The sequence below is a fragment of the Sabethes cyaneus genome, chromosome 2 (assembly GCF_943734655.1).
Source record: "Sabethes cyaneus chromosome 2, idSabCyanKW18_F2, whole genome shotgun sequence".
Taxonomy (NCBI): Eukaryota; Metazoa; Arthropoda; class Insecta; order Diptera; family Culicidae; genus Sabethes; species Sabethes cyaneus.
The window spans coordinates 236,841,228-236,962,533 of record NC_071354.1 but is presented as its reverse complement, the minus strand read 5'-3'; the positions used below and the strand labels follow the sequence as shown (position 1 = coordinate 236,962,533).

The window sequence follows — 121,306 nt, the reverse complement described above, 5'->3', positions numbered from 1 at the left end:
CACTTTCTGAATACTTGGTTCGCCGTAGAGACGCGCGAGCTCGTGGTTCATTCTTCGCCTCCATACACCGTTCTCTTGCACTCCGCCAAAGATGGTTCTTAGCACCCTCCGTTCGAAAACTCCGAGTGCTCGTAGGTCCTCTTCTAGCAGTGTCCACGTTTCGTGCCCGTAGAGGACAACCGGTCTAATTAGCGTTTTGTACAGTGTGCACTTTGTACGGGGGCTCAAATTGTTCGACCGCAAGTGTTTGTGGAGTCCGTAGTAGGCCCGACTTCCGCTGATAATACGTCTTTTAATCTCACGGCTGGTATTGTTGTCCTCTGTTGCCAGCGAACCAAGGTATACGAACTCGTCGACTACCTCGAACTCATTCCCGTCGATTACCACGGTGCTGCCCAAGCGAGCCCTGTCGCGCTCGGTCCCGCCCGCCAGCATATACTTCGTTTTAGACGTATTTATCTGCAATCCAATCTTCTCTGCTTCTCGTTTCAGTCTGGTGTACTGATCTTCCACCGCCTCAAATGTTCTGCCGACAGCATCCACGTCGTCAGCAAAGCAGATAAATTGACTGGATTTATTGAAAATCGTGCCCCGCATTTCGATCGCCGCTCGCCTTATAACACCTTCAAGCGCAATGTTGAATAGCAGGCAGGAAAGACCATCTCCTTGTCGAAGTCCCCTGCGAGATTCGAATGGGTCCGACAATCCACCCGAGATTCTCACACAGCACTGGATCCCATCCATCGTAGCCATGATAAGTCTAGTAAGCTTACCCGGAAAGCCGTTTTCGTCCAAAATTTTCCATAGCTCTTGTCGGTTTACGCTATCATATGCGGCTTTGAAATCGATGAACAGGTGGTGCGTGGGGACTCGGAATTCGCGGCACTTCTTGAGGATCTGCCGCAGGGTGAAGATTTGGTCTGTTGTAGACCGACCCTCCATGAAGCCGGCCTGGTAACTTCCCACAAATCTATTGGCTATTGGCGATAGTCGATGAAAGAGGACTTGGGACAGCACTTTGTAGGCGGCATTCAAGATAGTGATGGCTCGGTAGTTCTCACAATCCAGCTTATCACCTTTCTTGTAGATAGGGCAGATAACCCCGTCTTTGCACTCCTCCGGTAGTCGTTCCGTATCCCAAATCTTGACAATCAATTGATGCAGACAGCCGGCCAACTTGTCCGGGCCCATTTTAATAAGTTCCGCTCCAATGCCATCCTTTCCCGCTGCTTTGTTGTTCTTCAGCCGCTGGATGGCTTCTTTTCGATGGGGGTGGCACATCTTCGTCGCTTGCTGCACCAATGTGGTCACTTCCTCCGCTATCATGGTCTTCCGCCTGCACGCCATTCAGGTGTTCATCGTAGTGCTGCTTCCACCTTTCGATCACCGCACGGTCATCAGTCAAGATACCTCCATCTTTATCTCTGCACATTTCGGCCCGCGGCACGAAGCCTTTGCGAGATCCGTTAAGTTTCTGATAGAACTTCCGTGTGTCGTGAAAGCGGTACAGCTGTTCGAGTTCTTCGCACTCCTTCTCCTCTTGGTGGCGCTTCTTTTCCTTGAAGAGTCGGGTTTGCTGCCTCCGCTTCTGTTTGTATCGCTCCACATTCTGACGGGTGGCTCTACGCAGCATTTGTACCCGCGCTGCGTTCTTCTCATCCAATATCTGCTGGCATTCCTCGTCAAACCATTCGTTACGTCGATTCGGTGCCACACTGCCTAGGACGTTCTCCGCTACGCTGTTAATGGCTGTTTTCACGGCATTCCAACAGTCTTCAAGAGGGGCTTCATCCAGCTCTCCCTCTTCCGGCAGCGCGGTTTCGAGAGATAACGCGTAGTTTTCGGCGACCTCTGGTTGCTTCAGTCGCGCTAGATTATACCGTGGCGGGCGGTATCGTATGTTGTTCACAACAGATAGTTTTTGACGTATCCTTACCATCACTAGGTAGTGATCCGAATCAATGTTAGCGCCCGGATAGGTTCTGACGTCGATAATGTCTGAAAAGTGCCGACCATCTATCAGAACGTGGTCGATTTGTGATTCTGTCTGGTTGGGTGATCTCCAGGTGTACCGATGGTAGAGGTTATGCTGGAAGAAGGTACTACGTATGGCCATGTGATAGACGCGTTTAGAAAGTGCGGGACAAATAAAAGTTAATTTTAAATCGTAACTGTGTGGTTTAGCTCATTGATTCCGAAAGTCAACCCTCTACATCTGGCGACGAGGATGGAGAAAATCGTAAGTGAAAAAAAACGTAAATAATGAACAATTGTATTGCGAGAAAAGTGAAGTTACGTGCCTCACGGTAAAAAACGTTCAATTTTGAGAAAATGAATTGACGCTAATTCTGAGGAATTAAGGCGGCTGAGCTACGTATTGGACAATGGTTGTATAGGGATGTTCAATTACGGAATTCCTAAAAGCTGCTGTTTGGAATACGCCAGACTAAGGTTGTTGCGTTATTGTTTCTTTCTAGATTGATGAAGCGCGAGCGCTTCCGGCATTCCGATGCGAAGAAATTGAAAAGAATCATTTGGCAAATGAGTGGAAGGCTTGGAAATCCGCATTGGAAATTTATTTGGAGCGTAGGACGTGACGGACCAAAGAAAAATGAGAGCTAAATTGTTGCATCTCGGTTGACAACAGCTGCAGCGTGTGTATGACAACCTGTCAGACAGCGATAAGATCTCGTTAGTGGCAATAAAAGCTAACTGGTGTGACATAGCTGTGGAAAAACTGGACGCATACTTTGAGCCGGGGCGTCAGTATATACTAGAGCGCTGTCGATTGAGAAAAATTAAGCAAAAGCAAAACGAACGATTGTCACATTTTGTGATGCGAATCAGAAAACAACTTTCTGATAGCGGATTAGAGAAATATTCCGTCGAAGTAAAAAAAAGTTCTAACGGAAATCTTCGTGATTGACACTATTGTTGAAGGATGCAGCTCTGATGAACTGCAACGTCGAATTCTACAAAAAGACAGATCGTTATCTGAAATCGTGGAAATGGGTGCAATGATGGAAGGAGTTAAACAGCAAATTAAGGACATTGGGACAATGAAAACACCGGATACAACAGAACATATTTTCCAAGTAAAATCGCAGCAAACCTTAAGAAACAGTTCATTTTTGGATCGTTCAACAGAAACATTTCTAAGCTCAGAGAAAAATCTATCGTCTGTTATCGTTGTGTAACGAACATCAGAACATCGTTGGTACATCAGAAATTTGCAAAGCACGCGACCAGGTTTGCCGTCGGTGTAAGAAAGTTGGACATTTTGAAGCTGTATGCCGCAAGCGTCCCTTCGGATCGGTTCCTGCATCGGAAACAAAAAAAAAACCAGAACGTTCGACTAATTAAAAGTAACGACGCTCAGGAAACCCCTAAAGTAGAAAGATATGAACAGATACTTTCAGAAGAATCCCGTGATTCGAAGGTGTACTATTGCTTTTACGGAGGGAACGAGACAAATGTAATCGAATGTCGTGTAGGAGGAATTCCCCTTAAACTATTGGTAGATTCCGGCTCCGATATCAACGTGATAAATAAAGAAGCCTGGACGCTTCTTAAACAGCAATGTGTTAAGGTTGTCAACATGCACAAGGGATCTGAACGAATCGCTAAAGGGTATGGAAGCGACACACCACTAAGGATTCCATACGTGGCTGCTGTTAACAAGAAGTTGGATGATCTGCTTACGCAAGATATAATAGAGGTGAAGATATTAAATAACTAACTGAAGTATCTATACTGTCACTGTTAGCGTAATGCAATATATTTTTTATTTGAAGAGAGGTATTAGAGGTATTATAGTACAGGACAATTACAAGGCTAGTGTAAGGATCCTGTTAGACTCTAGCAGTACCACGCAGCCGAGATTAGTACATACGACGACTAGGTTGTTAGATTAGCATCGTACCTTGCTGTTAACAGGGCGATGGGATATAGTAAACATTATGATATATATATGCCTCTAAAAGACTGAGTAACACTTCTTGGAAATGCAGATTAAATGATGAAGATACTTAAAGAGACAAATGACTTAGCATGTTTTAAGATCAGTTTTGAATGTACTTTCACTTCAATTATATCTCGGTCGCCAGTTTTTCCAACTTTTTTTTGTATAGCAGTACGAAATATGACTAATTTTTACCTAAATCGTTCATTAACTCGCTCTGTATAGAAGATACGTGTTCACTTTCTTCTGCAAAAGTGTGTGATGTTAATAGATGCAAATGTTTGCAGAAGATTATGTTTCCCTAAATCAGATAGTTTTGACGTTACAGTGAAAACTCCGATTTTTGGGAGTCCGTCATGAAATACTCCTAATATCTCAAAATCTGTGATACTTAGAGGAATAATGTTTTCAGCAAAAAGCTTCATAATAAGATTCTCTAAAACTTTCTAGAACATACTATAGCTCTATATCATCAAATTAGAAAGTTAAATTTTGCAGCGCCACCTGTGTTTGAGTTGCGAACTAATACTAACCACCAGTTGTTGCGTCTATTGATATACAGAAATTCTTCCGAAGACGCCATATTGAAAAAAACACTATGAAAAAAGTTATTGAAAAAGTTCACGATTCCGAGCTGTGCAATGGTGAGCTTCGTGTGTGTTTGGATTTAAGAAGAGTCAATGAGGCCGTGATCAGGGAGAGATTCCCAATGCCAATTGTAGACAAGCTGTTGGCTTGAATAGGATCAGGAAACGTACGTAGTAAATTAGACATAAGCGATGCATTCCTCCAAACAGAACTCGCACCAGAATCTCGTGATATCACCACGTTTATCACACAACGCGGTCTCTTCCGATTTAAGCGGCTTCCCTTCGGATTAGTATCTGCGCCAGGAATTTTTCAAAGGGTTATGGATGAGATTCTGTCGGGTTGCGAGGGAACAGTCTGCTATCTAGATGATATATATGTTGAGGGACAGGACAAAGAAGAACACGATAACCGTCTAAGAATAGTATTCGATCGTCTTAACAAACGCGGGGTTATGCTAAAGTGGCTGAAGTCAAGAGCTTCTTAGGGTTGGCAAATTATATGAATAAATTCACACCAAACCTGGCTGCGGTGGACGAGCCCCTCAGAAGGCTTTTGCATCAAACACAAAAATTCGTATGGACGCAGGAGCAGCAACAGGCATTCAATATGATCAAACAGGCGCTGGCGAGAGAGAACAACTTGGGCTATTTCAACTGTAACGACACTACGTCGGTAATTGCCGACACGAGCCCCACCGCATTAGGAGCCGCTCTTATCCAGACGAACAGTCAAGGTAAACACCGCGTGATTTGTTTCGCTTCCAAGTCTTTGACCGAAACGGAGAGGAGATATTGCCAGACAGAAAAAGAGGCATTGGCCTTAGTCTGGAGTGTGGAGAGATTCCAAAGGTACCTCCTGGGAAAGCCATTCAATCTAATAACAGATTATAATGCTTTTACATACCTATTTAATCCGCGCTCGAAACCATGTGCGCGAGTAGAAAGATGGGTTCTTCGACTCCAGGGTTTTCAGCACATATCAGGAGAGAAAAATATCATAGATGCGCTTTCTAGACTCTCTACGTTGAAACCAGTTCCATTCGATGTTGCAGAAGAACTATTCGTGAATGAAGTAGAACGTGCTGCAGCTTCAACTGCGGCTATCCGTTGGGAAGAAATAGACTGCATTTCTGAGCAGGACGAAGTAGTATCGAAGATTTTCCAAATTCTAAGCAGCGGACGTTCGTTTGAACTACCCATAGAATACCGCATCATAGGTAGAGAGTTGTGTCGCGTCGGAAACGTGCTGATGAGAGGAGACAGAATAATTGTGCCTAAGAATCTGAGAGAGCGAGTGTTATGTCTGGCTCACGAAGGACACCCGGGCACCCGGGATGATGAAGAGTCATCTTCGATCTTCGGTGTGGTGGCCCAACTCAGATTCCGATGTTGATTCATATGTGAAGCGCTGCAGAGGATGTTTGCTTGTGTCTGCTCCAGATGCGCCGGAGCCGATGAGCCGACGATGTTTACCTGCTAGACCATGGGAGGACATAGCAATCGATTTTTTAGGACCACTACCGGACGGGAAGTGCCTGCTGGTTGTGGTAGATTACTACAGTAGGTACTAAGAAGTGTGCGAAATGATTTCGATCACGGCTGAGGATACCATAGGAAAGTTAACAACTGTATTCAGTCGCCACGGAATACCTATATATCACTAACCGCTGACAATGCACCACAACTGAGTGAAGAATGCGAGATGTTCTCTGAGTTTTGCAAGGACTATGGTATCTTACCGATTTATACTGTCCCCTGCTGGCCCCAAATGAATGGGGAAGTAGAACGCCAAAACAGAACTCTACTGAAGCGTCTACAAATTGCCCAGGAGCTTGGTCAGGATTGGCGCAAAGAACTTCAAAAGTTTCTTCTAACGTACCGAGCAGCTTCTCATTCTACAACGGGATGTGCTCCTGCTGAGTTGTTATTTGGGCGCAAAATTCGAACCAAACTTCCACAAATCACAGCTAGTTGCAATGACGAAGATTTGAGAGAACGCGATTCCATAAGAAAAGAAAAGGGAAAAGAATATAGCGACAACCGTAGACCGTAGACAAGCACGAGACAGTGAGATATCAATTGGAGATCGTGTGCTATTAAAACGGATCAAAAAGGACAATAAACTGAGCACGGAATTCATTAATGAAGAATTCGTTGTGCTCACAAAGACTCATTCGATAAAGCACCGACTGAAGAGATGCCTGAGCAAGCTAATATATCTACACCTGTTGATACCCAAAGTGCAGATGAACCTGGAAGGAAACGACAACGCCAGGAACCATCATGGTTCCGTAGTTACGTGCCGTATTAGAGCACGATATGTCAAGGGAGATGAAGAGATGTACCTTAACATCATATACAACAACACGGCGTGATAAGATATACCTGACGAATAAGTTCAGTACTTTGGACGGTAATCGGGACGCGGGGAGTAAGTTTGAAGGTAGCGACTAAAAGTGCGCGTTTAGAAAGTGCGGGACAAATAAAAGTTAATTTTAAATCGTAACTGTGTGATTTAGTTGATTAATTCCGAAAGTCAACCCTCTACAGTTATCTATATCAAGAAATCATGATTTTTTCGGAAGAATAACTTATTATCTATGGAATGAACCGATATTGAAGGTCCATCAAATTGATTAATATCAAACAAATATACCAGCTCAATGTATTCGGTCAAGCGTCAAAATGCATAAAACCATGGGTTTAATAAAATGAAAGTTTTAGTAACATCTTTTGCATCTTCATATAAGCATTTGTCCGTTCTTCAAAGAACGGTTTTCGGTAATTGATGAAACCTAGGAAACTTGGAATTTGGGGCCGTAAATTTTCTTTGGTAGCAAAAGGTGAACGGTTCACTGGTAACTGCGCTCTTTTGTACAGGCAAATTGAAATGCTCCATTTTATTTAACGTAGATGATAGAATGAAGGATCATGAAAAATAGGTGTGGCCGATTCTTGTCGCTTGCTCTGGTACATAATACGTGGTAAGCCGGCGAACAGCATTATTCAAACGCTAGTTGAGCTACTGCCAACATCGTTTGCCAGGGCAAACGAAAGTCAACTCGTGCACGTTTGCAGTTCCCGGTCGGCTACTGAGCGTGTGTTGCAGCTGGAATACTCCTTTCGCTGCCGTGATGGAATATCTGGCTGCTGAAGTTCTGGAATTGGCAGGAAATATGCTGCTCGGGACAACGAAACGACCAGAAGCATCCCACCCACGTCACTTGCAGCTGGTCACGAACGGCTTCGTTAACTGCATAGCTGCTGAAGCTTTCCGGCTGGTCCGTTGCAACAAGCCGTACCTGGTTAGCGGTTATCGGTACTCCAATTTACCGAACAGAGAATTACGTTAAGTGCGTTAGTGCAAGTTTATTGCAAGCTGGAGTTATGATAATCAAACAATTGGTCCTTTCAAGGGCCACACAACGATTGAAGAGTTTATTATATTTTCTTGCCCAGTTAATACCATAATAACACAGGCAACGAGGGAAAAGTTGAATTTTTCACCATTGCGGACGACCAACCAATGACGGTTATAAGTTTTCTGGTCACGGGCGACATTTTCTGCGACTTGCTAAACGTCTGCAGGTTGTAAATGCTTTATCAGTGTTCTTTTGTGAGCCGCAGAAAAATTACGCAAAATTTTCAACTTTTTGAAAACTCGGTACGCGCAATTACCGATTACCAGAGGAAAAGCACTATTCAACGTAGAAACATATCATAAATAATTATTTACTGTTTGGTTTAGTTACTGACTTGGTTTCGTTATAATAAACTATATTTAATCAATTCATGGATATAACTCCAAAATCGGTTAAGGATTGAATGTATACAGTGTTTCTACTTTGATAAACGTGACGTATGTAGGTTGTTTACATGAAGAATCGTATTATTACATACACGGATACATCCTACCATCGCTACAAAGAGACTTACGGGGTCCTACGGCACCTATGCGGTCGTGTCTTGTGCACAACCTCTCTGATTTTTAAAATTACAGTAAAATGATGTTCTTTTTTGTCTTTCTCATAGAAAATAGTAACAATTTTTTATTATTTTTGAATTTTGAACAAATGTCTTGTAGACAAGCAGTTTTCAATATTTTGTAAATTGAAAAAATGGATCTCTTCAAAAACTGAATCAGTCAATTTATTTTTTGACAAGAATAAAAATAAAAAATAATTTTGATCGCGAAAAATTAGTTGTTATCTTCGAGTTATTACCACAAAACATTCCTCAAAATGTGTATATTTAAGTAGGAACTAAAAAAAAGGAAAATTGTGTCAAACCTATGTACATCTCAAAAATTTTTGTTTTAAGGCAAAAAAATATCACAAGTCTGTAGTTCAGACAACACCAAAACAGATATATACAATTATCAAACCTGAATTTCCTTCAGCTCACCCCAGCTGGAACCAACTTTCACCTTAACCCGCAACGGCAGGCTAAGTTTGGCACAGTTTTCCATACTGGACTTTAAAATTTTAGCCACCTTTCGCGCTTGCTCCTGTGGCACCTCGAAAATCAATTCATCGTGCAAGTGCAGCACCAAATCCACTCGCCCCAACCGCAACGTTTCCCGATACTTACGAAGGTTGCGCATCATGCGCAAAATCGCATTCTTCAGTATGTCCGCAGCCGATCCCTGAACGGTGGTGCAAACGGCTTGCCGTTCCGCTTCGGAACGTTTTTTCAGATCCGTACTTTGAATGGCTGGCAGGTAGCGTCTTCGGCCGGTTAGCGTTTCGATGTAACCTCGCTCGCGCGTAATCTGAACCACTTTCTCCGTGTATCGTCGAATCTCCGGATAGGTGCCGTGGAACTGTTCCATCAGCGTACGTGCCGCGTCTTCATCCAAGTTCAGCTCAGCTGCCATCGATTTTACGCCCATCCCGTAAACTACCCCGTAAACAATGGCTTTGGTACAGTTTCTTAGCTCATCGGAAACTAGCCGTTCGTCTTCGATGCCGTTCCACTTGGCAGCAATTCCTCGGAAGACGTCTTTTCCTCCCTTCATGACTGCCAGCAGTCGGCGGTCCTGAGATAGGTGGGTTAAGACGCACAGTTCTAGCTGACAGAAGTCAGCCGAAAGAAGCAGTCTGGTTGGATCCGTGCACGCAAACGTGCTGCGGCAACTGAACAGTTCGATCCTGCCGGGATCGATTTCAATCTGAAATGAAATCAATAAAATTCATCACATTTCTTTGTCCATAATGAATGCTATCGCTTCTAAAAACTGAAATAGGATATCTAGTGGCAAGGTTTTTTGAGTCGAAGGGTCTGAAGAGGATGCTGCGGCACAAAACACCAAAAAACTAACACAAAAATAAGAAGAAAAAATCAAAAAAGACGCCAAAATAACATAAAAACACTTTGGCTCCGGCTTGCTTTTATCATAACGTGCACAAATAACGACAGAAAAACAAGATAGAACAAGTCTTTTTTTTCAAAATGACATACAAATAATTCAAAGTTCTTTTAGACTTCTTTTAGACCTCTTCCAGACTTCTTCGAGAACTCATTTAACCGTCTTCTAGACTTCAAAGGGATCTGGTAACTTTTTATAGTTCTTGTAGACCTCTTTAAGCATTCTTTTAGACTTCTTTTGGATATCTTCAATCTTTAGATTTATTTTAGCCGTTTTTTTAAAACTTCTTTTAGATTTTTTTAGACTATTTTCGGCCTCTTTTAGACTTCTTTTAAACCTGTTTCAGAGTGTTCTTTACGCCTTCTCTAGAACTTTATATGGCCTCCCAGTTCGTATGTTTGAAGACTTCACTAAGAACTCCTTTAGACTTGTTATTGATTTTCTTTAGACTTCATTTGGACTTACTTCAGAACTTTTTAACCTGCTTTTTTAGACCTCGTTTAGGACTCTTTTAAACTTTTTTCAAATATTTTCAGACTTCTTTTGGGCTTGTTTCAGGTTTTTTCCGCTTTATATAGAAGTCTTTTAGATTACTGCCAGTAGATTTTCAGAGTTCTTTTAGATTTCTCAGATTACGTAAAGACTTAGCTTTAAGACTTTTAAACTTTTTTTGAACTTCTTTTAGACTCCTTTTGTATATCTTTTATACTTTTTCAGACTTCAATGAGACTTCTTCCAGACTTATTTAAAACTTATTTAAGATTTCATTTAAACATCTCTTAGATTTCGTTTGGAGTTCTTTTAGGCTTCTTTAAGACGTCGTTTAGACTTCTATTGAACTACTTCTAGACTTATTTTATAATTGTTTAAACATCTTTGAGACTTTTTTAGACTTGTTTTGAAGTTGCTTTAGAATTTTTTATGACTTTACTTAAAACTCATTTAGAGTTCCCATTAGACTTCCTCAAGACTATTTCTAGAGTTCTTTCAGAATTCTTTTAGACTTCTTTTAGGCTGTTTTTATACTCCTTTTCCTCTAAACTCCTGCTAAACTTCTTAAGGACTATTTTCAAAGTTCTTTTAGAGTTTTATAGATTTTACTTTTAAACTGCTTTTGGATTTTTTTAGATTGCTCTCAGACTTCTTTAAGACTTCCGTATGGCTAATTTTAGAGTACTTTCAGACTTCTTTTAGATACCTTTTATACTTTTTCCAGACTTCTATCAGACTTTTTTAGACTTATATTAAATTTGTTTTAAACTTCTTTTGGGGTTCTCTTAAATTTCTACTAGACTTCTTTTAAGTTTCTTTTAGATTGCTTGTAGACTTCTTTCTAACCGCTTTTAAATTTCTTCAGACTTCTTCTAGGCTTATTTTAAACTTGTTTAAGACTTTTTTGAACATTTTTTAAATTTATTTTGGATTTCTTTTAATTTTTTTCGAACTTCTTTTGGAATTGTTTTAGAATTCATTTAGAACTCTTTTATATTCAGCCCAGACTTTTTCAAAACTATGTTTAGAGATCTTTTAGATTACTTCTAGTCTTCATTTAGATCTGTTTGAGCATATTTTTAGATTTCTTTTAGATTATTTCTTAATATCTTTTAGATTTCCTGCAATTTTTCTCAGACTAAAGAAGTGGATTCGTTTTATTCTTTGAGACTATTTTTAGAGTTCTTTTAGATTACTTTTAGATTTCTTTTACATAGATGATTTTTACACTTTTTAGGACTACTTTTAGATTTCTCTTTTTGCCTAGTTTTAGAGTACTTTAAAACCTCTTTCACAATTTTTTCAAACTTCTTGTAAAGTTCCTTAAGACTTCTTTTGGGTATTTTTTAAAACTTGTTCAGACTTGTATCAGACATCTTCTAAATTTATTTTGTACTTTTTTAACGACTTCAAGACTTCTTTTAGTTTTTTTTTTAATTTTTTTTATTTTTTTTTCATATACTAGTCTAAAAATATAGACTTATCGAAGGTTAGAGTCGAACCCATAGATTTCGTTTAGACTTCTTTAAGAACTTTTTTAGATCCCTGCCAGACTTAACTATTTTTAGTTCTTTTCGACTTCTTTTTCTTCTTCCTGTTTACGACTTCTTTTGGGCTTCACTTAGAACTTCACTCTTTTATATTCCCACCAAACTTCTATAAGCCTTTTTTTAGAGTTCTTTTAGAATTATTTTAGACTTCTTTTAGGCTTCATTTAGAACTCTTTTAGATTCTTTCCAGACATCTTTAGACTATTTTTAGAGTTTTTTTAGACTTTTTTTGATTACTTTTAGACTTGTTATAGACTTTTTTAGACTTCTTTTAGGCTTCTATCAGACTTCTTTTATACATTTTTCAGGCTTCTATCAGACTTCTTCGAGACTTATTTAAACCTTGTTTAAGGTCTTTTTTAAACATCTTCAAGAACTTATTTTGCAGTTCCTTTAAGACGTCTTTCAGACTTCTTTCGCACTTTTTCAAACTTCTTATAGACTTCTTTTAGGCTTTATTTAGAACTTTTTTTAACATTTTTCAGATATTTTCAGGTTTCTTTTGGGATTGTTTCAGGTTTTTTTACGCTTTATATAGAAGTACTTTAGATTACTGCCAGTAGATTTTCAGAATTCTTCTAGATTTCTTAGATAACGTAAAGACTTAACTTTAAGACTTTTAAACTTTTTTTTAACTTCTTTTGCATATCTTTTATATTTTTTCAGACTTCAATGAGACTTCTTCCAGACTTATTTGAAACTTGTTGAAGATTTCGTTTGGAGTTCTTTTGGGCTTCTTTAAGACGTCGTTTAGACTTCTTTCGAACTACTTCTAGACTTATTTTATGATTTTTTAAACATCTTTTAAACTTGTTTTTAGACTTGTTTTAAAGTTCCGTTAAAGTTTTTTATGACTTTACTTAGAACTCATTTAGAGTTCCTATTAGACTTCTTCAAGACTATTTCTAGAGTTCTTCAAGAATTCTTTTAGACTTCTTTTAGGCTTCTTTTATACTCCTTTCGAAATTCTTATAAATTTCTTGTAGGCGTGATTTAGAACTCTGTGAGATTCCTGCTAAACTTCTTAATGACTATTTTCAGAGTTCCTTTAGAGTTTTATAGATTACTTTTGAACTTCTTTTGGATTTTTTTAAATTGCTTTCACACTTCTTTAAGACTCCGTTTGCACTTCATTCTCTTAGATTCTCTCCAGACTTCCTAATGGCTAGTTTTAGAGTTCTTTTAGACTCCTTTTAGATATCTTTTATAATTTTTTCAGACTTCTATCAGACTTTTTATAGACTTATATTAAACTTGTTTTAAACTTTTTAGATGTCTTTTAAACTTCTTTTAGGTTTCTCCTAAATTTCTACTAGGCTTCTTTTAAGTTTCTTTTAGACTGCTTGTAGACTTCTTTTGTAGCTCTTTCTAACCGCTTTTAGATTTCTTCGGACTTCTTCTAGGCTGATTTGAAACATGTTTAAGACTTTTTTGAACATTTTTTTAATTTATTTTGGATTTCTTTTAATTTTTTTCAAATTCCTTTTGGACTTGTTTTAGAATACTTCTAGACTGAAGTCTAGAATTCTTTTAGATTCATACCAGACTTTTTTTAGAGATCTTTTAGATTACTTCTAGACTTCATTTAAATCTGTTTTAGAATACTTTTAGACTTCTTTTAGATTTTCTTTTGGATTTATTCTAGGCTTCTTTTTACCTTTTCTTTGGAGTTCATTTGGATATCTTTTATTTTTTTTTCAACCAGGCTTTATTTAGACTTAATTTAAACTTATTTTAGACTTTTTCTAAATATCTTTTAGATATCCTCCAATTTTTCTCAGACTAAGGAAGTGCATTCGTTTTATTCTTTGAGACTATTTCTAAAGTTCTTTTAGATTACTTTTAGATTTCTTTAAAACCTCTTTTATAATTTTTTCAAGCTTCTTTTAAAGTTCCTTAAGACTTCTTTTGGGTATTTTTTAAAACTTGCTCAGACTTGTACCAGACATCTTCTAAACTTATTTTGTACTTTTTTAACGACTTCAAGACTTCTTTTAGTTTTTTTTATTTTTATAAAAATATAGACTTAGCGAAGGTGAGAGTCGAACTCATAGATTTCTTTTAGACTTCTTTAAGAACTTTTTAAGATCCCCGCCCGACTTGACTATTTTTAGTTCTTTTCGACTTCTTTTTCTTCTTCCTGTTTAAGACTTCTTTTGGGCTTCACTTAGAACTTCACTCTTTTTTATTCCTACCAAACTTCTCTAAGACTATTCTTAGAGTTCTTTTAGAATTCTTTTAGACTTCTTTTAGGCTTCATTTAGAACTCTTAGATTCCTTCCAGACATCTTTAGACTATTTTTAGAGTTGTTTTAGACTTTTTTTTTTGATCACTTTTAGACTTGTTATATACTTTTTTAGACTTCTTTTAGGCTTCGATCAGACTTCTTTTATACATTTTTCAGGCTTCTATCAGACTTCTTCGAGACTTATTTAAACCTTGTTTAAGGTCTTTTTTAAACATCTACAAGAACTTATTTCGCAGTTCCTTTAAGACGTCTTTCAGACTTTTTTCGCACTTTTTCAAACTTCTTATAGACTTCTTTTAGGCTTCATTTAGAACTTTTTTCAGATATTTTCAGGTTTCTTTTGGGCTTGTTTCAGGTTTTTTTACGCTTTATATAGAAGTATTTTAGATTACTGCCAGTAGATTTTCAGAATTCTTTTAGATTTCTTAGACTACGTAAAGACTTCTTTAAGAGTTTTAAACTTTTTTAACTTCTTTTGCATATCTTTTATGCCTTTTCAGACTTCAATGAGACTTCTTCCAGACTTATTTGAAACTTGTTGAAGATTTCGTTCGGTGTTCTTTTGGGCTTCTTTAAGACGTCGTTTAGACTTATTTCGAACTACTTCTAGACTTATTTTATAATTGTTTAAACATCTTTTAAACTTTTTTTAGACTTGTTTTAAAGTTCCTGTAAAGTTTTTATGACTTTACTTAGAGTTTCTTCTTCATTTAGAGTTCCTATTAGACTTCTTCAAGACTATTTCTAGAGTTCTTCAAGAATTCTTTTAGACTTCTTTTAGGCTTCTTTTATACTCCTTTCGAAATTCCTTTCTCGAAATTTGAACTTCTTTTGGATTTTTTTAAATTGCTTTCACACTTCTTTAAGACTCCTTTTGGACTTCATTCTCTTAGATTCTCTGGTTAGTTTTAGAGTACTTTCAGACTTCTTTTAGATATCTTTTATACTTTTTGCAGACTTCTATCAGCCTTATATTAAACTGGTTTTAAAATTTTTAGATGTTTTTCAAACTTCTTTTAGGTTTCTTCTAAATTTCTACTAGAGTTCTTTTAAGTTTCTTCCAGACTTCTTGTAGACTTCTTTTATAGCTCTTTCAAACTTCTTTAGGAGATCTTTTATACATTTTTCAGGTTTCTATTAAACTTCTAGACAGATTTAAACCTTGTTTAAGGTTTCCTTTAAACACTTTTTCAAACTTTTTATAGACTTCTTTTAGGCTTCATTTATAACTTTTCTAGATTCCTACCGGGCTTCTTTAAGACAACTTTTAAAGTTCTTTTAAATTTCCTAGATTACTTTTAGGTTTCTTTTGGAGTTTTTAAGGCGTCTTTCAAAGTTCTTTCAAACTTCTTAAAAACTAATTTTAACTGTTGTTTTAGCTTTCAAACTTCCTATGATTTTTTTTAAACTTCCTTTGGACTTCTTTGACTTAATTTAGAACAGACTTCTATAAGACTATTTTCAGAATTCTTTTGGATCTCCTTAAAATTCTTTCGAACTTCTTTCAGATTACTTCCAAACTTCTTTTAGAATTCTTTTGGACTTTATTTGGAACTCTTTTTGCCTTTTTTTAGATTCCCTGCGGATTTTCTTATGGCTAGTTTGTTAGACCTTTTTTAGAATTTTTCACGATTCCTTTAGAGTTAAATGTCTTTTAGACTCCTTTATGGTTTATTTTACGGGTTTCTAGGATTTTTTCTAAGTTTTTAAGCTCTTTTAGCCTTCTTTTAGACTTCTTTTGTAGTCCTTTCTAACATCTTTTAGATTTTTTTCAGACTGCTTGCTAGGCTTATTTCAAACTTGTCTAAGTTTTTTCTAAATTTTTTTTTTTACAATTTTCTTTTTGACTCGTTGTATAATTTTTAGGGCTCATTTAGAACTTTCAGATTCCTACCATGCTTCTTTAAGACTAGTTTTAGAGTTTTTTAGATTGTTTTTGGATTACTGTTACACTTCCTTTATATATTTTTTAAATTTATACTTCTTTTAGATTCTTTTAGATTACTTTTAGATTTCTTTTGGACTCCATTTAGAACTCTTTTTGCCTTCTTTTAAATTTCTTCCAGATTTTCTTATGGCTAGAGTACTTTTAGACCACTTTTATAATTACACTGAAGTCGCTTTTTACGCGACTATTTTTACGCGAATTTCGGAATTTACACGGTTTTTTTACGCGATTTTCGGAATTTACGCGGTTTTTTTACGTGAATTTCGGAATTTACGCGATTTTCTAAATTTACGTGGTTTTTTTACGCGAATTTACGAATTTACGCGGTTTTTTTTACGCGAATTTCGGAATTTACGCGGTTTTTCACGTGAATTTCGGAATTTACGCGTTTTTTTTACGCGAATTTCGGAATTTATGCGGTTTGTAACGTGAATTTCGGAATTTACGCGGTTTTTTAACGCGAATTTCGGAATTTACGTGGTTTTTACGCGAATTTCGAAATTTACGCAATTTTCGGAATTTACGTGGTTTTTTACGCGAATTTCGGAATTTACGTGGTTTTTTTACGCGAATTTCGGAATTTACGCGGTTTTTCACGTGAATTTCGGAATTTACACGGTTTTTTACGCGATTTTTGGAATTTACGCGGTTTTTCACGCGATTTTCGGAATTTACGCGGTTTTTTACGCGATTTTCGAAATTTACGCAATTTTCGGAATTTACGTGGTTTTTTAACGTGAATTTCGGAATTTACGCGGTTTTTTTACTCGAATTTCGGAATTTACGCGGTTTTTTACGCGATTTTCGAAATTTACGCGGTTTTTTACGCGATTCTCGGAATTTACGCGTTTTAATGCGAATTTATGCGGAATTTACGCGGTTTTTTTACGCGAATTTCGGAATTTACGTGGTTTTTTACGCGAATTTCGAAATTTACGAGGTTTTTTTACGCGAATTTCGGAATTTATGCGGTTTGTCACGTGAATTTCGGAATTTACGCGTTTTTTTTACGCGAATTTCGGAATTTATGCGGTTTGTCACGTGAATTTCGGAATTTACGCGGTTTTTTACGCGATTTTCGAAATTTACGCAATTTTCGGAATTTACGTGGTTTTTTACACGAATTTCGGAATTTACGCGATTTTCGAAATTTACGCGGTTTTTTACGCGATTTTCGAAATTTACGCGGTTTTTTACGCGATTCTCGGAATTTACGCGGTTTTTTACGCGAATTTTGGAATTTCGGAATTTGCGCGGTTTTTTACGCGAATTTCGAAATTTACGAGGTTTTTTTACGCGATTTTCGGAATTTACGCGGTTTTTTACGCGATTTTCGGAATTTACGTGATTTTCGGAATTTACGCAATTTTCGGAATTTACGTGGTTTTTAGGCGAATTTCGGAATTTACGCGGTTTTTTTCCCGATTTTCGGAATTTACGGGTTTTTCGGAATTTACGCGGTTTTTTACGCGATTTTCGGAATTTACGCGGTTTTTTACGCGAATTTTGGAATTTCGGAATTTGCGCGGTTTTTTACGCGAATTTCGAAATTTACGAGGTTTTTTTACGCGATTTTCGGAATTTACGCGGTTTTTTACGCGATTTTCGGAATTTACGTGATTTTCGGAATTTACGCAATTTTCGGAATTTACGTGGTTTTTAGGCGAATTTCGGAATTTACGCGGTTTTTTTTTACGCGAATTTCGGAATTTACGGGTTTTTTTTACGCGAATTTCGGAATTTACGCGGTTTTTTACGCGAATTTTGGAACTTACGCGGTTTTTCACGTGAATTTCGGAATTAACGCGGTTTTTTACGCGATTTTCGGAATTTACGCGGTTTTTTTACGCGAATTTCGGAATTTACGTGGTTTTTTTTACGCGATTTTCGAAATCTACGAGGTATTTTTACGCGATTTTCGGAATTTACGCGGTTTTTTACGCGATTTTCGGAATTAACGCAATTTTCGGAATTTACGTGGTTTTTTTACGCGAATTTCGAAATTACCGAGGTTTTTTTTACGCGATTTTCGGAATTTACGCGGTTTTTTTACGCGATTTTCGGAATTTACGCGGTTTTTTTACGCGATTTACGGAATTTACGGGATTTTTTTTACGCGAATTTCGGAATTTACGCGGTTTTTTACGCGAATTTTGGAACTTACGCGGTTTTTCACGTGAATTTCGGAATTAACGCGGTTTTTTACGCGATTTTCGGAATTTACGCGGTTTTTTTTCGCGAATTTCGAAATTTACTTGGTTTTTTACGCGATTTTCGGAATTTACGCGGTTTTTTACGCGATTTTCGGAATTTACGCAATTTTCGGAATTTACGTGGTTTTTTTACGCGAATTTCGAAATTTACGAGGTTTTTTTTACGCGATTTTCGGAATTTACGCGGTTTTTTTACGCGATTTTCGGAATTTACGCGGTTTTTTTACGCGATTTACGGAATTTACGGGATTTTTTTTACGCGAATTTCGGAATTTACGCGGTTTTTTACGCGAATTTCGAAATTTACGCGGTTTTTTACGCGATTTTCGGAATTTACGCGGTTTTGATTTACGCGGGACGTATCCTTCGCGTAAAAAGCGACTTGAGTGTATTTCAGACTTCTTCTGGACTTATTTAAAACTTGTTTTAGACTTTTTCTAAACGCCTTTTAAACCATTGTTAGGGTTCTTTTAATTTTTTAAATTTCTTAAGGTTCGTTTAGACTTTTTTCAGACTCATTGCTAGGCTAATTTTAAACTTGTTTTATTCTTTTTTAAACGTCTTTTAGACTTCTTTTGAACGTCTTTCAATTTTTCTAGACTGCTTCTGGACTTGTTTTACATTTCATTAACCTTCCTAGTGCATTGGGGTCGTTTTCGACCCATCGGCATACTTACAAAGCTTGATACTCAGTAACGGAACGAGCTAGAGACTTGAAATTTTCTGACTTTTCCTAACTTTGGAAAACTAGCATTGTGGGGGAGTTTCAGCTTTCAGCGACATCTAGAAGAGCCACAGCAAAAAAAGTTACATATTATGCATTAAGGGTCGAAAACGACCCAAGTTTTGAAATTGCTCTCATTCATCCATTTTCAATCCGAATTTTGTTTTCTTTACCTCATGTGAAAGGTATGGCCAAAACCTAGCACCCAAGGTTTATTAGGGAATATTTGATGACTAATGGCCACTTCTGCGTCGGTTCCGGAACACCCACTACCAGGTCCAGGGGACATTTTTATACTTTGAGGTAATTCATTTTGCGGCACATCAAATCACATTGGCTTGATAAAATAAGATTAATGGAAGTACAATGGGGACATTTTGGATTCAAACGGCCATTTTCCCATTGGTTCCGGAACATCCGGTACCTGGTTTTTGAGGACAATTTTGAATTTTAGGATGATTTATCTTGCCACACGTCAAATTATGTCAGCTTGATATCATTAGACTATTGAAAGTATAATAAAGACATTTTGAAGGTAAATGGTCACATCATCTTTGGTCCCGGAACATCCGGTACCCGGTTTTTGGGGCCATTTTTGTATTTTAGGATAATTCATAAAGCGACATATCAAATCACATCGGCTTAATAAAATAAGACTGATGGAAGAAAAACAGTGTCATTTAGAAGCCAAATGGCAACTTTACCATCGGTTCTGGAACATCCGGTACCTGGTTCAGCGGGACATTTTTGGATTTAGAAACAACTCATCGTGCGGCACATCGAATCACAACGCCTTGATCAAATAAGACCATCTAGTTAGCTTCGAGGTACGACGCTGGTCTAACAAGCCAGTCGTCGTATGTTCGAATCTCGGCTAGGCGGTGCTTGCTAGTTAGAGTCAGTAGGATTGTTGCACTGGCCCCGTAATTTTCCTGTACTCTAACAGCCGGCTGCGAAGTCTGTCGATAAAGAAGGGTAATGTCTAAAGACGGTATAAACCCATGGCTTTGCTTTTTTTTTGATTTTTTAGACAGTTACAAGAGGTTTGAGGACAATTTGGAATTTTTCCATTGTACTTCCATTAGTGTTATTTTATCAAGCCAATGTGATTTGATGTGCCGCATGATGAATTATCCTATCCAAAAATGTTCTCATAAACCGTGCACCCGAAGTTTCGGAACCGATGATGAAATGGCCATTTGTCTTCAAATTGTCCTCAAACCTCTTGTAACTGTCTTATTTGATCAAGGCGTTGTGATTCGATGTGCCGCACGATGAGTTGTTTCAAAATCCAAAAATGTCCCGCGGAACCAGGTACCGGATGTTCCAGAACCGGTGGTAAAGTGGCCATTTGGCTTTTAAATGACCTTATTTTACTTCCATTAGTCTTATTTAATCAAGCCGATGTGATTTGATGTGTCGCAAGATGAGTTATCCTAAAATACAAAAATGGGTCCAAAAACCGGGTACCGGATGTTCCGGGACCAAAGCTGATGTGGTCATTTGGCTTCAAAATGTCTTTATTATACTTTCAATAGTCTAATGATATCAATCTGATGTAATTTGACGTGTGGCAAGATAAATCATCTTAAAATTCAAAATTGTCCTCAAAAACCAGGTACCGGATGCTCCGGAACCAATGGGAAAATGGCCGTTTGAGTCCAAAATGTCCCCATTGTACTTCCATTAATCTTATTTTATCAAGCCAATGTGATTTGATGTGCCGCAAAATGAATTATATCAAAATATAAACATGTCCCCCGGGACCTGGTAGTGGGTGTTCCGGAACCGACGCAGAAGTGGCCATTAGTCTACAAATATCCCCTAACATACCTTGGGTGCCAGGTTTTGGCCACAGCTTTCAAATGAGGTAAAGAAAACGAAATTCGGATTGAAAATGGGTGAATGAGGGCAATTTCAAAACTTGGGTCGTTTTCGACCCCAATGCATAATATGTAACTTTTTTCTAATGCATTAGGAAGGTTAAGGTTTCATCTAGAACTCTTTCAGATTCCTATTCCTTTTTGACGTAGGACTACGTCTTTGTTTACTATACTGGGACTGGGTAGCACTTTGTAAAAACGAAAAATAGAAGTGTAACGTTTGAATGAAATATTTCAAACGCTAATAGCTACTATACTACTGAACGAAACATAACAGTTAATATGTCGTTGGATAGATAAAATGTCCAGCAATTTTATAGTAATATATTAATAATAATTTATTATACGCTAAATAGTGAAAATGTGTGTAAAGTTTTAAGGTCGAATTTTCCCATACATTTCCCTTGTGATCGCCTAGCTTCACAGGCACGGACGGCAATTAGATACACCAAAGGATTTGGATCCAAATGATAACCTTTGAGACCACTTTGTAAGCCACACTCCTTTTCCAATCCAATTGGCAACATCGATGGCTATTGACGGCAACACCGACCCCGAAGACAAGCGGAATCAGCGGGCAATGGCCAACGTGAATCCCACACGATGCACTTTACGTTACATTTTGCATTATCCCCATCGCAGACAAGCGAAATTGTTCGACAGCTTGCTCAATCAGTGTTGGATAATCATTTAAGCAACAGCAGCCGATATGGTTTCCTCCACCACCTACACTAGCTAACAAGTAGCAGCGGCAATGCCAGTGACTATAAAATGGTACACTTGGTTCGCCGCCTGCTCATTTATCGCACGATCGCACTGACGGACGGTCAGTATTTATCATCGACGGCTATTGGTGGCGAAACCAACGGCATTTGGCGGCAACACCGACAGCAATTGGAGGTAAAAACGATGGCATTTTGGCGGCAACACTGGCAATTGGATGCAAATCCAAGGACTTTTGCGGCAATTAATGGCAATTCGAGGCATACCTGATGGCATTTTGGCGGCAGTTTCAATGGCAATTATCGCAAACCAACACTGAAGGCAAATGGAAACGGATCGACTGACGGGCAGCAAATTCAGCAGCAGGCCATTGTGGCCTTAAACAGTTCTTATAAGAACTATAGTAATTGAAGAATGGAAAGATATTTCTACACTTTCTAAATGGTTAACGTTCCATTTTGCGTTATGCCATGGTAAACATGGAAAATGCTTGCTCATTCAGCGTCGGATAATCATTTGAGCAGCAGCAGTAGTCGATCTGGTTTCCCCCAACACCTATACTAGCTTATAAGTAGCAGCGGCAGTGCCAGTGACTATAAAATAGCACACTAGGTTCGCCGTCTGCTCATTTATCGCACGATTGCACTGACGGACGGTCAGTATTTACCGTCGACGGCTATTGGTGGGGCAACACCAGTAATTGGCGGCAACGCTGATGGCAAGTGGAGACAAAAACGATGGAATTTCGGCGGAAACACCGGCAATTGGAGGCAAACCAAGGGCTTGGGATGGCAATTGGTGGCAAAACCAAGGACATTTCGCGGCAACACCGGTTGTTAGTGGTAACATTAATGGCAATTGGAGGCAAAGCCGATGGCATTTTGGCGGCAACTTCGATCGCAATTATCGTAAACCAACACTGATGGCAAACGGAAACGGAACGACTGACTGGCAGTAAATTCAGCAGCAGGCCGTTGTGGTCTTAAACAGTTCTTATAAGAGCTATAGTAATTGAAGAATGGAAAGATTTTTCTACACTTTCTAAATGGTTAACGTTCCATTCGGATAATTATTTGAGCAGCAGCAGCAGCCGATCTGGTTTCTCCCACACCTACACTAGCTTACAAGTAGCAACGGCAGTGCCAGTGACTATAAAATAGCACACTAGGTTCGCCGTCTGCTCATTTATCGCACGATCGCACTGACGGACGGTCAGTATTTTGATAAAACTAATCCATTTCTACTTTACAGTGACTTGGTATTTCCTATCACTCCTGTATTAGCGGGCAACCATCATCCTAGAGTCTAAAGGCCCGAATAGCGGCATCCATCTATATATTGGCAACAGTAATTATAGTACTGATTTTTAAGAAGTGCTATCAGTTCAAACATAGTTCTTTTCAGGGCCACCAAACAATTTCAAACAGTTTTTTCAAAACCACCATTGATTCAATGAAGAATTAAATCAGAATATTTCGCTCTTCTTTTACAAATAAACACTCAAACAATGATACTCATAGATACCTAAATATGCATATGCCATAAATGCAGTTTGTATTAGTCTTTAATCTAATGATCAGACATAAAGTTATACTTCATCGATTAAAACATGTTTTCAATGTAATGAGTATTATATGACACAGTCCTACGTCACCCTTTCGTACAACCCTTAGGGCTGTATACCTTGTAGTTTTTAAGTTTTCTTTTACATTACTTTTAGACTTCTGTTGGACTTCGTTTATAACCCTTGTCACCTTCTTTTAGACCTCCTTATGATTAGAATTCTTTTAGACATTTTCTTTTGAGTTCTTTTAGAGCTCTTTTAGAATTATTTCAGATTTCTTCTAGAGTTCCTTAAGGCTTCTCTTGGACATCTTTTATACTGTTTTTAAACTTCTTTCAGACTTCTTCCGGGCCTAACCTGGCTTCAGACTTTTCTAAACGTCTTTTAGACTTTTGTTGGACTTCATAATTTTTTCACATTTTTTTAAGCTTCGTTAAGACATTTTCCGGCTTCTTCTAGGTTTATTTTAAAAATGTTTTAGAGTTTTTAAAACGTCTTTTAGATTTCTTTAGGACATTATTTAGAACTGACTTCTTTCATACTTCCTTATGGCTAGAGTTCTTTTAGAAGAAAGAGTTTCTTTGGAGTTCTTTCAGAGCTCTTTTAGACTTATTTCAGACTCCTCCTTGAAACTTCTTTTGGACATCTTTAATACTTTTTTTTTCAGACTACCATCAGACTTCGTCAGAATTAGAAACTACTAATTTTAGACGCTTTATAAGTCTTTTAGACTTTTCATTCAGATTATTATTTCTTATTATTACTTATTCAATTCGACTATTAATGCGATAATCATACTAATAAATAGGAATCAAACCAAGCAGTTAAACCCCGAGCGAAGAGACCCAACTTATTGAGCTTCCGTGGTCGACGAGATCAAATGCTGCTTTTAAGTCAGTGAAATCCTCAAAATGACGCCTGTTTGTACCTTAATAATAATTTAAATTGAATTCTTTCGGTACCTACCTTGAAATCCTTTACAACCGTCTGCAGATTAGGCTCATGCATGGTGATTCGACCGGTAGAAGTGTGACAGAAGCTGGTACCGTGAATCCTCACTCCATCTCGAGCGGACCGCGACAGCGGTTCGATCGTTCGGCTAAGATTACTTTCGATCTTACGGTAAGCGACAACCAGGGTCGCCAAGGGTGAATCGATACGTTCCAGCACCTGTCGGGTAGTTTTCATTCGTCCATTTCGCTCCTTCGGTACCCGCAGGGCAGCCGCAACGGCGGAAGCCGAACCGAAGTCCAGCCGTTGCCCACCGTTGAGCTGTCTAACCCTTTCGGCAACGCGCTCCTTAGCCTGATGTAATCGTTCGATCAGCTCGGATAGCTTACGCCCATCGACCGGGAAGCCAACCAGTTCCATTTGGATCAAAGCCGTCTGGAGCGGCATTTCCCGAGCGGTGAAAGTGGCCAGCATATCCTGCGGTCGATCCAGCTGGGTAAATTGTTCCACCTGAGCGGCCACCATGTGGTGAACGATGAAGCTCTCCACCGTGCACCGAATCCGGCCATCGATTGCGCTAGTGTAGTTAAGCGCTGGAGCACTGGAACCCGGACAACGGCCTGCCAGCTGACAAAGTGCTGACATTTCCGGGCAGTATTGTTGTACCTAGAAGTCAGTTAACTTATTACAAAAGCAATTAATGGATTTTCTGAACATTTACCATCGCCTGAAATGAAATGACCTTCTCCTCTGCCTGCAGTAACCAGCAAGCTACTTTAGGATCTCGCAAATCTGCCGCCAAATGCCGTTCCGCTGTAAGCAAACCACTGCGATACACCATCTTGAGCTGATCCTTAGCATCGAACAGATCGACTGTGAGATTTTCGCGCTCAAATAAACTTCTTAACAACTGCAGTTTAGAAGCACATGGAACTATTGAATCTTTCTTCAAACTAAGATAATACACAGCGTTGTTCAGAGTCTCGTCCAGCCTTTGCTGGAAGGTGAAAGCCACCCCACTGAGGTAGCAATTCTCCTCAAACAGGTAGGGATAGTTTTTTAAAACCTCCTCCTGTTCGATTTTAGTCCTTTGATTGATCAACAAGTTCCCCCCGATCACGGATTTTGAACGATCAAAGCGGCAAACCGCAAAAGCTACGCTGATTGTGAAGATATTCTCCAGCTCTGTTTGAAATCGTTGGAAGAGCCTTATATCTGCACACACATCTACCACGTTTATGCTGTCGTATTTTCCGCCCTGGGAGGCGGTTGAGTCCTTCTCACCGCTGAGCACATGGGAAAAGTTCATGATGAGGGAATTGTGAAACTGTTCGATTTCCCGATTGCTATCCGTTTCGGATACTTCAAACGACACTGTGGAGGCTTGTTTGTCAGCTACTGGTTGTGATGTGGAACTGTTCCCATTGGGCAAAGCCGGGATAGGTTCCTCAGCTTGAGTGCTATCGATTTCTTTCACAGTATCCTCGTCTTGCCAGGCAGGATTACGAACCCCCGTATCCAGTTGGATGTAGTTTCGTGCCTCCTTAACTAGCAGCGCAGCTGCTTCCTTAACCGTCAGTCCAGCTCGTCCAGTTACGTATAAATTACGAAGATTCATACGCCTTCGTGCTTCAAATTCATTTTCTCCGTCCCGTTTCTGCTCGGTTTGAAAGCCAACGCAATTGTAGAGGATTCGCTCAACTACCAGAGGACTAGAGTTTGCCAGTTCCACCAAACCAGTTAAGCCCCCATTGAAGAGCATTCGCGCACGTTGTCCATTCAAGCTAGGAATTCTCATAAGATCCATTAAATCCGGTTGAATGCCAAAAAACAAACGCTCCTTAAATTGTGACACAATCATCGCCAAAAGGTTCCAGTTGAGCGACGTGCAGAATGCTGTTACAATACCTGGTTAAAGAAAAAACAATTGAAATTACAATCAATCTTTCACCATTCGGTGCGTTGGTATTTTACCTGCAAAGGTGGAAGCGACCTGCTGCAAGCTCTGCAACAATCCCCTCGTGCAAACGAACTCCTGCGCCACCTCGGACAGCGGTTTTTCATCGACCAGCTCCTTCAGCGCCAGTGCCGTGTAGAACCGCTTGTGCACCTGCAACGCCTGATAGTCGTCGGCAGCGCCGACATTCCCCCGCAGTGCCTTCACCAGAAAAGCTTCCCGCACACCGACCAGCTCCCCCACGCGTCGCATCGCTTCCGACAGTCGTTCCCACCGATCCAGATAGGCCATCCAGTCGATGTTCTGCCACTGGTAGCTTACCGAGTACGGTGTCACCAGGTAGATCGCGTGCAGCTCCGTTTCCAGCACGAAACACTGCCGTGACCGCTGCAACTCGCTGAACAGCAGAAAGCCATCTCTCGGCGGCATGGATGCCGCCAGACAAGCACTGCCGAGCTGGGTCGCCGTCATCAGTGCTGCACCGGTTTCCGCGCAGTGCTGCACCCGAATGAACTCGTACTCGAGCAGAAAGCGCACGCAACTGGCGATCGGGTCCGAGTCGGCGTCGGAATCTGCGCCGCGGCGGCTAGCTGCCGCCGTTGGCGGGCGCAAGCGTGTCGAGCGAACGCTATGATCCAAAGAATCCAGATCGAAACGGAAGGGACATTTCTTTTCGCAACTGTAAAGGGTACAGTTGAGAAACTGTTGCAGCTCCGCTGCCGTGCTGACCTCTCCGGAGGCGATGATCTCCAGGATGGCGCGCTTCAGGTGGCTCTGCAAGATGATGAATGCAAGATTGAATGATTGAGACGAATCGATTTAAAAGGTATTAGCACAGAGAACAGATTAACAGGCTCGAAGGAAGTAATCGATTTTTTGTGTGTAAAATCTGTCGGTAGCGCCCTCCAGAAATAGTTTGCCAAACGTATCAAAAAATATCCATGTACCTTTATCAATATTTCTTTGTGCTGGAGTAACATAGCAGCGATGCACAGTAGTTTGATTGCTCGGATTCGTGAATTTTTTTAATAACTCTTTTCATAGTGTTTTATTGAATATGACGACTTCGAAAGAATTTCTGTATATCAATAGACGCAACAACTGGTGGTTAGTATTAGTTCGGAACTCAAACACAGGTGGCGCTGCAAAATTTAACTTTCTAATTTGATGATATAGAGCTATAGTATGTTCCAGAAAGTTTTAGATAATCTTATTATGAAGCTTTTTGCTGAACACATTATTCCTCTAAGTATCACAGTTTTTGAGATATTAAGCGTCTTTCATGACGGACCCCCACAAATCGGGTTTTTCTCTGTAGCTTCAAAACTATGTGATTTAGGGAAAAATAGTGTTCTGCAAACATTTGCATCTGTTAAAATCACACAGTTTTGCAGAAAAAAGTGAACACGTATTTTCTATACAGAGTGAGTTACTGAACGATTTAGGTAAAAATTAGCCATATTTCGTACTGCTATACAATAAAAACTTGGAAAAACTGGCGACCGAGATATAATTAAAGTGAAAGTACATTCAAAACTGATCTTAAAACGTGCTAAGTCATTTGTCTCTTTAAGTATCTTCATCATTTAATTTGCATTTAAAAATACCATCTAGTCGTCTAAGTGACAATGCGGATATGTGAAAAACTACATCATAGTAAGCTGTGTAATGAAAAAAAATCGTTTCACTATGTGTGGTTGGTTTTTCTAATTCATAATCGTGAGCTTTTGTATCATTGGAAAACAATAATAAGGTAATTGTTACAGTTTCGTAACAGATCCAAGAACCAGAAGCTTGTCCTTCAATAATGCAGGTTACTGTAATGCGACGAACATGGCGCTTCAGTTAATTTAAGGGGACAAGAACGACCAAAAATTTTGAAATAATCATTATTTTTTTATTTTAAATTTTGAATCTGCAATCTTTTCCGCTTATTTTGATATTGAATTTGATTTGATTTAATGATCCGACTACGGGAAGTGGCCGAAAAACGATCATACACATAAGCATTCCAGTGCGGCGTGGAACAACTTCGGCGGAATAAAACGCCGCTCCTGAAAAACCATGATTTTTAAACTTTATGTACCTTTTTCTCAGAAACTACACAACGTATTGGAACAAACTTTTTTTGTTTTGTTGGTAGTAGCTTGGCAAAGATTTTTATAACTTTTCAGTTTCGTAAACAAAACACAGCTTGAGAAAAACGAAAACGAAGAAAAATAGGTGCCTGAAAAAATAAAATTTTGTCTTCTTTTTCTTGGATCTGTTACGAAACTGTAACAATTACCTTATTATTGTTTTCCAATGATACAAAAGCTCACGATTATGAATTAGAAAAACCAACCACACATAGTGAAACGATTTTTTTTTTCATTACACAGCTTACTATGATGTAGTTTTTCACATATGCGCATTGTCACTTAGACGACTAGATTGTGTTTTTAAATGCAAATTAAATGATGAAGATACTTATCCCTCTCTGTCCCAGGGGTGTTTTGGTGGTTTACAGTTTTTAATCATGTAAAAAAGCTATTAATTAACAATTCGTCAAACGCAACTATACACCTTGTAAAACAATGTTTTTACTACGTTACAAAATCAAAATATCCATATTTGAATGCCTCAAAAATTTTATCGGTCGATTTTAGTATCGGAAGTCATGGAGCACCTGTGCTACCATGGGACAGAGAGGGTTAAAGAGACAAATGACTTAGCATGTTTTAAGATCAGTTTTGAATGTACTTTCACTTTAATTATATCTCGGTCGCCAGTTTTTCCAAGTTTTTATTGTATAGCAGTACGAAATATGGCTAATTTTTACCTAAATCGTTCAGTAACTCACTCTGTATAGAAAATACGTGTTCACTTTTTTCTGCAAAAGTGTGTGATTTTAACAGATGCAAATGTTTGCAGAACTCTATTTTTCCCTAAATCACATAGTTTTGAAGCTACAGAGAAAACCCCGATTTGTGGGGGTCCGTCATGAAAGACGCTTAATATCTCAAAAACTGTGATACTTAGAGGAATAATGAGTTCAGCAAAAATCTTCATAATAAGATTATCTAAAACTTTCTGGAACATACTATAGCTCTATATCATCAAATTAGAAAGTTAAATTTTGCAGCGCCACCTGTGTTTGAGTTCCGAACTAATACTAACCACCAGTTGTTGCGTCTATTGATATACAGAAATTCTTCCGAAGGCGCCATATTGAAAAAAACAATATGAAAAGAGTTATTAAAAAAGTTCACGATCCCAGAGCAATCAAACCACTGTGCGATGGTAGCGACATCAAGATTTAGTTTGCCACTTAGTACTCGAGGGGTGCTCTATTGAAGGATTACTCGTGGATTACATAAAAACCTTGTACACACTTTTTGTCAATTACCTGGTAGTCTATTCTCTGGGGTATTAGTTCTAAACATTAAATTGCCTGCTCAATAGTGTTTACTGCCACAGAAGCATTATCCAGCCACTAGCATGCCCAGATAGAAACAAAGGATGGGACACCCGACCAACCTTTCAGAAGAATGTTATTGACAAAAAATTAGACAGTTTTACTTGAAATTCCAACTGACATTTTTCCTTTTTTACTTTTTTTCGGGTTATCCAACTGGTCGCCTAATAGCGTATAAAGCTCTGCGCTGGGTCCTTTTGTGATGTCAACAAAGTGTCAGGGAGACCTCAAACATCAGTTCTACCTGATGAAACAGGCAATGTCGCCCACTAAAACACGGGTAGAGCCCCAAGCATAGCCGTCACGCCTATGCCCGCAGGCGGAGGCGTTCCGGCCCTGCGCGGGCTCCACGAACTGACGCTAAGATCTCTCTGTCAAAGCACTATGGGCCAGAAATTAAAATTTCGGGACAAAAATATTTGCGGTTAAACAGCATGTCTCAGCTCAATGTGGTCTTCGGCAACTTTTTGAATAAAAAATTGATGCATATTTTGAAGGGGTCGTCCAATATTTAAGCGTTACTTAAACAACAATTTAAGTAATAACTTTTTGAGTAAACTTTTTTTCACCTTTTTGGTTTCAAAATATTAAAGATAAACAAATTTGAAGTAATTTTTGTGAAGATATCAAACTTCTACCTTTCACCCATTTTCAGCAATAGACGTTTGTTTATAAACGACCCCTCAAATCACATTTCTTCTTGTAACATGTTTATTTCAACAGACAGCTCAATGTGATGGTCTAGAAAATATTTTGCACATAAAAGAGGAATATTTTTGCTGAAGACTGTTTAGCTTTATATGCATTAATTAATAAGATATAACTGATTTTAGGTTAAAAAATCCGAATATCTTAGCCATCTGCAAGTATCTGCAAATAGTTTGCATACCAATTTGTAGGGAATTATTAAAGCTATCTGCCCAAATGTGTATTTCAGAGAATACCTGGGAATACCATGGCTGGGAATACCTGAGAATAGTGCAGATTTTTTTTCATACATTTTATAACTTAATAAATATGCGTCCTAGCATCGAACAGTCTTCACAGAAAATATGTATTTCAACATACACTCAAGTCTCTTTTTACACGGTTTTTTTTTACGATTTTTGAATTAACACGGTTTTTTTTATGATATTTTTTGAATTAACGCGGTTTTTTTTAAACGGTTTTTTGAATTAATACGGTTTTTTTTAAACGATTTTTTGAATTAACACGGTTTTCCAGCGCGATATTTATGTTTTCTGAATTTACACAGTATTTTTTCGATGGTTTTTAAATTGTAATGTTTGTATATCGTTCGGAAATTTTCTAAAAAAAGCCAGTATGTATATGAAGTACCAAGCCATGCTACGTCTAATACGTACATTCCCAGAATAGAATAGCGCAGAACAACGTAGGTCAGAGGGAATGGATATTACGAACCCCCCAAAACACACTCACATTATTAATAATAAAAAATAGTGTTCAATCAACAAAAAACTATCAATTTTAATCACGCGGTTAAGCGTCCTACCAGGGCCCTTTCGTCGATTACGGAAAGGAAAAGCAACCTACTACCCGAAAAGCTCGACGCGCACATGAGCTATAGTATTGTATATCTGCTCGACTAGTACCAGTCGCTCCCCCGAGAGCGGTAGCGTTCCCCGCCAACAGTAGCTCAAGCCGAACGAAGCAGCCAACGCCGAAGGCAGCCAGCGTTCCCCGCAAGCAGCAGCCTTCCCCGAAAGCATCAGCCAGCTCCAGTAGCAGCCGCTCATAGATCGAGTGATTTCCCCTCCACAGATCCAGTAGCAGCAGCCGGCCGGCCCCGATATACTCACACATTGTAAGTTAGGTTAAATAAAAATCATTATCTAAATTGAAAGTTCTTTCTAAGCTGCCGTGTGTCCCTAATCGGTGTCAGAAAGCCGACCTCGAAAAGGAGTCTCTCTCCCTCTAGATCGAGCTAGCCAAGAGAAAAGAGAGCGTGAGTATCCACCCCGGATGTCCCCAGTGGTTCGACCAGCGACTTGGGGTAGTAGCGGGTTATTTGCTACCAATAATTGAATAATGCATTATGCAACTGTGACAAATAACACAGTTTTGTGTTCCTACTACCACTTTTTTGGTAGTACGAACACAAAACTTCGAATCTAATTACACGTAAATTCATTTAAGACTGTACAAAACTGTTTCGTGGTAGAAAACAACGAAAGGAATTCGTACATTTTATGCTTCATGGTACTGATACAAGATTTTACATTTTTACGACGATTTTGGAATTAACACGGTGTTTTTTACAACAATTTTTGAATTAACACGGTTTTTTTTACAACAATTTTCGATTTAACACGGTTTTTTTTTACAACAATTTTTGAATTAACGCGGTTTTTTTTAAACGGTTTTTTTTTACACGGCACGTATCCCCCGTGTAAAAAAAGACTTGAGTGTACTAAATAACTTTGTAGAACATTTGTAAGCAATAAAATGATCGTGTGCAAAGTTATTGAGTGTAATTTATTTTTAAATGCTCTTTTTTAACACATCATTATATTTCGTAACCGGTAAGAGATAGATAGTTACTTTATTCAGCAAAGTTGCTTATTTTAGTATTTTCTGCAACTTTTGGAGAAAAAAACTTTTTTTTAAAAATTATTCAAGAAAACAAAAGTTTGTATCACCCTAATAAGTGAATTCATGGTCACCCTAATAGTGCACGAAGATGCGCTATATTTTATTATTTTACTGCTCCGAAGACACCACCCTTGAAAAAATACACATTTTTCATCAAACGGTTTTTAGCCTAAAAACAGTTATATTTTATTAATTAATGCAGAAAAAGCGAAACCATCTCCAGCAAAAATATTCCTCTTTAATGTGCAAAATGTTGTCTAGAATATCACATTGAGCTGTCTGTTGAAATAAACATGTTACAAGAAGAAATGTGATTTGAGGGGTCGTTTATAAACAAAGGTCTATTGCTGAAAATGGGTAAAAGGTAGAAGTTTGATATCTTCAGAAAAAATACTTGAAATTGGTTTATCTTTTATATTCTGAAACCAAAAAGGTGAAAAAAAGTTTACTCAAAAAGTTATTACTTAAATTGTTGTTAAAGTAACACGTAAATATTGGAAGACCTCTTCAAAGGATGCATCATTTTTTCATTCAAAAAGTTGCCGAAGACTACATTGGGCTGAGACACGCCGTTTAACCGCAAATATATTTGTCCCGAAATTTCAATTTCTGGCCCATAGTGCAAAGGTAGGAATGTCATATTTTAGATATAATGACGATGATGACAACGATGATAATAATGATGATGATGATGAGAAGGAAAACGATAGATCGAATTTGAAAATGTGCTTTGGATTTTTGTACTACTTGAGTTGTAAAATGTAGTATAGTGAAGAAGTGGAGGATTCGTCAGCCCCACCTAACACCGGTCTTCAACCTCGCGCCCGCTGTCAATTTCCCAACACAAACAACCACAAATGAACTAATAGGAAAGAAAAATTTCGGAGCACTAGTGGTTATCAACTTATCAGGGCAAATTTAATCTTTCATCCTCCTAGTATTTATGCACTGTCCCGAGATACAAAGTAAATTGAGCGCAGCACAAGCTGGACGTTCGCGGTAGTCGACAGAAGCTTGAAAATATAGAGACGCACCTGTCATCCATCCAACTCTCGATACCAAAGAGCTAGTGCAGTAAAGCTGTGGGCTTAAACGTCTCTCTATGGTTCGACCCCTTCCCATCGACAGACCCCACGGCCGGCCATCAGAGCACAGGATAGCCACGGAGTCGGTGCCCCCAGCCCCCAGAACCGCCCAGCCGAGACTCGAACGCACGACACGAATTGATCTGATTTTCCCATCTGCTACCTAAGCACTTCTATTTATTACCCGTAGTCATTATAGAGTGGTCCTTCGGCACATCCCCTTAATAACCCTAAGCCCCCGACCGACCCAATCAATCCGACATTTTTCGGAGATATTTGTGACAGCTGTGATAAATAGGGATGAATCCCAGAAACATTCATCTATTAATTATCACAGATCCCCATACTGGCCTAATTCTTAAACGGAATAAAAGCACTTTCTGAACAACGCAACAATCACATTTGGTAAATTTTTACCCCGAGTCCCGCTTGATTTACTGATTTACTTGAATTCATTTACTGATTAGTTAAAAAGTCCTACACCACGCAAGGTTCAGTTTGATCGTAGGAGAAATTCCTTTTTCCTTTTTTTTTCCTTTTTTTCGGGTTATCCAACTGGTCGCTTAATAGCGTATAAAACTCTGCGCTGGGCCCTTTTGTGTTGTCAACAAAGTGTCAGGGAGACCTCAAACATCAATTCTACCTGACGAGACAGGCACTGGCGCCCACTAAAACACAGGTAGAGCCCCAAGCATAGCCGTCACGCCTATACCCGCAGGCGGAGGCGTTTCGGCCCTGCGCGGACTCCACGAACTGACTCTAAGATCTCTCTGCCAAAGGCCGGAATGTCATATTTTAAATATAATGATGATGATGACGATGATGATGATAATGATGATGATGACGATGATGATGATGATAATGATGATGATAAGAAAAATAATAGATCGAATTTGTAAATGTGCTTTGGACTTTTTGTACCACTCGAGTTGCAATATGTGGTATAGTGAAGAAGTGGAGAATTCGTCAGCCCCGCCTGACACTGGTCTTCAACCGCGCGCACGCTTTTAGTTTCCCAATACAAACAACCACAAATGAACCAATAGATAAGACAAATTTCGGAGCAACTCGGATCAACTTATCAGGGCAAATTTAATCTTTCATCCCCTTAGCATTCACAATGCATTCCCACGATACAAAGTAAATTGAGCGCAGCACAAGCTGGACGTTCGCGGTAGTCGACAGAAGCTTCAAAATATAGAGACTCGCCCGCCGAGACCAAAGTGCTGTAAAGCTCTGGGCTTAAACGTCTCTTTAAGACTCGACCCCTTCCCATAGACAGAGCCCGCGGGCAGCCATCAGAGCTCAGGACAGCCACGGGGCCAGTGCAAAAATCCTACTCTATCTAGCAGCACCGCCTAGCCGAAACTTGAACACGCGACACGAATTGACCTAATTTTCCCATCTGCTACCTAAGAAGTGCTATTACCCGTAATCATTACAGAGTGGTCCTTCGGCATCCAATCGGATCTGGTATCCCGCTTACATCCCCTTACTAACCCTAAGCCTCCGACCAACTGAATCAATCCGACATTTTTCGGAGATATTTGTGACAGTTGTTATAAACAGGGATGAATCCCAGAAAACTTCATCTATTGTCAGAGATCCCCATACTGGCATTATTCTTAAACGGAATAAAAGCACTTTCTGAACAACGCAACAATCACATTTGGTAAATTTTTACCCCGAGTCCCACTTGAAATCACAAAAGTATTTTGATATATACCCACATTCAGAAGTAAACGTGACCGCTGTTCATTTACTGATTAGTTAAAAAGCCCTACACCACGACAAGGTTCAGTTTTATCGTAGGGATTTACTGATTAGTTAAAAAGTCCTACACCACGCAAGGTTCAGTTTGATCGTAGGAGAAATTCGAACTAATATTTTTCGTCTTAGTATTTCACGTTCTACCGCTTTTCTGCTCGATTTTCCCTTTTTTTTGTTCACTTTTGTTAGCTTTCACTTTTCCTTGGTTTTTTCTCTTTTTCTTTCGTTTTTTCTGTCCCGTGTTTTGTGTCTCGTTGTTCTATCTTGTGTCTTCTTCGTTTTATCTTTGTTATACTATATAACAAAGGTTTAGAATTTGGTCGAAAACACGAAATTGATCCAAGACCCGGAGGGCCGAGTCACATATAGCAATCGATAGGGTTCGACGAACTGAGCAATGTCTGTGTGTGTGTGTATGTGTGTTCGCTCCGAATTTTCTATCGCCTGTTACTCGGAGATGGCTGAACCGATTCGACCGCTATTACTTTTGTTTGAAATTGCCTAGTATATCACTATTAAATTGTTTCGTGGTCTGACTTTTCGTTTGAAAGTTATAAGCAAAACCCGATTTAATCCACCTAGTGGTGAAAGGAACCTTTGTTATACCATTTTATTTGTCATTTGATATGGGTATTTCCAGCTCAAATACTATTTTTGATTGGTATGAAGTTTTGCTGATGTGTTGGATACCACACAAGGATTCATTTTCCATTAAACATAAATTTTCCTCCAAGAACTTTCCGAAAGGACGTATTTAAAAATGAGATTATTTTTCTAAATTATTTCTTAAAATCACTTATTTGATGAAAATGGTGTCAAAGGATAAGATGGGAAATAAGACGTATCTCCAGAAAAATATCTCGCAAAATCGCAATTAAAATTAAAAAATATCTCAAAATATTCTCTCCTATTTGCCTCATTTTTTTAAACATAGCTTAAATTATGCCCTAAAATCTGGTAAAGAGCTGCTTATGGACATTCTTTCTGATAATTTTTGAAAAATCTATGTAATTTTTATTTTTTGTGAAACTAACAAAATCAAATTCTCTACGCATCATTTTGACCTAAATTCTCATATAAACTGTTTCTTGGGCCCAGTCATTCTCAAGTTGTTGCAAATGTGAAATTTAAAAATTATTTATTAAAGTGAACTCATGAAAAGTGTCCGATAATCGTGTAATTACCCTTCACGGATTTGAACTAAATTTTGTCAGATTGTTCGTTTTAGGTCAGCAAGCAAAAAATATAAATTTGATGCCGATTGGTCTTTAATGGTCGTACCGCCTTTTAAAAAGAAAGACTCGTTTTGTCAAGCCATTTCATTTTCTTTGGCTTATAGTTAAATGAGGGCATATTTGGTTTAGAAAAAACTATTTTCACATTTTCACGTTCCAATTCCAATTTAAAAGAGTTGAGTAAAAAATGGCTTTTTTACCTTTTTAAGCTGGAAATGCTCATATAGAAATCGACACGACTTCGGAACTTAATTCCACTGTTTCTTAACGCTATGTTAGCTATCATCCATATGCATCCTGGCGATAAATAAGCTTTAAAGTGCATTTTAACCTACTGAATAACTTTGCAGAACATTTGAAAGCAATAAAAAATCGTGTGCAAAGTTTTCTTTAAACAAATTATTAATTTTCGCAATCAGTAAGAGATAGATAGTTACTATATGCAGCAAAGTTGCTTATTTTAGTGTGTTCTACAATTTTTGTGAAGAAACTATGTTTTTGGGCGCATTAAAAGAAACAAAATTTTGTATTACCCTATTAGGGGATTCACGGTCACCCTAATAGTATAAGAAAATGTGCTACATTTTATTAGTAAACTGCTCTAAAGAAACACCCGTTGAAAAATTACACATTTTTGTGCTAGAGTACATTATCGCTTCTTTGAGGTTTGCTCCCACTGATTCATATCAATAATGAATAAATTTCATCAATCATTTTTAAATATCTTTTGACTGGTAAAACTAATTCTTGTGAAATTTTGCAGATATAATCGCCGTGTCAAAACCTCTCGTTTGATACTAAAATAATTGAAACTGAACAAACTCTCTTGGTTAAAATCACTATAAATTGTTGGTAATTTTCATGTGTTGTACACGATTGCTCATAACTTTCAAATTAAACGTCCAATCAAAAAACAAATCAATAGTGATCTATCTGGCTATATTACCTTTCAAATGAGACTAATAGCGCATAAACCGGTTTGGCCATCCCTGAGAAACAGGCGTTCATTTGTACCTAGTCAAAACAGGTTTTTCAAGGCTAACTTTTAAACTGCTTGTCCGTTTTCAATGAAACTTAGCAAAATGTTTAGTAATAATAAGAGCTTTCGTTTGGTACTAAGATCATTAAAATTGGTTGCGTGGTTCCGGAGAAACCCGTCTTACGTAGTTTTCACATTTTTGCTTATAACTTTTAAACGAAAAGTCAGACCACGAAACCATTTAATAGTAATGTACTAGGCAATAATACCTTTCAAACAAAAGTAATAGTGGTCGAATCGGTTCAGCCATCTCCGAGTAACAGGCGATAGAATATTTCGGGGCGTACACACATACACACATACATACACACACACAGACATTGCTCAGTTCGTCGAACCCTATCGATTGGTATATGTGACTCGGCCCTCCGGGCCTTGAATCACTTTCTTGTTTTTCGATCAATTTCTAAACCTTTGTTATATAGTATAACAAAGGTAAAAATGTGAAAACTACGTGACACAGTCTTCTCCGGAACCACGCAACCAATTTTAACAATCTTAGTACCAAACGAAAGCTCTTAGTATTACTAAACGTTTTGCTAAGTTTTATTGAAAACGGATGAGCAGTTTAAAAGTTAACCTTGAAAAACCTGTTTGACCAGGTACAAATGAACGCCTGTTTCTCAGAGATGGCCGAACCGATTTACGCGCTATTAGTTTCATTTGGCAGGTAATATAGCCGGATAGATCACTATTGAATGGTTTTTTGATTGGACGTTTAATTTGAAAGTTATGAGCAATCGAATACACCACACCAAAAATAACAATAATTTATAGTGATTTCAACCAAGATAATTTACCTAACTTCAATTATTTTAATATCAAACGATAAGTTTTCACTCTACGAATATATATGCAAAATTTCATAAGAGTTGGTTTTACCGGTCAAAAGATATTAACCCTCGAACACTCGCGCCAACCTTTATAACACGGTTACTTGCGCGCACAATAGCCCCAAACCAAAGAAAACGTGCGCACTAGAGTTCTGACTAAGAAAACTTGGTTTTAAGTTTATTAAACCTTTGGAAAAGTTTCTTAAAATTGAAAGCTCTATCGTCTGGTAGAATTTGAATTTTGATTAATACCCCTAAAAGTGAAATAAAAAAATTATTTTTCTTCAGTTTCAATATAACACATTGATGTGTTCTGCAAACTTTTAGAGCATATCATTACAAGAAATTTTGCTGAAGACAGTAACCTTCTATCTCTTCATTGAAGATAGAAAAATCTTATTTATTGTATATGAATTTGTAAAGTCAGTTTTTCTATTCTAACTCTTTTTGTAATTATTGTATGACTTTTTCATGTATTACAAAGTTGTACAAATAATAAAAATACTCAACTTTGCTGAATTTAGTATACCTCTATGTTTGCTTGTTTAGGAACTGTAGAACTTTGATTATAAAAAATACCTTGATTTTGACCCCGAATTACTCGACTACCAACAGACGGATACATCTTAAACATTTTACATTTGCTGGTGACATGCAATGAAAAGTGAGTATTTTCGAAAAACTGAGAAAAATGGAGAAGCGCCACTGCAAGGGGGATTGATCAATCCGTACAAAACTTTGGGAATATGAATGTGGGATCGGAATGAGCGATTATACCAAATTTGGTTAAAATCGGAGGTGGTCGAATACAACGGATATGATCACTTTAGAGGGGATGACCCCTAAATAACCTTGAAAACTGAATTTTTCAAAAAACCCAAGATAGAATATTTTAAGACCTTCTCTAAATTAATTGTTTTGATTAATACTAACATCCTGTGAAGAGAAATCTGAGGTACATGCAAGTTAAATAATAAGTGCCTACGGACATAGCGTGTTCTACTTTTTCCTTTAAGTTTCTCTTTTTGTCAATTTTGATTTCTATATTTCTTGTCTCATTTTTTCCCTTTATCTCCCTCCTTTCTTTCTTTTTTCGCTGGTCCGCTGATTCCTCTTTCTTTATTCCTTAGCTCTTCTTTTCCTGTCCAGAGCCCTAATTTTGCTCTGTTCCGTTTTTTGTCATGTTTTTTGTTGTTTGTCATTTTCTGACCCGTTTCGTTTTTTTCTGTCCCGATTTTCTTCCTTTTTCGCTTATTAATTTCTTTTCTATCCCGCATGTACAGCTTTTATTCCTTTCACGTTCTGTTTTCCGTTCCGTTCTGTTCCGTTGGATGTCTTCTGTCTTCATTTTTCTCCGTTTCTGCTTCTGCTCTTGTTTCTTGCTTATTATCCGGCATTTTCACTTTTTGCATACTTTTCTGCCGTTTGTCCTTATTTTCTTTCTCGTCTTCTACGGGTTTTCCTTTTTCTATAGTTTTTCTTCTTTGCTCTTCCGTTTTACTTTTTCCAGTTCCTCTTTTCCATTTTTTTGTTCCACTTTTTATATCGCACTTGATTTCTTTTTCCTATATTCCTCGTTTCCTCTATCGGTTTTCTTTTTTCAATCTCACTTCTCACTTTTCCCATTTGATTCCTCTTGTTTTCTGTTCTGTATTCCATTGGTCTCGTTTTCCCTCTTTTTATAACTTGTTTTTCCTTTTCTTCTGCCCGCTTTCCTTTTTAGGTTGCTTTTCCTGTCACAATTTTTCCCTTTTCTCGAGTTCTGATTTTTCTATTTTCCTGTCTCGTTTCTTTTCATTCTTTGTTCTGTTTCAACCTTTTCTTTTTTTTTCATTTCCAATTTACGTCATTTTTTGCTTTAATCCTTTTTCTATCCCGGCTTTCGTTTTCATCTGTTCCGTTCTTCCTCTTATTATGGGCTACTTTCCCTCCTCTTTGCCTGTCACTTTCTGTTTTTCTGTGTCATTATATCCTTTTTGTCGTCTGTTTTCACTTTTTCTCCGATTTTCCTAGGTTATCTCTCGGTTTTCATCTTTCTCTCTTCCGTTTCATCTTCAGCATTTTTTGGCTCAAGTAGCTCGTTCCTCACAATCGTGTGGAAGATTTGTGCCTCTTACTTCGGGTTTCTTTTCCATCTTACTTCGGGTTTCTTTTCTTTATTTCTGTTCTGTCCCATTTTCGCGTTTTTTTCCCATCTTTCTCTTTTCATATCTTGTTTTACCTGTTTCACCCGTTTTCCTGGTTTCCTCTATCGATTTTCCTCTTTCTCTTTTTCTATTCTTATTTTCCGTATTAGTTTCTATTATTTTCAGTTTTGAATTCTTCTATATTTCGTGTCTCGTGTTTTCTCTTTATCTCCCTCCTTTCTTTAATCCTTTTCTATTCTATTCCTGCCTGAGCCCTAATTTTGCTGTTCTTTGTCTTTTGTCTTCCGTTTTTTCTCTTTTCCTGTCTCATTTAATCATTCTCTGTCCTGTTTCGTTTTCCTTTCCTATCCCGGTTTTCGTTTTAGTCTGTTCCGTTCTTCTTCTTATCATGGGCTACTTTCCCTCCTGTTTTTCTGTGTCGTTTTATCCTTTTTGTCTTCTGTTTCCACTTTTCCTCCACTTTTTGCTTCTACTGTTTTCGTTTCTCCGTTATCCTGCTCCCGTATTTTCATCTTTCCTGTCGTTTGTCCTCATTTTCTTTTTCGTTTTCTTTGTTTTCTCATTTCCTTTCTTTCTCTAGGTTTTCATCTTGTCTCTTCCGACTAACCTTTTTCTTTAGTCCGTTTTTCCTGTCCTGTGATATGCTTTCATATCCCGTTAGAGCTCTTATTTCTGTTTTTCTCGTTTCCTCTATCGGTTTTCTCTCTCACACTATTCTTATATATTCTTTCCTGTTCTGTATTCCATTTTTGTCTTGTTTTCCTTCTTTTTCTAACTCCTCTTTTTCTATCCGCTTTCCATTCTCGATTCGTTTTTCCTTCTTTTCCTCGAATCTAAACTCGCCCTTTTTCCTCTTTTCCTATCTCGGTTTTTTGTCATTTTCTGTCCCGTTTCGACTTTTTCGGTCTCTGTTTTCGTTTTTTTTTCGCTTTTTAACTCCTTTTTTAGCTCGTTTTTCATTTTCGTTTAATCCGTTCTTCCTTCTATTAGTGCTGGTCTTCCTCCTATTACTTCGTGCCCGTTTTTAATTTCGTTTTATTCCTTTTGTCTTCTGTTTTCATTTTTTCACTGGTTTTTTATTCTTGTTCTCGTTTCTCCATGTTCCTATTCCCGTATTTTTTCCTTCTCATTTTTTCCCCCTTTGACGTAGGACTACGTCTTACGGCAAGGTTTGGGATAAGGTGTCATTCCAAAAAATCTCTCTCGAAAAGTGGTCAGGTCTTGAAAAATTGAAAATAATAAACATATGTTTAACCAGAATTCACGCTTCGTGATTGGTTGTTGGAAATGACGTCATCAAAGTGGTAACGCGTTTTCACGCTTCGGCTTATAATTCTGTCAATTCCTAATAGATTTCCAAAGCTATTTACACCAATCGATCGGAAAATCGAATTGGAAAATGTAGAAAAGTATTGATTTTCAATGCGCACCATTGAAAAATTGAAAATAACTCTAAAGTAACTCGGTCTAACTAGAAACGTAATTGGTTGGAATAATTTCCAATTATTTTCGAACAAGTCTTGGTACAATTCAGGAATCAATGAGAAAGTTGAAGGAAAATTCCATTTAGTTCTAGTATAACAAAGTTACAAGACAATTCAATGGAATCCTACCCTAAAAGGTTGGTTTCTGGTAATTGGTAAACCTGTTAGAAATATCGGCATTCTTCTCCCTTTTTTTGGGCAATACAACAGGTTTAATGTTGGCAGAACACCTCGTCACACAAGCTGCGTGGCTTGCAGTTAACTCAAAATTTCAACCGCGAAGTCACTGCTGGTGCTGGTTTATGGGCGCACGTAATTTTTCTTTCTCAGCAAACAATGCCTACCAGGAACTGCAGACCGGCGGAACTTTCCCATTCCTTGCTTTGCCCGATGGATGTCAGACGAAACGTTTGAAACGGCAAACAAAAGGTGATGAAAATGAAGCCAATTTTAGACTACCGCTTCATTATATACTAAAGTAACGAGCGGCTGAAGGTGGTAACTAAGAAAGGCAAAAATGACGAACCACCAAAAAAGGGCTGGCCTTCGAAGGTATACTTTGTTCGAATAAAACAGGGCCTACTGCTTGGCAGTTTCTCTAAAGCCATCGGACCGGTAGGTGCTCTCGGTGTCGGCGTCAGTGCAGCCACCAAGAGCATTGGAAAAGCACACTACCAAAGGAAGAAAAATAAGAAGGCGAGCAGCAGCTTTGCTTCCCGATTTGTTCAGTACGTTCGACGATCCAAGCAACTGTTGTTGTTAATGTTGCAAGTTGAAGTTATGATGATAATCGAACAATTGGTCCTTTTAAGGACCGGCACATGATAATTGAAGATGTGATTGAATTTTCTCAGCCCGTTTCCAACTAAACAAGTAATATTTATAAAGCGTTATGAGCTATCCGCCTGAGGTTTGGCAAAGCATATCACCAAGGCAAAAAAGAAACGAAAGCGCGTAAGATGTAGCTGCTGAGGCGTCGCGGTTGGCTGAGCTGACCAAGAACGCCGTCTCACGCTAGTACAGTACATCTACAGTACAATGCGTAGCGTTATTACTCTTTGGCAGCAAAAGGTGATCGACTCACTGGGAACAAACAAACTGAAATGGACAACTTTGCCTCCTTTGCCCAGACTGAAATTGAAATTCTCCGGTTTGTTCAACGTAGATGATGGAATGACGGACCGTGAAAAATAGGACGGACATTCATTTTTCACCATATGCCATTCCATTATCTACATAGCACAGCTGATTCTTATCACTTGCTCTGATATACACTGAAGTCGCTTTTTCCGCGGTTTTCTTTTACGCAGTTTTTTCACGCGACTATTTTTACGCGAATTTCGAAATTTACGCGGTTTTTTTTACGCGCATTTCGGAATTTACGCGATTTTCGGAATTTACGCGGGTTTTTTACGCGATTTTCTGAATTTACGTGGTTTTTTTACGCGAATTTCGGAATTTACGCGGTTTTGATTTACGTGGGACGTATCCTTCGCATAAAAAGCGACTTGAGTGTATAACAAGTGGTAAGCCGGCGAACAGCAATGTTCAAGCGCTTGCTGAGTTACTGTGAACCTCTCAAGGCATGTCAACAAGGCCAAGGCCATGTCACGCTCGAGTCGTGCAGATCTGCAGTTCCCGGTCGGTCGTATTCACCGGCTGCGGTGATGAAGTAATTAGCTGCGGAAGTGCTTGAGTTGGCAGGAAATGCTGCTCGCGACAACAAAAAGGCCAGAATTATCCCACTTTACTGGTAGCTGGCCACCCGGAGTGGTATGTCATGGCAGTGACTCATGACCCGAACGGCTTCGTCGATAATATTTTAGATCGCATAGCTGCTGAGGCTTTCCGGTTGGCTCGTGCCAAGAAGCCGTGCCTGGTTTTGCGGTTATCGGTACTCCAATTTAACGAAAAGAAAACCAACAAACAAAAACCAACAACAACGAAAAGAAAGACAACCAACAAATGGCGGGAATAAGTTTTCTGGTCACGGGCGGCATTTTCTGCCACTTCCAAACCGTCTGCAGTCTGCAAAGCCCCAAAAAAGTCTTGCGCAAAGTTTTCAGCTTTTTGAAAACTCCTGCGTACCGTCTTCCGACTACCTACCAGAGGAAAAGCACTGTTCAACGTAGGAAAAGATCCTGAAAATTTATTTACTATTTGCTGTGCACAACCTGATTTGACTGACCTGATTTTTTTACATAGGAATAGGTAAGATTCCTTTTTAAGATTCCAAATCAGCGGCTTCCAATTATTGGGATTACACATTACAAGCTCATTTGTGCCCATTGTGCAATGCTTGCAATGTAGATTGTTTGCAGTTATGAATTTCAAAACATTTGATAAGAAAAGAAAACTTTTTAGGTGAAGCTCATTTGTATTTCTAAAACGGTAAGCAAAGCAGTAGACCGTAAACGCAGTAGGAGAACGCTGACAAAGTGGGATTTTCAACACTAGCATTGTTTCAGATTCTAACGTATACGAAAATGGGCACTTCCGCATCCAAAAAAGAACAGAGAGCGGCCGATATTAGGGAGGCTTTGTACCGTTACCAGTACGCCGGTGACCCGTATGGTCGAGCGTATAGAGCAGGAGCAGTTTACGATGGAGTTCAAAGAAACAATCAGCGGAAGGAAGGCAGTGTTTGCAAAAAGTTGTTTTGGTTTCTGCTCGCTGCCGTAATCTGGTACTTATGGATAACTTCAGGCTAAGTTAGAAATAATCTGCGCAATTTAAAGTAAACATGTACCGAAACAGAAATAAAATACACTGTTATTTTAATTTCAGTAAACAAATATTTCGTTTGACAACATTCAAGATTTTTCCAATAACGTTCATGTTCAGATAAATTTGGGAATCGCAGCAAACTGTGACCGCGAATGGTCGAAATACAATTTTTCGCGTCAAGAATTTTTCACTCCGGATTTTTTTTAAATAAATACTTATTTAACCATGCACCGCAATGTGATTAGTGTTAAATGGATAAGTTTTGAGTGAGTAAGTGATCGGCTTGCCTTTTAGACGCGAGGTTCGGACGCGGAACTTTGTTTGGATCTTGAAGGAGTTGCTAAAGAGTTTACAACGTTGCGGAAATCGTCACGTTCCGAAAGCAGCGCGTGTGATAAGTTTTCGCTTGCAATTTTTTCGTGCGGTTTTCCGAAAAAATTGTTCAATTAACCGAATTGTTAGTACTAATTGACGGATTAAAGCGAAAATTACGACTTAAGGAAAATCAAACTCTGCCGAACCAGGAGCTCCTGGCGGCGACGAACGCCGACAATCACGGAGTCGAAGATTCTTCCCTGCTATATAACTCATATTCCTTCCAACCTGACAGGAGGATGGCAGCAAATTCACAAACCTCACTGTGCTGATGGAACGGGCAAGAGAACATTTGGCAAATGCATGCCGGTGAGATCATTTCGTATTTTAACTATTTATCTTAGCTATGATTTTCTCTATGCTAAACGTAGAATAGTGGATTTTACAATTTTTTAATCTGACTTATTGAAAATTGGTGTTAAATTAATTTATTTTATTGTTTTCTTTCGCTTATTTGGTTATGTATCAATTTTGAACAATTATTAAATTATTATGTCGGCATATTAATAATCAGTTATATACATAATTTAGTTCGATAATTATCAATGGTTATAACATAGCTAGACACGACCGAGTTGGGAAATTAGGAGGCGGAATATTGATTTATATCAGAAATGAAATTAACTTCAAAATTATTAGTAAATCTGATCGCCAACAAACTATTAATACCGAATTTTTTGCGCTAGGAATGAAGTGAAACCTATTCCTCCAAAATATTATTAGTTGCTATTTATAACCCTCCGGAGTATGATTGCTCATCGATTCTAGATAATCTATTATGTCAGTTTGGCTCTAGTTACAATAATATCTATATTCTTGGTGACTTCAACACGAATTTACAAGAGCCCAGGGCTACAAAAACTAAGCATTTCAACGATTTTTTAGCAGCTTACTCTTTATACAGTATAGGCTGCGAGCCAACTTTTTTTCACCGGTTCGGTTCTTCTCAAATCGACCTAATGATCACCAACAACAAGAGGAACGTATTGCGCTTCAATCAAGTGGATGTCCCAGTATTATCAAAACATGATCTAATTTTTGCCTCGTTAGATTTCGATTTTCATCCTTGTCCCAAAATTACACAATACTACGATTATGAACGTATGAACGTCGAAGGAATTGTTAATATTTTTAATACTCTTGACTGGCCTGTTTTTTACAGGACGAATAACACTGATGACTTGCTAGACTTTTTCACTTTTAACATGAAAGCCCTCCATGATTCATTTGTTCCCGTACGATTACACTCGACGAAACATTATTCTAATCCCTGGTACAATAATACAATTCGAAATGCTATGGTTGATCGAGATTTGGCATATCGAACATGGAAAATTTCTCGAGACGATAGCGACCACGTTCTTTTCAAAAGGCTCCGCAATAGAGTAACCTTTTTAAAACGCAAGGCCAAAGAGCAATACTTCGATTCACACCTCCATTCGCGTTTGCCGCCTAAAGAGTTATGGAAAAGGTTAAAAAATGCAGGCATCCAAGATTACAAAGCGCATACTACCATTCCATTTTCCGCTGATGAAATTAATGACAGCTTTGGTAGTCATTTTTCCAATTCGTCTGATATTTACTGCCCAACTGAAACATCTCAGAATTCGTTTAATTTTCAGCGTATCAGTGAAATAGATGTGTTGAGTGCAATGTACCATATGAAATCCAATGCTGTCGGCCCCGATGAATTGCCTTCCAAATTCTTAAAATCCATTTGTCCCTTGGTAACTAAGCCTATTACACACATTTTTAACAGCATCATCAACACAGGAAATTTCCCACGCCAATGGAAAAATTCTAAAGTAATTCCCATTAAAAAGAAAACTAACTCGAGTTCCTTACAAGATCTCCGACCAATCAGCATTCTGTGTGCACTATCAAAAATTCTTGAAAAGATCTTGAAGATTCAAATCAGCGACCACGTTCGACGTTACAATTTCTTATCGCAATTCCAATCAGGTTATCGGGCCAAACACAGTACAAAGACTGTTATGCTTAAGGTCCTAGATGATGTTGCTATTGCTATTGATGGCGGCAGGCCAGTTGTATTGATTTTGCTAGATTTCTCCAAGGCTTTTGACACGATCTCTCACAATATTTTATGCACGAAGCTCCAAGCTAATTTCAATTTCTCAAACCATGCATCAAGTCTTATTCATTCATACCTTACCGGAAGAAGTCAAAGGGTTTTTAACGACGGTTCGTATTCTAGAGATATCTGTATAACATCGGGAGTGCCTCAAGGATCTATATTAGGACCACTATTATTTTCAATGTACATTAATGACCTTCCTGATGCACTAAAGTTCTGCACAGTACACCTTTTTGCTGATGATGTGCAGCTATACTTCAGTTGTGAGTGCATGTCTTCTTGCGACGTGGCGGCTAAAGTAAACTTCGACCTTACCAGGGTTAAAGAGTGGTGCGCTACCAACAGACTATCTCTGAATATATCCAAAACTAACGCTTTATTCATTACTAGAAATGCGTGTCATATTAGTCAAAAACCTATATTGAAACTTAACGATGTAAAAATTAATTTTGTCGATAGTGCTAATAGTCTTGGATTTACCATCCAGAGTAATTTGGAATGGGATAAATACCTATTTAAACAATGTGGCAAAATACATGCTGCTTTACGATCCCTGCATAAAACCGCTATGAATTGCAGCTCCATTATAAAATTGAAACTTTTTAAAAGCTTAATCCTTCCGTACTTTGTTGCTTGTGACTTTCTACTCTCGGAGGCATCTGCGTCAATTTTATCTAAATTGAGAGTAGCTTTAAATATGTGCGCTCGTTTTGTTTTTGGCCTCAGTCGACTCTCTAGTGTGTCCCACTTACATAAACTGTTAATTGGATGTCCTTTCGAAAACTATGGGCGTATGAGATGCTGTTTATTTTTACACAAGCTAATTGATAAAGGAACCAGGCTATTTACTCAACAAACTTCAGCCTTTCAGGAGTACTCGATGCCGCAAATTCGTTCTACGTCGCCATAACACCTCAAAATACAGTGATACCTTTTTCGTCAGAGGTGTATCCTATTGGAACTGTTTGCCAAATGACTTAACTTTGGAAATATCTCATACCGCATTTAAGAGGAAATGTATTGAGCACTTCAATCAATGAGCTTTATGATTAATGTTAAAAAACGTACAGTAGAATTTTTTTTTTAATAGTTTACGTGACACTCATTCTACCTTTTACACGATGTGACATTACAAGACACTGTCTTAAGTTACGAATAATAAAGACCAATAATAATAATAATTAAGCTTTAGTATGAATGTGCTCTCATCATTTTTTCGTTTACGCTGGTTAATTGAACAATTATTTTGCTATTTTTATATCTTGTTCTATTCTAACACTACGCTAGCTGGAGTGTACTATCTATTTTCAGAGAGCGAAATTAGGCGCTATAACCTTGGCCTATTGCAGCCTGGCTTATGGTCAAAATGCCATAGGTTCATCCCCGAGGGTCCGGAGTATTATTTAATCTTTACTAGTTAAATACTCCCAACGAGCATTAAAACTAAAAAATAACAATTGAACAGAAACGGTTGGTACGAGACGTCCCCGTTTCTTCCTCCCCTGTTGATTCAGAAATGTATTTATGTATGAATAAATTATTCACACAAGATTCATTTCACAGAATCGTCTTTGCGGCAATACCTCACAGTTGGCCTGGCCGATTTGATTTTTGTGATATATCTGGGATATTTTACAAATGTCAATACTGACAAGAAAATAGTTTGAAATATTTCTATGTTAAGAAATAATTTAAACTATTTCCAGGAATCCTTTATTGTGGCTGTGACAGTATTAATGAGTAATGAGTATTAATGAGTAATGAGTAATGAGTAATAACGTTCATGTTCAGATAAAAAACAAGATCGAATCTCTTGTTTAATCCAACAAGCCGCAAGTAGTAAAGCAGGTTCTGGGCCGGAAAGTAACTTTTCTGCTCCATATCCATTCATTTCCGTTTATACCAGGATGGCCAAGAACCCAAACCAGAAAGAATGCTTAGATCTTCAAATTGAGTGTGGCAGGCGATGACTGTTTTGGATTTTGAATTTGCAAAGATTTCAGCTTGAAAAACGATGCAGTAAACCGCCACAACGAATAGAATTCCTCCAATTACAGCTCACGACAGTAAACACCAGCACCGGCACGACCTCCTTCGTACAAGGAACCATCGGTATAACAGACCGCATAGTCGGAAATTTTCCTTTCCATATTCCATGTAGCCTGACAACCACTCCTCTCTAGGAGAAAATTTACTTGAGAAAGTCCTATACGGAAAAGGTGACTTATGATGGCGTAAAATAGCGTTAAGTAAGTACTAATTAATTGTAGCGTATTTTTGGTATGTATTTTGTGATGCCAAAAGCGAATATTTTTACTACCTGGATAGAGCCAAAAGCGGAGTACTTTAGAATAGAAATCGCCCTCGTGCACCCGGATATGAACAAAAATTCTAGGAAAAAAATTGAATCTTCAAAATAATATGTTACTGGCATTAATAAGAGCCAATTACCAAAAAGTAAGCTTGTCGTGCAAATGCCATTTAAATCATTTCTTTGCCATCTGAACATATTCGCTCTTGTCTGCTCTCTCATTCCGCGGCTACGCATTTCAAGGCACGAAATTTGATTTACATTAGCCAGTCCATGACTGCATATGTCGCCTATTTGCAAAGTCATGTCGCAAGCAAAAGGCATGAGCCTCTTAGTTGGCCTGGAGGTACGACACTGATGGCTCTAACAAGCCAGATGTCACATGTTCGGGTCTCGACTGCGTGAATGTGTATACTTTCAGCGTTCTACCTGCGCTTTTCGAACGATCATTTGGCTGTTTTTTGAATCCAGTCAATCTGCCGCTTGCGCTGCTGACGTATTGAATCATACAATACCGCAGTTGCTTTTCGTCTGAGTGGTGATTGCCAGTCATTTAGCTGTTTTGCAGTCATTCGCTGCTCCAAACGATAAAGGCCACTTGATCGAAACGAACATGTTAAAAAGGTGGTTTAGAACGCATTCGTTCTACTGCGTTCAATCGGCGTTATGACTGAGCAAACTACCAGTTGTGTTATGCATAGCGTTGAATTTGAATGCGCGGTGGTGTGACTGCGGTAGAATGGTCTTGAATGAGCAGCCGCAGCTCCAACCAGAAGCTTTTAGTGAACGTAATCGCCGTCCGTGCCTAGGAAGCAAGGCTATCACACGGAAAATGTATGGCAAAATTTTAACTTGAAAGTTTCCGTTGGTTTTTACTATGTAGCACTTGTAAAAGAATGTTTTCAAGAAAGCTATAAAATTGGTGCATCTTTTATGAATCGAATGATTTTGCAAACCATCAAAATCCGTTCCAAATTGGAAGAGCTATCAGCGTTCAAAATCTTTCATTCTTTCGTGACCCAATTTTGGATTGACACCCTGCGGTAAGACGTGGTTCTACGTCAAAAAAATACTTCCATCAGGAGATCTCTAAAGGAATCTCTCTTGTGTTATTTTTTGTTAAAAATTTTTATAGCTCATTAAATATGCATCTTAGTGAAAAACAGTCTTCAGAGAAAATATGTATTTTAGCATACTGAATAACTTTGTAGAACATTTGAAAGCAATACAAACAATCGTATGCAAAGTTATTGAGCATAATTGATTTTGGGCGCTCCTTTTTAGCACATCATTATTATATTTCGCAACCGGTTAGAGATAGATAGTTACTATATTCAGCCAAATTGCTTATTTTAGAATGTTATGCAACTTTTCGGAGAAAAAAAATTTTCTTGAAATTATTTTAAAAACCAAAAGTTCGTATCACCATGGTAGGTGAATTCATGGTCACCTTAAGATTGCAGAAAGATGCGCTACATTTTATTTTATCAAACTTCTCCAAAGACAATATGCCTCAAAAATAACTCATTTTTACGTTATAGCAAACTATTGTGATTTTGGTGGGTTCATTAAGGTGATACAAATTTTCGTTTATTTAAATGCGTTCAAAAAGGTATGGTGTCTTCAGCAAAGTTGTAGAAAACATTAAAATAAGCAGCTTTGCTAATTACTGTAGCTCTCTTATCTCTTTCGCTTAGCGAGCTATAAAAACTTTTATCAAAAAATAACACATTTTAAAATTGATTCTTTCTGAGATTCCTTTAGAAGAGATCTCCTGATGGATTTTTTTTATAGATAAAATATAGTACTTTCACCGAAGTTGCCCGAAATTGGAAAAAAAAGTTTTGAATATTATTTTTTACCCAATTGCTAATGTCCGCATTTTTTCGAATCGGGACCACCGTGCATTGTACCTCGCCTTGCTTGACAAGCATATTTTCCTTAATATTTTCAATGTATTTGGTAAGTGCAGGATAACTATTAATAAAATATGAATTAGCGTGGGACTCGTAAAATTGCTGCAAGGCACAATATTTTAACCCTTATTTAATGACTTAAGGGCCAAACAGAATGCTACGTCAACGCGTCCGTCAGCGTTATTCTGGCAGTTTTCCCATGGGTTCGCTGTCAAATTGACGCTGATGGATGCGTTGACGCGGCATTCTGTTTGGCCCTTTAGTCACAAACGTATTGTTTGCTAGCGCAAGCAAAATATCAATGATCTCTCGGCGTCGCTGGAATGTATCAAGCACTTGCCAGCGGAACGAATAGATTCAAATAAAGGCATGAAATTTTTCCTAAAATCAAAACTATCGAGAAAGATTATATTTTTAAATGTAGGTGATATCAGATGCTTCAATCAATTTAATAATTGTAAAAGACGGGTGCTTTTCAGGTAGATTTATTTATTTCCGATTTTAAATTTTCAATTTTGAAAAAAAAAGTTTAACCAAACTTGTACTACAAACTACAGTTCGTTTGTCAATCTGACGAATTGATTCGGACTGGTCCAAAACCCAAATCAGCACACGTCGAAGGAAAATCCTAAAATTCATGATGCAATAAAAAGGGTTATGTTACGCTGATGGGCACAGACTCGATTCACTCCAATTATCTCCACGCAAGCCATATCAGGCCAGCAACGAGCAGAACCACAAGGAACTTTATGAACAAGTCACTACTGCGACAACGGCCACAGTCAGCATTGCGGAAAACTTCCACTGTCCGCATCGATTTCCATGCACCGGAAATGTTGTATTTTACCAGCGTAGCTCTCCACATACCAGCGGGTATTAGATCCCTTTGGCCCAGCTTATTTGAGATTTCCATTGTTTGCCGTTTTTACCGAACAGCCCTTTTATTTTTATTTTTTTCTTTCTTTCTAAACGATCACTTGAAACTGTAGAACGCGATAGAACCAACTGACCGATACGAAAACGGTACTACTATATAAATACGATAAATACTATTCGCGTTAACGGAGTTGCAGTATTGTCACCGATAGAAGTTTACGAAATGAGTGAAGTAAGGATAGAAATATGTTGCCATATGGGAAGTCCATGAGAGTAAAAGAGATCGTGGAACTCCGTCATCTCGAATAAACCACCGGCCTGCTAGGTAGTCGTGCGAGAGATCAAGAGACGATAACCGTCCGAAATACCGTGAAGTCACGTGAAATTGATCATTTTTTCGAGTATTTTGACGTAAGACTACGTCTTGCCGCAGGGTGTTATAATCTAGATAATCTAGATTCTAGTTACCGTCACGAGAATATGAAAGGTTTTGAACGCCAATTATGAATGAATTTTCATGTTTTACCGATCGACTCCTATGTAATAGATGTAGCAATTAGGGTTGCTTTACCGGTTTTACCGGTATTACCGGGCTATTTTCCAATACCGAATTACCGGTTTTTTCAAGATCGAAAACCGGTATTTCCGGTATTTTTTGCATGATCAAATAACAGCTCAAGAAACTTAAATCACTGATAAAACTTTTAAATTATATTGCGAACTAAATTTCATGATCTACAAATAATATCTCAATTATGTAAAGGGAAAAGGGAAAAACCCCGAAATATCCCACCGCTGTCAGTATAGAGCCGGAGGGCCTAGAGCCTCACAAAGTCGCTTTTGATCTGTTCGAGCCATCTTGCACGTCGATCCCACCGGGTACCGGAGAGGTTGTTGAGAACCGCTTTTGTCGCACTGTCATTCGGCATCCTTACGATTCGTCCGACCCACCATAGCCTACTGACTTAAGCCAGCTGTACGCTAGTAATTTCTCCAAGAAGTGTATGCAGCTCGTGATTCATAAAACGTTTCCGCCATTCGCCGCTTTCAGTTTGTACTCCGCCACATATCATCCGCAGCATTTTCTGGTCAAACACGACAAGGGCGCATATTTCTACCGTGCCCGACGTCACAGCTTCAAGTACGTAAAAAACTATCGGTTAAATAAGGGTTTTGTACATTGTCAGCTTCGTACGGCGGCGTATGCTTCTTGATCTCTGCGTTTTGCAAAGGGCAAAGTAGGTCCGATTTCATGCTTGAATGCGGCCAACCGCCAATAATATTAAGAATATTGCGCAATACAAGAAATGTGCGATATATGTACAGTGAAGCTGGTCAGAAAATCTTCAGTTAAAATTAACGGATTACTCTAGAGAAACTGGACTCTAGTACAAACTTGAATAAAAATTTACTTAGTTAGAACAGCCTGTTGGCAGGGCTGAGACAATTATACGGGCTCCAATCATCGCTTCGAACGTCTCTGTCCGATCTAAGAAACAAGCATACGCTTTACTTAAGTGTTGACTGGACTTTTAGTATTAATTTATCATAAAGTGTCAGTATCTAAGCCGCTTATTGAAAGTTCTTGAACAAGGGTTTTCCTGTCACATATCACATTTACCGCTGGGAATTGCACTTCCTTTTCCTGTGGACACCGAATGAAAATTCTCTGCCTCTGGAAGTTTTTAAGATTTAAGATGACACGATAAATTCTCTTCGCGTTATTTTTTTAATGAACTACAGTCATCCCAGTATTACGGACCAGTTAAGCATGATGCTGCTACAAAATTATCGGTAGAAACACAGATTTAAATAATTTATAGATTATTTATAACTTAATTGGTTATAAATATACCATAGTTTGATGTTCTGTAGGCAATCTTGTTCAAAAATTACACACTTTTTTGCAGAACAACAAAATGTGAGCATATTCCATTCCCAGTATTATGGGTCACTTTTAAACCTGGTCAGAATTATGGGTCAATGTTCCCAGTATTATGGGTCAGTAAAACAACAGGTTTTATTTCGAGAAAATCGCACGCGCGTGTGTGTGTGTGTGTGTGTGTGTGTGTGTGTGTGTGTGTGTGTGTGTGTGTGTGTGTGTGTGTGTGTGTGTGTGTGTGTGTGTGTGTGTGTGTGTGTGTGTGTGTGTGTTCTCGCGATTTAGGGATCTTGTTGTATCTTGTACTGCACTCAGCAACTGTCTGAGTGAGTTGAGTTTAGATTCAATTTTAGCTTCTTCTTCAGGAAGCTCATTAAACTGACTCAATGGAAGATGGATGGTACTCAGTGCTGTGTTCGGATTTCGAGTGGAATGTCAAGTTCATTCGAGTCACGCAAAGGGCTTCATCAAAGTGATGGTCTCTATGGCAAACCAAGTATACAAAAGGCGGCCTAAGCTAAACGGATACGATAGGCAGGGCATGTTGCAAGAATGCCGGACAACTACCCTACAAAGATGGTATTTGGCTCACATCCGGTAGGAATAAGGGCGCAGCGAGCGAGGCCCACAACCGAGTGCATTGGAGAAACATTGTTAACCAGGCTTTATCTTAGAACAGCAAGCCAACTAAGTACAGTAAGTAAATTCAGGAAAAAGAAAAGTATTTGATCCTTGATTATTAGTTTTGGGTGGTTTCCAAAAATAACGCGGAACTGTACTGTACGGTAGATTGTGATCCCTTGCAACTTCTCGAACTTTTTCGATTTGTCTTGCTGGATCAAAAGCGTGATGCAATATATCAGAATCATAGAGCTTCGATTTCTGTATACTGATTTTCTGTGCACGTTTTTTTCGTTTTACTGAAAACAAATTACAATTATAGTCAAAAACAGCGAATACTGTTGATCTATATGCTTGACCCATAATACTGGGAAAAGTCAATTTTGCTCCCAGTATTATGGGCCATTGTTTAATTTCGTATATTAAAGTGGAAAATGAATTTTTCTAAGCGGTTTCACCGTAATTCAATAAATACATACCTATTCCCTCGATTTCCGTTCATTTTATGCTCAGACACACAAATTTACGCCGCTATTCAGCTTATAATTCACAACCGACTTTTTATAACAACCACAAAAATAGCAACAAATCGACAGTCGATTGGAGCCAACTGACAACTATCGAAAAATTAACAAAATTAACGCATTTGAACAGGCTGGTAAACGGCTGAATAATGCGTACCGTCGGTGCCTTGTGCACGTGTAGGCATAAAATAGACCCTACAGTGGTTCATAGCCTCTTATTCAGCAACTCCTATTCCTACCGCCTCGTGGTACCAGCCGGGATACGAGCAACTTTGGTGGAGATCGGGTAACCAACCCCGGTGGAAGCCAAGGTCGTATGCTGACAGGAAAGGAGGGCTCTTTCGAGCTTCGTTGGCCCTCCGGCGAAACAGGGGGTTGGTGTAGCAGGCTTTGCAAGCCGTCACCACGAAAAATACTAAAGCATGGAACGAAGAACAAATAGAACAATCGGAATAGACCCACGCGACGAAAAAGGACTATGGATTGGAAACTCGGGACGTGGAACTGCCGATCTCTCAACTTCCAAGGGAGCACTCGAGTGCTCTCCGACGTATTGAAGAGCCGCAAGTTCGACGTCGTAGCGCTGCAGGAGGTGTGCTGGAAGAGCTCAACGGTACGTACGTTCAGAGATGGACATACCATCTACCAGAGCTGCGGCAACACACACGAGCTGGGTACAGCTTTCATAGTGATGGGCGAGATGCGGAAACGGGTGATTGGGTGGTGGCCAATCAATCCTCGAATGTGCAGGTTGAGAATCAAGGGCCGATTCTTCAACATAAGCATCATCAACGTGCACAGCCCTCACCTCAGAAGTACCGATGACGACAAGGATGAATTCTACGCGCAGTTGGAGAGTGAATACGACCGCTGCCCAAAACATGATATCAAGATCGTCATCGGGGATTTCAATGCTCAGGTCGGCCAGGAGGAGGAATACAAACCGGTGATTGGAAGGTTCAGTGCACATCAGCGAACCAATGAAATGGGCCTAAGACTTATCGACTTTGCCGCCTCCAAGAATATGGCCGACCGTAGTACCTTTTTCCAGCACAGAATCCACCATAAGTACACCTGGAGGTCACCAAATCAGACAGAATCACAGATCGACCACGTTTTGATCAACAGTCGGCACTTCTCAGACATTATCGACGTCAGATCCTATCGAAGCGCTAACGTTGACTCGGACCACTACCTAGTGATGGTTAAGATGCGCCCAAGGCTCTCCGTTGTGAACAACATTCGGTACCGACGCCAGCCTCGGTTAGATCTCGCGCGGCTGAAGCAGTCAGACGTCGCCGCAAACTACGCGCATTCACTCGAAGCTGCACTGCCGGAAGAGGACGAGCTGGACGAAGCCCCTCTCGAGGACTGTTGGAACACTATCAAAACAGCCATCAGTAGTGTAGCGGAGAGCTCCATCGGGCATGTGGCCCGGAATCAGCGGAACGATTGGTTTGACGATGAATGTAGGAGGGTGATGGATGAGGAGAACGCTGCGCGGGCGGCCAAGATGCGCAGTGCCACACGTCAGAACGTGGAAAGACACAAACAGAAGAAGATGCAGCGAAACCAAATCTTTCGGGAGAAAAAGCGCAACCTGGAAGAGCAGGAATATGCAGAGTTGGAACGGCAGCATCGTTCTCAGGGAACGCGGAAGTTCTACCAGAAACTGAACGGATCCCGCAAAGGCTTTGTGCCGCGAGCCGAAATGTGTCGGGATAAGACTGGCAGTATTCTGACGGACGATCGTGAGGTGACGGATAGGTGGAAGCAGCACTTTGACGAACACCTGAATGGCGCCCAGGCGGAAACCCATGGCGGCGGGGAAAGCGATTTCGACGGCGCAACAAACGGGGAAGAGGTGCCAACCCCAACGATAGGCGAAGTTAAGGAGGCCATCATGCAGCTAAGGAACAACAAGTCAGCTGGAAAAGATGGCATCGGAGCGGAGCTTATTAAAATGGGACCAGAAAAGCTGGCCGTTTGTCTGCACCGACTAATTGTTAGAATTTGGGATACGGAACAGCTACCGGAGGAGTGGGAAGATGGGGTTATCTGCCCGATCTACAAAAAGGCAACAAGTTGGACTGTGAGAACTATCGAGCGATCACCGTTCTCAATGCCGCTTATAAAGTGCTGTCCCAAATAATTTTCCGCCGTCTATCACCAATTGCGAATAGATTTGTGGGAACTTATCAAGCCGGCTTCGTCGAAGGTCAGTCTACAACGGATCAAATATTTACACTGCGGCAAATCCTCCAAAAGGGCCGTGAATACAGAGTTCCCACGCATCATTTATTCGTTGACTTCAAAGCCGCATATGATACCATCGACCGGAAAGAGCTATGGAAAATCATGGACGAGAACAGCTTCCCCAGGAAGCTCATCAAACTGATTAAATCTACGATGGATGGTACGCAGTGCTGTGTTCGGATTTCGGGTGGATTGTCAAGTTCATTCGAATCACACAGAGGGCTTCGTCAAGGTGATGGTCTTTCATGCCTGCTGTTCAACATAGCGCTACAAGGTGTTATGAACCGAGCGGATATTAACACGCGGGGCACGATATTCAACAAATCTAGTCAATTCGTCTGCTTTGCCGATGACATGGATATTATCGGCAGAACATCTGTGGCGGTGGCTGAACACTACACCAGACTAAAGCGTGAAGCAGAAAAGGTTGGGTTAAAGGTAAATACGTCTAAAACAAAGTACATGCTGGCCAGCGGAACCGAGGCCGAACGACACCGCTTGGGCAGTAGTATATTGATCGACGGCGATGAGTTTGAGGTAGTCGATGAATTTGTATACCTTGGCTTACTGGTAACGGCGGACAATGATACCAGCCGTGAGATTCGGAGGCGTATTATCAGCGGAAGTCGTGCTTACTATGGGGTCCACAAGCAATTGCGGTCGAGCAGACTAAGTCCCCGTACAAAGTGCACACTGTACAAGACGCTTATTAGACCGGTTGTTCTCTACGGGCATGAAACATGGACAATGCTCGAGGAGGACCTGCGAGTGCTCGGAGTTTTCGAACGACGAGTGCTAAGAACGATCTTCGGCGGCGTACAGGAGAACGGAGTATGGAGGCGGAGGATGAACCATGAACTCGCACAGCTCTATGGCGAATCCAGTATCCAGAAGGTGGCTAAAGCTGGACGGATGCGATGGGCAGGGCATGTTGCAAGAATGCCGGACAACTACCCTGCAAAGATGGTGTTCGCCTCAAATCCGGTAGGAACAAGACGACCAGGAGCGCAGCGAGCAAGATGGTTAGACCAGGTGGAGCGAGATCTGGCGGAGAGTACTCGGTGTCCGAGGAATTGGAGAGCGGTAGCCCTCAACCGAGTTACATGGAGAAATTTTGTTCAACAGGCTTTGTCTTAGGACGGCAAGCCACCTAAGTAAGTAAGTAACGCATTTGAACTAAGTGTATTGCTATCAAGCATGCAGCGGAATGTTGCTTCTATCTATTGAACTCATACTCGATAGTTAAATACTAATTTGTTACGTATGAAGCTAACGTAAAGTATGGACTGGCCCATAATACTGGGTGGCCCATAATATTGGGGTGACTGTAATCAATTAGTTATGCCAAAAGAAATTGAGTACCATTGATTATGGTGAGATCTTCTTCATATCATATAATTTGTAAATGTTGTTTTTAAGTGTTAACTTTTACCGGTTTTACCGGTATTGCAGTTAAAGTAGCTAAAGTGTTCCTCAGCAGCTGATGAATACGACCGACCGAGAACTGCGACCGTGCACGACTGCGGCACCGCTCGTTTTGCCGTTGGTGGTACATCACAATAAGGAATAATCAAGCCAATTAGCAATCAACGAGAAAGGGTAGGATTACATTTAATTCTCTTGTAACTTTGTTATAGTAGAATTAAATGCAATTTTCCATCAACTTTCTCGTTGGTTCATGAATTGTATCAAAACTAAGTCAAAAATAAGTATAAGTTGTTTTAACCAATCACGAAGCGAGAATTTATTTCTCGACGAAGAGTTGAACAAACTGCTGTCTAACTACAGTGGAGCCCCGTTCGTTTGAACGATTCCTCATGCAAACTAACGGGGTTAGTTTTTAATTTGAACAACTAGTAACCCTAAATAGGCTGAAGTTTGTGTGAATTGGCTGCCCTGCTCTTTGTTATTGTTTTGGTGGTTCGATTCAGTTGGCAGTTACTAGCAGCGAATATTTCATTTTTCGATCGGATTTCTTCCATAACCGTTGGGAAAACGCAATGTGAAACAGATTAAACACGGTAGATCAGTGCAAATAAATCGTGTTTATGTGCATTGTCCGCATTAGCAAATGATGTCATATTGAGAATGACATTTGAACCATTTTTAATTTGCACGTCGTGCAAACCAACGGGGTTCAAATTAAAAAGTGTTCAGATTAAAAACGGTCAAACGAACGGGGGTCCACGGTACCAAGTTAGTTATTTTCAATTTTTCAATGGCAGGCATTGAAAATCAATAGTTTTCTAGTCATCTATTGGTGCAAATAGCTTAGAAATCTATTAGGAATTAACTGAATTATAAGCCGAAGCGTGAAAACGCATTACCACTTTGATGACGTCATTTCCAACAACCAATCACGAAGTTAGGATTTCTAGGCTTCATTATTTCCAAATTTTCCAATAGTGCGCACTTAAAAATCAATAGTTTTTTTATTCCTGTAGATGCGTAGAAGATTTTCCGATCGATTGGTGTCCTACGACAAAAAAAAGGAAGATGTCTTCAACGTGGGGGAAGGGTTGATAATGGGAACAATCTTTGAACAATCTGTTAGGTAACAGGAAAGCAGCAGGTTTGTTCTTGGTTTTGTTGAATTGTTTCCAAATGCATTTCTTCGCCAGAACCACTGTGTTCTCTCGTGATTTGGTTTGAATATCTTTATCAAAGCTTGAAACGTCGTGATTTAAATCTACAAATTCATTGTATGGCAATGATCTAGGCTAAAAACAGCGAGTTTGGAAAATGTAAATTGTACTCAGTGATTGATATCTTTTCTCCTCTGCTAGGTTTGCGATGAAACCTTAATATTTTGCTATGTTGATAGGCAGAACGAGAAATTAGTTCGTTCATGTTCTCTAAATATTCTTAAATTTCTTTTGGGTTACAGGATCCCAACATTGGTTATAGAAGTATCGAATTGTAGCATACACTTTGACCTAATAATGTTCAAATTTCATATCTTTATACGAAATCCGTAGAAAGGTCCGTAGTACTAATATTAAGGAGAGGAACTGTGCTTATAGGTGAATACAATCGTAGTTCTACGTCAAGCTTAATTTATTATTTATTTATTTATTTATTATGTCACAAATTTAATATGTATGACCGACCAGTTGTAAAAAACAGTTGCTTTTTATGTAGATTCATTTATTTCAAATTTTAGATTACCAGATATTGAATATTCTTAGCAACTTACATAGTATGTTTACAAATTCTACGGACCTATCCGGTTTGGTTCAAAAGCCGCATCAGCGCCCGTCCAAAGAAAATGGTCTGATCCATCGTACAATTGACATACTCTACGACGGTCGTGGTTTGATTGGCACAGACAAGATCCGCTCCCGGTAGCCCAAACCCGGTGCCGCCATTCTGTCCGATTGCGCTACATGCAAACCATATCACACCGGCAGCCAGCAGAATCAGCAGTAGCTTTCCAATGCAACCACACCAACCACTACAGCCACAGGAAGAACAGCAGCAGCAGCACTGATCATCATCACCTCGCCGGTTGTTTCGTTGAACTCCGCGGAAAACGGCCTCTGCCCGATACGATGGTCCAGATGGACCACTGGCGCGCTTGTAGCTGAACAAAGACTTCCGAATATCAGCGGCCCTTTGTTCCTTCTTGGACAGACTGCTGCCCATTTGCGTTCCGTTGTTTGTTCTATCACTTGAAACTGTCTGTAGTGGAGCTGACTGATTCCGATTCGAAAGTGGAGCTAATAATATATAAATAAATTGGCTTAAACCACTCGATCTACGCAGCTGTGTGTGTGTTTATGTGCTTGCTTGTTGCATCTACGCTGCTCTGGGTCTGATGGTCGGCAACGTTCAGAAACACAGAACAAAAACTGTGCAGGCAGAACGATAAGCTGATAATTTTCGCTAAGTTGAGAATAATTGCTGATGTGTGCAAAATTTTAGCGTCTAAGATTATTCTTCCGTCCGTAGTGTAACGAATTCAAATGTTCATAATTTAAATTACATATTGGATACTTAAATTTTCGTTGGTCTCTTGATAACCGATTAACTTTTATCGGAAATGGCAAGTTGGGTATATTTTTTTGATGCCTACTGACAGGGAGGGAAGTTGTTTTGAAAATTTGATTTTTGTAAATAATTATACAAACATTAAAGATTTGTATTACCTAACAGATTACTAATACATAAAAAATTGGGAGAGGACCTTCAATTTATCTGCTTTAAAACAGCAATCAGAATTTTCGGCAGCATGCTGGAGGTTCATTCATTGCTATAAAAAGGTGTGATTAAATTCTGATAAATTCTAACTTAAAAGCGAAAAACAAACAACCATGTTTAATTTTAAATTGACAGTTGGAACAAAAGTAACAATTTATTTTGGTTATGCTTAACACGAGATTTATTTATCTAGGTAGAGTTACAGCACAGGCACGGTGAGTCATAGCAACAAGTTTCCTTTCGCTGTTTATTTCAACGCGCTGCGTTGCGATCGTCTCCATACGAACCAGACTACGCCTCCTGCGACCAACAGCCAAAAAAAGCAAAATCCGCCGCCGCCACCCTTCCGATTACTTCGTTGCACGCCTCTGTAAACGGCACTGGCACGATGACTTGGACCCGAAGGCTCACCGGCACGCTGGTACTCGTACAAAGACTGCCTAATATTAGCTGCTCGCTGCTGTTTTTTGGACCCCGAGCCGCCCATTTTTGTTTGTTGTAACCTGAAACAATTTGATTGAAGGTAAAACGAATTCTCCGACTTTTGTTCACTACCCACCGGTTTGGAAATAAAAGTGTATACTTCTTTCATTCATCAACAAAAGCTTCCTATCGACTGTTGGGAATTTGGATATTATTGCACACGCACACGCACGCAAACTACAGACTGGAAACAAACCAAAACATCAAACGGCTTTGCAGTGTCACCAGATTTGCTGAATTGCGAAACATTATCCCGTCGTATGGTCACAGAGTTTTTTAGGCGTTTCTGTTTTTGATTCGTTTTTTTCCAAAACTATATAAACTATCACCACAATTTGTTTCACTGTGAAAAATTATTCATATACCTACGTCAAAGCATTCAGTGGACTATCATCACCGAACTTTTTCACAATTGAATTCCACTTCTATTTTTATTCACGACAGATACATATTTCGCCTACGACTTGCAGACTTCATCAGTGTCTGTTTTCGAATAGTTCGAAAAGACACTGAGTTCGGTTCACTCATCAACCACTTCCAGTTCATCGCCGTCAATACAGTCACTGTCCGTGGGAGGCGAACGTTATTTTCTCTAGAGCCACTTCGTATCAGATATCTAGTTTCCGACTCATTAATCGTGCCCCCGAAACACGCTCGTTGCACATCACTCGCTTCAGGGTAGATTTGATTAGCTGCGTCAATTGATTGCGAAAACCGTTCTCATGCATTCTCTCGACTGGATCATACGCTGCCTTAAAATCCTCAAAACTGAGATACGTGGGCACGTTATACTTCCGACATTTCTGGAAGTTTCTTGCTATTGGGAATAGACGGTGGTGTGGTGGTGTTGAGCAGCGTAATGCCACGGTAACTATAGATAGGACATAGATGGGACCAACCACAGTTTCCGTCTATTCCTCCGGGAGCTACTCTTTCTCCCAAATCCTTGAAATGATCTATATAAGCGCTGTTGGTAGTGCGGTTGTTTGCCATTTTTGTAATGTTCTGCAGGGAGCCGGTGGCTCTATTATTCTATAGGCACTCCCAGGTTTACTTCCGTTCCGTCTTCTCTTGTTATATTGGCATTGAGATGCCCCTGGAACCTCGCGCTCGTTTGTGAGCAGGTTTTCCTCTACTTTCCCATACATATCAGACTTCAGTGTGTACCCTTTACGAGATTGGTACACCTTCGTCATTAGCTCGCAGTAGTCGCTTCGATTACCGCTCATCGGATGCGGCCGTCACAAGCTCAACCCTCGCCGCGTCTCGAAGCAACTCGAGAGTGTCCCCGAGAGGTGCACGGTACACGGTACACTCGATCCATTGTGATCCGTTGCTGATCAATCGCGTCAGTTTGTCTGAAAACCATACATGTTCGTCCATTATCTGACATAGCTGGTCTCGGTCGACCGTGTCGTACGCTGCTTTGAAGTTCATAAAGAGAGTTCTAACACATGCGGTAACGGGTTCATTATATCCGAAGACGGTACGATCAGAGCACATCCCTGGCACGACAGCTGTCAGCTGAAGCCGCCTCCGGTAGTGGTGGTAATAGAGGTAGACAACAAATTTTGAAACAAAATTTACACGAGACAACGCATGTATTTAATGCTGCGCAGTATGACGAATGCAGCGTGTTGTTTCCCCTCTGTCGTGTATCGTAAAAAATTACACTATCTAAAGTCAGAATTTTTCCTATCTTACGTTGCCGATAACAGAAAAAACGAACTTCTTTCACTATCTACATCCCACATGCAACAAATTTTCTGAAGCATAAAACCGTATGATTGCGTAATTCTTACAGCTGCTGTCAAATTTGACGCAAAATCGAGCCAGCAAGCCTGGCTCAAACGGCTTCAATGAAAATGTATGAGAATGACGTTCGTGCCAGGGATGTGGATCAGAGCCGTAGGGTGACACTATGACGCCCTTGGCGAAGATCCGATTTACCACTCCCTCGTTTCTTAAATCAGATTTCTTTCCAAGTTTGGACAAGATCGTGGAGCAGAGTCTGGACCACATTTTTGATCAGATTTTGGACCAAATATTGGACCACTTTCTGGACCAAAACCGGACTTTATACCTGGGCCATATTTATCAAATTTTGGATCGGATCCTGGAATTGGACCTCGTTTCAAGTACGATTCTGCAGCACATTTTTCATCCGATTTTTATGGGCCAGGTTTTGGACCTGGAGTCTATTTGAGGCCACAGTTTTTTAACCACCAACCAGATTTTAGATCAGGTTTTGAGCTAGATTTTGAACCTGCCACTATCATTGTGGAGCACATTTTTTTATCAACTTTTATTTCAGATTTTGGACCACAAATCAAAAACCATCTTTTGGATAAGACTGTAACCACATTTTGGGGGCTCATTTTTGATCAGATTTGATTTGAAGAACCAGATTCTGGACCTGGACCACATTCTGGATCTGAAACAGATCTTGGAGCTACATCAGATTCCAGACCAGATTTCGGGTCACATTTTTCTCAGATTTGGACCAGATTTTTGGATATTTTGAGCCACATTTATGATTAAATTTCGGACCAGATTCTGGATCATGTTTTGGAACAGACTCTTGACCTGGACTTAATTTCAGACCACATTTTCATCAAATTTTCCAGATTTTGTAACAAATTTTGGAACAGATTTGAACTAGATTCTGGACCAGATTTTTATCAAATTTGAACCAGTTTTTGGATATATCGGACCACACTTTTGAACAGATTTTGGGTCACATTTTAATCAGATTTTAACTAATATTTTCTGTAATGGTGGTTCTACAATTGATGAACGTTGGACGGTAAGTGAATGTAATGAAAATTTTTGGTAATGGAGGGGAAGAGTCTAAATGTAGGACAAACTGGATGCTGGGACGCAACGACTTTAAGACTTCGGAAGCCCTCAACCCAACCGGTTACCGAACAGTACAAGCGACGTCCAGCAAAACATCCCTACCAGAATGTAGGCGGAATGAACGCAAGCGATCACGACTATCTACTAGCGTGTATCGATAGTCCATACGACATAATCGTTTTAACCAAAACCTGGCTTGGCGAACGAACCTCCTCTACACAAATCTTCGGACCGAACTACGAAGTCTCCCGTTGTGACCGGAGTGCGCACAACAGTCGAAAATCAACGGGCGGTGGCGTTTTAGTAGCGGTTCATCTCAAGGTCTCTGTCTTAGAACACAACGACTGGTTACCTGTTGAGCAAGTTTGGGTGACTATAAATTTATTCGATCGCTCTCTATACCTGTGCGCTGTCTATTTCCCACCGGATTGAGTAAGGACACAATTTCTTCGGCAGCCTCCGCCTCTGATGATTTGCTAATTCTGGGAGATTTTACCCTTCCCGAGATTAGTTGGCGTGAACGCGGCAACGGCGCTCTGTTCGACGACTTCAGTTCTGTAACTCCTCCCCCGTTCGACTGCTATAGTACAGCCACTGTGCAGCAAATTAACAAAATCACCAATGAAAACGGACGCTGTTTGGATCTCTGTTTCGCTAGTGTTTGCAGTCAGGCTCCAGAATCTATTACGAATATTTTAAATTATATCATCGACCGCCACGTGCCGAAAAAGACGATACGCATAGAGCCGCACCTGCCTTGGATAAATGCAACGCTACGTCGCCTTAAATTTGAAAAAAAGCCTGCCTTGAGAAGGCATTCAAGGTATTAAACCCAATCTCTGCGAAACCACTATCAGGCTCTCAACAAGCGCTACAAAAAGTTTAGCCGACACTGCTTTCGCAAATACCTAACTAACGTTGAGCGTAAACCCCACACCCCCACAACGGAAAGACGACGGTCTGCCATCAGCCATGTTCCTTGGAAGCGACACTGCGACCAAATTGGATATGGTTTGTCAACTGTTCTGGCGAGAAATTCTCCACCGTCTTTGCCGATGAAAGGCTGTCCGAAAAAGAAGTATCGACTGCTCTAGGCAGCGTTCCAAATCTCAGCGATTCTCTCACTAACCTGACTATTGATGATTCTATGATCAAGCAGGCCGCTTTGAAGTTGAAAAGCTCAACTTCCAGTGGACCGGATGGTGTACCTTCTACTACTAATAACTAATCTACTAATAACGCTCACTACATCCCAGACAGATGTTATCCGCACTGACCTCTCCGCCGCCTTGCAAAACTGAACAAACTGGGCATAGAAAGGCCGCTGCTTCAGTGGTTTAAATCGTATCTGTCGAACCGTCCTATTAACGGGTCTATCAATGGCTTCACCTCACCAGCTTTCACCGCTTTTTCTGGAGTCCCACAAGGTAGCCATCGCGGACCGTTGGTCTTTCTTATTTATTTCAACGACGTCAATTTAATGCTCAAAGGTCCTCGGCTTGTGTTCACCGACGAACTGAAACTGTTTTCGAAAGTTAACGATTCATCGGACACCCTCGCACTCCAGGAGCAACTGTTGATGTTCGCTGGATGGTGCAAACACAATCGCTTTGTATTTTGTTCTCGAGAAAGCTGAATCCTATAATAATCGATTACCGATTGTCAAGCGTACCCTTACACCGTGTAGATTGCGTCAAGGATCTTGGGGTACTGCTGGACTCTAAATTGACTTTCAAACAGCATGTTTTATTCGAACCATGGAATGATCCGTTCCGGCTACCAAGCTACGAACAGCGCAGCAGATTAATCAACTTGGACACCCTGCAAACACGTCGGAACGTAACTAGAGCCGTCTTCGTATCAGATGTTCTGACATCCCGCAATGACTGTCCCTGGATTCTAGGAAGACTCGACATCTTAATTTGGCCTCGCTTAACGCGGAACAATTCCTTCTTACATATACCGCACCGGCGAACTAATTATAGTACTTTCGGTACTATAACCGGCTTACGACGGAACTTCAACCGTTTTGTGTCCTACTTCGACTTTGACGTCAGCCGCAACAAGCTGAAAACCCGATTTAGAATTCTTGCTACAGCAAAGTTTCGTTAATTGGTGGTTCGTTAATTGGGCGGTTCGTTAATTGGGTGTTCGCTAATTGGGCTATGTGACAACTTGAATGTCAAAATTGTATGGAATTTTCGAGTTTAGAAATTTCTAACAACTGTCAGTCGGCCCAATTAGCGAATCAGCTAGAGTGCAGTCGTGGCCCAATTAACGAATTCAGGCTGTATTAGTATTTAAGTACCGCCATCCGGGGTGAGATTTTGCCAAAAACGAAAAATGTTTATTTGTGAAAATTTGTTATATCTAAAGAAACTGGTGACCTAAATTCAAAATGATGATGAACATAACATATTTATTCATAACTTAGAATGGAACATAGATAATATTAGCAAACTATTTAGCCTAAACAGGGTTTCAAAGCTCGCGATCAAAAATACTCGGAAATAACGCTTGTAAAAAATGTTCCGCATAAACCAACCCAAACAAGAAATCGCATCAACTTGCAATTTTGAAGGTATATAAACTAATCATTTATAATGTATTGAAAAGTTATTATGCGTTGGATAAGTTTTGATTACGAAAATAATATTTTTCGAAACTTTGTACTTTTCAAGCTTCACGGGGGTGAGATTGTGCCAAGCCATAATGATCGATCCAATTTGTGGATTTCACATACACAACAAAAATACGTCAGTATACACCAGTACACTCACATTCGTTACTATTGAGCACAATATTTCGACAGATAAGATTGCATCATCCATTTTGGAGCAAACAGCATCATGGTCTGCTAAATAATTTAAACAAATTTTTACTTTTTCTCTGGAAATTCCAGATACTTCGAATAAACACTATAATATAAGACGAATATATTATACCGTGAATAAACTGCCAGTTTTAAGGAGGGGGAGGGAGTGGGATAGGCCACATGTTCTGTGGCCGCGGGTTCTCGAACGAAGTAATGGTTACTTTCGTTAAATGATCAAATATGTATGCCCACTTAGGATACACCGCTTCATATATCTCTCCCTTGTTAACCCTAGAAACGCTACTGGCTATATAAAGGCTGTCCATTGACTACAAACTCATTTTTAGTTATTTCAGACCTCTTCGGGTTTTTTCGTTCATACTTTTTGTAGGATGCGTTGTTTTTGGCCGATCCCCTGCCCCTAGTAGTCCACTTAGGGACGATTCAAAAATGACGTCCACTAAATTTCTGCTTTTTTAGACCCCCCCTCCCCCCTCTGTCCGATTGTATCACAAAACTCAACCTCCCCCCCCCCCTTTTGGACGTCAAAGGCTCTAACAACTTTCAATTGCAAATCGCCACAAATCAATGAAGAAATGAAGTTTTGGTTTCAATTGAAGAGCACCGCTCCGCTTTAAAACAACTTCAATCTGCATCGGCGAGGCAGTTTTCACTACATCGTGACGATAGCTTTTAAAGTTTATTTTGTACTTATCTATCAAATATTTAGTAAAAGGCTACAAACTTTGATTGCAAATGAACTGAAAATGATTTACATATACCCTTTAATGTAACGCATGGTATAATTAATCTAGTGTAACATAGGTAAATCGTGCCCGACTTTCGGCGCCGTCAGCTGAAACAATTACCAGCATCAATTGAAGCTTGCTTGAAAGATTCTGTTCAACAAATGAAACAAGTTGCTTTTTGAGTGAAGAGAAGATAGGAGAGAATCAGCTTTATTTATTTGTTTCGACGATGTCGGGTCCTCTTGCGATCTTCTGAAGTAAGATAAATTCGAAAATCGAAATAAATCGATCAGTTTTTGTAGCCTTTTTCTGAGAATAAATTTTCTTCGGCGGATGTCACATTTGCCTAGACCCCCCCCCCCCCCCCTCTGTCACAACCTGTCACAAAATTGACACCCCCCTCCCCCCCAGAAGCAGTGGACGTCATTATTGAATGATCCCTTAGTTCATGGACGGCCCCATATGAACAACTTTATACTGATATTTATGTGTATTGTTTATAAACATGCTAATGTTCACTGTTTAGGTTTTTAGCCTAACTTTATGTTTTTGGCACAATGTCACCCCCTAGAAGGGTGAGATTGTGCCAAAGTTCATGCACTTCCAGTAAAATTAGGGTTCATTGTAACTAAACCATCTCTACGGTAGTTGTTAATTGAACAATTTAGTATATATTGACAGGTTTGAAAACAACTTAGTTCCTAAATTGTGTGTATATTGAGCTAAAGAACAAAAATATATGCTTTTTTGGCACAATCTCGCCCCGGATGACGGTAGTCAGTAGGATAGAAAAATCTGTTCACTTTTAATTAATAAACAAATATACTGAAAGAGCGGAAAAGTGAGAGAGGGGGGGTATTGGTAGCTACGCTTAACAAGTAGTCGTTTTGACTCCGACCTTCTGTCCAATGCTGGAAGGTGCATGACGTTTTGGAAGTCGCAGAAAATGTCGCCTTTAACCAGAAAACTTATTCCCGCCATTTGTTGGTCGTCCGTTCAACTTTTCCCTCGTTGCTTGTGTTATTATGGTATTACTGGGCAAGAAAATATAATAAACTCTTCAATCGTTGTGTGATCCTTAAAAGGACCCATAGTTTGATTATCATAACTCTAGCTTGCAATAAACTTGCACTAACGCACCTAACGTAATTCTCTTTTCGGTAAGTTGGATGCGATCGACGGTCATCGTGTATGGTCATGAGTCACGATGAAATACCAGTCCAGGCCAGGTTGCCAACTGCAAGTGACATGGCATAATTCTGATCGTTTTGCTGTCGCGAGCAGCATATTTCCTGCCAATTTCAGAACTTCAGCAGTCAGATATTCCATCACGGCAGCGAGACGAGTGCTCTAGCTCCAACACGCTCAGCATACTTTCCTTTCCTCAGCAGCTTTCGCCAACGAAAACCGCTGACCGAATGACGATGCCATGCGCAGTAAAAGGCATAGCAGCCAAAACCATATTGCAGCCACTGGTGGATGAGTCGATTCGATGGATTATTCGGTTTGTTGGCGTCTCGCTTGGTGAATTTCGATGTCTTCGTTGCCTTATCCGGGGAAGCAGCAACAGCTGAAGCTCAACAATTTTCGATCGGATTTTATAGGGCGTAAATTAAATACAATCATAAGGAAGCATAACCCATAGCTCATATCGTATATATTTCTGTCATCCGTGCTAGGGAAGCACTGATGAGGGAATATGACAATAATTCAATTTTTTAATGGTGCGCATTGAAAATCAATAGTTTTTTATATTTTCAATATTTTGAAATCGATTTTCCGATCAATTTTTGTAAATATCTTGGAAATCTATTGACAATTGACTGAATTATAAGCCAAAGCGTGAAAACGCGTTTCTGTTTTGATGACGTCATTTCCAACAACCAATCACGAAGCGAGAATTCTGGTAAAACATAGGTTCATTATTTTCAATTTTTCAATAGTTCAACATCAAGAATTCATAATTTTCTTCATTTGGGCCAATTCTTAGAAGATATTCCAATCGATTGGTGTAAGAATATAGAAAGTCGATCGGGAAACCACTAAGCTATTAGCGTTCAAAACCTGACCACTCTTCGAGAAAGATTTTTTGGAATTACCCCCTATACCAGCTACCTTCCAGAAAGGCGTATTCCTACGTCAAAATGAAAAAATAAAATACGTGTATTTCAACCCCGGATGTATTACATGCCTTTTTGATATTTTTTTGAAACGATGATTCTACAATTGATATAAGGGACGGTAAGAGAAAGTAATGAAGAAGGATTTTTTGGGAATGGAGGGGAAAGAGTGGAAAGGAGGGGGGGGGGGTAATAGGTAGCTACGCTTAACAAGTTGTCGTTGTGACTCCTATCTTTTGTCCAATGCTGGAAGGTGGATGGGTCGAACCAAGCTACAATCAGAGATTATAACCGAATTTGAACCCACAACACCCGCCAGGGCATGTGGTTCGCTGGTACTTGTACCTTTGAACCATAGAGGCGCTGGACAAAAGAAGTCTGCACAACCCCCCTTATTAACCGTAGCGACATGGGTTGGGCTATTTTTACTTTCTAGAAGGTGTAAATATCATTCTGAATTTGAACTGGATTTAATGTAAACAGACGCGATGACAGTCGTGTTTCTGCCACTTGCTATAAACTGAATGCAATAGGATATTCAAGCGAAAGGAAAGCTCGGTGCAATTATATTTTCAAATAAATCCGATAAACTCATATGTAAATTCATAATTGAAATAACCAAAAAGATTAAAGCAAAACTCAATATGCCCGACCAGACCCGGCCGAGATTTTTGGCACACTTATACTATATAACTTTAGCTGCCAGTAAGTGCCTATTTACGGAAAAAAATACTTGTAAAAACGGTAAAATTTGTGCTTTAAATCAATTTTTAAAGCAAATAAAGCAACATATGATATTTACACCTTCTAGAAAGTTACGTATTTTGATGGTATCAAAAAGTTTGTAGAACACGTCGAACCTGTTAGATGAGGTTTTGTGTACAAAAAGTTTAAAAAACTGATTTTAAGGGGGTCACGACAGAAAGTCAACAATATCTCGCAAACCATATGATGCAGATACTTAGTATCTTCGACAAAGTTGGATGAAATTCAAAGGTCTACAACTTTGCCGAACACATGACCATGCTATCTAGTTCCTTTGAAAAATTATTTTCTTCAAATTTGGTATCCCCTTAATATCTAATTATATGAAAACTAGCTGACCCGACAAACTTCGTATTGCCACAAATTAAACTGTGTTGTACATAAATCGTGAATCTCGGATGGCCTTTCTCACAATCTTGAGTTTTGCAAGTTTCTGGGGAGTTCATGGGTGTTTTAATATACAAATTTTCCTCATAGTAAAGTAGAAAACAATTCCCCCGCCTGATAAAATAAAGCGGATAGCATTTAAATATTCGCTATCATTACAAACCATTTCGCCGAATACCATTTTGCGGAACACCAATTCCCGGTTGACCGTAACGCGGAATATAGAATTTCGCAGAATACCATTTCGCGAAAAACCTTACACGTGATGTACCATTTCACGGAAAATCTTTTCGTAGAAAGTACCATTTCGCAGGAGTGACCCAACTGAAGGAAAGTAATAGAGGTCAGTAGATCTAGGAAAATAAATAAACCTAGATAGAGGTGATCTCTACGGGGGGACTGTCTCCCGCAGTGGCCGGCGAATCCGACGGTTGGTCGCCGGCAACACTCGCGGCCTGTGGCCGTCTCGCGCTGAATTATCTAATGTTACTATTGATAGTTTTTGGTGGTCTTGTTATTGATTAATGTTTTATGAAAAAATCTAAAATTTCTCGAGTTCGATTAGTTTTTAAGTTACGCAAAAATTTCTGTTTTATTTGTATGATAGTCCTTATCCCCCTAACACAGGGGTGAGGGGTCTGAAACCACCATTAAAAAAATTCCTGCCTCCAAAACCCCTCACATGCCAAATTTGGTTCCATTTGCTTGATTACTTCGCGAGTTAAGAGGAAATTTGTATTTTATTTGCATAGGAGCCCCCCCTCTTAAAAAGGTAAGGGGTCCTAATTCATAGCAGAAAAAATTCATGCCTCCAAAAACACTCACATGTCAAATATGGTTCCATTTGCTTGATTAGTTCTCGAGTTATGAGGAAATTTGTATTTTATTTGTATGGAAGCCCCCATCTTAAAAGGGAGAGGGGTCATTATTCCCCTCCTAAAAAGGAGAGGGGTCTCAATTCACCATAGAAAAAAATTGCCTACAAAAACACCCACATGCTAAATTTGGTTCCATTTGCTTGATTAGTTCTCGAGTTATGAGGAAATTTGTATCTCCTCCTGAAGTAGGGTGGGGTCTCAAGTCACCATAGAAAAAATTCTTGTCTCCAGAAACACCCACATGTAAAATTTTGTTCCATTTGCTTGATTAGTTCTCGAGTTATGCAGAAATTTGTGTTTGATTTGGATGGGAGCCCCTCTTAGTGGGGGGAGGGGTCCCTAACCATCATAAGAATCTTCCCTGGCCCCAAAAACCCCTACATGCAAATTTTCACGCCAATCTGATCAGTAATTTTCGATTCTATAAGGAACATACGGACAGACAGACAGAAATCCATTTTTATAGGTATAGATATGTTTGACCGCATTTCAAAGTCAAGACTAAAACACGAGGTTGGTCTATCAGATTTTAAGCCAACAACTTGATTTTGGAATAGATCTATATATATAAAAATGAAATGCTGTTCGTGTGTCCGGTATAGACTCGCAAACCGCTCAACGGATTTTGATGAAACTTCGCATACATATTGCGTTTGATGTGAGGAATGTTGTTAGCATGGTTTGAGACCCCTACCCCTTCTAGAAGGGGGGGCTCCCATGCAAATGAAACACAAATTTCTTTATAACTCGGGAACTAATCAAGCAAATGGAACCAAATTTGGCATGTGAAGGTTTTTGGAGGCAGAAATTTTTTCCATGGTGGATTGAGAGCCCTCTTTCCTCTAAGAGGGGGGGCTCCCATACAAATAAAACCAAAATTTCCTCATAACTTGACTACTAATCAAGCAAAAGTAACCAAATTTGGCAAGTGGGGGTTTCTAAAGACAGGATTTTTTTCTATGGTTGTTTGAGACCCCTTCTCTTCTAGAAGGGGGGGGGGGGCTCCCATATAAATGAAACACACATTTCTTTATAACTAGGGAACTAATCAAGCAAATGGAACCAAATTTGGTATGTGAAGGTTTTTGGAGGTAGAATTTCTTTTTCTATGGTAGATTGAGAAACCTCCTTCTTGTAAGAGGGGGGCTCCCATACAAATAAAACACAAATTTCCCCACAACTCGACAATTAATCAAGCAAATGAATTTTGGGTTTACTGGAGGCAAATTTTTTTTCTATGGCGTATTGAGATTCCGCTCCTTTCTGGAAGGGGGGAGAGCTCTCATACAAATTAAACAGAATTTTTTGCAATATTTAAAAAGTAATCGAACTCGCGAGTGTTGCCGTCCATACTAAAATATAAGATAAATTTGGAACAAAATTGTTAAGAATAAATCGGTGAAGCCTAAATAATGGGTCAAATTTAATAAAAGTAAGATAATATAATACTTATTTTAAAAACAAAATTGAAGAGAAAATACATTGTTGAAATGAAAATATGAAGAAAATAATGTTGAGATTACACTTAGTTTATGGTTTCTGACCAATTTTCAACTGATTTCAATCGAACTGCACTGATATTTTATTACGATTTTGTCAACATTACCATTTTATGGGTTGGTGATAGAACCCAAATCGTTTCGTTGGACTTGCAGCTCGAGTCACAAATGCTGATGCGTTGGATTAGAAATTTACGGCATGATTTAGGAATATCTTGGGTTGTCAAAAAGAAAGCTCTTGGCTGAAAGATTACAATTAATCAAGTCTTCAGGATTATGCATGTACCCCCTTTTTAGAATGGCGTAGCAACGCGCGCCGGGTCCTGTAGTTATCCTATATTTTACATAATTTATTCACCTTTAGGTCAAGTAATAGTTCTGCTATCGAAGTTTTCTAGAATGTATAGTCATCTCGACAGGCAAGGAAATTCAGATAAAACTAACCAGGGAGAGGGTCATTGCAAGTAAATAGAACCGTCGAGGAAGAAGGTGGGAGCAAACTATTAAAATTTTTAGTTGATTTTATAAATTCAGAAGGCATGATTGATCAATCGACCGTATTACGTAGTTGCAACCATATATCTATGCAGGCCGCGGGGACCGCGGGGCGCTTGATAGCGGTCGGGTTTTAGGGTTTGGCGACGGATTCGCGTTATAAATACTGCCCACTAGCTGTTTGGTCTCGAGGGCCGAGAGATACGGGTGCGACTCAATGGTTTAAATTTTTTGTCGACTATCGCGAACGTCCAGGTCATGCTGCACTCAATTTACTTTGAGACAGTTCCAAGGGTCGAGCCCTGATAAGTTGATTGCAGCCTGATGGTTCAAGATTTGTCTTCCTATTGGTACATTTGTAGTTGTTTGTGTTGGAAAATTGATGGTGGGTGCGCGGTTGAGGACAACCAGTGAAAGGCGGAGCTGACAAGATCTCGGCTTCTACACTGTACTATCTCAGATTTTCAGCCTAGTGAGTTTAATACCCGGAGAAATTACATTTCTTTATTTAACTTTACAAAATTATCAGTATCTGCCTTTCGACTTTACTTCCCACTGCCGAATATTTATAAATTTCCTAATTTTCACTCCACTATTTTTGCCTCAGACTATTTAAGTAACTAATTCACCCAAGAATTACATTATTCCTATTAGTTCCCTTTGAAAATTTAATAGTTTGCTTTGAATCCAGCAATATTTAATAGTAAACATGTAATAAAAACAACAAGGTACTCACGTATCCATCACTATCCAGACAGGAAGCAATCGGCACCAGTTCCGCATTAACCAACGCCCAACCAGCTTTCGAATTCTGACCGTCACACATCAGTATCGATTCACCCAGCACGTCCCGTCCCTTGCGACCGGCGCGTCCAATCATCTGCCGATAGGTCAGCGCATTCATTTGGGTTCCCCCGAACAAGGGCGACCGAATAATGACCCGCCTTGCAGGCAGATTAACACCACTGCTCAGAGTACTGGTGGCTACGATGATTCTCAGCGTTCCGCTCTTGAAGCAACTCTCGATTATGTCCCGCTCGTCGGCTGTCAGTCCAGCGTGATGATACACACACCCATAGCGGGCGGTTTTTCCCAGGACCAGATCCAGTCCGGTGGGACAATTCCTTAGCAGACCGAGCGTCTGTTCAATTTTTTCCCGATCCATTTCGGTTCGAAGCTTGCGGCCTTGCTCCGTGTCCGATTTTTGAACCGTATAAATGAACTCGGCTAGGTGCAGCGTTAAACGTTCGCACCAATCCTTTGACGGACAGAAAACAATAACGGAACATCCTTCCAGGATGGTTTCCAAGCAAAGCTGCCCCAGGTTATCTTGGTCTCGCATAATTCCTTTGTATAAATCGGAGTCCAACTTTCGAATCAATTTGCCTTTGTTGTCGTAAATGCAGGTTCCCAGTTTGACCATTTCCTTCAGCTCGATGGGACGAAAATCCGTTCGGAAATGCTCCGCCCGTAGCCATTCGGTTAGCAGTTCCATATTAGGTAGAGTAGCCGACATGGCAACAATTTGAATCTTTTCGCTCAGCTTTTCACAAACAAAACGAACCTTCGTCAGCAGTAGCTCCAGAATGTAGCCCCTAGACGGGTCGGCAATTAGGTGGACTTCGTCCACCACTATCAACCCAACATCCGAAAGTTTCTGCTGTTCCAGCAGTCGGTTAACAATCGAATTAGCTTTTTCGATAGTGCAAACGGCCACATCGACACTGTCAAACCCCCCGGGTGCTGTGTGACCACCGAAAAACCCTTCAACGCGAATCCCAGCCGGACAGAGAATTTCCTGAAGGTAAAACATCTTCTCCCGAGCCACTGCCACGAAAGGCAGTATGATGAGTGCTTTCTTCTTACGTTCAACGACCGTTTTGGCGACCAGAAACTCGCTGACGATCGTTTTACCACCGGAAGTCGGTGCACTGTAGACTAGGTTTGCCAATTCTAGGATCACCTTGGCGTTTGCCAGACAATCCGATTGCCACTGGAACAGTTCGGTAATTCCTTTCTTTGCGTACGCTTTCGTAATTGCATCCGGTAAGCCCCAACTCGCTACCAGGCGAAGGTTTTTTGACATATTCAGTGACATCGAGAGCGCCGAAGGCGCTAAATTTTGCGACATTCGAATAGATTTTGAAGTGGAAAGACTACAGTTTGCTGCCTGCATCAAATTTGTCGAAAGATTCAGACTGCGATCTTGCCTTAAAGACTCAATTACGCTCTGCTTAGACTTTTCAACCTCTTGACTTAGTAGCAAGTCAATTTTCTGTCGTTCGTCAATCGAATTAGTCATGCAAAGCTGCGTAAAGCATACATTTTCCACCTCAACCGGTACTTCTTCCACACTAACATCATCCTCCTTCACTCGGAGCGATTCTTCCAAGGTGGAAAATTCTCTCAAATCTTCACTGCATATGAAATTGTTCAGCGAGTTGTGTACCGCCGGTTTAGTAACGTGCAACTGTTGAACAGGAGCTTCCAGAGTAAAAAAGCTTTGCTCGAAAAGATTGTCAAGCCCGTTCGAATTTGGAACTGAAGCAACCAAACTCTGACTGCGAGGCTGACGATCCATTGAAAAATCACTGCTTCCGAAGATCTTTTCAAAATCTTCACTGTTACGAGAAACTTTTGCATCCGTTGGACGTTCCACTTTATTCTAAAAAAGATAAAATAATTTATTTCTCTTCATTTAGGACACAACTTTTTTTTATCACAAACCGAAGAAACATCAAACTGAATATCTGATTCAAGCAGCTGGGAAATGTTAATTTCTTTTGGCAACTCATCTTTTTTGCTATCCGGCCGGTAGGCCGGCCCATCAAAACGGATATCACTTTCAAACAGTTCGGAAAAATTGTCCTTAATCAAATTTAAATGTTCACGACTCTCGCTTAACCGTTGACCGTCCCGCGGTGGTTGTTTTCCCTGCGGACGTTCTGCTGCCTCTGTTGCGTTGTTGATTGCCACAACCGAATCCGATTTGTTTCGCCGAACGGCCCGCCGGGATCGCGATTGTGTACCGATAGTTTTTAACCGTTCGCGGACACTTTTCTGACGCGATAAGCTTCCCGCTGCCACTCGTGTACAATTGGTTGGGGACTCTTCAACCACTTCCGCCGATAGGGGCTGCTCTTCGGAGGAGCTTTGCCGTTTGCTGGCGGCGGCTTTGGCCTGGCTAGAACGGGTGACTCGACGGCCACCACAGGGAGGAGGAGTTGAATGGTCATTTTTGGGGACTTGGTTCTCGATCGATTGTAACGTATGTTCTCCCAAGAAAAAAGACTGGGAGAAGCCGGACATTGATAATCTGATAAACTATTGATAACTAACTAAACTTGGTAATGCAAATTCCGATTGACACGTCTATACCTCTTTAAAAACGTAAAAAACTAAATAAAAATGTAAAAATACTTGTACAACCGAAAACTGGAAACGACCGGTGACCGTTTGACTGAGGAACGATCAATCATCAATGAAAGAAAAATACGAAAATACTGTTACTTTTCCCGCGGCACACGACACGGCGTGTTATGTTATGATTAGGGGTGCTCATGATAATGTGATGGTCGATATTTAAGAATTATATTGATCGATATTTTTATGCTATACGAACAGGGATACCACGTTTTCCCCGATTGCAAAAAAGAAATCCAAGGGGTTTCCAACAGGAGTGATTACTACGCACCTTCGAAAAAAGCTACATTTACTAGTAGTTACTTTACTGATTACCTCTGATTACCAGTAATCAATCTCTTGTGATTACTATAAATTAATCATGATTACCAATGATTTTACTGTGTTTCATTAACTTTAACTTTTCGTTATCATTAACTTTTCGTCGCAAAGCCCAATTTCGGAAGCAGTTTTTCCACAGAGAACAGACGTCCATTCAGGAGCAAATTTTTCAAGAATTCTTGGATAAAATTTCAAATTTAAATCACCTAATATGCTAGCGTCACCACCACTATAGTTTCCCAACTAAATGATTCTTCCCAAAAGCGGAATTCTGTTTATAGAAATGTAAATACTGCATTCTTCTTGCCAATCTGAACACAGCGAATATATTTTCATAAACAGAATTTTTGTTTCAAACAAAAAAATTGCTTTTGAAATTGGCAGAATCGATGACGACTAATTTCACCTTAAACTACTTTGTCCATTGAATTTAACTTTTGTAGTATATCCTTGTTTGCTGTACGTGTCAGGCAAATCAAACATCATTATACAAGTGATTGGCCATTTGCAGCTACACGTTCCCAGTCAGGTCTGATATAGTTTATGAAGCCAATAGCCTTCCCGGGATTAGCAGACCAAAGCTCACCGGAAGATAAACAACCCTTGTCGAGTAATTTAAATCTGCTCGTATATAACGCACCACAACTGCATTACAGATGTTCCGAAGTTTCACTTTCAAGATTGCAAAAGCGACAGATATTACCAACCCGACCAATGTTTTTAAAATGATATCTATACTCAGACAGTGCCCAGTTACTAGGCCAGTGTATGAACAAAGAGCTCTCTTATTGAGCTCTATGAGCTTTTTGGTGGTTTTTGCATAAATCTTTTGGACTGGTTACATCCTCTGACTGCCATCCAATTGGCTGTCACTTTTTGTTCTTCCCAGCGTCTAAGCTCCACTTTTATTGCGCAATTTGATATTCCGCAAAAAGGCTCCGGACCAATAAATTGTGAGTTAGGGCACAGAACAGAAGTGGAAGTCCGAACGATTCGGCGATCAAAACTGGTAACAGAGACTTTTTTGTTTTTCTTTTCCTTTGGGAAGGTTTTCGCATAGAAGCGAATAACAGCAAATAAGCAGAACGCTCGCTGCCAATCGCATAGCAGATTTCACATGCTTTCGTGTGCATTCGTATGCGTTCGTGTGTTTTCGTGGGAAAAAGCGACCTGCTACCGCCAGGTTCGCTAGTATCTGTAGAAAGTAGCATGTACGTGTTTGGATTTCTACTTCCACTTGTGTTCTGTGGTTAGAGCCTTCCTTTGCTAAGTCGTCTGCTATTTCATTGCCTTCAATGCCGCAGTGTCCTGGAACCCAATACAGATTGACTGAGTTCATTTGACATAGACGTCGCAAAGAAAGAATGCAATCCCAAACTAGTTTAGAAGTACATTTACAAGCACTTAGTGCCTTCAGTGCTGCTTGACTGTCAGAGCTTTCAGAGAAGATGCAAATATTTGCATGTTTATATATCCTCCTCAAGCAAACATTTACACATTCAATTATTGCAAAAATCTCCGCCTGAACACACAGTTGGCCATATTCCCATTGCCAGTGATATTTTTGTACCAGGGCCATAGATTCCAGCACCAGTTTTTTAACCAATTTTTGAGCATCAGTGAAAAATATCGTTGAGCCTTGACGAAATCATAGGAACTCTAATCTCCCGAACGTGGCGCGATGTTTCGCATACTTTGTAGGGAGTGTCATAGTTATCCTTAGGTTTCATCCAATCTCCATTCATACTTAACACAGGCCCTATTTTAAAGTAATTCAGAATGCTCATGTGACCAGGATGATCCGATGAAACATTTTTAAATTTATTAAGCCTCAGAGCACATCTCTCTGCTTCCGATTGCACAAATTCATGCAAAGGAAGCAGATTGAGAATTGCATCTAATGCTTTCGATGGAGTACTACGCATTGCTCCGGTTATTGCAATGCACGCAAGTCGTTGAAGTTTTGCAAGCTTTGATTCAGCAGTAGCCTCCTTTGTTTTTGGCCACCAGACTAACGAAGTTTACGTAATTTTCGGTTTTATAATAGATGTGTAGATCCAGTAGAATCAATATATATAGAATGCCAGTGTCGCTGTTTTTCTATAGGACTCATTGTGGTAAACATGATGCTAACAATCTGTACCAAGTCTGTGAATCGGGAGCTTCGTTGTCAAAGTTGCTCATTGTTATTTATCTGTTCTTTATCTGTACGCTGGCTGGTGCTGTCATCAGTGCGTTCTCCGCTGTTTTTATGCCAGTGAAATGGTTTTAAAGGCTCTTTTTCTTTTCGTCCGGATGAATAGAATCCCTCAACTGCGCCCTTTTACACCGATTTTTTCAGAAATCTGAAGCAAGCGAAGTTTCCAATCACATTACTTGGCAGCCATATTTGAAATTTCTAACTGGTTGTAAAAGTTTGACAATGAGATTCCCCTTTTAATGAATCTCAGGCACACATACATTTGCATATATAATGTAAATACATTATCTGAACATGTGTGATGTTTACCACGCGCACTGCAGCGACACTGGCGTTCTATATATATATACTAGCTGACCCGACAAACTTCGTATTGCCACAAATTAACCTGTGTTGTACATAATCATGAATTTCGGATGATCTTTGCCACAATCTCGAGTTTTGCAAGCCCCCCAGTGGACGGCGCTTCCGACGGCGGGTCACCGGCAACACTCGCGACCGTCTCGTCCTGAATGATCTAGTGTTACTATAGATAGTTATTGTGGTCTTGTATTGACTAATGTTTTATGGAAGAGTCTCGAATTTCCCGAGTTCGATTAGTTTTTGAGTTTCGCAAAAATTTCTGTTTTATTTGTATGAGAGTCCATATCCCCCTACCACAGGGGTGAGAGGTCTCTAACTATCGTAAAATAAATTCAAGACTCCAAAATCTCCCACATGCCAAATTTGGTTCCATTTGCTTGATTAGTTCTCAAGTTATAAGGAAATTTGAATTTCATTTGTATGGGAACTCCCCTCTTAAAAGGGGAAGGGGTCCTAATTCATCATAGAAAAAATGGTTGCCTCCAAAAACACCCACATGCCAAATATGGTTCCATTTGCTTGATTAGTTCTCGAATTATGAGGAAATTTGTATTTCATTTGTGTAGAAGCACCCCCTCTTAAAGTTGGAAGGGGTCCTAATTCACCATAGAAAAAATTTCTGCCATCTAAAACTCCCACATGCCAAATTTGGTTCCATTTGATTGATTAGTTCTCGAGATACGAGGAAATTTGCATTTCATTTGTATGGAAGCCCACCCTCTTAAAGGGGAGATGGGCCATAACTCGCTTTCTAAAGAAGAGAGGGGTCTCAATTCACCATAGAAAAAAATCTTGCGTCCAAAACCACTTACATGTCAAATTTGGTTCCATTTGCTTGATTAGTTCTCGAGTTATGAGGAAATTTGTTTTTCATTTGTATAGGAGCCCCCCCCCCTCTTAAAGTGGGGAAATCCATAGAAAATATACCATAGAAAATATTCTTGCCTACAAAAACACCCAAATGATAAATTTGGTTCCATTTGCTTGATTAGTTCTAGAGTTATGAGGAAATTTGTATTTCGTTTGTATGAGAGCCCCCCCTCTTAAAAAGGTAAGGGGTCCTAATTCATCATAGAAAAAATGGTTGCCTCCAAAAACACCCACATGCCAAATATGGTTCCATTTGCTTGATTAGTTCTCGAATTATGAGGAAATTTGTATTTCATTTGTGTAGAAGCACCCCCTCTTAAAGTTGGAAGGGGTCCTAATTCACCATAGAAAATATTTTTGCCTCCAGGAACCTCCACATGCCCAATTTGGTTCTATTTGCTTGATTAGTTCTCGAGTTATGAGGAAATTTGAATTTCATTTGTATAGGAGCCCCCCCTCCTAAAGTGGGTAGGGGTCCCAATTCATCATAGAAAAAATTTTTGTCTCCAAAAACACCCACGTGCCAAATTTGGTTCCATTTGTTTGTTTAGTTCTCGAGTTATGAGGAAATTTGTATTTCGTTTGTATAGGAGCCCCCTCTCTTAAGGTTTGGAGGGGTCCTAATTCACCATAGAAAATATTCATGCCCTAGAAAACTTTCACATGCCAAATTTGGTTCCATTTGTTTGATTAGTTCTCGAGTTATGAGAAAATTTGAATTTCATTTGTATAGGAGCCCCCCTCCTAAAGTGGGTAGGGGTCCCAATTCATCATAGAAAAAAATTTTGTCTCCAAAAACACCCACGTGCCAAATTTTGTTCCATTTGCTTGATTAGTTCTCGAGTTATGAGGAAATTTGTATTGCGTTTGTATAGGAGCCCCCCCTCTTAAAGTGGGGAGGGGTCCTTATTTACCATAGAAAATATTCTTGCCCTCGAAAACTTTCACATGCCAAATTTTGTTCCATTTGCTTGATTAGTTCTTCAGTTATGAGGAAATTTGTATTTCATGTGTATAGGATCCCCCCCTCCTAAAACGGGGAGGGGTCCCAATTCATCATAGAAAAAATTTTTGTCTCCAAAAACACCCACATGCCAAATTTGGTTCCATTTGCTTAATTACTTCTCGAGTTGAGGAAAATTGTGTTTCTTTGGTACAGGAGCTCCCCCTCTCAAAGTGGGGGGGGGTCCTAATTTACTATAGAAAATATTCTTGCCCTCGAAAACCTTCACATGCCAAAATTGGTTCCATTTGCTTGATTAGTTCTCGAGTTATGAGGAAATTTGTATGGAAGCCCTTCCTTTTAAAGAGGAGAGGAGTTATAATTTCCCTTATAAAGAGGGGACGGGTCTCAATTTACCATAGAATAAATTCTTGTCACCGAAAACACCCACATGCCAAATTGTGTTCTATTTGCTTGATTAGTTGTCAAGTTAAGCAGAAATTTGTGTTTCATTTGTATGGGAGCCCCCCCTCTTAGTGGGGGGAGGGGTTTCTAACCATCACTAAAACCTTTCCTGGCCCCAAAAAACCTCTACATGCATATTTTCATGCCGATTGGTTCAGTAGTTTTCGATTCTATAAGGAACATACGGACAGACAGACAGACTGACAGACAGACAGACAGACAGAAATCCTTCTTTATAGGTATAGATTGATTATACTGTAGATCCACATTATCATTTTTGGCTTTAAGCCCCATTTCCTTCCGAAGGTTTTTGAACATAGCCACAATGCACTGACTGCCTTGTTTGTCGCTACGTCGAGATTTGCATTCCAGTTTAGCTTTGCATCCAGAATTAAACCTAAGAATTTTACCTGTTCACTAAATTTTATTTGTTTTCCCTGTTGCATTCTTTCCGAAACTATGTTATCAAATTTTCCTCTCACCATGATGACAAGGTCATCTGCAAAGCCGACAACTTCGAAACCTTCAGATTCTAGACTCCTAAGTAGATCATCTACAACTAAAGTCCACAAAAGTGGTGAAAGAACTCCTCCTTGTGGACATTCGTTCATTGCTTTTATTGTCATAGAGGACCCTCCAAGCTCAGAAATGATTTCTCTTTTTGCCAGCATGGTATGAATCCAGTCGATTGTGTGCGTATTATATTTTCTTTGTTTCATAGCATCTTTCATAGATGACTAGGAAGTATTGTCGAAAGCTCCTTCAATATCCAGGAAAGAACAAAGTGCAATTTGCTTTACTGAAAGAAATTTCTCAATTTTACCTAGATGCGTATGAAGTGCTGTTACTGTTGAACTACCAGATTGATATGCAAACTGATACTCAGATAATGGATATGATTGCATGAATCGACATAATCTTTCCGGACTTTTTCCATTGTCTTCAATAGAACCGAAGATAGATTGATAGGTCTGAAGGATTTGGGATTCGTCCTGTCTCTCTTACCAGCTTTCGGTATGAAGATGACCTTAACTGATCTCCATTTCGATGGAATGTATTTGAATCTTAAACTTTCCCTAAAAATCTGCACGAGCGCCGGTACCAGGACTGCTTCACCTTTTTGAAGCATTGCTGGAAATATTCCGTCAACACCTACAGATTTAAAGGATGATGCAATCTCGTGTAACTAGTTAATAGACACTGTAGCTTTAATAGACCGGCAAGCAGGGAAGTGCTGCCAGTATTGAGGGGCTAACCGTTGTTCTCCTAACAAAAACAAATACGCGTAAATTCATACTTCAGATGGTCAAGTATGAAGCAGAACAATTTGACGGCATCGATATTCCGATATCGGTCGAACGGAATTTTTGAAGTTTAAAAAATACTCCGGTATACTTGGCTCTGATAGATTTATTATTAAATGTAGGTATTTGATACAAACAACAAATGAATATCAATATATAATGAACGATAAAAAACAGGTAATAGGCTATTTTATCCGTGGTTGCTTATGAAGTAATGAGTTAAAAAGAATAAAATTGGTTGTCTGCCAAATCAACTGAATCATCGGTAAAGTCATAAGTCGGGCCCATTTCCTCCCGTTTGTACCGGTCATTATTAATATTGATGTTTCTGTTGGATTCGACAAATGGACGATCCGGTTGGATGGTCAGATTTTCAGACGAATTGTAGGAACTGTTGCTTGAAAGACCAGCTCCATCTGCATGACCATTACAATCAGAGGAATTCGAGTTTCTTTCATTGTTATCACTGTTCTGCCCTCCAACATTCAAAATACTTTTTTGTGGGGGTTGGTCTGGAACGGGAACAGAGACCGTTCGTTGTTCATTGTTTGGAACAAATGTCTTTCTCTGAAAGTATTTGGTCATACTAATTCTATTGCCTTTGTAAATCAGTCTGCCGCCCCGGCCAGATATAATCTGAGCAGATGCCGAATCCATAGCAATTTTCAATTGGACAACAGTTTTGCCTACATTTTTGCGTCCTATGATTGTCCACTGGGACGTATTAAGGCCATTGTTCTGGTGCTCTACGAAATTTAAGATTTCTTCGTTGCCAGAGTTACAACCACCGATAAAATAACCGACGTATATGTCGATCGGAGTAACACTTTTCTGATCGACAGCTCGTAGTGAAATGTTATTCCAGAGTTTCATTTTTGGTACTTGCTTTTTGAGCCACTTTACGGTTGCTCTATTTGAACAAAATACTCGTAAAAAGCCATCGACAAACTCACCCTTTTGAAAGTGCAGCTTAATACGATCATCGTACCACTGCGCTGCTTCTTTTTGAATTTCGAAATATATATATTCCGCTACCGGTTCAGTGAGAATATTTACTGGATGATCAGATCTTATTACAGCCGTACCTGCGGGATGGCAGAACCGCTTGCGCATACCAATTGCGACAGCCAATCGTTCACTAAAGCCCTGCCGGAGCAACCGAGCAATTCGCTTCCTGGTATCCTTGGCGCGCAGTTTCTGTCTTTTACGGTAGCTCAGTTTTACCTTCTTATTCTTGCAGTAGACAGGTGGGATGTGAAATCTAGACAAGTCCCGAGACAAAAAATTAGAGCCTATGGGAGTACAATCCACGAATAATGGATTTCCGGTTTCATTCATGACGAAAATCTAAGGATAGCTGAGAGAGACACGCAGTTCAGTTACGAAAACGATTTAAAAAATCGCAGTGAAAGTATAAAAGTTGCAATATTCCGACGTGTAAGTTGCTTCGAAGTGACACACTTAGGATAATCCGGAAATAACTTACCTACAGCGATAAATGGAGTGAAAGTTGAATAATAAAGACGTTTTCTTTCCGAACGTTTTCAATTTCATAAGAAAGAATAATAACTGCAAAACTCGGAGGAAAGTCCAATACGAAAAGTGAAAGTACAAGTAATGTAATGATCCGATATCCGTTATCCGAATCCGACGTGCCGACAAACAAGCGTCGTCACCGCCAAAGGGTTTCCAAAAGCAATGATTACAACTGAAAACAAAGATTACCAAGGGGTTTCTAATAGCTGAATATTACAATGCACAATATATTTCTGATTACAGTGCAACACCGCTATCCCGCTTACGAAAAAGTCGGATGCCTGGCAGAAATCGAACAGAACCAGTCTTCATTTTTCGCTCGATTCTCTTTATGTCAAATGTGACACTTTGAGGCAGGAGAAAAGTGGTTCATCAGCTTTGCAGTTTCGGGCAAAAGGTAAGAAAATAATATGGAACATGATAAAGCCAGGTATAAGGGTATCTTCTACGGTGATCCAAATCCTTACTTTGATCCAAATTTTTAGACCAAGCAGAAAAACGTTTCCGCACCGGTGTTGTAAATCTAATTTTATACCGGAGCGAAGTTGTAAATTTTTTACAACTCGTATAACTTTTGGTCTATTTCTGACTCGATTTGGAACAGCGCGAAGGTTGTTTTAAATCTTGCAGGTACGGGGGAGTGACATTTGACAGGAAAAAAACAATGAACACGGTGAAGTTTATAAAGCTATCGCCAATTTTTCAGCAGACTGATTGTGAAATACATTAATCAATTCATTTAAACTAAAATTGCTTTGATTTTATCGCTTGGAGTTGCATTTCTTATATCTGGCATAAACAAACGAAAAGGCGAAATCGAGCCATCCTTTGGTTTATTTACATCATGCACCCTTTTGTTGATTCGCAGCAGGAAATATTTACATCGCCGCTGCGGATTGATCTGAATTGAACCATTTCGCCAGTTCTATTTTCAATTTCGCTGGTTCAAATTTGGCATAACTCTGATCTAAACATAGACCACCGTAGAAGGTGCCCTAACACAGAGAACAGACTACCAGGTAATCGACAAAAAGTATGTAAATGGTTTTTATGTAATCTACGAGTAATCCTACAATAGAGCACCCCTCGAGCAGGAAGTGGTAAACTAATGTCGAATTTCCCAAGTAACCACAAGCATTAACGCATAACCCCATATTGGCTGTAGCTCGGCATCGCTAATACCAGACAGCGGTATATCAGCAATTCGCATGGTTAAAACTTTTGTATAAACATTGCTAATGCGTTTAAGCATTATCGTAAATTAGCATTATTAAAAACACTATTTGCGTATTGCTCTTTGCATTGAAAGTTGGATTTTGAACACACTTGTCCATCAGTCACACATTTTGTAGGTGAGAAAAGTTGCCAAAATTTCGTGGGAAAAAACCATGAATCTTGGTTGATTTCTATTTAAATTCTAATGCTTACGTAGAGTTGTTATCGACGCAAAGAATAATATAAAAATAGTTTCTAAATACATAATTCCACGCATAATTCATAACTTGAATAAATATGCAGCATATATGAAATAAATGAAAAATTAAATACTATTTGCTTTCCCTACTACTGGTACTGGCGCCACTGCTAAATCAAATGTCAGCTCAGATGGGAGAGTTGTAATGATGGGAAATGTCGGTCAAAATCTATAACGATTATTGATAAAGTTTCGTTATCGTTAATAATTAATAACGATAATATGGCAATATAAGCAAAAATACGTAAGAAATAGAACAAAAATGTTAAAATAATAACAAATCAAGAAGATGATTTCACTTTAAACCCTCCAATTTTTGATATTCTTCCATGACGATAAAGTTTGATGGTATTATCGATATAAGATTACTAGCGATATTATCAGTAGCACACTTTTCATCACAGTTTTGAAGGTTACACTTAATAACTGTGCAGTCCAATTGAGTGTGAAGAGCGCAATATTGCACGTTTCTTGCTGCTGCAGTCCGCTGCTGCTATTCTCCAAAAAAGGAGGGAAAGCTGAATCGGTACAAAACCGGTTTTTATTCGAAACCTCTGGCAGAAATCGAACAGACATCCGGCAGAAAAACCGTAAGGTGAAATTTCTGCCCGAAACGGATGTTGCATTTCTGCTAATTTTCATGGGTAATGGCGGCCAGAAATCCGGCAGAATGTCTGACAGAAAAAGTTTTCCGGTGCCAGATTTTAGTTCGATTTCTGCCAGACGCGCCTAACCGGGAAACAAATGTCGAATTTGTTTATTCAATCCGGATTGGAACTGGATGAACTTTTTGTGTTCATTTGCTCCTATCCGACAGATAAAATTCATCGAGTTTCAACCCGGATTGAATAAACAAATTCGACAAAAGGTAACTATTTTTGAAGGTGCGTAGTAATCACTGCTGTTGGAAACCCTTTGGTGAAGGTAATACCAAAAATTAAGCGATATTACCGACGATATCGATAAATATCTTTTACCTTTCCCATCCCATCCCAGCCCAGTTCTCCATTTTCCATTCGTTCTTCTTCATTCGCCGGAGCTGTACGTACACGTCGTTCATTTCAGTGAAAAATTCTTTTCAAGCAGAATTTCTGTGGATAGCGTCGTTCTCTGAGGGATAAATATAAAGTTACTCGATTAACCACTTACTACTTTTCAAAGGTGAATTGATTTCGTATGAATTACTTCTGTTTTTCGTCTTAAAATCATCTTTTTCTAATGGTCGCCATGACCAGCATTATAATGGCTTACGACGCCATTTTTAACGCCCTTCGTCTGTACGGTAAAAAGTGCTGAAAAAATGTCGAGTGCGTCAGGTGCAAACTAATCGATACTGAGGCACATTTCCTCGCAGAAGTTTAAGTTTGTTCTACCGTTTACTGATTTTTGCCGTTTAATAAACCTGTAATTATAACTAAATTTTTTCTGTATACTGCAGCTATTCCACTAGGTTTTCAGTATGAGTGCAACTGAGAACCAATCGAGCGTGACAAAAGCTCCGGATGCGCCCCAAGCATCGGAAGTTAAGAAGGAAACGGTAGTCAAGAGTGAGCCAGAGGCCAAGCCCTCCGTGGAGTCCGCTCCCAATGCCGATAAAAAGGCCGATTCTTCCGCCGAAACAGCGCCAACGGCAATGGAAACTGAGCCCGCGGCTGCTGCGAATGGCGTCGAATCCAAGCCTGCGGGTACGGAAGCTAAAGCTTCGACTGACGAGTCGAAGAAGGCTAACGGTGCGAAAAAAGAACGCCCTCGCTTTTCTACCGTGGCCAGAAAACGATTCCGATTGTTGATAGGCCAAGGTTATAGTCGCAATGAGGCTGCTCGTTTGGCCCAAGAGCCCCTTAAACCCAACGTTGCAACCAAAGGGCAGCCGAAAGCCAAGTTCGACTTCGAAGAAGAACGTAAAAAGCTTACCGGAGCAGCGAAAAAACGACTTGCCTGGTTGCTCAGGAACGGTTATGATGAGAAAGAAGCTATCGCACAGGCCCGCAAGCCGATGGATACCACCAGACGTGGTAGATTTGGTAGATTCGACGGCCCAAGAGCGCCTACGGCATTTAGCCTGCCCGCTAATAGAAAGCCAGTACCAAGTGTGATCGCCATGGCCGTCGTCAAATCCGATCACCCGGCACAGGTTCTCACGAGAGAGCAGTCTAGCAAGATAAAATCTGGCATCCTTAAGCAAGTAACGCAGCAAAAAGACGCGCAACTTAAGCCACGTTTTGAGGACTGTGTGTTTGTTAACGGTTATTTACGAGTTCTTTGCTCGGACAAACCAACCGTTAAGTTCCTCCAGCAAAACGTACCAAAATTGGAACTGTGGAAAGATGCTTCTGTGAAGGTTGTTAATGAGAAGAGCATTCTCAGAATCGAAACGTACGTTGGTCACTTTACCGACAGCCGTCAGAATAGCAATGAAGAAATCTTGAATTTCGTAGAGTGTCAGAACGATGGCCTCAGTACATCTAACTGGAAGATCCTCGGCAGAAATGAAGCTCCGGGCAAAGTGATTGAATTGAAATTTACCATGGATCCTGCATCTACAAAAATTGTTCGCGAGTTGGGCTTCGAGCTGAACTACAAATTCAACAAAATTAAAGTTGAGAAAGTGCAAAAGCCAGCTGCGCCGTTGCAGGGCTCAACTGCTCCACCGCAGAGAGCTGCTCCAGTTGCATCTAGAAGATATAACCCACCGAGACGGACTTTTGTTCCCGTTTGGGAAAACAATATGTCCAAGCAAACGACCTTTAATCGTGCGCCCAGTCCTCCAAGGAGGAGTAACTTTGACAGTTACGGCGGTAACCAGTTCAATTCCGGTTCGCACGGCAATAACTGGGGTGGTAATTCGAATTCATTCAGTAGCAATGGTGGTAGCGGTGGCGGCGGCGGCGGTAGCGGCGGCGGCCAATCCAACAGTCGTCCCCTGAGTTTGGTTGACAATCTGTTCGCGCAACTGAATCGCACCCTCGCCGCTAACGACAACAGAGGCAACAACCGTAGCGGCAACAGCTTCAACGGTAGAAGCAACAACAGCTTCAACGGCCGAGGCGGCAACAGTTTCGATCGACCGGGATCGCGACGCGCCAACAACTTCGGCAGCGGTTCGAACAATCGGATGGGAGGCCGATCATTCTACAATAATTCCTCAAGAGCAGGCTTTTTCTGAAAGCAATCTTTTTAAAATGTATCACCGGACATAACTTCTATCGCTAATAATTGACGTACATATATATATAATTGGTTCCACTCAATAATGACCCAGATAACTTCAAATAAACTATGACCCTAAGAGCCAAATGGCAGTGTGAGTCAGTTAATCAATTGCAAAGAAAACCCTCTATAATACTGTTGGCTAGCTTATACTTTTGGTTTGTTCTTTGATTTGAGACAGCCGCTGGATTTTGCTACGGCTACGGTATAAGCTTCCATTCTTCGGTCCATCCACGTTTGAACAGATAATAAATTCTACAATATTAGTTATCGTTTACTTCCTGGCTACTGACGACGTACATCTCCATTTCCAGGTATTTACTATGGCTACTGCTGCAGGTGATGAAATTCAGGTAGATACGTTAGGCACGACAGCGGAAAGTAGTGTAGCACCAGTCAATGCGTCAAATTCAGAACCTTTACAGGAGGCAAAACCTGCACCACTCCTATCTTTGATGCAACCGATCAGTATTCCAATTATTCTGCAAAATATTAAGCCAGCCGCCCTTACCATTTCTACAAAAACCAAAAAGAAGAATAAAACAAAGTATAAGAGGAAAATCAATGTTACACCAGTAACCAAGGGATGCTGGCCCAAGCCCAAGCCCCCCGTAGAGAGCCCCGTTAGACCCTCGAATAAACTATACGTGGGAACGCAACCGAGGCCGCACGCGTTCCGGTTGCCTGTGTGCAATCACTTCAAAGCGCCCGACTTTAAAGGGCACATCACGCTGAACAATGGCAAACTGAATCCAAACGGTTTCTACCGCGTAACTACCTTCACCAAAGAGATGGAAAGTCAGTCGACGCTGCTAAAAAGATATAATTGGAAAACCGGTCGGTTTATTCCCCCACAATGTGTGCCGAAAAAGCAGAAAGCTAACAAGACCAACACCGCCGTGATTGAAACGCTGAACCAGTAGAGTTTGGCTCGCAAAATCGTTCGTATGACGAACGATGCAATAATGCAGACCATACCGAGAGGACAGAGGACTCATCGATGCTATTGAATTCGTCAAATCTGTCGAATTCTCAAGCCTATTTTAAGTTTTATGGGTTTACGACAAAAACCAGTAACAATATTAAACGCAACTTTGGAATAATTTCAATAGAAAAAAATGGCAATTATACTGGTCACAATATGACATTTTTGTTATTGAATATTTTATTTTATTAATTCAATTGATCCAAGCAATCGCCTATTTGAAGTTGCTGTCATAATTTAAAATTCATATCTTTCGGATACCATTGTCGCATAGGTAACGAGCGTTGGTAACAGATCCGGTTCCGTTACTGATATCGTTGATTACATCGTAGAGGATCGTCTTTTTGGAAAGACTAACAGCTTTATGTTTATTCTACATTCCGACGGATTAGTTTGTCGATTCGATCGTATTCTTCATTCCACTAGCAAACTCGTAACAGGTTGGATTGAATCTGGACCCTCGGGTTAGGACCCTCAGCCCACGACAGCGTCTGATCCGGAGCGGGCGGCTGAATGAAGAAATGTGTTGTCACGGTCTCGGTACTAAAGCTAAGATGACAAACCCATCACGAGACACTCCGTGGTGTGGTCCTACTTAGAAAGGCAAACTTCTGCTGTCCTGCTCCTCTTTGTGTTGCATCAAAAAAATGGTGCACAGCAAAACAGAACATACGAATTTCCGCCAGGCAGAGCCGGCAAACCCGGACGGTGGAACAGAACCTCGCGCATCAGGGGAGCCTCGCGCTTGGTGATGATTAATGAAAAATGTTAAAAATTCTATTTAGTGGACAATCTTTGGCTGTATAGATCAGAAATGTTTGTATGATTTTTATTGTTTCCTTTCCTCGTTGCTTTGGAATGTGTCGTTACATAATGTGCCAAACGATTCCGCTTTGGGGCGTTTCACAGCAATTTTACCTGGCTCATTTTAACCGAAACCAGGTAAACAGTTTAAAGTTTTTAGAAAAGGCACGTGTTTTATGTCACGTACGTGTAAAGTGGGAACTATACAAAAAGTTTGGAGGAAATATTCCTCATTTAACTCAGTGTCGCTCATGTAAAAAATATGGGCACGGCACAAAAAACTTGTCACTTAGACTCCAAGTGCATGATTTGCGGCAGTCCTTCTCACAAAAAGGACGATTGTCCAGTGAAGGAACAAAATCAATTCAAATGCGCTAATTGTGGTAATAATCATAAAAGTAATTCTTTTGATTGTCCTATTCGCTATTTTGCAGCGAAGAAATCAGGGTGAACAGAATCCTAAGTTTCCAAAACGTGAGCCGATTGCACCGGTAGTTAGAGCAGATCCTGTGAATTGTCTACCCGTACAAGCTAGGGCAGGAAAAAAATAGGCTTCGGTCTTAGCCGGAAACTCCAGCATACCTGTTATTCCAGACAGTTCCAAAAAGACCATTAATCCTGGGCTACCTAAGGACGATGCCATTAATGACGACCCATGTAATGATTACCCCGAGGGGATGCGCTGTGCTATCCCTGGCTATGTATTTGTCAGAGGATAACATCGCGCTTCCAAAACTGTCAACGCTTCCAAAAGTGTCAAATTTGGAGTATTTGAAGTATGTATTTGAAACTGACTTGCATGAGGTTCGTTCAATTATCAAAAAATTCAAGAATATGAAAGCTCCTGGTGATGATGGGATATTTTACATTTTAATTAAAAAAAATCCCCGAAATCACTTATCAATTTTTGGTTAAAATATTTAATAACTGTTTTAAATTAGCATATTTTCCTTACTTATGGAAAACTGCTAAGATTACACCTATTTTGAAGCCAGATAAAAATCCGGCGGAGGCTTCAAGCTATAGAACAATTAGTTTGTTTCCTTCCATAAGTAAATTATTTGAGAGAATAATTCTTAACAGAATGATGTCACACATTACTGAACATTCAATTTTTGCAGATGAACAATTTGGTTTTCGACATGGCCATTCCACTAATCATCAATTGCTCAGAGTTACTAATATGATACGAGCTAATAAAGCCGACGGCTATTCTACTGGAGCTGCTCTTCTAGATATAGAAAACGCATTCGACAGTATTTGGCATAAAATTTTAATCACGAAATTGCTAAATTTTAACTTTCCAATTTACATTGTAAAAAGTTTACAAAATAATTTAACTGATCGATTTCTACAGGTTGTCTATCAGAATTCTAAATCTGATAAATTACCTGTTAAAGCAGGTGTGCCTCAAGGCTCGATCTTGGGCCCAATCCTGCATAACATATACACATCTGATCTTCCTGAATTACCGGCTGGCTGCACTAAGTCATTATTCTGCGACGATACAAGCATTTTCGTAAAAGGACAAATGTTTAGATCGGCGATGTTATATGCCGTTCCGATTTGGTCAAGTTATTGTATTACTGTACCGATCTGATCCCTCGCGTGTCTATCCGTAAACTGCCGATTCTCTGCTCGGCTGTCAAACGCTCTTTCTCTCGATAACCATCACATAAGAGATACGCTGCACCTAATCCAATGTATTGTATCTAACGGTGCAAGGTGTGTTATATCTCGCAGATGACTCCAGTACATCCCTCCCCAAATTAAGAACTGTACTCAGTCTTCGATAACATTCGATACTATATACTTGAAGAGCATTCTCCATAGTATTGTTATTGCACAAAGAAAGTAATTATTGATTCAGTTCGGAATCTTTATATTTTCCCGGAGCGCTCCGCCGTCTTCGGGGCGATTTACGTTTCCTGCAGAAACTCCTTGAACATGAGCGAACTCTGGCTCTAAATCTGTCCCCTTTCGCTCCTCGGCCATGTCAGCGCTGGGGAGCCAGCAGTGATTCGCCAGTTGCTTTAAAGTCGAACATCTGTACCACGTAGCATGTTCGGAACAAACCTTTTGGCGTGCGTTCCATTCCATGCATACTCCCTCCTAGTTTCCATTGAGTTGGCAGCAATCTCACTCGCCTGCATACCGGCAACTTCCAACTCTTTCCCTTGAAAGTTTGGTTGTGTTGATCCCAGCTCTAAGCTTCGCATTAATACCGTGTCGCCAACATAAAAGTTACCATCTTTTGCATTTCTTGCACTTGCGTGCAGCTTTTTTCGCTCCTTGCCTAAGGAGTTACCTCTACAGCCCCTTCATGAAACATTCGGTGTATAGTACGGACAGTACGGTGCTGTCAGGTTAAAATGGATACTGTAGGAATCAGAACTTCCTGAGCTCCATGGTGTGGAAATGCCACCATTACCATTAAACATGTAGGATGTTTCATTGGTTTGAGCATGGTATATCGGGTTCCACAGTAAACCACAACTAACATCGAGTAGTCGATAGGTAAACCTTCAATAAAATACACTGCCAGTGCTGATAATACTCGCGTCACAGGGTATGGTGGATCAGGTTTTGACATTAATTCCATATTCTTTACATTTTTAGGACCTTCTCGATTGAGTCGTCTAACCAGAAAACCACAATCTCGATCTTTATGTGTCTTGTAACAGCCACCCCTTGGTGACAAATGTGCTATATGTGTGACTCTCAGTTGCGAAGCTGGACGACTCGATCGCCTCTTAGAATTATTTACCTGTATTGGGAAAGCCGCTCTTTAATCATCATCCTGTACTAACCCGGAACATTAGTTCAATCACACGATGACACCGCCTCACGAATCGCCTTCAAATGAACAATGTCGAAAACCAGTCCGCGTCTTCACGGTGTATGGCGTGTCTCAAAATGAAAACTCTGGAGATGCAGCATTCACCTTTCTAATCGACCGAAGTGCCCCGATCACACTCGCTCGAATAAGTAGACAAGAGATTTACAGCCCAACAAACATTTATGCTGTATAATTGCTTATTAAGTGCTTTATTCCTTAACATTGGCTATATAACGGTTGAATAATCTACTGTTCAAATAAAATGTTTGTTGGGAGTCTTTGATGGATGATTCGACAATTTCGATTTTCGACCATCTTTCTCGGTTTACGCACATTTCCCTCCTCGCTTTGTCTATAGACAAGAGTACCAGTTCATTTGCAGCTCTTAGATAAACGCAAAACCCGAGCCCTGAATCACCCCTTCGAACAGACACCAGTCGTGGACACCCAACCGGTCGCGTCCCTGACCATCTTTATGACCTTCCGAGCAAACCCCCTTTATTTCTGCCATTCCACGTCTACGAGACGAAAAGATCAATATACAAAGCAAAGCCTAGGTGCTACATTTCGTTATCGAAACTTGACCTTCTGTTTTTATACGACAGACTTCGCAGCCAGCTGTTAGAGTGCAGTGCCAGTTGCTGCGATCCTATTGACTCTATCTAATAGATCAATGTACATCCCTAGTTAAACTTCCGATTCCGTTGGAAATGAAGCAGACGTATCCGGCTCAGGACCCGAAATCGCCCTGATTCCACAATCAATCCGATCTACCCCAGCATCATTCTAGTCAACAAACTTGTTCTCGTAACCGGTTATCAAAATCGTCAAACAGTTCATTCTTGTCTGGTCCAATGCTGTTCAAGTGTCCTTCGCTTGCCCGTTTTTGGGGCATAACAATTATTAACCTAAAAAGTTATTAAAGCGTACTCGTCCACTCAGTGGCTCCCGCTTCAATCTTTACTCAGACAAACAGACGAGACACTCGCGATAATTCCATCGTCCAATCAAAAACCACTCATTTTTCAAAAAAGCATGTTTCGCAACATGGCCATACCGCGGCGCGCGAGTGTTGCTTTGAGTTTTCAGTATAAAACCATTCAAAGGTACAAAACCCTACAGCATAAAACCCTGCAAATGCAAGCTACTCCGCAACATGCATAACAGAGGGTGCTGGTGTGCAAGCAAACTGTGCAGGACGATGGTTTTTAAAGGATTTTCTTCTAAGTGTCATGTCAGTTCGTCAGTGCTAGTAGTGAACCTACTTCTCATACTGATCTTGCAAATCGATACGTTCTAAAACCAATCTCCACCATTCCGGGAGGATCTTCCACCATCCTCCTTTTCTGCGTTCCAGCTCAAACTCAAACAATATTCCTAAACGCGTCTCCACTTAATCCAACCATCGGGCGCCATGACCTGGTCCGAAAGGTCAACTACTGACGTTCGCAAAATGTTATAAATAAATCTCTTTATTTTCCACATGTCGTTCTACAACCACACGGTAGTTTATCTGTATGCGCTTCTCACAAATGCAGTGCTACGCAAACATCAACCATCCTCCAATGTCTTTCTACATTGACATGAAGCAACCCTACGGTGGCTTATCCGTAGCACATACGCATCGGTATGTGCTCCTCCAATATCTACATTGACATGAACCCTACGATAGCTTATCCGTATGTGCTTCCCACAAAGATCAGTCATGTGGTCCCCACATGCCTTACCCGTATGTGCTACTCACATAAACCGGCCATGTGCTCCCCACATGCCTTATCTGTATGTGCTACCCACATATACCGGCCATGTGCTACCCACATGCCTTACCTGTATGTGCTACCCACATACAACGGCCATGTGCTCCCCACATGCCTTATCTGTATGTGCTACCCACATACACCGGCCATGTGCTCCCCACATGCCTTATCTGTATGTGCTACCCACATACAACGGCCATGTGCTCCCCACATGCCTTATCTGTATGTGCTACTCACATACACCGGCCATGTGCTCCCCACATGCCTTATCTGTATGTGCTACCCACATACACCGGCCATGTGCTACCCACATGCCTTATCTGTATGTGCTACCCACATATACCGGCCATGTGCTACCCACATGCCTTACCTGTATGTGCTACCCACATACACCTCACATGACTAAACGTATTACTCACATAAACTATTTCATTATCAGTTCTTGCACCATCTAATTTAGGTATATGCTGCCCATATATCACACCACTCAAAAATTAGACACTCCACAGGATTACCTCATTTACATCCGGACAATCCCTACACCTCAACACCACACGGGAAAATCTAATACCGTTTTTATTTTTGGCAAGGTCCAACCTAGGTTCGCACTAGTTCCAAACAAGCGGCTGTCAAAACGTTTGTTTCTTTTTCCACTCCTGCTGAACTTAGTTTCGCTCTGGGAATCTGGGATGCACTTGCACTCGACGATGTTTGTTCACTCTTCCGAAAATGCCTGTTCATTCGGTGGTTGGACTGGCACCAACCCACCTCAAAAAAAAACAAAAACACTACAAGTGCACTCCATCTCCAACAGGCAAGCAGGCCGCAGCCGAAACGCCTGAACAAATGGTTGTCGAAAGAACAAAAAAAATATCAACATCAACTTCAACTGAAGCTGAAATCAAACACGAAGTGCGTCGCAGCAGACCACTTCGAACAGAAACCAAGCTTTCCTATACGAAAGCAAAAGCTCGTACTGATCCGTACCAGTAATTCACATTCCATGTTGAATTACTTGACTTGTTTTCACTGAACTTACCCATTTTTATTCTCGTCGCCATTTGTACCGATCTGATCCCTCGCGTGTCTATCCGTAAACTGCCGATTCTCTGCTCGGCTGTCAAACGCTCTTTCTCTCGATAACCATCACATAAGAGATACGCTGCACCTAATCCAATGTATTGTATCTAACGGTGCAAGGTGTGTTATATCTCGCAGATGACTCCAGTACAATTACGAGGAAGAAGAGCCTTCAGAGGATTTAAAATAAAATTTTGAAAATGATTTTGAAGCGTCCTTCTTGGTTTAGTACATTAGAATTACATACACTTACTGGTGTTGAAACCCTAGAAGCTATGTCAAACAAAATTATTTCAAGTTTCCGACAAAAATCGTTGCAATCCTCTATGTCTATTGCGATGATTAGGTTTCTTTATAGATCACTAGCTGACCCGACAAACTTCGTATTGCCACAAATTAACCTGTGTTGTACATAAATCATGAATCTCGGATGATCTTTGTCACTTCTCGAGTTTTGCAAGCCCCCCAGTGGGCGGCGCTTCCGACGGCGGGTCACCGGCAACACTCGCGACCGGCTCGTCCTGAATGATCTAGTGTTACTATAGATAGTTTTTGTGGTCTTGTTATTGATTAATGTTTTATGGAAGAGTCTCGAATTTCTCGAGTTGGATTAGTTTTTGAGTTTCGCAAAAATTTCTGTTTTATTTGTATGAGAGTCCATATCCCCCTACCACAGGGGTGAGAGGTCTCTAACTATCATAAAATAAATTCAAGACTCAAAAATCTCCTACATGCTAAATTTGGTTCCATTTGCTTGATTACTACTCAAATTATAAGGAAATTTGTATTTCATTTGTATGGGAGCCCACCCTCTTAAAAGGGAAAGGGGTCGTAATACACCACAGAAAAAAAATTCTGCCATCTAAAACTCTCACATGCCAAATTTGGTTCCATTTGCTTGATTAGTTCTAAAGTTATGAGCAAATTTGTATTTCGTTTGAATGGGAGCCCCCCCCCTCCTAAAAAGGTAAAAAATCCTAATTCATCATGGGAAAAATGGTTGCCTCCAAAATCACCCACATTCCAAATATGGTTCCATTTGCTTGATTTGTTCTCGAATTATGAGGAAATTTGTATTTCATTTGTGTAGAAGCCCCCCCTCTTGAAGTGTGGAAGGATCCTAATTCACCGTAGAAAATATTTTTGCCTCCAAAAACCTCCACATGCCGAATTTGGTTCTATTTGCTTGATTAGTTCTCGAGTTATGAGGAAATTTGTATTTCATTTGTACAGGAGCCCCTCCTCTTAAAGTGGGGAGGGGTCCTAATTCACCATAGAAAATTTTCTTGCTCTCGAAAACCTTCACATGCCAAATTTGGTTGCATTTGCTAGATTAGTTCTCGAGTTATGAGGAAATTTGTATGGAAGTCCCCCCTCTTAAAGGGGAGAGGAGTTATAATTCCTCTTATAAAGAAGGGAGGAGTCTCAATTCACCATAGAATAAATTCTTGTCACCAAAAAAAACACCCACATGCCAAATGTTGTTCTATTTGCTTGATTAGTTCTCGAGTTAGGAGGAAATTTGTATTTCATTTGTACAGGAGCCCCCCCTCTTAGAGTGGGGAGGGGTCCTAATTCACCGTAGAAAATTTTCTTGCCCTCGAAAACCTTCACATGCCAAAGTTGGTTCCATTTGCTTGATTAGTTCTCGAGTTATGAGGAAATTTGTATGGAAGCCCCCCCTCTTAAAGGGGAGAGGAGTTACAATTCCCCTTATAAAGAGGGAGGGGTCTCAATTTACCATAGAATAAATTCTTGTCACCGAAAACACCCACATGCCAAATTTGGTTCTATTTGCTTGATTAGTTCTCGAGTTATGAGGAAATTTGTATTTCATTTGTATAGGAGCCCCCCCTCCTAAAGTGGGGAGAGGTTCTTATTCATCATAGAAAACATTCTTGCCTCCAAAAACACCTACATGCCAAATTTGGTTCCATTTGCTGGATTAGTTCTCGAGTTATAAGGAAATTTGTATTTCGTTTGTATAGGAGCCCCCCCCCCCCCTCTTAAAGTGGGGAGGGGTTCCAATCCATCATAGAAAAAAATTTTGTCTTCAAAAACACACACATGCCAAATTTGGTTCCATTTGCTTGATTAGTTCTCGAGTTATGAGGAAATTGGTATTTCATTTGTACAGGAGCCCCCCCTCTTAAAGTGAGGAGGGGTCCTAATTCAACATAGAAAATTTTCTTGCCCTCGAAAACCTTCACATGCCAAATTTGGTTCCATTTGCTTGATTAGTTCTCGAGTTATGAGGAAATTTGTATGGAAACCCCCCCTCTTAAAGGGAAGAGGAGTTATAATTCCCCTTATAAAGAGGGGAGGGGTCTCAAATTACCCTAGAATAAATTCTTGTCACCGAAAACACCCACATGCCAAATTTGGTTCTATTTGCTTGATTAGTTCTCGAGTTATGCAGAAATTTGTGTTTCATTTGTATGGGAGCCCCCCCTCTTAGTGGGGGGAGGGGTCTCTAACCATCACTAAAACCTTTCCTGGCCCCAAAAACCTCTACATGCAAATTTTCACGCCGATTGGTTCAGTAGTTTTTGATTCTATAAGGAACACAGGACAGACAGACAGACAGACAGACAGACAGACAGACAGACAGAAATCCTTCTTTATAGGTATAGATAAGTTAGTTAGGTTAGATATTAGGTTAAGATTTGATATATTTTTTTTCCTTACATGTAGGTTTTAATCCCTACTGTTAAATAATCTTAATTGTCGTAACAAATCATACGAAATTATAATAATAAGCCTACATCCATCGGTTGCGGGGTCTCTTCGTGGTTCTCTGCTGAAAATAGACTACCCTTTCGTCGAGCCTTCTGACCACGAGCCCAACCCACTGCAGCCTTCCACATTATTACTTACTTACTTTACTTTTTTGCATTGGCGGAACTAACGCTCATTTCTAGGCGGGGGGTGTCTATAGCCCCGGCATTTTTTTTCGACCATATTGGTCGACCAAGTCAATTTTTCCAGGGGGGGCTAAATCTCTCCTAGGGGGCACTCCTTGGCCTGGCGTTCTCCAGCCGCTCCTAACATCCGCTGTTCTAGCATCCTCGTTAACAGCGCTCATTCAACGAGCACGGGGCCTCGGCCTCTGTCGGATTCTCTGCTAAATATTGTTTTCGCTGGTCTCTCATCCGGCATCATTGCTACTTGGCCAGCCCATTGTAGCCTGCCGTATTTTAATCGCTTCACGCTTCACATCTTTGTATACTTGGTATATTTTTCATGATTCATGCGCCTGCGCCACACTCCTTCGTCTAATATGCCGCCAAGAATTGATCGCAGGATCTTACGCTCAAAAACGCCAAGAGCTCGTCGGTCGCTCTCTTTCAACGTCCACTCTTCGTAGTCATAGAGTACCATCAGGAGAATTAGCGTCTTATAGGGTGCGAGTTCTGTACGAAGTTGTAGGCTACGGGACCTCAACTGGCTACGTACTCCGTAGAAGGCCCTGTTGGCAGCAGCTATCCGCCTTTTTACTTCACGGCTTACATCGTTGTCACATGTCATTAATCTATGTGCACTGCCTGACATACCACCAGTAATCCGAGCAGTTGTCAGTACTCAGTATGCACAGTTGTCCCAATTAGGCACAGCACTTCTTATGAAGTTCAGAGGCTCCAATGTTCCTTTACCGAGGACTCTTAATCTGCGTTGTATTAACGCACCACACTCGCACAGTAGATGTGCTGATGTTTCAGTGTCGTATCCGCAAAAGCGGCACGAATCTTCACTGAGAATGCCCATCTTCGTGAGATGGTATTTACTCGGACAGTGTCCTGTATGCAAACCTGTCATTATGCTTAGTTCTTTTTTATTTAAGCTAAGAAGCTCCAGGCTTTTCTAACCACTAGGTATTGTGCTTTGCAGCAGTACCTGGATTATTCCAGATTATTTTTCTAATGCCAATGTATATGACAAAACAAAACAGCAACATTGCAGTTGTCAGTCTTTCTCTTTCTTACTCACAGCATTCGCATTGTCGCACTTTTTGTGCCAGTCGCACTTTTAGACTGCGGTGTACAGTAAGGTGCAAAATGCGGAATATAATAAACATCTTCGACTGCCGCAGTCCAGTTGCGGCAAGCCAGTTTTCTTTTATAGTAATGTTTTTCCACTGTTTGAATTCCATTTTCAGGGCACTTGGTGAGGCCCCGTAAAATGGTTCTGGACCAATAAAGTTAGTGGATGAACCTTGTCTTGCTAATATGTCAGCTTGCTCGTTTCCTTCTACCCCGCAGTGTCCTGGAACCCAGTACAAATTTATTTGGTTCATTTCAGCCAGCTGTCGAAGAGAACGGGCACATTCCCATACTAATTTGGAACGACATGTGGGTGAACTTAGAGCGTTCAATGCTGCCTGACTATATGAGAAAATGCAGATATTTGCATACCTATATTGCCTACGTAGACAGATGTATGAGCACTCTAAAATCGCATATATTTCCGCTTGGAACACTGTCGGCCAGTGACCCATAGCTATTGATCTGTTTATTCCTGGTCCAGTAATACCGGCTCCAGTACACCGGTCCATTTTTGAGCCGTCGGTATAGAAAATTACTGAGCCTGGACGCACAGGAGGGCCACCGTGTTCCCAGGTTGAGTGTTCGGGCAAGATGATTTTATAAGGAATTTCGAAGTTTGGCGTCGTGCTCATCCAGTCTTCTATTCCGGTAGTTATTTCATTTATACGGACTTCCTTCAAGATCGAAAGATGTCCTGTTAAGTTTCCCTCCAGCAAGGATTTGTTGCGGTTTAATCGCAATGCTGTTTTCTTAGCTTCTAATTGTATCACTTGATGGAGAGGGAGGAGGTGTAACATTGCCTCCAAAGCTTAAGCCAAAGCTTAAAATTTTAATGGGGTGCTTCGCATGGCTCCTGTTATTGATCCACACGCAAGTCTTTGCAACTTGTTTAGCTTTTTTGGGTTGATGTCTCTCTCGTTTTAGACCACCAAATAAGCGAGGCATAAGTTATCCTCGGCTTCACTATTGTTAAGTAAACCTAGTGGACCATACTAGGTCTAAGCCCCCAAGTTTTGCCGATTGCTTTATTGCACAACCAGATAGCACATGTTGCTTTATTTATAACTTGTTCTACGTGGGCGTTCCACCTTAGCTTTTTATCTAGTATGACACCTAAATATTTCACTTCATTGGATAATTGTATTTCGATTCCATCCAGCAAGAGTTTCTGAATAGTATATTTCCTCTTACGGGTGAACGGAACTATAATTGTCTTTGAGGGATTTACGTTTAGCCCCTCTTTTTTACACCATGTCATGTTTTTAAGTGAAACATCAGCCTAATTAGTTTTGTTGGAAAACCATATTCAAGCATAATCTGCCACAGCTCGTTTCGTTTAACTGAATCGTACGCCGGCTTGAAGTCTAAACAAATGGTGAGTCTGCAAGTTGAATTCCCGGAATTTATCGTGGATCTGCCTCAAGGTGAACATTTGGCCCGTCGTGGAACGTCCCTTTCGAAAATCGCACTGGTATTCGCCAATAAAGGTTTCCTGCAACGGCCGTAGTCTGAGAAACAGGATGCGGGAGAGAATTTTGTATGCAGAATTGAGGAGAGTAATGCCTCGATAATGCATTCGAGTCGATGGCCCTGTTTGTAAACAGGGCATATGAGACCTTTCAACCAGTCCGTAGGTAATTCCTCCTCAGTCCATACATTTAGTATAACCTGATGGGTTACACAATACAGCCGTTCGCTCCCGACTTTCAAAAGTTCGGCGGGGATGCCGTCCTTTCCAGCTGCTTTGCCGTTTTTCAGCTCTCGCTGCTTTCATCATCCTCATCATCATTATCCTGTTTCTGTTGACCGTTCCATCTTGTTCACCATTCAACAATGCATCGAAATGTTGTCTCCAACTCCTAGCGACCTCCGATCTTTCGGTAATCAGGTTCCCCTCCTTGTCGTTGCACATAACAGGAGTTGGCACGGTCCGGTTCCTGATTCCGTTGATCGTATTAAAGAAGCTTCTCGTATCGTGCCTCTCGAAGCAATTCTCCGCCTCCGAATGAACGCGATCCCAGTGCTGACGTTTCTTACGACGGTGAACACTCTTTTCGGAAGCTCTAGCATCGCGGTATCTCTCTGCTCTTGCGTGTCACAGTTGTAGCCAATAGGCCGTATGAATAAAAGAGTTAGAACAAACTGTTCCATAAGATTTACACGGGAAAACCAAAGCAAAGTGGATGTGTCTCCACTGTTCGTTCAGGTTCTCTCCGAGATATTAACCGATCCGCTCATCAGCCTTCCGAGAGTACTCTGGCAACAACTCCTTCCGCTGATAACCGCCGAATGTGCAGTCGTATCTTCCTCGTTAGTTTCGATTTGAATACGTTGGACAACCGGACGCGGATCTTGCTTACTACGAGATAGTGGTCCGAGTCGACGTTTGGTCCCCGGAAAGATCGCACGTCTGCGACATCAGAAAAGTGCCGGCCATCTACCAGAACCTGGTCGATCTGAGAGCAGGCCTCTCCATTAGGGTGTTTCCAGGTGTGCTTCCGAATGTTCCATCGTGCAAAATGGGTACTACAGAAAACCATTCCTCTGGCTATAGCGAAGTTGATTAGCCTCAGACTATTGTCGGATGGAGACTTTCTCTACCAATAACGGGACGAAAGAACTCTTCACGTCCAACCTGTGCATTTGTATCCCCGATGACTGTCTTTATGTCATGTCTTGGGCACTCTCCATATGTCCTGTCGAGAAGATCATAGAACGCTTCTTTTACGTCATCGGGTCGTTCGTCGATGCGTACACATTTATCAGACTGTAGTTAAACCTTAATTATCAACACGCCTAGACGGTCATTGATGGGCCTCCACCTAATGACATGCTTCATTTGTTTTCCATGATATAACGAATCCGACTCCATGATCTGCTTTATCGCCGCCACTGTAGTAGATGTGATACTTGAATATCGTGCACGCAATAGGATCTACTGCGCGGAATTCGCGTTCTCCCATCTTCGGGCATCGCACTTCCTGGATAGCTGCCACCTCGACGTTCATCTTCTGCAGCTCTCTTGCCAGGATACCCGCGCGAGACATTCCAAGTCTCAAGTTTCCAATAACACTAGTTAACAGCATTTATGAACTCAGTAAGTTGAAGGTGATTTTTCATACAAAAATTTGCCGCTGATTCCGAAAATGTGGTCAGAAAAATTTAAAGTAGGATAGTTTTTGAGATATGCATTAAAGTTGAAATATAAAAGAAAGAAAGTACATGCACATAAATACAATTTTCTCCGGCTGCAGTGCACCAATTTCTCTTTCTTATTAAAGAGGAGAAAATTTGCTATCGATTAGTTGAACTTCATTTTTTTTTGCAACGAGTTGAAGGACTGTAGCGTATTACTGATTGGGTACGCAAGCAAGCTGAGTAGGTAGTAGCCGGCCGGACTGACACACTTCGGTCAATTGAGCGCCGTTCCTCGGACCAAGAGGACCAATATCACCCAGGATTGCTCAGTGAGGTCTTTGTGTCACAGTTCGTCATGTGTTGTCCTGCTGTAGTATATTCGTCGTTCATTTTCATTTTTCCTTTTAGCGCATAAGGGGGTCCACGAGACCAGGTCGCCAGTAAGAAATGTCTATAGCAAATGTAAAATAAAAACTTAATAAATCGTATAATAAAGCAAACAGATTTTCAAAGAACACGAAAGTGCTGATGTCCAGATAATTTGGAAAATTATTTGAATGTGTGAAATCAGCTTAAGCTAGGCTGACCAGACGTCCCGGATTGTGCGGGACTGTCCCGGATTTGGATGGCTTGTCCCGGATTACCAAGCGTCCCAGAAAATGTCCCGCATTGATTAATTTTTAAATCGTGCCAGTTGAATGCTGAAACGCTCAGAGGAACGCTACAGATTAGTTCTAAGAGGTTTTTAAGAAGTTTATGAACCCTATTTATGAATTATTGTTGAAACAAGTGCATTCAACTGAAAAATTTGAGTTATTTTGTAATATTTGCCTCTAAATAACTTTGTTATACCGTGAACCGCCGAACATTTGAACGATTGCTCAGCAAACTAACGCGGTTTGTTTTTCATTTGATCAACTGGCGACCTTGCATATGCTGCACTTGTATGAATTGGCCGCCCTGCTATTTGTTATTATTTTGGCGTTTTGATTTAGTTGGCAATTTTACCGGCGGCGAATATTTCGTTCTCCTAGCAAACTTTTATCAGAATCGTCGAGAAAACAAATATGGAGGACGCTAGATCAGTACAAACAAAATTTTACTGGACACGTCGTGCAAATTAGCAGAGTTCAAATCAAAAGTGTTAAGATTGAATACTGGCAAACGAACGGAGGTCCATGGTATACTATAGTAAAAGCAATTTAGCAAATAAGTCATTCAATATGTCCTGCCGTCGGTCGTCGTCGTCAGTATGATGTCGGGATGGTTCGTGCTATTTTAAACAATCATCGCCATACAATTTGATCTTGAGCCTCTCGTCGTCAGCTTCCCAGGCGTCTTTCGACGTGGTCGAGCCATCTGGCACGTATGGTCTCCCTATCACCCGGCATCCTTACGACGTGTCCGGCTCGTAGTCTACCGCTTTTCGTCAGATGTACGATGGGAATCTCCTCAAGCAATGCCTTATGATTTATATGCATACGCCACTCTTGGCTTTCACTTTGTACTCAACCAAATACGGTTCGCAGCACATGCCGCTCAGACACGGCAAGGGTGCGTATGTCCACCGTGAGCAGCATCACAGATTCAACTCCTGTTGATTTTCTAAGCAAGAGAAACGAGAGTATTTCCGATATTTTAATCACTATTTATTATAGTTGCACGATGCCGCAAGTGCACGATAAAATTAACCTACAAAGTTATAAATATTGATTTAGGTATTTCATTGGATGACAATTTCAGTAAATGCTTACGTTTACTATTTCTCGTATCTGCTTAATTATGTTCAACTGATGTATGCACAAAGATCTTAACAACTATAAATATATTTTAATATAATGAGTAAAGAAAACTGGTATAAGGTTAAAGATTTTGTTGCTCACCACGGCATGAATGTAGGCTTTGCTACCGTAAATGTACGTTTTCGCTATCGTTTGTATATATAGGATCACTGCTAAATGTTTTAGATATAATATAATTTTAAGTATGAAATATTATTATCTTAGAAATTCACCTTAGATTCACTATAAAACAATCACCTTAAATTCACTACTATCGTCTTCTAAACTGTTAAGAAATGTTTGTTCTAATCGCTAACGGAAGCAGAACTTTTTATCCCGCTTAACAAGCTATCTGTCTGCTAGAAATTTATCTGACATTTAACCATCGTGACCAGGGTTCTGACTTAAAGGCCTATTGCTTGACGTGGCGCAAGTGACAACTCCATAAAGAACTACTGGTCTAATAAGAGTTTTGTACATTGTCAGTTTTGTACGGTGGTATATGCTTCTTGATCGTAGCGTTTTGCAAAGAACAACATAAGCTTGCATTCCCGCGTGCATGCGGTGCTGGATTTTTTTTTACTAGTGTTGTCCACGGCCACCAGTTATGTCAAATATGCGAACTCACTACCACTTCTAATTCGACGCCGGCTTACCGGGTTACCGGCATACCGTCCATGGGATTCGCGCACTTGCCAGTTTGAGCCTTTTCTTTTCATGTATTTGGGCTCCGTTGCATTTATTTTTAGCCTAAACTCCTCGCTTTCAGTCTGGAGTAGATTGCCTCTGAAAAATCTGGTCACTTTAGCTTAAGCTGATTATACCCAACAAACATTTTTGTTTAAGAGCAGCTTATTCAACTATTGTATAGCTAAAATCAATGGAACAAGCGCTTGATAAGCTGCTAAACAACAAAAATGTTCCTTGGGTAAATACTGCAACTAGGGAGACAATCTTAAAATGAAATATGAAATCAAAGCTCGCCAATAAGAAATATCTATGTCCTCCATGCTACGCCAAGGTAGATAGAGAAAGACCTGGCATCTGAGAACAATAATCATGTCGATTAACCGACTTCTGGTTCTTGATGCTACTGTGTTACCTGACTCACTGCGAAATGCGTTGTATTCGCGGGATCGTGTTGGTTCGAAAGGTTTCGAAAAATATCGCCCTTGTATCGAAAATATCGTTAATTTTGATCACTAAAAATAACGTACTTAAACAGTAAAATCAATACAGCCTGAATTCGTTAATTGGGCCACGATTGCACTCCAGCTGATTCGCTAATTGGGCCGACTGACAGTTGTTAGAAATTTCTAAACTCGAAAATTCCATACAATTTTGACATTCAAGTTGTCACATAGCCCAATTAGCGAACACCCAATTAACGAACCGCCCAATTAACGAACCACCAATTAACGAAACTTTGCTGTATATAGAATGCCAGTGTCGCTGTTTTTCTACAGGACTCATTGTGGTAAACATGATGCTAACAATCTGTATCAAGTCTGTGAATCGGGAACTTCATTGTCAAAGTTGCTTATTGTTATTTATCTGTTCTTTATCTGTGCGCTGGTTGGTGCTGTCATCAGTGCGCTCATCGCTGTGTTTTCATGCTATTGGGTGCTTTGCCCAAAGTTAAACGCGGTCTAAGGGAAACACCGCGCTTGAAGCAAACACCGCGCTAGAACTGTTGCCAGAATGCTGTAAACAGGCATGTTGTTCACCTAACTGGGTCGTCAAAAGTAACTAAAACTTTATGATTTCTGTGTAATTTCTTCCAAGAATTTCAAAATCGACCCGGCAACTATGAAAGAGCATTTCATTTTTGAGTTGCGCGGTGGATAATTTTCAATGAAACTCACAATAGTGAAATGTTTTTAAACACTCATTTTCTTTTCATCCGGATGAATTGAATCCCTCAACTGAGTCTTTTTGCACCGATTTTTTCAGAAATTTGAAGCAAGCGAAGTTTACAATCACATTACTTGGCAGCCATAATCAAAATTTTAAACTGTTTGTCAAAGTTTGACAATGAGATTCCCAACAAATAAATTTTTTGTGCAACGTAAGAGCACCACAATCACTAGACACAATCGCGGACAAGACACTTCTAACTCTTACAAAATGTTAAAATAAAAATAAAACAAATTACTTTAAACTTACACGTCGACCGGTTTCAGGCATCATATGCCTATCTTCAGGACGAGAGTCGATGTCCAACGATGTGGACATCGGCTCTCGTCCTGAAGATAGGCATATGATGCCTGAAACCGGTCGACGTGTAAGTTTAAAGTAATTTGTTTTATTTTTATTTTAACATTTTGTAAGAGTTAGAAGTGTCTTGTCCGCGATTGTGTCTAGTGAATGAGTTTCCCCTTTTGCTGAATCTCAGGCACACACACATATGCAAGTATAATGTTATGTAAATACATTATCTGAATATGTATGATGTTTGCCACGCGCACTGCAGCAACACTGGCATACTATATATATTGATTATACTACTTAAACATTATATTTCATGTGCCAGTAGTACGCAATAATTGTATTGTGAAACTGAATTGTTATTTATGCAACTTTTTACAAATTAAATGCAATAACAAAAGCACTACTGTTATCGATATTAACTGAATATGCGTTATAAACGAATAAAACGCATGGTTACGTTTTATTTCAATAATACGCATATTCGCAGTGAGTCAGGTAAAACAGTAGATGATCGATCCGAAAGCAGTGGATAGCTCAGAACAGTGTTCAATACAAAAACATGAGACTGCAACGTATAGATGATGAAACCGCCGTGCAGTTCTCCAATCGAAACGCTGTTGGCGACACATACCCTACCTTGTACCTACATACCTGCTATGACAGGGTACCTGGAGTCATCCCCGCTAACAACCTCAGTTTGCCGGTCCCACCTTGTATTTTGCATCTGTTCTGGTCATACCTCCTTTCTGTCTTTCTTGGCCATTCTTTCTTCTAGTTCTAGTTTCATTAGGTTCTTCGTCGTCAGCGTCTTCTATCCTCTGTGATGACCTGAAATACCCTCGATGCTTCTCACACACATTAATGCATTGTGGAAGACGAGGTTGAAAAGAGAAAATAAGAAGAAATGGGATTTTTGGTCAGTTTTGGTTGGTATTCGAGAAAAAAAGGGTGGTCTGGTCGGCGTGCGAGACTGTGTTCTTCAAATCTAGATCCCAAAAATCACTAAAGTCAACTTGAGTGGATGTAGAATCGTAAAACTCCGCCCACATAAGAGACTAAATAACATGCAGAGTCAAACAAAAATCAAAAAAACCGAAAAGAGCTCTGACTCTTTTTAGCTCCCACTCCCTTCTGCCACCCGGGAGTACGCCCCCAAAGGCTGAACCACCAAGCCCAGGGATTAGTTGAACTTCATTTTTCTGTAAAAATAATAGTACTGTAAATATTTGAGCATTTGTTTACAACAAAACAAAAAAGAACGCATTTTTTGGAATAATTTCAACTTTATCACTTCTTAACCCTTTATAAGGCAGTGGCAACTATGTTGCCACCAACAAAAATTTTTTATTTTGCTTCTATAATTATATTGATGTCATTATAGACGCCAAACAAATATTTTTCGTTGGTGGCAATATAATTCCCACGGCCTTATAAAGGGTTAAAGCATTTTAGTTCTACGTATACACTTGATATACATTAGTAATCAGCAAAAAAGATCTTAGTGCTTCAATTTGGCAGCGTGCTGATTCTCTTTTAAGAATGCTCCTAGCAGAGATGCCAGGTGATTTTTTGAAAAGTCTTCACGAATCAAGGAAAAATGTCTTCATTTGTCTGCTTTCGGCTTTCCGCCCATTTAAATTGCATGGTGAAGACATGTCTTCACATGTCTTCAAGTGAAGACATTTCACTTTTTTGTAACAAAAATGTCTTCAAAATGAAGACATGTCTTCACTTCTGGCATCTCTGCTCCTAGCCCAATGTTTCATGTGCTTTGGAAGCAGCTGTCAAAGTCAAAGTGCTCGGCCTGGCTCGGCTCGCCAGATGATGTTTACTGTTTTTGCTTCGCCGCTTGCGCTTGCTTTGCTGCTTAGTCATTTTCGGATCGTCATCATTTTCGATTGCAAGTGGGCCAACATCTTCAGCTGCTGGTTTATTTCTTAATTAGATCAATCGCAATCTCTTGCATCATCATAAAGTTTTACTAGAAACTTGTTGATAATGAGCACGCTCAAGGAGTCGTTAGTTCTTAGCCTGGAGCGCGCCAACGGTAAGGAAAGTTACGTGACGGGAGTGGAAACCCTTCTCCGGCTGCTGGACAATATAATTCGCGAGCCGCAGAATCCGAAATTCCGCTCGGTCCGGCTGGAAAACCAAACCATCAAAGCGAAGCTGCTGTCGGTTGGCGGCATGCGAGAGCTGATGGCCGAAATTGGCTTTGTGGAGTCGGATGGAACACTCACCCTGCCAGCAACTGTAGTCGTGGCCAAGCTACGCAAATATCGCGATTACATCAACGAACGAAAAGAGCTGATAAAAAACCCTCCTACCACTTCTTCGCAGAAGCCAATCGAACGAAAAGAAGCAGCAGAGGAGAAGAAGCCAATTTTATCGAGGCCGAACATAAGAGCTGGTTTGCCATTTCAGCGAAGGATAGCCTTTCCGAAAATTATCAGCGCGAGGAATCAGCTGCTTCAGCAGCTTGAGCTGCTGTCCGATCAGGCGATGCAGTATGAGGACGAGGAACTGCTGCGCAGTGGGCGGGATTTGATTCCGCTGGAGACGCTCAGGTTGAGAGCTAAGGAGAAGCTGCGTCGGGTGCAGAAGATGATCAAGGCTGGAACCTTCGACGGCGATGAAGAACCGTGGATGGTTGATTTGATTCTGGAGGAACTGGTTGCCTGGTTTAAGGCGGATTTTTTCCGCTGGGTTGATGCACTGCCGTGCTCCGTGTGTGGTAATCGAAAGACTCAGCAAACCGATAGCCTCGTCGAGGATGGCGTTCGGGTTGAGGTGTACAAATGCTGCAATAAGTTGGGTAGGTTTTATCGGTATAATGACGTTGAGAAGCTGCTTCACACACGGTGCGGTCGTTGCGGTGAATGGGCCAACTGTTTTACATTCCTTTGCCGGGCGTTGGGTTACGAGGCGCGGTTTGTTTTTTCCACCGGTGATCACGTGTGGACGGAGGTTTATTCCGATCGAAAGCAACGTTGGATTCATGTTGATCCATGCGAGAATGTGATCGATTCTCCGCTGATGTACGAGCACGGTTGGAAGAAGGAAATAACGTATGTTTTTGCGTTTTCACGGGAGGACGTACAGGATGTGACCTGGCGCTATACGAACGATCACACAAAAGTGTTGCTGAGGAGGAAAAGTTGCACGGAAAAAGAACTGCTGGATACGATTGGGAAAATAAGGACCAAACGGAGGGAGAAAGTGTCCGCTCAGAGGTTGAAATATTTGCGAAGGCGAACGATGGAGGAGTGTTTGCAGCTTTTGTGTACCAGACCGCCAACTGAGGCGGAACGGGAAGGTCGCAGTTCTGGCAGCTTGGAGTGGAGGCTGCAACGGGGTGAACAGAAGCTGAACGTGTTTTACATTTTTATACCCAACGATCAGGAAATTAGCTTGAAGCAATTCAATTTGAGGTATTCCTGTGCAAAGGATACGTATGAACGGTTTGTTAAGGGCCCCTCCGGGTCCATATCGATTGTGGAGAACTCCAAGGGATGGCAAAGCCGACAGTATACAAGTGAAAACATCTTCCGTAAGGAGGAGCACGATTGGAAGATGGTTTATCTGGCACGGTCGGAAGGCACGGATGAAGCTACAATTAGGTGGAAATTTGATTTTTCCATTCAGGGGCTGACTGTTAAGGATATCCAGATGACGTTCGGAACGCAAACCTACGAGGGAGCTACGGTTCAGATAACATACCTGAAAGAAGACGGTAAGTTTCTAAAGGTTATAACTTTTGCACAGAATAATTGAAATTGATCATCAACAGGAACCAGCCTGCCATCGATTCGCAGCCTTGTAGGTTTGGGTAAGTTCACTATTCAAGCAAAGCTAACCGGCGGAAACATGTGGCAACATTCGCAAATATTTCGTCAAGAAAAATATGCCACAAACTGGCCGCTGGAACTGAATGTGCAATTTTTTTGAAACTATATTTTTACTACACATACATTCTATGTTGCACAACAATTTATAACGTTGTGTGATAAATCAAATTATTTTTATGCTGAAGCAGCTTTCGTGAATATGTATTAGATAGTGTATCGGATTTTATGTTTTTTTAACCTGGCTGTTCTCTAGTCAGCTCAAATCGGACGGACGGATTAGATTTGAAGCAATATTAACTGGGTTTCGTTCGTTGAATTCAATCATCACTGATGACGTCCCGAATTCTAGAAATCCGAAATTTTACTACTTTTGAGTATAGTTTAGTGTAGTTGATGGTTCTGTGTTTGATTTCCCGCTAAGTTTTCGATATTTTATACTTGTTTTTTGTTCGGTTTTATTGTTTCAAACCCACCGTGATCTTCGGTGTCGTCGAGAGGTTTCTATGAGACGGTCTTTAAATTCCGGATGCCCTTTGTGTTATCCCACTGGTGAAAAAGGGGACCGACCTTCAATCGCTTAACTTCGTTTCGTTCAAAGTTGGCTTGCCACTGGCGTACAAAGCTGCGGCTTTGAACCTTGATACTTGACCACAAGGCTTTGTATTTAAAGAATTTGACGATGTCCGGGCGAATTTAGCGAAACCTTGCTGACGGCACATCGACTGCTGGACTTCAGATATACACTACCAGAACGTTCGTGGACTTCGCACTAAAATTGACGACTAGTTTCTGATGGCCACCGAATGTACTTACTTACTTAATCAGCTCCAGGCCGTAGTTTCCTCTGCTATACGAAGAAGTCGTCTCCGTTCCACTCGGTCCATGGCCGCAGTTCGCCAGCCATGTAGTCTGCGTAGGGTCCGCAGGTCGCCTTTCCACTTGATTGATCCATCTTGCTCGCTGCGCGCCCCGCCGTCTCGTTCCAATCGGATCGTTATTGAGAACTTTTTTAACCGGGCTGTCGTCCGACATCCTCTTGACGTGCCCAGCCCATCGTAGGCGACCAATTTTTGCCGTGGGTGGTTCCCTAAGCAGCTGATGCAATTCATGGTTCATTCGCCTCCTCCACGTTCCGTCTTCCATCTGCACTCCGCCGTAGATGGTGCGCAACACCTTCCGTTCGAAAACACTAAGGGCGCGTTGGTTCTCCACGAGCATACTCCATGTCTCATGGCCGTAAAGGACAACCGGTCTAATCAGCGTCTTGTAGATTGTTGACTTCGTGCGGTGGCAAATTTTGTTCGATCGCAGCGTCCTACGGAGTCCAATGTAGGCACGATTTCCTGCCATAATGCGGCTTTGTATTTCTCTGCTGGTGTCGTTGACTGCGGTAACCAGCTGCATCTCGATTTCATCACCGTCTAAATGATTCAGTGGAGGAAGGTCAGCATTCACTTCTCTAGAACCTCTTCCTTTCGTGTATTTTGTTTTCGATACATTAAAGAGAAGTCCAATCCTTTTGGCTTGGGGGGGCTCTGTAGCCGCAAGGTTACCGAGTCTGCTTTGACAAGCGAATGGTCATGGGTTCGAATCTTAGTAGAATCAGGCCATTCGATGTCAAAGTGACTTTAGCATGGGTTTATTCTCAGGCCCCTCATCGCCCTTCCTTCATGCTGAGTTCTATATTATCCCGATATGGCCTATTGACAGTGCAAAAATGAGACCCTTGTAGTAAAAATGCACTGGTTTGCTACGCCAGGGATGACTATAATTGGGGACTGTGCGCTGTCATGTGGAACGAGGTGGATAAAGTAGAGTAAAGCATTGAAAGAAGGGTACCCAATTACACACAAGCACGCATAAAAAAAAAAGAAATTCAATAAGCATATCGCTCACTCAATAGCGACTATAGCTAAAATAAATGCAGTGCGGGTTATACAACAAACACCCGGGCGATATCACAATAGATCTAACTTACTGGTCGCAGTGATGAGTCCATACAGGAAAAAAAAAAAAAAAAAAAAAAAAAATCCTTTTGGCTTCAGCTTTCAGTCCGATATACGTTTCCGCCATCCTCTCAAAGGTACGTGTAATGATGTCAACGTCGTCAGCGAAACCAAGAAGCTGGACGGACTTCGTGAATATCGTACCACTCGTGGTACGTGGGCACGTTGTATTCGCGACATTTCTGCCACACTTGCCGAAGCGCGAAAACCTGATCCGTGGTGGCACGGGCACCCATGAATCCCGCTTGATATTGCCCCACGAACTCTTTGCAAATGGTGATAATCGACGACATAAAAGTTGGGAGAGTACCTTGTATGCGGCGTTCAACAGTGTAATTGCGCGGTAATTACAACAATCCAACTTATCGCCCTTTTTATAGAGCGGACACATGATGCCTTCCGTCCACTCCTCCGGTAGTAGCTCCTCCTCCCAAATCTTGACAATGACCCAGTGCAGCGCTCTAGCCAGTGCGTTACCACCGTATTTCAGCAGCTCGCCGGGTAGCTGATCTCTTCTGCTACCTCCTGGAGGTCGGGGGCTGGTATTCTGTCGTCTTCTGCACGTGCTTCAAGATCTATTGCCATATCGTCACTTTCATGTTCTGCTACATCGATGTTAAGGTGCTCGTCATAATACTGCTTCCACCTCTCGATCACCTCACGTTCGTTCGTGAGAAGATTACCGGCCTACGGTACATAACCTTTGCGCGAACGGTTTAACTTCTCGTAGAACTTCAGTTTATCGTTAGCACGGCACAGTTCTTCCATCGCCTCGCGATCTCGTGCTTCCTGTTGGCGCTTCTCCCGAGTTTTGCCTGTTCCGGGCTTGTTTATATAGCTCCACGTTCACCCTCGTACGGTGTTGCAGCATTCTCGCACGTGCTGCAGCTCCAGCTCTTCGGTAATTAGTTTACCTTCTCCAGACATTTGATCATAATCCAAAGGTGATGGATTATAATTCCAGCCCCTCCTCGCTGAATTAGCTTAGGCGCTATCTGCAACCCGACCGTATATCCGATTTTATCAACTGAAAATGATAATGACTCCATTGTTAAACGCTTAGACGGTAGTGATCTTGCGATTGTTCTCAGAGACTATAATCAGCCTGGTATAGTATTGAAACGTATGGATGACGGTAGCATTGGAAGGTCTAACTGCATCAAAGATCTAGGCGTGCTATTAGATAGCAAACTATCGTTCCAGCAGCATATTTCATATGTAATCGGGAAATCATCTCGTTGCTTGGGATTCATAATGAGAGTGTCTAGGAATTTTACGGACATTTACTGCCTGAAATTTCTCTACTGTTCACTCGTTCGTTCAGTTCTTGAATAGTACACAGGATCGAAGCTGTCCAACGAAGATTTGTTCGATATGCTCTTCGGCGGTTACCCTGGAATAATCCACTCCAGCTACCAAGTTACGAAAGTCGTGCACAACTTATGGGACTTGACTCACTGCAAATGAGGCGTGAGCTTTCACGTGCTATGCTGATTGCCGATCTGCTAACCAATCACGTCGATTGCCCTTCGCTTCTCGGCGAATTAAATATCAACGTCCGCTCTCGAGCTCTTCGTGATAGTGCCTTCTTCAGATTGCCTGTTCGACGTACTAATTACGGAACCCACGGTGCACAGTGGGGCAGATTGATCCGGCGCTCGGACAAAACCTCATAACTTCTTTCATATGCTTCGTAAAGCTTTATTGTCTTCAGCAAAATTGTTTGTAACAAAATTGCGCATCTTTCTGTAAATTTTAAGTAGTTGTATTTTTATTCCTATAGATGGCGTTGAGATCTAACTTTTTAAATAATGACTAGAAATATTGTGTCTTCAGAAAAGTTGTTTGTCCTGTAAAGTTACGTAAAGTTACTGAACATACCAAAATTGTAGGACTTACGGGAATCAAGTTATAAATATTTTAAATACTCAAACACATTTTTTAAGTAGTCGAAATTGGTAGTCTAACGACCTCCTATACAAATTATCACAATCTGTATATCAAGAGTAATTTAGTATTATTATTCTGGTATAGGGTAAATCAACCATTGGGGACCTTTCTATACATTATTTTGAACTCGTTACGCTAAACACCCAACCAATGGCACTTACAATATTAGTAACTTTCGAATAAACCTAAATATATCAATTTCTGATGCAAATCTATATTTTACAGAGTTTTTAAAACAGATTGGAATGTCCATTTTCCTTTCATGGACCCTTGCGGATTACAATAGAATAACGACCGGGTCCATTATAGGAATTTTAGTGTATTTTGCATGGAGAGAGTCCGGTAATGGCGATATTTTTTGCATTGTATATAATGGACCCACTTGTTGAAAACGTCAATTTTAAAGCATTAATAATGAAACGCAGCTAAAATTTTATAAATCCAAATGTGTGGTATGTTTAGTACGGTCTGTTTCATGTTATATATCCTCAGAAATAAGAAGTACAAGCTAATAAATACCGAAATGTTATCCAAGTGTCCATTACAGGTAGAGGGTTTACTATATAGGTTAACTTACCCTACTATCTGCTTTAGTGCATTCATGTAATTTTTTTAATTCATTAGTTTGGCCATACGCAGCAAAAGGATATGAGTGGCGAAATAGGCTGTCATCGGCCTCAGACAAATCCTGGCAGTAGGCACAAAAATAACGAGTAACTGACAGAGTATAGCAATCTGTTTATCCTGCAAACACGTATCAACATGTTCGACTCTAAATAAACAAAATGGAGGCTAGTTGAATCGAGCTGAAAGTTCAATCGAACATATTCTACTGCCAACTTGACTGGCTAATTGGGAAAAAGCTGTTAAGTAGTCGCCTTTACAATGTCCTGAATTCCCCTTATCAACTCCGATGTATCTCATAACGATAATAATGCTATGTCTTACATACACAAGCATGACTATTTAACGTACAGCAGGAATGAACTTCGTACTGGCGCGCGCATTTACTAATTTGTAGCCTAAAATGCCGGAAAACATGCATTCGAAAAACTTGAATAGCTCCGAACATCGCAACTAGTAGCAACTAATTTTTTGCTTGTTACTAGTTAACACCCTGAATGTTGATTTTATGGTAGTGACAGAGCGGAAATCTGTGGAAATCTTTTTCTACACGCTATTGAAAATTGACAAAAATAACAAATATTTTGTTCTAAAACACTTCGTCAGAACAAAGCCTACTAGTAAAAAATCTGTCTTAATATCACCTAAACTATTAGTTTATAATCCCTTTAATGTGAATTGTCCTTTAAAAGTATAGAATTTTAAGCAGCATGGTAGCCAAATACTAAAAGATTAAATGATATCTATTTTTTCATTTTCCAAAATTTTTTTACACTGTGTTTCACCTTCTTTAATGCCTATTTAAAAACTACTTATTAAAACAATTTATGTATATTTCTTATAGATTATGTGTCTACTATACGTAGAATATTAAGTTTGATAGAATATCTCAAATAAAAATTTTGTGGTTTTGTCCGAGCTTTTTCGGGTTCTGCCCCATAGTGCGGTGCTGTCATCGGTCTGCAGCGAACCTTTAATAGAGTTTCTTCTGGATTCGACTACCACATTCCACGTTCTAGAATTAAAGTGAATATTTTAATTATACTTAAGCATCATTAGGGCCACCTGGGTCTGTTGACTGGTAACAAATAAACTTAATTTCCGTTCCGCCTCCTTCTGCGACTTCGCCATTGAGGTGTTCATCGAAGAACTGCTTCCACCTGTCGACCACCTCGCGCTCGTTTGTAATTAGATTCCCTCCCTCGTCCCTACACATGTCAGGTTTCGGTGTGTAGCCCTTCCGAGTTTGGTTTACCTTCTCATAAAACTTGCGCGTGTCATTAGCTCGGAATAGTTGCTCCAATTCTTCACGATCCCTGTCCTCCTTTTGGCGCTTTTTTCTCCTCAGGATCGTGGTCAACTTGTTCCTAGGTCGTCGGTACTTGGCCAGGTTCTCTCTAGTGGCAATACTTAGATAATTTTTCCAAGCATTTTTTTTCTCCTCCACCGCTTGTTGGCATTCCCCATCAAACCAATCATTTTATGTACTCCGAGGCTCAATACCTAGTGCCGCGGTAGCGGCCTCTCCGATGGCCGAGCGTATTCTGCCCCAACCGTCTTCGAGGTTTGAAGCACCTAACTCCTCGGAAGAAGGCAGTGCCTCACGCGTAGTTCTCGGCAGCTTGTGGGTTATCTAGCTGCCTGATGTTCAGCCGAGGAGGGCGGCTTTGACGTGTCCGGTATACGGTGGACAGCTTTGAGCGCACATGTACTGCTACTAGGTAATGGTCTGAATCGATATCCGCACCGACGGGAGCGTACGTTCGTGATATTAGAGAAGAACCGGCCCTCTATGAGAACGTGGTCAATTTGGTTCATTGTACGTTGGTCAGGTGATCTCCAGGTGGCTTTGTGGATATCCTTGCGCGGGAAAAAGGTGCTTCGGATCACCAGGCCTCGGGAAGCTGCGAAGTTTATACATCGTTGGCCGTTATCGTTTGTGTCGGTGTACAGGCTATGGGGTCCTACCACCGGTCTATACATTTCTTCCCTACCGACCTGGGCGTTCATATCCCCGATGATGATCTTGATGTCCCGTGACGAGCAGCTGTCGTACGTTGCCTCCAGCCTCGCGTAGAACGCTTCTTTCTCATCGTCGGGTCTACCTTCGTGCGGGCAGTGCACGTTAATGATGCTATAATTGAAGAGACGACCCTTTATCCTCAATACACACATTTTCTCGTACTGTAAACTACGATGTCCAATTTCTATAGACAGCACTTCAATCGTCTTAGCAGCATCTAGCAAAAATATAACTAATACCGCTACAAGCAGTTCATCTTCCGAATACAGAACAATCTTAGATGCAATCCTGGAGCTTTCCGTTGTTTCCAGTATTCAAAAAAGATGATAAACGCAATGTGCAGAATTACAGAGGCATTACATGACTTTGTGTGTTTTTCTTACTGATGTGTCCATGCCTGCCGGTCCGGCAGAACAAAGGAATGAAATCAGAGATGTCCACTGCCTGATGGTTAGCCACGATAGCCTTTAAACTTTGCTTCATTTAGAATTGGAACAAACTTTTGCTCATATTATGCCGCTTTTGGTGGACGGATTTGGAATTTCTTGGCGCCAACGTGTCGGAAGTTTTGTTAGCTTCATCTATGTATTTTTGACATTCCGCAAAACGACTGTATTTTGTAAACAAACAACATGGAGTTATTTGGAAAATCCATTGTGGTCTGCATCTAGGCTGGCTAAACCGCTGAAATTGCCCAGAAATAGCGTATGGCGCGTTATCAAACAGTATAAGAAAACATTGACGACGATTCGAAAGCTTCAAGCTAATCATCGGAGTGACAGTCGACCGGAAACTACGTGGTAAGATTTTGAAGACCATCAAGAGGAATCCCAATCTGTCGGACCGTCATTTGGCCAGAAAATTCGGTGCTGCCCATAGTACCGTGAAGAGAATTCGACTCCGGGAAGGAATCAAGTCGTATCGAGCTAGCAAACAGCCAAACCGAACCATAAAACAGAATAGTGTGACCAAAATCCGTGCTCGAAAAGCTATACGACCAGGTGCTAACCAAGTTTGACGGATGTCTTCTGAAGGACGATGAAATCTATATGTCAAGGCTGACTTCGGGCAAATGTCCGGCCAAAAATTGTACTTGGCAACGGCTCAGGGAATGTTCCAAGCAAATTTAAATTTGTTTTTGCCGACAAATTTGCACGAAAATTTATGATTTGGCAGGTCATTTGCAGCTATGGCAGAAAAACGAAAGTTTTCGTTACAAATAAGACGACAAATGACGTCGGAACTGTACCAAAGAGTGTCCTCAAAAACGAATTTTGCCGTTCATTCGATCCCACCACCATCCACGTAATGTTTTGGCCAGATTTGGCAAGCTGTCATTACAGCAAAGTCGTTCAAGAATGGTATGCAGAGAAAGGGGTCCAGTTTGTTCTGAAAAACCTTAACCCATCCAATTGCCCCCAGTCCGCCCTTTTGGGAAA

At 40.4% G+C, this 121,306-nt stretch overlaps 3 protein-coding genes across 3 annotated transcripts; 2 read left to right on the top strand and 1 right to left on the bottom strand.

The window, feature by feature from the left end:
- Positions 1–8,929: 8,929 nt before the first annotated feature.
- LOC128736810 (DNA polymerase theta) lies at positions 8,930–77,978 on the bottom strand. Its single transcript, XM_053831300.1, has 6 exons — positions 77,375–77,978; positions 75,406–77,327; positions 26,191–26,947; positions 24,938–26,124; positions 24,232–24,882; positions 8,930–9,721 (listed from the first exon to the last, which is right to left on the bottom strand). Exons 1-6 carry the CDS (start codon positions 77,976–77,978, stop codon positions 8,930–8,932), a joined length of 5,913 nt encoding a protein of 1,970 aa, XP_053687275.1.
- A 10,622-nt stretch (positions 77,979–88,600) lies between these two features.
- Positions 88,601–90,858, top strand: LOC128734580 (uncharacterized). The gene is made up of 2 exons (XM_053828847.1): positions 88,601–88,729; positions 89,007–90,858. Exon 2 carries the CDS (start codon positions 89,028–89,030, stop codon positions 90,732–90,734), a length of 1,707 nt encoding a protein of 568 aa, XP_053684822.1. The 5' UTR covers positions 88,601–88,729; positions 89,007–89,027; the 3' UTR covers positions 90,735–90,858.
- Positions 90,859–111,264: 20,406 nt separating this feature from the next.
- LOC128734709 (peptide-N(4)-(N-acetyl-beta-glucosaminyl)asparagine amidase) lies at positions 111,265–113,557 on the top strand. The gene is made up of 2 exons (XM_053829021.1): positions 111,265–113,149; positions 113,207–113,557. The coding sequence occupies exons 1-2, from the start codon at positions 111,415–111,417 to the stop codon at positions 113,362–113,364; spliced, it is 1,893 nt and encodes a 630-aa protein (XP_053684996.1). The 5' UTR covers positions 111,265–111,414; the 3' UTR covers positions 113,365–113,557.
- Positions 113,558–121,306: the final 7,749 nt, after the last annotated feature.

Bases quoted from the DNA above. Each gene is read 5' to 3' on its own strand.
- LOC128734709 (XM_053829021.1), top strand. From the start codon at position 111,415: ATGAGCACGCTCAAGGAGTCGTTAGTTCTTAGCCTGGAGCGCGCCAAC. The intron at 113,150-113,206 runs GTAAGTTTCTAA...GATCATCAACAG, and splicing joins AACATACCTGAAAGAAGACG to GAACCAGCCTGCCATCGATT.
- LOC128734580 (XM_053828847.1), top strand. From the start codon at position 89,028: ATGAGTGCAACTGAGAACCAATCGAGCGTGACAAAAGCTCCGGATGCG.
- LOC128736810 (XM_053831300.1), bottom strand. From the start codon at position 77,978: ATGTCCGGCTTCTCCCAGTCTTTTTTCTTGGGAGAACATACGTTACAA. The intron at 24,883-24,937 runs GTAAATGTTCAG...ACTGACTTCTAG, and splicing joins TCATTTCATTTCAGGCGATG to GTACAACAATACTGCCCGGA. The intron at 9,722-24,231 runs GTAGGTACCGAA...ATTTCATTTCAG, and splicing joins CGGTTGTAAAGGATTTCAAG to ATTGAAATCGATCCCGGCAG.